The 121,896-nt window shown below is 34.9% G+C and overlaps 17 protein-coding genes and 1 non-coding gene across 31 annotated transcripts in view; 7 read left to right on the top strand and 11 right to left on the bottom strand.

Annotated features, from left to right (window-relative positions):
* The first annotated feature begins 715 nt into the window (after positions 1-715).
* On the top strand, positions 716-3,170 carry LOC118059698 (peptidyl-prolyl cis-trans isomerase FKBP20-1). The gene is made up of 6 exons (XM_035072635.1): positions 716-873; positions 1,189-1,311; positions 1,399-1,532; positions 1,624-1,703; positions 2,676-2,768; positions 2,887-3,170. The coding sequence occupies exons 2-6, from the start codon at positions 1,203-1,205 to the stop codon at positions 3,035-3,037; spliced, it is 567 nt and encodes a 188-aa protein (XP_034928526.1). The 5' UTR covers positions 716-873; positions 1,189-1,202; the 3' UTR covers positions 3,038-3,170.
* Positions 3,171-3,482: 312 nt separating this feature from the next.
* Positions 3,483-7,120, bottom strand: LOC118059697 (E3 ubiquitin-protein ligase SDIR1). 3 transcript variants are annotated; one of them, XM_035072631.2, is made up of 9 exons: positions 6,938-7,120; positions 6,673-6,864; positions 6,524-6,578; positions 6,338-6,390; positions 5,980-6,208; positions 5,691-5,805; positions 5,054-5,099; positions 4,247-4,375; positions 3,483-3,804 (listed from the first exon to the last, which is right to left on the bottom strand). In XM_035072631.2, the coding sequence occupies exons 2-9, from the start codon at positions 6,748-6,750 to the stop codon at positions 3,679-3,681; spliced, it is 831 nt and encodes a 276-aa protein (XP_034928522.1). In that variant the 5' UTR covers positions 6,751-6,864; positions 6,938-7,120; the 3' UTR covers positions 3,483-3,678. The 3 variants fall into 3 exon arrangements, with proteins under 3 accessions (XP_034928522.1, XP_073268177.1, XP_034928525.1); XM_073412076.1 differs by lacking the exons at positions 6,338-6,390; positions 6,938-7,120 and having other exon boundaries at positions 6,673-6,860; XM_035072634.2 differs by lacking the exons at positions 6,524-6,578; positions 6,938-7,120 and having other exon boundaries at positions 6,673-6,809.
* A 3,230-nt stretch (positions 7,121-10,350) lies between these two features.
* Positions 10,351-12,213, bottom strand: LOC118059696 (aspartic proteinase PCS1). The gene has a single exon (XM_035072630.2). The coding sequence runs from the start codon at positions 12,119-12,121 to the stop codon at positions 10,787-10,789; it is 1,335 nt and encodes a 444-aa protein (XP_034928521.1). The 5' UTR covers positions 12,122-12,213; the 3' UTR covers positions 10,351-10,786.
* Positions 12,214-16,766: 4,553 nt separating this feature from the next.
* LOC118060235 (small nucleolar RNA U3) lies at positions 16,767-16,978 on the top strand. Its single transcript, XR_004689407.1, has one exon. It is a non-coding gene; the product is annotated as a small nucleolar RNA U3 (small nucleolar RNA).
* Positions 16,979-19,447: 2,469 nt separating this feature from the next.
* Positions 19,448-21,262, bottom strand: LOC118059695 (probable E3 ubiquitin-protein ligase RHC2A). The gene has a single exon (XM_035072629.2). It carries the CDS (start codon positions 21,117-21,119, stop codon positions 19,908-19,910), a length of 1,212 nt encoding a protein of 403 aa, XP_034928520.1. The 5' UTR covers positions 21,120-21,262; the 3' UTR covers positions 19,448-19,907.
* Positions 21,263-26,757: 5,495 nt separating this feature from the next.
* On the bottom strand, positions 26,758-28,924 carry LOC118059694 (glycerol-3-phosphate acyltransferase 5). The gene is made up of 2 exons (XM_035072628.2): positions 28,177-28,924; positions 26,758-27,857 (listed from the first exon to the last, which is right to left on the bottom strand). The coding sequence occupies exons 1-2, from the start codon at positions 28,723-28,725 to the stop codon at positions 26,940-26,942; spliced, it is 1,467 nt and encodes a 488-aa protein (XP_034928519.1). The 5' UTR covers positions 28,726-28,924; the 3' UTR covers positions 26,758-26,939.
* A 10,476-nt stretch (positions 28,925-39,400) lies between these two features.
* LOC118059693 (pumilio homolog 1) lies at positions 39,401-47,111 on the top strand. Its single transcript, XM_035072627.2, has 9 exons — positions 39,401-40,591; positions 41,957-43,347; positions 43,439-43,580; positions 43,750-43,857; positions 44,148-44,360; positions 44,450-44,560; positions 45,290-45,484; positions 45,824-45,998; positions 46,666-47,111. Exons 1-9 carry the CDS (start codon positions 39,968-39,970, stop codon positions 46,707-46,709), a joined length of 3,003 nt encoding a protein of 1,000 aa, XP_034928518.1. The 5' UTR covers positions 39,401-39,967; the 3' UTR covers positions 46,710-47,111.
* Positions 47,112-48,089: 978 nt separating this feature from the next.
* LOC118060227 (protein LATERAL BRANCHING OXIDOREDUCTASE 1) lies at positions 48,090-49,886 on the bottom strand. The gene is made up of 4 exons (XM_035073434.2): positions 49,585-49,886; positions 49,254-49,501; positions 48,804-49,131; positions 48,090-48,564 (listed from the first exon to the last, which is right to left on the bottom strand). Exons 1-4 carry the CDS (start codon positions 49,858-49,860, stop codon positions 48,304-48,306), a joined length of 1,113 nt encoding a protein of 370 aa, XP_034929325.1. The 5' UTR covers positions 49,861-49,886; the 3' UTR covers positions 48,090-48,303.
* Positions 49,887-50,704: 818 nt separating this feature from the next.
* On the bottom strand, positions 50,705-51,869 carry LOC118060231 (thaumatin-like protein). Its single transcript, XM_035073439.2, has 2 exons — positions 51,698-51,869; positions 50,705-51,581 (listed from the first exon to the last, which is right to left on the bottom strand). The coding sequence occupies exons 1-2, from the start codon at positions 51,762-51,764 to the stop codon at positions 50,905-50,907; spliced, it is 744 nt and encodes a 247-aa protein (XP_034929330.1). The 5' UTR covers positions 51,765-51,869; the 3' UTR covers positions 50,705-50,904.
* A 2,506-nt stretch (positions 51,870-54,375) lies between these two features.
* Positions 54,376-60,695, top strand: LOC118060037 (uncharacterized). 8 transcript variants are annotated; one of them, XR_012171038.1, is made up of 8 exons: positions 54,376-56,669; positions 57,092-57,293; positions 57,392-57,579; positions 57,691-57,782; positions 58,219-58,824; positions 59,023-59,441; positions 59,575-59,716; positions 59,946-60,694. XR_012171038.1 is itself a non-coding variant. In XM_035073128.2 (4 exons), the coding sequence occupies exons 1-4, from the start codon at positions 54,872-54,874 to the stop codon at positions 57,756-57,758; spliced, it is 2,256 nt and encodes a 751-aa protein (XP_034929019.1). In that variant the 5' UTR covers positions 54,572-54,871; the 3' UTR covers positions 57,759-58,127. The 8 variants fall into 8 exon arrangements, 1 of the variants encoding a protein (XP_034929019.1); XR_012171040.1 differs by having other exon boundaries at positions 58,219-59,158; positions 59,256-59,441; XR_012171039.1 differs by having other exon boundaries at positions 58,219-58,305; positions 58,682-59,441; positions 59,946-60,693.
* An 8,683-nt stretch (positions 60,696-69,378) lies between these two features.
* LOC118060228 (L-type lectin-domain containing receptor kinase S.4-like) lies at positions 69,379-71,984 on the bottom strand. 2 transcript variants are annotated; one of them, XM_073411722.1, is made up of 2 exons: positions 71,691-71,984; positions 69,379-71,607 (listed from the first exon to the last, which is right to left on the bottom strand). In XM_073411722.1, exon 2 carries the CDS (start codon positions 71,560-71,562, stop codon positions 69,622-69,624), a length of 1,941 nt encoding a protein of 646 aa, XP_073267823.1. In that variant the 5' UTR covers positions 71,563-71,607; positions 71,691-71,984; the 3' UTR covers positions 69,379-69,621. The 2 variants fall into 2 exon arrangements, with proteins under 2 accessions (XP_073267823.1, XP_034929326.1); XM_035073435.2 differs by having other exon boundaries at positions 69,379-71,984.
* A 4,587-nt stretch (positions 71,985-76,571) lies between these two features.
* LOC118059692 (ribulose bisphosphate carboxylase/oxygenase activase, chloroplastic) lies at positions 76,572-79,403 on the bottom strand. Of its 2 annotated transcripts, none has more exons than XM_035072625.2 (7): positions 79,173-79,403; positions 78,456-78,775; positions 78,210-78,315; positions 78,009-78,094; positions 77,407-77,882; positions 76,974-77,255; positions 76,572-76,852 (listed from the first exon to the last, which is right to left on the bottom strand). In XM_035072625.2, exons 1-7 carry the CDS (start codon positions 79,215-79,217, stop codon positions 76,737-76,739), a joined length of 1,431 nt encoding a protein of 476 aa, XP_034928516.1. In that variant the 5' UTR covers positions 79,218-79,403; the 3' UTR covers positions 76,572-76,736. The 2 variants fall into 2 exon arrangements, with proteins under 2 accessions (XP_034928516.1, XP_034928517.1); XM_035072626.2 differs by having other exon boundaries at positions 76,939-77,255; positions 79,173-79,399.
* Positions 79,404-83,480: 4,077 nt separating this feature from the next.
* On the top strand, positions 83,481-84,740 carry LOC118059691 (LOB domain-containing protein 29). Its single transcript, XM_035072624.2, has 2 exons — positions 83,481-84,117; positions 84,228-84,740. The coding sequence occupies exons 1-2, from the start codon at positions 83,725-83,727 to the stop codon at positions 84,603-84,605; spliced, it is 771 nt and encodes a 256-aa protein (XP_034928515.1). The 5' UTR covers positions 83,481-83,724; the 3' UTR covers positions 84,606-84,740.
* A 2,582-nt stretch (positions 84,741-87,322) lies between these two features.
* Positions 87,323-92,458, bottom strand: LOC118059690 (probable phosphoribosylformylglycinamidine synthase, chloroplastic/mitochondrial). Of its 2 annotated transcripts, none has more exons than XM_035072622.2 (4): positions 92,314-92,458; positions 92,129-92,188; positions 87,734-91,935; positions 87,323-87,658 (listed from the first exon to the last, which is right to left on the bottom strand). In XM_035072622.2, exons 2-3 carry the CDS (start codon positions 92,171-92,173, stop codon positions 87,739-87,741), a joined length of 4,242 nt encoding a protein of 1,413 aa, XP_034928513.1. In that variant the 5' UTR covers positions 92,174-92,188; positions 92,314-92,458; the 3' UTR covers positions 87,323-87,658; positions 87,734-87,738. The 2 variants fall into 2 exon arrangements, with proteins under 2 accessions (XP_034928513.1, XP_034928514.1); XM_035072623.2 differs by having other exon boundaries at positions 92,129-92,227; positions 92,314-92,449.
* A 6,316-nt stretch (positions 92,459-98,774) lies between these two features.
* LOC118059689 (AT-hook motif nuclear-localized protein 15) lies at positions 98,775-101,072 on the bottom strand. The gene is made up of 2 exons (XM_035072621.2): positions 100,744-101,072; positions 98,775-100,661 (listed from the first exon to the last, which is right to left on the bottom strand). Exon 2 carries the CDS (start codon positions 100,103-100,105, stop codon positions 99,095-99,097), a length of 1,011 nt encoding a protein of 336 aa, XP_034928512.1. The 5' UTR covers positions 100,106-100,661; positions 100,744-101,072; the 3' UTR covers positions 98,775-99,094.
* Positions 101,073-107,359: 6,287 nt separating this feature from the next.
* LOC118059688 (thylakoid lumenal 15 kDa protein 1, chloroplastic) lies at positions 107,360-110,098 on the top strand. The gene is made up of 8 exons (XM_035072620.2): positions 107,360-107,557; positions 107,636-107,740; positions 107,904-107,999; positions 108,136-108,208; positions 108,949-109,010; positions 109,334-109,415; positions 109,687-109,747; positions 109,831-110,098. The coding sequence occupies exons 1-8, from the start codon at positions 107,429-107,431 to the stop codon at positions 109,880-109,882; spliced, it is 660 nt and encodes a 219-aa protein (XP_034928511.1). The 5' UTR covers positions 107,360-107,428; the 3' UTR covers positions 109,883-110,098.
* A 1,367-nt stretch (positions 110,099-111,465) lies between these two features.
* Positions 111,466-115,969, bottom strand: LOC118059687 (uncharacterized). Of its 2 annotated transcripts, XM_035072618.2 has the most exons (4): positions 114,562-115,969; positions 113,197-113,343; positions 111,879-112,424; positions 111,466-111,787 (listed from the first exon to the last, which is right to left on the bottom strand). In XM_035072618.2, the coding sequence occupies exons 1-4, from the start codon at positions 115,387-115,389 to the stop codon at positions 111,671-111,673; spliced, it is 1,638 nt and encodes a 545-aa protein (XP_034928509.1). In that variant the 5' UTR covers positions 115,390-115,969; the 3' UTR covers positions 111,466-111,670. The 2 variants fall into 2 exon arrangements, with proteins under 2 accessions (XP_034928509.1, XP_034928510.1); XM_035072619.2 differs by lacking the exon at positions 113,197-113,343 and having other exon boundaries at positions 114,562-115,965.
* A 5,742-nt stretch (positions 115,970-121,711) lies between these two features.
* Positions 121,712-121,896, top strand: part of LOC118059686 (zinc finger protein 10) — a 1,290-nt gene continuing 1,105 nt past the window's right edge. Inside the window, exon 1 of the mRNA XM_035072617.2 lies at positions 121,712-121,896. This exon is cut by the window's right edge and continues 1,105 nt beyond it. The gene's annotated coding sequence lies outside the window, so the exon portion shown is untranslated.

The following is a 121,896-nucleotide window of genomic DNA, read 5'->3' as shown; positions in this document are numbered from 1 at the left end:
TTGCAAGATGCATGCTACCTTGGTCTTAATTAACTGTCAAGTTCAAGTTTTTTTAGGTTTGTCATGTATGTTAAATCCATGCTATCTTAAACTTGACATGTTTGTAAACTCATGCTATTTTAGGCTTGGTTTATGCCAAGCTGAAAATTTTTGGATTTGATTTGTTTGCCAGACTCTGACTGCCTTGAAATTTGCCAACTCTCAAACTCAAATTATATGAATCTGATGTGTTTATTAGATCTATTTTATTTGGTTAATATTTTTTCGATAAATAAAAATTTTACCCAAATATTGTGACTCAGACTTTATATATATGACACCTTTGGAAATACTAGTTGAAGTTTTTAATTATAATTATTGAGTCGACAACCAATGTCACTAGACAAATCCTAATAGAATCTACCCAATTTAATAATTTTTTAAAGTTATTTTTCATAAATATAGAGTCTCTGAAAGCGACGAATCATTCTGCATTCGACACCATACTATTCCAGGAGTTCATAAGAAGTTAAACGGTAGATTTCTACAGGGAGAGCATTGGAGGAGTGATATTATCTCAGCAAAACTAAAAACTTAAAACCAACATTAGACTCGCGTACATTCCATACCGAGCCTAAAAAATCCAACCCTGCAATGAGAAGAAGAGACCATGGGCTTTAAAGTTCTTTCTCTCTAATCGTATACTGGGCTTCAAGCCCACATTCACATTTGTCGCTCACTATATTCGTTTCTTCTCACACACAGCTGTGCTGAGAGACCACACCAAGACGCCTATGGCCACCGATATCCCTGTTATTTCCCTCGATACCTCGTCACTGATTCAACCCGATTTCTCCATCTCTTCTCGTATTCTCTTCTTTCTCACTGAACCAGGTCAGTTCAAACAAAAAAAAAATCATCATCTGGTGTAAGATTTTATTGCAGTTTTTTTTTTTTTTTTTAAATTGTGTATTCTTATAGTGAAATTTGAACTGATGTTCGATTAATATGCATTTAATCACTTGTTTCTGTATATTAATATAGAAATGTGAGGCAAAAGGAAGCAGTATTAATCTTTTTTTTATTAGTAATTAAAACCCTAGGGTTCTGGTCCCGATTGTCGTTTTTTTTTTGTCTGATTCTAGCTCAATAGCCAATAATAATAAATGTTAATTAGTGATTATTATCTGATCTAATTGCATGAATCAGGCTATTGAGGTGACATGACTGATTCAATTGATTTATCCGGAGATGGAGGTGTTGTGAAGACAATCTTGAGGAAAGCGAAAGCTGATGCGCTTTGTCCTTCGGATGATCTTCCTCTTGTTGATGGTATGGTATGCTCTTGTTTCTAGTTAGTGATTTTAACTAACTTGTTTTTGGTTTGCCAAATAAAATATGAATTTTTGCTTTGAAAAGTTCAATACGAGGGCACACTCGCTGAAACCGGTGAGGTTTTTGATACGACACGCATGGATAATACTGTGTTCTCATTTGAACTTGGGAAGGGCTCGGTGATTCAGGCATGGGAGATTGCAGTGAAAACCATGAAGGTCAAAACTTGCTTTCTCAATGCAAGCTTTCTACTTCGTTTTAAGATTTTTATCTCTTGTGGAGTAACATGTATATTTTTGGTTTTACCAGGTTGGGGAGGTTGCAAAAATTACTTGCAAACCAGAATTTGCTTATGGCAGTGCAGGTTCTCCGCCAGACATCCCACCTGAGTATGTCAATGTAGATTCATTTTTCAATTTGTTGTTTAGAATTACTTATCGGATACCGAGACTTATTTGAATTAGGAACATTTGTGCTCAAAATCAATGGCCTAGGAAAGATCTACTGGAGATGCAATAAATGTGATTAGAGTTTTTTTTGTCTCCAAAAGCGTTTCCTAAATATGATTGGTATTTTTACTAGAATCACCTACTGCCACTGCCACCACCATTTTCACCCCAGCTCGTTGAGCATCCTCATTGGAATCCTATTGGCCGCCACCATTATTTTCAACACGGGCTGCTTGAATATCCTCCTTGGTACCGCACCCCTCATCAGCAACCTATTCAAAGTATTAATAAAATCTGCATGTGTGCACAATCAACGAGGTAGTCTTAGACTGGTATTTAAACACTAACAGGAAGCCCATCCTTAATTTTTCTCCGTATAGACTCAGACCTCCCTTTTAGACAGCCTTTCAAATCTCCCACAAGATTTAAACCTTGGTGGATGGCAGTTGAACTGAATGTTTTTCTAAACAAGTAATCCAATTCTCCTAGTGGATAGTTCTGAGTGTAGTCTTGGATCTTCCATCTTGGATATCTGATTCTAGTTTTCTGAGAGATTAACAAAGGATGTATACCAACCAATTCTTTTGATGTTATAATAAAAAAAATAACTCATGAATCATGCATATAACATTTGAGGTGACTGTTTCGATGAAACTGTCATGCAATTTTGTGACAGAAACAAGATATGAATTTGTGGGCCCAACTACAGAGGTAGACTGTATGTTGGTCCAACTACCATTAGAGATATGCAAGAACCTTGTGCAATTTTATTATAAACTTTGCAAATCAGTTACTTTGGAGGATCAAAGATCTAAATTATTTGAATTGAAAATGGAGCTTGTATGGCAAAATAATCCAATGTGCCAGTTTGTGCACACGCTCTTGGATTAAATATTTGTATACTTTAAACAGCGCAACTCTTATTTTTGAGGTGGAGTTAGTGGCCTGCAAGCCACGGAAGGGTTCCAGTGTGACCAGTGTTTCAGAAGAGAGGGCCAGGCTCGAGTAAGTTATACTTCTTGACATAAAAAAATAGATCACTCTCAATTTTGAATTTTTTTCTTGGAATTTCCCTCACAGACACTGTAAAAAGGCCTTCTGACATTCTTTAATGTTGAATCAGGGAGCTGAAGAAGCAGAGGGAGCTTGCTGCTGCAGCTAAAGAGGAAGAGAAGAAGAAGAGAGAAGAAGCTAAAGCCGCCGCCGCCGCCAGAATACAAGCCAAGCTGGAATCGAAGAGGGGTCAGGGGAAGGGGAAGGGGAAGGCAAAATAGGGCTATGTCGCTGTGAACTTTATGAATAACGAATGATCGATAAATGACAAGATATATGCAGGAAACACTAGTTGTGTGCTTATTGACTTGACCATATGATGATATGAAGGACCTTTAAATTATGAGTTATTAATACCTTAGCTTTTCAGTTATGGACTAGTCAGTGCTCCTGTTAGATGTCCCAGTCCGCTCTATGATGGTGAACTGGGCTATCCTTTTGATTAGGCAAAGAGCTAGAGAGGCCGGAGTCTGTTAGTGTCCCTCCTTGCTCAGACCAGATGGTGAACGCGTTATGCTCGAGCTTTAAAAAGGAATCAATCTATTACTCAAGACAGGCTTTAATTTGCATCCTTCGACCCTGAAGGAAGATTTTACCATATGGTATTTCTTAGATCCCACATTGCTCGGTTGACACCGTAAATACAATATAATTACCTTTCTGAGATGCTGAAATACTGTGATATAACTTGTATTTATGTCATTGATTATACAGGAACCTCCGTTTTTATAATGTTAAATCAAGTGTAACAACAATTGCTAATGCCACCCCTTAATTAGTCCTTCCATGTTTCATCAATGAGCTTATAAATGCTGTGTATTTAGTATATAAATCTATCAAAACTATATGCTAGTGCTTGTAACTAAACCATGTATGAAGCATCCAATCCACCTTGTCCATTTTCATTCCACCCAGATCCTGCCCTAAATTTACAGACTGGGCATGTTCCCTGTTGCCGTAGCCATGGATCAATGCAATTCGCATGGAACTGCAAAATGAAGACATTTTCTGGCATGAGGTCTCAAAACTTGAACTGGTAAAACACAAAGCCATTGAAGATTACTGTTTTGCGTATGCATAAAATTCATCTGTTTAATCAATAAAATTCAGGATTATTTCACCCAAAGAGGGAGATAATTAGAGTCAGGGGAAGAAAAGGGAAAAGGGGAACTGAAATAACTGCAACATAGCAGATGCAGCGAAATTGCTTCAACAAGTCACTACTTAGTATGGGCAAAATTTGAACCGAGTTTCTGACTCCCCAAGGAAGCAAGTCAGAGACCAAATGGCATAAAAGAATGCACAGCGGTCTATGTTTTAAGCACTTCTATGAGGGACCCTCTTCGGAGTTAATGAGACCAAGTGGTCAGTGCAGATCCATAAAATAAAAGGGTGCTGCAAAGTTAAATAACTACGAGAAGAGCCTGAACCTGATGTAAACATGGCAAGGTGCGGATCACTTCCCCCACACTAACTTGCTCCAAGCACACACTGCAAGTCAGCTCATCATCTGAAGACTTCATGCTCCCAATAGCATTACCTGTATCTTGCTTCTTTAGCTACAGAGAAGAATAAAAGAATGGGTGATTAACTGCACTGATGTGAGCCAAAATGAAATTGAAAAATAGAGAGCTCCATTGCTGTAAAAAGGCATCATTATGCCTGATGTACTAAAAAGTGGTCAGCAGGTGCAGAAATAATTAAGCTGTCTCCAGTTGCAGATGCAGTATTATGTTACTGTGTTCAGTATGCACGCCCAGTTGCATATGTAGCATCATCTACTATGTCCAGTAGGCACACCCCGTTGCATGTGTAGCATTATAAACTGTGTTTGGCATGCATACCTACTCCCACAGATAGAATTGTATGTGCCTGACATGGTTGCTCATGCAAAGATCCACAAAAGTTGATTGTTTGAAACTTAGGAGATGCCCATTTGATAAGAAACGATTATTTGAAGCCAGTTCTAGACCATTAAAGATGGTAAACTAATTATCTATCCCCGACACTTCTATACCACTAAGTAAGAAGCTTCACAGCACTGACTTTTACAGGGATACAGCCAGTGAATGTGCATTGATAGACCAGAACTAAAGCAGTTGAATTGTTAAATGACAAGGCAGCAGATTGCGAACCACATTTGCACGTCTCAATGTGTACAATATAAATTTTAATGAACCTGAAGTTCTGACATGCCTAGACAAAAAAAGTAAATGACATGAAACAAAGGCTTGTACCTCAGCCGAGACAGATGAAGAGGCTTGTTGCATTGAGGAGCCACCACTGTCAACAAGAAACAGCTTGTTGTCAAGACATCAAAACACAAAAAACCTCAGGATATGCAGAGAGAACAAAAATATGTATGATAAGCTATACATATGTTGCTGATTCAGACTGGTTTTGTTTCTTTTCAAAAAGAAAAACTACATTCTTCTAAAAATCATCTTATGTGTTTGATTATTTTTCACTTTGCTAAAACAGCTATCCAGGACCTGATGTCAGGGAATGTTGGAAGAGGTGGGAAAGTGAGGAGGCTCTACCTTCTCTGGATTTGGAGTGTTGTTCATTCATTCAGACTGGTTTTTAAGATATTCAAGTTCTCGTAATCAACAAAGAATCCTGAAAAGGTCATGGGGAACTCCAAAATTTTTTTAACTAACTGCTCTAGCCCGACAATCAAACTGTTTATATGGAAACAAAATTGACACAATATGCAATCCCTAAGCATGGCATGCTTGCAGACACCCACAAGCAAAAGGCCAAATGCCTAAGCAAACTCCTATGTCTCTATAATGCCATTCATATATTTTTCGAGCAACATTCACATAAAAGCACTTCTAAAATACACAAGTCAAACAAAACATTAACACTTACTTTTGAAGACCAGTGACCTTGTACTTGTGAACTGGAAGGGCATTTATCTCTTCCTCGCTCATCGAAGTGCCATTGGGAACGTTATCACCATCCAGTGCTCTCAAAGTTTCATAATCTGCATGCAAACAACAACCCCTACATGAACAATCCTTTTCAGAAAACAAACGAAATTAACAAGGAAAGAACAAAAGTAAAATGAAAACTAAACAGCATGTTTCATCTTTCAAAAAAATTGACTCGTAACACATAATTGTCCCCTTCCATGCACAATACAACCACGAACACAAACCTAGGTCATCAAACTCTCGATCAAGAAGTGCAAGCTGAAGCCTGAGTCCTTGCAAACGCCCTCTGGTAGCAAGGGCTATGGATGGCGGCACATGCAACCGCAACTCAGTATGACCAAGAAGACCACTTGCCATCACAGCATGGGCTTGCGCCTGAGCTTGGAGTTGTTGACAAGTCGCATACATCCTCAAAGTCGTCGCCATAAAAAACACACCAAGCACTAGCCAGAGCTAAATCTCAAAAAAAAAAAAAAACATAACATAGTTAGCACAAACAACTCTAAAACTCATCATTATCAGTAAAGAAAGACATGAAATTTACTAGATTCCGTATTCAGTTAAAAAAAAAAAGAAAAATACCAGGAAATTAGGTGACATTTGGTGCGAGTTCAAAATCATGAATAGCAAGAGAACTGCCAAGACCAATAGTAAATAAATAAAACGAAAGGCAGCAAGAAGAATTTGAAAGAAAAAAACGATTAAACTATAAGACGGATTTATTATTGTTGTTGTTGTTGTTATTGATGATGATGAAATTGAAGTTACCTGTGACAAGAAAAACAAGTGAATTGGAATTGACAGGCCGAGTTGCGTGAACACGCTGATTATTGTTATTAGAAAAAAACGCAACAAATTATTATATAATCAACAAGAAACAAAAGTAAAGAAAGGAGTGACATTAATAATAAGATTACCAGTGTACGTCGTTCAGGTACAAAACTAGGGAAGCCATTTTCGATATCAGATCGAGTTCCCCGGAAAACAAAACTCATTCTTCTTTTCGTTCCTTCTATCTTGACAATAATTATATTATCAATGTATTTCTTTTAATAGCAATACCAATAGCAACAGCACCAGCTTCTCCACTCAGCTTCGATTCCGTCAATCTGCAATTAGCTCGTGATTTAGGGTTTCAATTTTCAAACACCTAGCTCAATCAATGAAATGAGATGTACTTACAGAGGATGATCATGATGGATATGATGCGATCTAAGGAATTAAACAATGAATTTGTTGGTTGGTTTTAGGCCTTTCCTTTTGTTTTGTTGCCTAAAACCAACGCTTTCATTTCAACCTTTGTCGACTCCCCGAAGCCAATACTCGGCTCCTACCGTTTTGTGACCATTGCGTCCGTGTTATTATTTGTTAGTGATGATGGTCTAAGCGACGTCGGTTTTGTGCTTTTTATTCACCACACGAAAATGCTTACCATGTTTTCTCTTTCTTGGGATCCTTGGGCTGGGCTGGGCTGGGCTGGGTATTTTGTTACAAAGTACGTTTTTTAAGATAAATCAACAATAATAAGCTGTCTTAATCTTTTAAAACTAATAAATTCACTTCTATTGAATTGTATTAACTATTTTACCTCTTCGTATATTTAAAAAAAGGTCACTGTTTCAGTGATATTCTATTTTCTTTAGATTTTCTTATGAAACGGTCTTATTTTTTTAATATATCTAATTCATCTCTCTTGTAAGGCATATTATAAATTCAAATGAAATTACTATTGTGAGAGAAGTAGATACGATTTCGTCTTTGTAATCCCGGTTTCAGGAATCAAGCTTGTGGACCATTACTATGCAGGGGGGCTCTAATTTTTTTTTGTAAGAATTACTTCAATTAACGAGGATAAAATAATATTGTTAGTTCATGGTAGTTAACCGTTGCAATAATTAGATAATTTTGGATTTCAAAATTACCATTTAATCATATTATAAATACAACAATTGATACACGTGGCTAGTTGATGGTGATAAGATTAACATTTAAATTTAAAAAATTGACATTCGATTAATTATTACAACATTAAACTGCCACCAACCTTAATTTTTTTTCTTGTTAATTTCATGCGTGTGCAGACCAGAAGCCTGTGAGCCGGATTTCATGCTCAACTTTAAAGGAGTGTTTGGATATTAGTAGTTATAATTTTTTTTTAAAAAAAAATTATTTGAAAATATATTAAGATAATTTTTTTTTTAAAAAAATAATAATATTAACATATTAAAAAATATATAAAAATTTAAAACCTCATAAAACTTCGGTGCAACGGCTACCCCCAAACAAACTTGAAGAGGGAGGCATATTTGAACTTACCTATCTTTAAAGAGAGATAGATAGGAACTCAATGTGCCTGCAACAGTGACGCGCGCACATGTCAGTGTCTGCACGGGTATTTTTTTTTAAGGAGTGTTTGTTTTTTATGTTTAAATTTATTTTTTATCTAAAAAAATATTAAATTAATTTCTTGGATGTTTTTAAATGATTTTAATATGAAAAAAAATTATTTTAATTTATTTTTAATTAAAAATATTTTTATAAAACATTATTAATTATAATACTAAACACCCATAACTGCATGGACGGTACGTGCCTCTGGAAGGCTTCTTGCCAAGCTATCACTAGCTATGTTCCCACGTAACCTTAATACCTAACTTACTCCCTGATTTTAGATTTCTCTAATCAGATCAAAATGGATCTGGCTTCTAATTTGTTGCATATAAAACTACAAAGATAAGATAAGATTCGCAAGGACAGTCTTGTAAGTGGTCGCTTGGTAGTGTGGTTGCAGGTGAAGTTTACCCGCAGCCACACCACCCAGTATTTAATTAAAAAAAAAAGTGTGTTTTAATTGGTAGGACTCGCTAATATTTAAGCACTGCAGGTTTTGAGAAACAGCATGGACTTCACTAATATTTTGCTGCTTCTCATGTTGGCAAGGTAACCTCAACAAGTGGAGCATGGCTTCCACTACGCACTGTTCACTAAGTGAATAGTTTTTTTTTTTTTTTTTTGAAAAACTAGTACACAAAGTTTATTTTTTACCCAAAAAACTAGTACAGTTAATTAATTACACTCGTATTGTTCACGTGAACGTAAACAGTATTTTTTTAAAAAAAATTAGTTTAAGGTAAATTAAATTTGTTCGTACTATAATCTCAATTTTATTTCTGATAATATTTTACTTAATTTTATTGCATGCATGATAAATCATGATAACTGTAGTTATTGTCGAATGAATTTTGTATATAATGAAATTGTTGATTTTTTTTAAAAAAAATTATGTTTTACTTGAAAAACTAGAACTTAATATTATTTAATAACACTACATAAATTTGGAAGGATATCGCATGATGACGTAGCATTTGTGAAATTTGATCGCAATTCCAATTATTATTGCCGGGTCCGGCCCGGTTTAAAAAAATTCAATTTTTATTTTTATTTTAATTGTGCTCTATTCAAAAAATTAAAATGAGATTGCTTGATGACGTAACAAAAGATTTAGTTTTTGTTGTTGCGCGCTTACGAAACCATGAAAAATATTGTCTTTGTTGGATAGATTTTGTATGTGATGACATTGCACATAGTTTAATGGAATAATAAAAAATATTTGATATCAATATTATTTATTTCATGATGTAATAACAGTAGTTAAATTTACAATATTTAAATTAAAAATCATTAATATTAATATATATATATTTTTTTAATTATTTTATAACCTCAATTTAAAAAGCATTTTTTTAACCAAAAACACTTAACTACTTTTTCTTCAACCTCAATTTCAACCATAGTTTTAACCAAACATCTATTTTTTCAAACCACTTTTTATAAAATAATTTTTTTCAAATACAACCACAAAAGCTACAGCAATACCAAATAAACTAAATATCACATTTTTTTCAAAAAAGATTTTTCTACAATCCGATTGTAAAATGTTGAATGACTAAACATATTACAAGTGGATCACATATGGCGGCTGACATTGCCAACTTACTTCTTAGAAAGTTCAAAAATCCGTGTCCTAGAAAAACCAATAGCCCGTTTATTTTTAAAAATTATATAATTTTTTAATTTTAAAATATTTTTTTTTATTTTTTCAAATCATATTAATATTTTAATTTCAAAAATAATTTTTAAAAACTAAAAAAATATTATTTTAATATATATTTTTTAAAAAACTCAAAACCGTATTTACCGGAAGTCAGGAACCACAGGCGAGGCTTAAAACATCTATGATTACAAGCAGTCCATTTGCATCAAAAGACAGGAGAGTACCTTAACAGGAGAACCGCTGGCTGGACAGAGACATGGGGATTGATGACATTTCACAATCGAATGGCTCTCCAGAACAGCCGATAGGGCATCTTTTGTACACTATTGCTAGTTGTAAAGTGCAGAACAGAGCAAAATGTGTTGGCATCGCACCCACAAGCCAATTGCCCCCAGTATTAAACCAAATTAATCACATTTCATTAGTTTTTTTTTTTTTATTATTATAGTAGCAATTGATTTTTAAAATATTATTTTTATTTTTAAATTTATATATGACATCATATATTAAAATTATACGAAAATATAAAAAAAAATCATTTTTGAAACATGAAGACAAAGTCACTCGGTAACCTGACACAAACCCAACCAAATTCAACAGAGATGCAGAGAATAACAAATATGAAAGCAATGGAAGTGAGTTGAATAATGTCATGTACGATACAAAAATATATTACTGAGCATTGCATTTGATGCTCCCAAATTTTCTTCACCCACAGACACTGTCCGATCAATGGGCCACGTGTAAGCACCGTGGTGAACCATGGACTGGACACGAACTCATTAATTGATCACAAAATCCAATCCCCACTCTCCGCAACGCCCCCAAAAACCATGGAACTTTATAGATTCTCCACTCTTCAAAATAGGGTGGCACCACAACCATCAAAGACGGGTAATAATGGCCCTTCTCCCTTTTTTCTACTGAGAATATAGACTCGATTAGCCCCACGTGTGAGCTGACCCGGCGCAGAGTCGTCATGCTAAATTCTTGACGTCCAAGCCGAGCCGTTGACCAGCAAGATCACACCTTAACTCCGCAAATCCAATCCTAGAATTTTCAAGATCATACTCCATCCAAACATTTTGTTGTTGGTGATGACCAATCAAGAACGATGAAATTCCCAACTCGTCAGAGTTTCCGAAAGTAAAGCACCACACTGAATCCTTCCCTCTAACTTCACCCGGGACCCGATACAGCAGTCTTTGACCCGATACACTCATCTCGGCTCCCCGAAACATTAACTTAACAACCGGTAGATATGGCAGGGAAGAGCTAGTTGAGTCAATCAAATAACAGAGATCCATTGCTCCTTGAAACACGTAGTGAGGTTCGTTTAAAACTCTTAGAACCCCTGCAGTTTGTAAGAGAAATTCTTTTCTCAAGGCACTATAAACCGGACCCAATAAAAACGTGAACTGGGTACCCGAGTCGACCATGGTTTGCCCTGCTCCGGTATGGTCCGGTACAAACACCGATTTGGGCAAAGGCAAAACCTTGTTATTTACCTTTATTCCCTCAAGCTGAACCGAGTAAGCGACCCGATCAAAGTAGGGTAAAGGGGTCGACATTTGGACCAAAGGAGTGTAATTTAAGGGTTTAAGCCACGAGTATCTGGCCTCCCCGAGAAGCAAAAAACCGGTCGAGTCAAGACCCGATATGCAATACGAGAATTTTCCAAATCCCATCTGGTTCACAAATGATAATGACCCACGGTTCATGCCCATCAACCCGGTTGTCTTTGCATCTTCCTCTGAATTGGAGCTAGAGCCCGAGTCCATGCACCCGAAAACAGTAGCGGGCCGCGTCAACGATCCGAACCGGAAAGTTTCAAATGCGAGGTGGCCTTCAACGGAAGAGGCATCAGCGTAGGAGATGATGAAGTGGCAGAGCTTGGCCGAGTCACAAGTAACGGGCAGGATAAGGTCACTGGTTCGTGTCTTGCAGGTTTGTGAAGAACAAGGTATTTTAGTGTATGTTTTGGAGGCAAGAGGATTAAAAATGGATGTAAAGTTTGGTTCTTTTTTGCAACGGAGCCAAGAAAGCTCACTGCCTGTGTCAAGAACCATTGTAATGTTTTGTGGGGGCGTGCCAATGGTGAGAGAGGCAGTAAGGGTAACATTGTGATGAAATAAGAGCTTGCCCGTGGTTTTTGAAGAACTATTGGAGAAGAGTCTTCGTGCTGAGATATGATGGTTGTTCTGGGTTCTTAGAGGTAATATTATTGGTGATTGATTTGAAGAGAAACATTGTTTGGATCGCAAGAAAATGAAGGAAATAAATAGCTGGACAAGAAGCCGAAGAAAAACCATGATGTTTTGTTTAATAAATTCTGTTGATCTTGGCTCGGGGCTTCAATCGCTTTCAATGAACTAATTGATGAAGGCGAGGGAGGGAGATGCGGTTATTCTTGTGGAGTTTCCTTTATTTGTGTTGCTTAAATACTATGCTTGGAAAAATGCATTAATTGTAAGGGAATACGTGTTGTTATTTTGGAGACTGGGATTTTCGTCGTGTGGACAATCACAAAACAAAAGGCCTTTTCTCGGGGATGATGTGAATGACAAATTCGAGTCCATCACAGTTGTTCATGGATACTGTCACAGGTTTAATTTATGGTCGAAATTTTCCAGCTTTTATGCGGCAGACTAGCTTCTTCTCGATTTTTTTTTATCTACTCGTTTTTATCTAATAATCAAGTGTTTTTTTTATATATTTCTTCACACTCTCTCTTGTCACGAGAGACAAACAAAAAACAATTAGACACATATTATTACATGAACCGATCTTAATTTTTATTAATCTCAACAATAACAAAAAATACATAAATTTATGTGTGGTAGGCACAAAACTTACATACTATATACAAAACTAACATGTTATATTTTTATGTTAACATTTTCTATACACAGCTCATACTTGACAGCTTATTTATAAATAAGCATATAAAAAGTTACAAGGCATAAAATTATTATTTTTATATTTTATGAATTTAGTGGATGATGTTGTCTTATGATCTTATGATCTTAATACCTTAAAAAACAATCAAAATCATATTTTCATGTTCAATAGTTATGCCTTCATGATCTAAACACTTATTTTTTTTTTCATAAAATCATGATTGTAACTGATACAATAACTCACTATATTGTTATATAAATATCATTCTATATTGTTGAATCCTCTGTGTTTGTTGCATGTCTTGAATTGTCTATTATCCAAGTCCAAACTCATATTAGTCCACTGTTCACATACGCTAATACTATTAAATTCACCATTATTACTGAATTTAATATTGTTTCATGAGTTGTCACTGTTTATTATATCTTCCCACTAATGTTTTTCATCAACATATTCATGTTGGATTTTGATTCCGTTACATGTAACCTTCCAGGATAAGGGTAATTTTCCAAAATGAAATTGATAAATTTCATCTGCTAAGTTTATACACGGCACACATGAGAATAGTTATAAGATAATGATGGTTATTGAATCAACCATGTTGAAGTGGGGATTGGTACATGTTTGGTCGGGAGATGACATATAGATCTTAGGTTAGGTGCTTAATGAATTGTTTTTAATAAAATCATAATTTAAAATTCGAATGTTACTTTTCTCCTTCCACTGTCGTAGTTAACTAAAAATTTCTTTGTGGTTTCTTAATTTGGCACGAAAAGCAACTGTTATATGTGATAGGCAATGCATTGCGGCTTGCATTTAGGCAAATTCCACTCCCCTTTCTTTGCATTCTGATAGGTAGCAATTGCTTAATGTTGCCCCAAATCAATTTAGATACTAAAAAACTAGTTAATCAAGGCTTGAATTCGTTGACGACGAAACAGAAACTGTCTTGTTCTAAAGTGATTGCTACATTGAAACTATATAAAAGAGTTTGGTAATTAAAACATCTCCATGAAACCCTGTACGCCAAAACAATGTCCTCCGCCTTTAAGAGTTTATTTTATTGAAGTTTCCATGAAAACTTCTGGACCTTTTCTCTCGACCGATGTCAATTGCTTGGATTTTCTACTTCTTCACACATGCATAGTGTTCTGTGCGCGATTGTTACATAACTTTTGTAGCACTATGCTGTCCTGTAATTTTACCACATTATTACAGGCTCGACTTGAATTTTTTTCTTCTCCTTTGAGAACTGTGAGCACTTACAATTTTTGTGTTTATGAGAAATCTGTTGTCTTTTTTAGTTCAAAGACTGTATCTCCAACTGCTTTCATGGTGCATGGAGACAGTATTACAATGGCCACCGAGCCCTTTCAGAAAGGGTTATCTCTGGAAGGTGCAGTGGGGGACAAAAAGTGGATTGTTTTATCAAAACCAGGAAGAGCCCAAGAACCGGTAGCCATCAAAACCCTTCGGTTGGACATGAGAAGCTCTTATTTAATCTTGACTCTCGAACAATAATAGACAAGCCAAATTGATTTATGTGTAAAATATTCGTGATTGTAACCCAGAATTAAACAAAGGTTTGAAATTTGAAACTTTCGGCAAAGATTCGTAATCGAGACTTTGGTCTTTGAGAAGGAACTAGCTCGCCAACTCTTCCAATCAATAAGCTGTAACAGGGAGAAAACTTTTAACTTTAGGTTTGTCTCGACTGCTGATTGACGGAAACAAGTCAATTATAACATATTGACAAGAGTTTTGATTTCTTATTGTAATTTCACATCTCAAGAATGTCGTGACGTAAGTACTAAAAAGATGTTGTTTTTTTATATTATTATTATTGTATTTAACAATCATTCCACATTGCATATTATGAAGTTAAAATATTGAATTAATTATATACTGAGGTAAAATAAAGCAAGGATCAAAATTCTAAAATACAAGGACCACGCGGGATGAAATTCAAAATAGTCAATTAGTTCATCAAGCTCTAAGTAAATGATTTATAATTTAAATTATTAATTAATTTAAATTATAAAAAAGAGTAAAAATATTGAGATTTGAATTCATCCCCATTTAAACAACAAAACTTTAATACCATAATAAAAAAAAAATACAATTCAATAACTTAAACTATATATTAAATAAATAAAATTATAAAATATAATTTATATTATTATTCTACATAAATAACTCCTTAAATGAATTGGCGGCCACCAAAATTCACTGTGCTTCTGCTTCATCGTTCATTAGCTTTCTATCGTGAGACAAGCCAAGTCACAACTGTACCAAAGAATCACGAATGTAGCTAGCTAGCTAGCGATGACACCTCAAGTAACCAGACGAACCTCTCGCTATCAATCGCAAATCGAATAGTTATTGCATCGTTGGCTTTTATGCAACACATTTTCTAGAATAAAGACAGAATACTTTTGACGGTAAAGCGCCATATTTACACTTCCCTGGAAAATTGCAGGGGTTACAATGTTCATCTTATGTCCACTAGTGAGTTGAAAATATGCCTCTCCTTCCAATCCATTGTCTGGTTACCAACTCACTTTCCAAAATACTTTCAATTACTGTTCGATAGCTGGATTGATATGGAGACCGGCAAGACTCTCAATGCCAAGAGAACAGCTCCGGTTCATCTCATCTTGAACCATTGATCAATTGAAAACATTAAACAACAACAACTTAATTCGACGTTTTTCCTTAACATTTAGCTGAGTAGATTTACGAACTAAGAATCTCCTTGACGCATACTCGGTGTAGAACTGTAATCTCATGCTAGAACATGGAGTGAAGTTTTATGAAATTCCAACCTTGGAGTGGATAGGCGCCGATACCATTGATAGAGATTAAAAACAAAACTTGAACTTTGCTAGAATTGGCCTTCGGGTTGCTAGTTACATATTTTAAACAATTAGGCCTCCGAGCTATTTGCTTTTCGGTTCGGTATATGTGGTCGATAGTCTATATCCTTCTTTTATAATTGCTTCTAAACATAAAGATACCTAACAAAACTGGGACTACTTGTCTCCCTGAAGTTTATTTACACAAATTGTTATAAAACATAGGAAAGGCTAATGGAAAAGTCAAATCGAAGGAAACAAAAGAATTTGGTGCGCTTTCATCATCAAAAGTCAAGACCTAGGAAGAAGGTCAGATGCATGCAAAGTGTGATGTGAACTTTATTCTTAGCTAGGAAACCTAACGCGTTTTTAAATGTAGAAACAAGACCCCACTTCATTAGATTTGTGGATGCTGATTCCAGTAAGGTTTGATTGTTTCTGGGGGAGGCATGCTTATTTCTCCGTACATTAATTAATACTTACGAATTCCATGCATGATTAATTGCTCTAATCTTACAAAGACTAATCCAGATCTTTCCCAGCTACTTGATACTATGTTGATTATTGACCTTGGTGAGGCATATGTCGGTCCATCTTTCATTTCAGTTTCTTTATTGCAATTCTTGTTCTTGGAATATATACATAAATCTTGTAACGACTGTGGTGAAAGTTCACTTTTTTGTTTCTGTAAGTCTTCTTGTACCTTTTCATGCCGATATTTAAAAGGAAAATAAACTTGAAACTAAAATAACACTGCGACTTTTTGTAAATCTATGCAAGTAATTGTATATAATAATTTTTTGCTTGCACAAGTAATTTGTAATTTTACTATTCAAGATCTAATTCTGCAAATAGGGCAACTCTAATGTCATCAGTATGGCTACTGCCAAGCATAAAGTGTAATGGAAAACCTGTAAAAGCTTGAAACTCTTAACTATTACACTCCAGAGAAGCCTCCTACTAGTTGTCCCTATAAAAGTAACAAATACTACCGCTATAACAACGCAGCGGCTCAGGGGGTATCCTAGTACTTTCACTGCCCTCTCCTTTGGATTTTATCAGGACTTTGAGAAGCACAAGGCGCGCCAACTTTCTTCTTCTGGACAAATATACCCTGGAACGAAGCATTAACAAGAATCCCACATCGGAAACAAACGCAGGAGTAAATGACATAATATTGTGGTGGAGAGAACAAACAAACACGACCTTACTTGAACAGGATCTGTTCTATAGGATCGTACCTCTGAATCCTTTAACACTAAGGAGACAGGAACCAAAGTCTGGCTGATGAATCATGACCGTATGATCATAGCGTGAGTAATGGCTCGGTGATTCTCGTGATTATCATGGCTGTAGAGGATCGTACCCGGTCATGATCTGGCTTGGGATGGTCATGCGGTTGCCTGACAGGCTAATACACTAACCTTTTGTTTAAAATCAAATATATATATATATATTATCACTGTTTTTTAAAAAATAATATTATTTTAATATATTTCTATATAAAAAAAAATATCAACATATATTTCTGCAATTAAATTTACGTGGACGGGCAAAGCCTCGAATAATTACCTTTTGCATAAAAAAAAACAACGAATAATTCCTGTTAGGAATTAAAATTGAAGGCATTTCCCCTGAGAGAGGAAGCCAAATAATACTTGTTTTACGTTTACATTGCTTGAAATATCTGTTCAAGCTGGATAGAAGTCTTTGCTAAGAAACAATATAAAATTATTCTTGGATTAATATAAAAATAATATAAAGTCTTTGTTAAAATTATTGTGCTGAGTTGATATTTTAGGCATGATATCATAGTTAATTGTATCATTGCAATATAACCTCCCAGAGAAACACATCTTCTTTAGTTTATAGCTCAGAGCAGCCAACCACGACCATGAATCTCAATGCAGTCGACCTCAATCCTACACCACATAATTCTCACCTTTATATTTCTTTGAAGCAGTTTACCCATAAAAATTACATATTTTAAAAGGCCCATTGAAACCAACTCTCAACCCGGACCACATTTCATGGGTGTATCTTGACAGCCCTGGAATTAGTCATCTTTTTTTCATTTCAAGTTTGGAGCAAGTTTGTTTATATATTTTTAAACTAAAAATATTTTAAATTATAACTATTATCACACTTTTAAATTCTTAAAAATATCTTGCTCCATCGTATTTTTAGTTTGATCTCAATTTCATGTGTCGGTCAATAGGCCCAAAATCAATCTGTCGCCTAGACGAGAGGTAGATTGTTGTGTGTGTGTGTGTGTGTGTGTGTGTGTGTGTGTGTTGAATGTTAGTAACGAGTAGGGTTTCAAACAAGAGGTAAAAGCACATCCACGTTGATTTGAACAAGGAGGTTGATGTGGTGCTCGTGGGTTTTTATTGAACGGTCCAAATTCAGAAGCATGCGTGAGGAGTTGGCAACTCAGAATTCTGATTTATTGCAAATTCTCGAACTGCAAAATTGATGTCGAATAATTTCCTTTATTCACACTCTTGTCATCAGTCCTTCCCAGGGCAAGGTCCTCGCAGAATTTTGGCACTTCCAGGGCATGATTTTAAGCTTAAATTACAGCAATTTTTGTCACCGTTTTGTCACCAAAAGACTTGCACTCCGTATGCAACTTGGTCTGCCAGCTTAGGAGGCCCTGAGTTTTGTTGGAATCACAACTGTAAAGGGTCCTATGTTGGATAGATTTCGAACATGATGAAATTGCACGTAGTTTAATAGAATAATAAAAAAATATTTGATATATATATATATATTAACCTCAATTTGAAAAACATTTTTTTAACCAAACACATTAAACTATTTTTTGTTCAACCTCAATTTCAACCACAGTTTGAACCAAACATATATTTTTTAAAACCAACCTCAACTAAAAATACTTTTTATAAAATAATTTTTTTCAAACTATAACTACAGCTACTATAGATATGCATGGACTAAATCTCACTTCAGAATTTTCTGTATTAATGACAATACAATATGATTCCTAATTGCTACCCTCCATAATTCATCACATTTTATTTCTTTTTTATTGGAATTCTTGCAGGGCAAGAGAGCCAATAACTCGAATAGGCTCAACTTTGCCAGCACATGTTAATTTCGAATATAAAAATTAAAATTGATTCGCTATGTCCGTTCCGTTCTATTATTAAACCCCACTTGTCAATATGCGTGACAAGGATTTGTTGGAGAGCTCAATTAACTTTTGTGTCCGAGATTTTATTAAGATATTTTTTAAAATAATTTTTTAAAAAATATATATTAAAAAATTTAACTTTTTTTTATTTATTTTAACTTATCAAAATTATTGAATAACACTAAAAAAATTATTAATTCTATAAAAAAAACTAAAAATATTATTAGTTTAATATTTTTTTAGTTAAAAACAATTTAAAAGCATTTCAAGATACACTCAAAGTTTAAGATCTATTTAAAATTATAGTTGCAGTTATAATTTAAAATAAAAAATACCTTTCAAGTCATTCACAATCCCAACAAAAATATATATATTTAAATAAAAAATATCTTAAAAAATAATCATTATCATTATATTTCAATGTGTAAGAAATAATTCTCTTTTGAATGTTTTTCAAAAAAAAATTTGGATTAAAAAAAGTATTAAATTAATTTTTTAAATATTTATTTAAATATAAATGTATTGATGTTAAAAAAAATTAAAAGCGAGTTGCCACACGTAACTCCTTCAAGTTTAGACAAGACACAGTCTAGGGTTACTCCTATGTTCCAGAAAGTGTGAGAAATAGGCCTGCAACCAGAACTCCAAGAAGATCCAACATAAGTGCTGTGCGTGCAAGTTAAAACATACAGAAGCAAAACGCCCAAACCAAAGCAGCTCTTGCAACGTGCTTCAAACTTTAGAGGTGCTAGAATTTATAGATTTCTTGGAAAAAGAATGACAGATGGAAAACAACTGCTGGTCTGCTGCTAACTTACAAATACCAAATAATGGAACATTAAAGAAGAAACAAAAAAAATAAAAATTGCAAGGCCTGTAGGTAGTTCACTGCATGAAAACTAGTTAAAAGGCACTTTCGTATAATGAGGCCTGTACCTTCTTGCTCCCAAAATGTTCTTCTCCAAATGCCAAGCTCCAGAGCATCTTTCATGTCCCTTGCTCCCACTGATTCTTCGAGATTCTTTCATTGAGACAGTATCGTTACACAATTCATAAAACCTCTCTACTTTTTTTATATTATGAACTGAAACTCACAATTGGGTGTCATTCTCAAATCTCCGTATATACAATTCAGTAACAAGAACCTTCGAAGCAAAAACCATTTGATCATCTCTCATTAATGCATTCTCACCGTCTCCTTCCAGTATTAATCTCAGCGCCCCAACCCCTTCTCCTCATCGAAGAGGAACTGCTAAGAACAGGAGAAGGCCTATTCCTCCCGGTGACTCTGGAGTTTGAACTCGAACCCCGTCCTACGCCAAAACAAGCAAACCAATGCCTCAAAACTCTCCCAAAACCAAACCCTCTATTACCACCGTCTCTACCACCATTAACCCCACCACCATTCTCCCTCCTTCCACCCCCTCTAGACCCCCAAGATATCCTCCTCGGCAATCCACCATTGTTAAACGCACCATCCATCTCTGTATAAACCACGGGCAACTCTCTTTCTCCCCTCCTCGCCCCCGCAAACCTCCCCACCGCATACCCTCCTCCAGGTAACCTCCATATCGTCAGCCCAACTGCCTCCTCCTCGTTATTTCCCTGTCCATTCCCTGCTTCAGGTAACGGACTCCCAACCCCATCCTCACCGTCGTCATCACCAGAAGGCAATTCATGTCGACAAACCGGACAAGAATTACGAATAGATAACCAAGGAAGTATACAATCAGTATGATAGATATGTTTACAAGGCATCTCTCGTGCTTCGGATTCTAATTCAAAAGCCTCCTTGCAAACAGCACAATGCGATTCGGTAAAAATATGAGATTCGTTAATAATTACCGTAGGCATCGATTCAATCGCCGACTTTGACGCCGGTGGGTGCTGATTCTCATAGCGGCCAAACCCTCCATTCATTTCAATCTGTGTTAACTGATCTAACAATCTCTCAAACCCTGATCCCAATAAAAATTCCGACATGCTCGGCGGCAACGGCCTCAACCCGGACCCACCACCGTCATCATAATAAAGCTCAAACCCTCCACCACCGCGGCCACCGTCATCTCCCACTACGTCCTCCGCCGCCCCTCCAGGCCCACCACGAAGTACAATCACTGGATTGATCGGGGACCGGTCTCCGCTACCGGCGGCTCCACCGCTACGGTTCCGACGATGGGGGTTTGAGCGGTTACCGATCATGAACATCGTTCCAGCAGCGGGCGAAAGTCTGCGGTGCCTTTCACGTGATGCTTCTGTTTGAATCATGTGCGGAGGGTTTTCGATTTCTTCAATGAACCCGGATTCACATTCTGGGCAAGTTACCGAGTCTTGTCTCCAGACCTGAACGAAACGGTTGCATCTATAGCACCAATACGACGGCGTGGTTGGAGATGACATCAAATTAAAGAAAACCAAAATTTATTTCGGGTCAGATCTGTAGAAAGATTGGAGCTTTTTGGTGTTTGGTAGGAGAGAAGATGAAAGGGGAAATTTTGGGTTTTTATTCTAAAGGGAAAAAATGGAAGGGGTTGGGATTCAATGAGTGGAGAGGGGTAATTTAACGGCTTAAACACGTAAACGGTGTTCTGGCCGTAAGAACGCGAAACGTGGTTTGTGATGATTGGTGACGGATAAGCGGACGTTATAGTGGGATTTCCATGTTTTTTATTATTGTTGTTGTTGTATAAAAGGAAGGTAGAATTTTACAAAAAGATTCTTTTAAGAATTTTCTGGGTAAGCGGTGAATTTTGATGCTTTTATGGTGCGGTGTCATTTCTAGGTTTTTTAAAAATATCTTTTTAGTATCACGATATTTAAAAACAAATATCTTTAATACAGTTACATAAAATTATTAAAAAATAAAAAATATCAATCTGAAATTTTTTAAATCAAATATATTTTTAAAATGCATATGCTATTCTTTCTATTCATTTAGAGTTTAAAGTCAAATATAAAAGAGAATCAAATGCTATGAAATTCTTTTTTTCAGAAAAAAACATTCGTGGGTGCGAATAGCTTCATAAATTCCACCGAATCGAAACAAACATAGCTTTTTCTTTTTTGAGGAAAAATAATTATATTTACCAAAACCACAACGCTGTTTCTTAAAACAAAACAGATGCTGGCTTTGTCCTTGCTAGAAAAGTCAAAAGGATTTCAGAATCACGAAGAATCCCAGGATGATTGTGAGAGGAAAATTAAGTTTTTAAGATGTCATTTTCAGGAGCAGGCATGGAAAATAAAATCTTTCTAATATCAGCTTTTACCCACAGCCAATTAGAGAGATCGTAGCTTGTTCAACGTGCACCTTTTCAAACTCACACGTTATCAAGTTGGACTGCCTCCTTTGCCCTGAAATTACTCTAAAGTAATTGTAAAATTTATAAACTTTGATAATTTTTAAAAAATAAACTCAAAACCTAATTAATTAAATTATATTTTTTAAAAAAAATTATTATTATTAATTTGAGCAACTTCTACATTTAAATTAACACTAATTTCTTGTTGCCCGGAACAACAAAGAATTTCTCCAGTCTAGTATAAAAAACGTTAAGGAATATAATTGTTTAGAAAATAATTAAAGGTGTTATCTCTTTTATTCTTTTTTTTTTTTTCATTGTACGTAGAGTTTTCTTGATTTCTAATCATGATACTTAATGATAGTATTGTTACTTGCTACATGTTAGATTATAAAAACTACGATTATCTTTCAACTGTCACGAGAAGTTGGAAATTGTTATATTAATTAAATAGTCCTGTGTTGATGATAAGTGATTTTACACGAATAATTATAAATTAGGAAGCTAAAGTTTTTAACGATCAACATGACAGTAGATGCAATAGGGTTTTTAAATAAATAAAAAAAATAGTCATTGTTAATCTGTATTTAGTTAAGGAAAAATATTGTTTCATGGTGATTTTCTCTATCTAGTTTATAAAATCAAATATCAAAAATGTTAATTTTATCTTTTCTAGTTTGTCCAGGATTTTTATCTCTTTCTCTTGTTTTAGGGTTAGGGTTCTTGTGTTTTATATTCAATAATAAAATTATGAATTAGAATTCTTGTGTTCTATCATATTTCACCCATTAATTTATTTTCTCTTGTTATTATCTTGTTGTTTTTGCTTTTGTGGAGAGTTTTTGAGGCATACCAGATGACTTTAACAATTGAGAAATAATAAGGGTGTTAGCAGAAATAAATTCCCAAAGTACAATATAATATATGAGAAGAAAAAAGATGTGATAATAACTAGAGGGTGACGAACACCCCACGTAGGCCGACTCAACGGGCTCCACATACAACAAGTCAGGATTTTAGTTGTAATCTCAAAATGTATTGTTATTGATATTGAGATTTGAAGCACTGGGCTAATGACAAGTGCAACAAGCTCAGGAGCTGACGGGGCAAGAATCTATTGATAGAAAAACATGTGGATATAATTGATCCTAAAAATTTAATTTGAAAAAAAAAAATTTTTTTTGATGAAATATAAATTTAATTTTAATATCAAATAAGCTGTTTTGAGAATTAATTCTTGATTTATTTTATTTTAGTCAGTGTAAAACAAGTCAAAAAAATACAAAGATATTAATATTGTTCAAGTGATTAACAATAACAGCAACACTATAAAAAAAACTCGAAAACAAGTTCTCTGCAACAAAAAAAACTAATGTAGGAATATCAGAAAAAATAATTTTCTTAGTTATTATTATTTATTATTTAGTTTAGAAAAATAGTTAACTATATGAAGTTTTTTTCCTTTTTATTTTATTTTAGGAAATAAAATATTCATATTGGTATTTCTATTTTATTTTTCCAGGTTTTCTAATTTGTAATTCTATTAAAGAGACATGCCATTGTAATAAAGTTTTCTCTCTAACAATAAAACTATGAATTAAAATTACGAATTAGAATTATTATATTCTATCCTATTTCGGCAATTAATTAATCTGATGTGCCCCACCTGCATCTGCAGTTTTTATGACTGTCTACGGTTGTAAACATGACATTGGATGGAATAGATTAAACCACAACATTGTGATTTCGAAAACTTTCCAACAAATCATTATTTAGAAAATTAACTTTCATGCAAGACGAGGGCCATACTACTTAATTCGAGTCATTTACATTTACCAATTATTCTTTGCCACATATTTTCGCTAACATCCAGCCAGAACCTGTATTCATTCAATGTTGATTATTTATTAGTCTAAACCCATTATTCTCTCAACCAAAAGAATACAAATACTAGTACCAACTAAATGATTGGAAATTTGTTTGACAGTGTAATAATTTCATGTAATAATTAATTTTTAATTAATAAAATTTTTAAAAATTTGAAATTTAGATTTTTCTAAAAAAGGTAAAAAATTAAAAAATTTTAAAAAAATAAAGTAAAATTTTTATTAATCATTCAGGTTATTTTTAACATACTAAGTCAACTAGATCTTCCAGAGTTAATTTTTAAATGAGTTAATTTTAAATTTATACGGCAAAAATAATATATTGTATGAGAGTTATTTTTTAAACATTAATTTTAAAATAAAAGGAAATCATTGGTACGGTATTAAACCTACTTCAAGATTTTATAAAACAATGGAATTGTACTAGAGCTGTTTTATTTATTTGATTTAATGAAATTTTTTATTATTAATTAGATTTACTGATGATTTTATAAGATTTACTGCAAAATAAATAACTTCATATCCTTCGCCACCAATTCATAATTAAAGTTCTGTTAAAATGTTTAAGAAAATCTATTTTCAGGAAAAAAAAAATTTCATATCGAGATATGATATTTTTATTTTTTACAGGTGAAGTACAAATAATAATAATAATAATAATATTTATCTACCATTGCTGACAAATTACGGGGTATAAGTTGCAAATCAATTTAAATATGGTGGTTGAATTGATAATACCGAGAAATCTTAAAACCCATGGGGCTGGCAGGCGCCGATAGGTAGTGAAACGTGGCACAAGGGGCAATGCCGAGTCATGGTTCGAGAGAAGTTGGACGGTCTGCTCTCTGACACGTCACCATCTACCTACATAGCACGCATCACGTCCCATGCTGCGGCTGCGTTTGGTTGGTTTTTTCTGTTTCGTGAAACTTTATTTATTATTAGAAACCCTTTTCTTTTTTTAAAAAAATGATAATAATGCCTTCTAGTGTATGCAACTTGTAAATGGCTTCATTATTAAATCTTGAAAATAAACTGTTTATTATAAACTTATTGGCATAGAAGAAGACAGCAGCCACCTGGTACTGCATTGTTTTACTTATTTAATAAATAGCTGGGCTCGATTATTATAAGCAATTAAATAGAATTTTGGATTGATCAATTTCAGCTGTTCTCTGACCTGGCTTAATTCCTATCAGCATAATCACACATGGGGTATCATCATCAATGACGGAAGTCAGAACCATTAATGTTTAAGATTATGACATTTTATCAAATCTGGCAACGTTAATATTACAGCACTCTCTCTCCATGTGTACATGGCTAAGTGTTTAATAGATTTTTTTTTAATATTATTATTAATATGAGTGTTCGAGTTAATTTATGTATATTTTAATTAATTTGACGTATTTTAAAATTAATAATCATGTAAATTTTTAGTGACCATAAAATTTATAAAATTCAAATTAATGACCCTCTAGAAAGCAAATAATATAAGGTTGACAAGCGGGCAATGATGACGCAGAGCCAAAGCGGTCAGACAGACAGATACACCAACGTATGTAGAGATTGATTACAGGAAACAAGACTTCAAAGAAAAACTATATTATTTTATAAGTTTCTGTTTTCTGAAAAGAAAAGCGAGCTGTGTTTCATGGAATGAATAGGAGAATGCATCAAGCCTTGAGAAATAAACAAGCAGTCGTTAGACTCAACTAGTCGCCATATATAGCTTTTTCCAAAGGCAAATGAAAATGTCAAAACTACCTCACCAAACAAGGATTACTTTGAGAACAGCAGGAAACTTCTCGTATGCGTCAAAGTTATTCCACCGTTTCATTCGATTATGGATGGCCTATTTCCAGAGAAAAGGCATGCTCCGGGGACCATAATTCTTATGGTCGGTATTGAAAACCCAGTTGACGAGGAATCCTTGACGAGAGAAGAAAAGAGTTACACTCGTTAATTTGTGAGATGACTAGTGGCTATATAGGCTTACGAAGTATGAACAGATCCTAGCAGCCATGCCCGAATGCCCTAAACCTATAAATCTCTCGAGAATCAGAACCTTACCGCAAGTCATGAATCGACGATTAACCGCAATTAATGGAAAATCTCTTGTTTAATTGTTAAACTCCATACATATTTTCACTAGAATGATCTCTGCGGGGGCCGGGAGGTGGGATATGGATATGGTTGGTGTTAGGTCCAGAACCGAACAGAATGATGGTCCATCTATAGATAGCTTTACTAGGCATATGAATTGCTTTGTCGTAGCCCATCATATGTTACCTCGTTGAATCTGCATCATCGTCTCCACACTTGAGGTGTATTTATTTCGTGGTCCATCTGTAAGATGCCAGTGCGTGGACCAGAGCTCGGCTTTTTATTCGTCCAACAGAGTACATAAAAAGGAAAGGCATTGCAGGTATATATTGATTCTCCTCTCCCTTATTTTCGACCTCCGTTTATTGTTTTTTGATAAAGACAGGTATAGTTCTCCTTAATTTGTAACACCGAGTAAATTGTTATTTATTTCTTCCAATACGGATTAAATGAGATTACATATATAATTATATCAGTACTCAGGAAAACAACTTACAGATTGCTGGGAAGGAGTAATGTTCCTTTTTATTTTTTATTTTTGCTCACTGGAGTATCTAATTAACAAGAAATGTATCCTTTCATAATCGGAAGCAATTTTAAAATATTAAGCGTAGAAAAAATTGATTAAAAAGAAAAATGATAACAATAAACATATATATATATACTCGATAGATGAACTACAAATAAGAAAAATATTAGTTCCAAGTCCAAATGAGATCACTAACAATGATAAAAATAACATGATTGACGCTAGTAATCCTCGTATATTATTCAACAATTCCATTAAGGAACAATTAACAATAAAAAGAATACAAATCCCGGCCATATGCAAAAACAAAAAGAAAAGAAAAGAAAAGAAAATATGAACCGGGATAAATTGAAGCAGATATATAAATAAGTACTCTTATTTTCATATATGATGATAGCTAGTGAAAAAAAGGCTTGAACGCGCTCACCTCCTTCTTGATCTGATCAACGAATGAAGTGTACGATACTGTTCCATCGTTCCCAGCGAGAACCCTGTACTTGTCCTTTCTAGTGAAGTTTGTGCATTCGAATCCTAACGTAGCTGCTAAGATTCTTTGGACATAATTGGCAACATCATGTGGGCTTTTACCAGATGAGCATGTAGCTTCTACCGGCAACTGATTCAAGAAAGTCACCTCGTAAACTGGTCTAGGATTCATGAAGAAGAATATAGGGTCCAGAGCTTTGCATCCTCTTGCTGTAGTTGCATGGAAAAAACCAACCCTGTAATTCATTGCCACTGGCACTATCTGGTCAGTTAATTCAGCGAAAAGTGCACTAAATCTCAATAGAAATGGTTCTCTACAAGTTGTTCCTTCTGGACAAACCACGAGGTCACCTTTGGCTAGTTCTGTTTTGATTTTCTCAGCATCAACATTGCGGATCCTTGTTAACCGAACGGTGGGGATTGGTGATAGGATCTCTGATAATCTCGAAAGGGAGTATGTGACTGCTGGGATTTTACGCCTTAGCACCGTGGATAGGACAACAGGGTCCATTAGAGTTCGATGCGTGCAAACAAATAGCACACCACTATTGCCACCGGACGCAGGCGGTGGTGGCTTGCCTTTGACAATGACTTTGCAACCCAATACTCTGGACAAGTAAGGTTTAGCCCACATCGGTAACATTAGTCCCACTAGAATTCGGATTGTTGCAAGTATGATGCCTAGTGGCATCCAGAGGATGATTAGGAGAGCCGTGGATGGTGTTGGGCGCTTGACCAGGCGGCCATCATGAAAGATTACAGGGAGAGGGCGGACGAGCTGGTGATCATATTGGTTTTGATTGGCCATGAATGGGGGATGTATTTGTTCCTGTCAAGTGTCAAAACAAGAAATGGATGTAATTGTTAGCGGTAGCTCGATTAATTAACATGAATAGTATTTTACTTTGGTATTCCATGGGAGATCAAATGGATCTTTAGCTATACTTAATGTGATAACCCCTCTCATCCAGCATAAACCATGCACAATCCTCGTCTAGAGTTTGAATCTGAGACCTTCTAATAAAACTTCAAATTTTAGCTTTTAAACAATTGAACTATCAACCGAGAAAGCTTTGATCAAGTCAATTATAACCTTAAATTAATCACACTAGCTGAGGTAATTGCTACTAATATATATACGCACTCACCTTGCATAGGGATAGGAATGAAGAAGTAATCGTCCCTAGTCCAAGACCAGGCTTTTCATCGATAAATAGTTTGGCGACACGACTCGAGATATAAGAATCAATAGTGTTGCCCTTGACAAATCCAGTGGCGAACCCAAACCGGCTTATCACAAGTTCACTCCCAATAACCTCATCGGCTCTCAGATGCTCCTTCACAAACCTTTCTACCATGATCCTTGGCATTTTAGTCACCACAACTCTTTTATCATATGAGCTAAACACTTTCCAAGCCTCCATGTCAATATCATCCATGTAAAACTTTGGTAAAACGGCTCTTGCTACCGACTCAATCTCCGATTCACTTACACCTGCAGTGGCAACGAAGACCACTAGTTTGAGCCCATACTCTCCCATCCCTAACATCTCTAGTAACCAAATCACAGGCCAAAAAATCAATAACAAGGCAAAGCGAAGCAAACCCGATGCCTCAAATGCTACTAACATAAAATAAGAAAAGGGGTCTCGGTCTTTGAGAAGAGTTCCTTCGAGCTCTGAAACAACTGCATCCATTAGGGTTTTGTTTTGGTTGGTTTTTGGTGTTTTGGTATTTGTTTATCTTGAGAGGATATTTGTGTGTTCAAAATGTTTGTTTGGTTCTTTTGCTTCGAAGGTGACAACGGTTTTATGGGCTGAAAAGATTATGGGAGAGGTTGGCTTGACTGCTCTCTGATCCTGGAATTTGACGGTTTATCAGCTTGCAACTGCCCCTTATATACTTTATAAACACTGCCTCTTGCCCTCTTGCCTGGGTGTATATATCTATAGATCAATATCTGTAGGATTATACGCCACGTTACCACACAAAGATTGATTACTTAACCCCAACAACTTTGTCTAATTTTGTTTGTCAAGATTTATAACAGGTTGAACACTCTATAATTTGTACACCTAAATTATAACTATTATTAGGTTACTAACCTAGATAACTTGAGCCGTATGTGTTTGTACGTAGTATGTATGTGGTATGTATTTGTCATGTAATTCAATTCTTGATTTGTAAAGTTTGTGATAGTGATCTCTCCCACGTTGTTGCATGGGAACTAGCAAAGCTGGCTGATTATTTCTGTTGCTTCTTCACTGTTCACATTTTTCTTTAGTTCTCTCCTCGCAGTTTCAGGAACTCTTTCTGGCTGTGCAATTGTTCTCTATCTAGCTTGCAATGTGTCAAATCATGTGAATTTAGAGTCAGAAAAACAGAAGATGTGCATAGCTTGATGCTTTGATCCGTGATGTTTTTTCTTATTTTCTTTTAAAGAAGTGACCTAATTAAGATTGGTAAGTGAAACGGACATTTCACGAGCTAGCTAGGCTTTGAGTTGTTATCGTTGAAATCAGAATAATTAAGGTCAATATGTGGTGTACTGATTTAGTCCTTCATATGGAGCATTTTCTGCAATGGCTTCCGAGAAATTTCAAACATACCTGCTGGTTTTACATAAACGTACGGTGATCTATTAAACTATGATTGTATCTGCTTACAAATCGACATTTTATTCAGTACATGCATAATGATGTTTTAATTAGGTGTTGGCCCGTCCACATAGCCATTCCACACCCCTGCTTGACATTGACGACCTTTGTCGTTAATTGTCACACGCATGCACAAACACGCACACGAAACCTTAGATAAAAAAAAGAAGAATCGTATCAAAGAGTTTGGATATATACTGTGTGAGAAATATGAGATTGAGATTGTGTTTAACAAAATCATTATGGTTTTATTAAGCGACATGTTTCCTCGATCTCCTACTAAAAAAGAATTAATTTAGAGAAAAAACTGTCTTTATTTGATTTCCATATGGATTACAAGCCACTCAAGATGGCCAGCACGCTTCATACGTAAATAATAAATAATCACCAAGTAGTTCGTTTCTTGGCTATACGTATATAATTGCCCGTATGAATAAAATCATGATATAAGTTTATCCAGCCGAAGATGTCCCGAAGCTGCAAATATTTGGCTATCATCATGGGATCCTTGATGATGTTTTAAAGCTCCCTGAGAATTAAAGTAGCTAGGAAAGAAATTGTTTTTGCCTTCTTTGATTACGGTTGGTCAACTTCTTTGCGCAACACTCCTTTCGATTATAAAATGCTAGTAGTTAATTTGCTTTTCAGGTTGTTGTGAACACCTTCTCCCTTGAGTTAGGTCAGGTTGGCAGGAAAATGAGAAACTTGTTAGGAAATGTTGGCTTTGTGTATTGTGTGAGAGCTGAGTTTATCCAAAGATTTGGCCAAGTACTATTGCAGATCAAAGTTGGGCTGTGTCCTGGTCTGCAAGCAGGGAAAGGCAATACAATTTAATTATGAAGTTGGTGTTTAATTAAGCTGCGATTTCTTAAAAACCAAGCAGGTAATCATAATATGAGGATTGCCATGAATATAAATAAACCAAGGATTTGTAGCTATTGTCCTGTTTAACGAGACCTGTGTAAGCTCATGTTATCCTTAATTTCAGTCATTTAAGTTTATTTCGTTGTGATGTAATAGAAAATAATTACCTTCTAAACTCGTAAAAAAAATCACAAAAAAGTTTCATGGGATGCAAAAAATAAGTTGCTGGGTTCGAGTAGGCATTGATTCTAGTTGGGTTAACAACTTTGCGTGGAGAAAGTTTGAGAGTAGGCCTTGATACATGAACTTCCCAAAGCACCATAACTCAGCTTAAGCCCAGCTCCTCAATATGCTTCTGTAACACACCAAAAGTTTCGAGGTTTCCTAAATCCATTTATATTTAGCCCCAACGATGTGTTGATTGATCTAATTAATGTGATTGTTCGAAAGGAAGCTCAGGCCCATCAAATTGGTTTGATCAAGTAGTGCCATTGGGCTCGTTTCCACTGCCCGTTTATGCCTGTGTTCGAGTCAATATTGGCTGCAACCTTGGCGACGAGGGAAGTTGTAAACTTTGTTTATTTTTATGTTTTAAAAATATTTTTAAAAAAATTTAATTTTTTTATATTTTAAATTAATATTTTTTAATTTTTTAAATTATTTCAATTTTCTAATTTTAAAAATAAATTTTTAAAATTAAAAAATATATTATTTTGATATATTTTTAAATAAAAAATAATTTAAAAAATAATTATAATCATATTTTTAAGCAGGTTTTCTTCAATTTCATCATGACACGTGGCATTCAGTTAGACAGTTGACTAGTAACAAAATCGGATGAAAGGGCCAAAATTGCCAAGTAAAGGGGTTGAGCTGCTCGAATTCAGAGTTGAGGGGTCCATGCTTATGGGACTGGAGGGAATTTAAGGTTATCTATTCCGTTTTATTCTATTAGAAATAATTGTTACAAAAAATAAATCAAATTAGAATAAATTTTATCTCGTTGAAATTTTCAGCATGTTTTGAAAATTTTGATCAAACTCTGGCTAGAATATTTTGTTCTGTTATGATCAAATAGTGTTTTTTCCTTTGAAAAATGTATATTTTTTTAATTTCATCCCTAAAAACTTGATTTATTAGAAATTAAACTTTATAATTTATTGTGTCTTGCTTTGTTTGTTATTATCGTAATCTCATGACTCGTGTTATAAATTAACTCGGTTAGCTCAAGTCCTTTTTTCTATTTTTTAGTTAATTTTTTTTCAATTTTATATATAATTCAACACCTTCAACATTTAGTTAATTATGAATTAGATTTTGTTATTTGTTTTCTCTAAAATTATCTCGTTCTCATGATTTGAGTCACGAGTTTTACAAGCTAACCTGATAAACTTAGATCGTTTTATAATCTCATGACTTGAGTTGATAATTCAAAATGTTGTTATCTCAATATCTTTTTGAAAAAAAAAAAATCTTGAATTTTTTTAGTTAAACTATATTTTTACCGGTCATCCAAGTTATTTTTTAACCAATCGGATCATATTAAGTTAATTTCTAAAATTTAACTTGTATTTGAAATTTGAATTGCATAATTTTAAGTTAATTTATTTTTTAATTTAAATTAAATTATATTATTGAATTAATATTTTAAATTATATATATATAGTATAACTCCGAAATAACCCGCACAAATGCTCTGAAATTAAAACATATTTTCTTATTGAATAACGTCAACCAGGAACAGAATTGAGAATCTAGAGGGAGATTAGGGGATGGATGAATTGGTTAGATGAAAAAATGAGAAGGGGAAATGGTTAATAAAGTCATTTACAAGATAAATTATTATATATGGTGTAAATTATATTCGTGTTCTCAAAAAAATATAGAATTTATTATAAAAATAATTTTAAAGTATTTAAAATTACAAACAATAAAAAGAAATTTAATTTTATTCTAACTAGAATATTTAAAATTGATTTGAAAAAACATTTGTCATCCTTCATTGAATCCCTGTCTTTATTGTTAAAAATAATGAACATTTCTCTCTGGAAACAAGTCAGCTTGTATTTTTTTTATTTGTTTTTAACAAGAAGAAGAAAATCTGAAGGTATATTTTAAAAAAAAACAGCATTAATTACACATCAAATACAATATCTATTTCCCTCTAATCAAGTCGAGGACAGAGTTAATTACTCATGTATTCTGATTGATTTTTTATTTAAAAACATTATTTTAATATATTTTATTTTAAAAAACAATCATACTATTATCTAAAACATCTCTTAAACCGTGTATTGGTGGAAATTAAGCAGCAGCAACGTAAAATTCTTTGGTTTTTTTTCCAATTATTTTTGTTATTTTCTAATTAACATAATCTGCTGTATAGTTGTGGTAATTTGTAGTGAGTTAATTACTCATGCATTCTGATTGATTCGAGCAAGATACAAGCCGCAAGAACATGATTCTTAAAAGTATGTAATAATTATTTCTTGCAGATAATGTCCAGATTAGTTTATCACGTAACCATCTCCCAAGGTAATTAATGGGAGCACAAGTTCATGAACGTGGCTGTGATGACATGCCTGAGTTTTCCAGCACTCCCTGTCTGCGCTTCCAGTCTTCGATGCCTTAATTGACCTCTCATGCAGTGGTTTTTTTATTTATTTGTTAAGTGTATGTATATAGATGAGTTCCATATATTTTGATTATTTTTATGAATCTTGAAATTAATAACTATATAAATTTTTAATAATTTTAAAATTTATAAAATTTAAATAAGTGACTTTTTAAAAAATAAATATAGAATAGCTATATCCCTTGAAATTCTCATTTGATGATTTTTAATTCATGCACTTGAATGTATGTGGATTTTATTTATTTCATTCTAGACATTGAGAGAGTGGACTAAGAGCACTGAAATCATAGGATAGAGGATAACATAAGTTAATAGGAGAGGAATATCTACGTATAAAATTATATCTGTGAAAACAGAAAAAATCAGATTGTTCATGGTCTTCGGAATGTATCTTACAGGTGAAATAACAATTCCGAGGGTGTCTGGAGATGCGTTAATCGGATACTGACAGGTCACGTGATCATAGTTGAATATTTTATCTTACGGGGCTAAACGGCGTCACATGTTTGTAAAATCATCTTTATCCGTTAGATGTTAAAAAAATAGAGGAAAGGCTGACATAATCACCGAAAATAATGCAAGGGGCTTGGACAGGGCGTGGATGCTTTTGTCACACCGCACACGAGATATCGAAGGCATCTTGAGGTCCTATGGTTGTTGGGCACTGCACCGAAAGCCAGAAACCTCCTTCCCCGGCACCTTTCCTGGGTTAATATAAATATATTTAAAAAATTTAAAAAATTATTAATGTTACATTTTTTCAAATTAAAAGCATTTAAAAGCGGAAATTACCACATTTCCCATATGGGTATTAACTTGAATTCTCTCGATCATGTATACATTAATTTTAAAATATTATTTATTTTTTTAATTATATATGAAAAAGCCAATTATAACCATAAAGGGTGTAAATAACTGGTCAGATTCTAGATTTATTTTATAAAAATCATTAATTTGAGTCTTATAATTTTAGAGTTATTGAAAATTTATATGATTATTAATTTTAGAACACATCAAATTAATAAAAAAATAAAATTTTTAAAATTTTGACATGAGATGCGGTCGTTTTCCTGGCTTACATGACTATCGCTTTAGTTTTCCTGCACAAGTTTGGAGTTTTGGAGGAGAGTCGTATATGCTGTTCCCCTTAATCATGTAGTTTTCTTCTTTTTTTTTCAAAATAAAAGGTAAATATATAAAAATGGTGATTTAATATAATTCACGTGAAGTACTGATAATATTTCAGTAGTCGTTGTACGTATAGTATTAGTGGACATATTACGCCAACCGACCAAATTATTTTAAGTCTATAATAAAGATCAGATTTTTTTTTTTTATTACACGAGCCAAGTGATCTAGGGCAGGTAGATTCATTATTTTAATCTTCTATAATTTAAATTGCTTGGTTTCCTTCTTTCAAGTAAATGGACAACACATTGTTTGTTCATGTAATCCGGTATGATAAATTTCGGGCATCTTCCATGACTAAATTGGATTTTTAGGTATTAGGATCCAAAAACCTCCAATTTCAATTTTTTTTTTTTTACATAAAAAACCTAAAAAGTAATACATTACATGAAACTCAATAACCCCATTCATAGCACCAAAGCATCCTATAGTCAATCTAAAATTTAAAAATTAAATTAAATAAAAAAATCTTCACGGGCTTCAGTTTATTTTTTTTTTCAACGTAATTAGAAATTTGAGTTATATTTATTGAAAACTCATTTTTTATATGAATCTATTGACATTGAAATTAATATTTTTATTATTAAAATATAATTTATGCAAAACTGTATCTCTCCTCTTCATCTTTAGTAACTTTCTTTACTTTTTCAATATTTATGAACTAAAACACAATAAAAATAAATTTTAAATATAAAAATCTAAAAATCTAAATATATAGTGATGAAATAAATGAAAAATCATAAAATTGAGAGAACAGACTATATTTTCACATGTGAATTCTAAGATTCAGTATGTATTTATTTATATAAATGAACAGTATAAAATGAGATTTAATTTATTTCGTAATATAACTAACTTTTATACCAGCGCTTCACTGTGAGGCTAGACTGTTTTTTGAACAAAAAATAATGTTCAAGTGCTAAAAATGAGTGACGCATGTAAAGTTCATAGCAAATATCTTAAAACACTAATTAGAGCCAGCCCAACAAAGGACATTCTGCCAAACTTGCAATCTAGATTATGTAGCTAGAATAATTCAATTGGAATATAAAGAATTATAAAACCTTTTAAAAAAAAAATATTAACTTTTTAAAACTTGTGACCAAGTCATGGAACTCAAAGCATTCAATCTATAAAAATCACGAAGTTTAATTTCCATAAAATTAAGAAAAAAAAAGTTCTAACTATACAAAAATAAAATAAAATAAAATAGCAATTCAAAAAATTATGATTAAAAATCAACATCACAACTATTATTAATAAATAATATCACCATCATCATTGTTGTTGTTATTATTACTGCAATCATTATTGACATTGTCATTGTTAGTAGTGATAGCAACATTTTCATTAAATTATTACTATTTTAATAATTATCACCGAAATCATCATCGCTATTGTTGTTGTTGTTGCTGCTGTTGCTATTAATATTGCCATTATCATGACAACTATTATTAGTATTTTTATTATCATCACTATTCTTCTTCTTCTTCTTTTATCTATAGCGGTAACAATAATAATAATTGTAGTAGTAGCAGCAGCAACAACAACATAATTGCTATCACCAAAACCTATGTAATAGTTATTATTATTATTATCCTCGCCGCTGATTTTGTTGTTGTTGTTGAAAAAAAAATAAAAATCATGAACTTGGTATGAATGATATAATTCAAAACTATAAATTTTTTGACAAAAAGACCAAGAAAAACAATAGGAAATCAAAAGAAAAGGGAACAAATTGAAATCATTTTTATTATTGAAAAAACAAAAATCATAAACTTGATTTGGGGATAAAATCAAAACACATTAAAACTTTGATAAAAGAATAAATGAAAGAAATAAGAAATTAAAAGTAAAAAGATCGATTCAAAATATCTTACATATACAAATTAAAAACCAATGGTTAAGTTGAAAATAAATAAACTTAAACAAAAGAGAAAATGACTAAAAACAACAATCAAGACTAAAATGTTTGAATTTGAAAAAAAAATAACAACAAGGACCATAATGTATTTATCGGGGCAGGGGTGAAAAATGAAGGGAAAAAAAAAGAAAATGGTCATTGCTGATACACCGGCTACATTCAGAGTGCACGTGCCACCTGTAACAAAAGAGGAGATGAAGAGGAATCAACTAAAACGATGGAAGAAAACTTTTTACTGTTGAAAACAGTCGCACGCGCCGCCCAATACGTGCGGTAGTTCCAACATGCTAACGCTTGCTTCTCACACGCCAATAACTTTTCAATTAAAATCTCATTATTTCAAAGGGGAATTGTATCACTACACTAAATCAAATTCACTATCAACAACAAAACCTTGATTAAAAGACCCAAATACCTCTTATTACAATGAATTAAATGTATTGCATCAAAAGTTGCATTTGTAATCCTATTGTATATAAAAAAAATACTTAATCCCTATCCGAGACCATAGTTTTGAAACTGCCTAGCCCGGTAGGTCGATCCAGGGCCCGACCGACTCAAAGTTGGAACAGGCCGAGTTTAAGAAAAAATAAGGGAACAAAAAACCAGGGTGATCTGGCGACCCGATTAATAAAGTAAGATCCGATCAAAAACCCGGTTGCTGTAATTTTAAAAGCAGGCCCGGTTTAAGGTTCATATTCCTAGTTTTGACTGCGTCATTGGATCACCCAAATTATTATTATTATTTTTAAATAAAAATGATATCATTTTAATAAAAAAAATAAAAATTAATAGGTTCCAACCGGCATAGGTTTGAAACCAACTATATAGTTTTTTACGCTCCAGGATCCATGTCTACGAGTTCTTATAACAACCTGCCATACCGTGATGAATTTCAAAACACTGGATTGTTGTCATCAATTCAAGTTTTCACATGCTGGAAGCACAATTGTTTCCAATCTCGCCCTTGATTTTTTTTTTCCCCTCGTTTCCCGCCATTTTTTTCTAAGAACATTTTACATCGTCTGTGACATGCGTGGGCTCTTGTCTTGAGCTCGACGAGCTTGACCTTGCGTAGCCTAATCTCTCTCTCTCTCCACACGCGCGCGCCCTGTTGTTTCATGAAAAATCAAACATGCACGTTATTTATTTTTTTCACGATCAAACAGGACTGATCAAAGATCCATTTAATTCGTTTAGATATCAATCACAATCACAATCTCAAATGATAAAATTTTTTTTCTAACACGCACATGCTATTTATTATATATTATATTCATTTTTTACTTTAATTTTTCAATCCTATCTTATAATTTATTCGAGCTCAGAGAGATAATACCGCAACAAAAAAACTATAAAAAACCGATAAGGTTTAATATAAATAATGTTGTATACGTGAATTCTGAAATCATAATTTTATCTAGAGAAAATTAAACCAGATTTTTCGATATCTCAACTTTAAGATACTAATCTAATTTGATGTGACCAAAATCTTTTTTAAACTTGATTTATATCACTAATCCAAGAAAATATGTCCTAAATTATCCATACAGTATATCTAAGTCAGGTGCCCGTCTAATAATGTTATATTATTATCCGAATAGAGTCGCTCGTGCCTACAGATTCGATCACATCAGAAGATTTCAAATCTGGCACATGTCATCTTTACTAGCATCCCAGGTGTTTTTTTATCCTACCCTGACATTCTTTTTTTACTTCGTGTTTTTTTTACTTTTTGGACTAAAAAAAAATTGGAACGGAATTAAGAATTTAACAAGTGTCATCATGCTTATGAACAATGCTATCATTTATTAGATGTTTAATTGGTGGGGGATTTCCCGAGCCACGCACCGCTACTTAAATACAATCATATATTTGATATGAAAAGTTTTTTTTAAAAAATATATTATAATCCATAAATTTTTTAATATTAGTACATTAAAATAATAATAAAAACTTTTAAAAAAATTAATTTAATATATTTTTAAAACATACTTAACTGCGATTTCAACAAGAAAAAAAAAACATGCAGATAAAATTTGAGAGAGCGAAGACAGAGTGTGAATTTTTCACAGAGATGTCGAGCTTTCTAGATGAAAATACACCGGGGGAGGGTATGACTACGATATCAAGGTTTGAGGGCTTAAACAATTACAACAAATGCCATTTTTTTACTACAGTGAATTACTTTTGTGTCCTCGGGGTTAGGTTGGACGTGTGGGGGTCGACTACTCTATTTTTAGGGATTGACGACCACATCAACAAAACAGATAAGTGTCTAAATAAAAACTATTTTAAAAATATTTTATTAAGTTTGATGTGTCATGATTTGAGTTGTGAATTTAATAAATTAGTTTAGATTGACTTTAATTAACTTAAAATATTATCATCTTGATATTTTTTTTTAAAATTAATTTATATACATTATATTTTGAGATTTTAATCAAAATTTGATGTGTAAATAAAAATTATATTAGAAACACTTACATATATTTTTTTAAAAATATATTTTGTCCAATCTGAAGGGAAGCACACTAATCAATTACCTAGCACTAAGCTAAATCATTACAATAGGACGATATGTTGGTACATTATCTCCACACATGATTGATAATGGATAAAAACGATTTTATTTCTATAATTGTCGTAAAAGTTAGCTCGTTTTCCTCTCCCTGTTTTTTTTTCTCTTTAAATAAATGCCTTGTGCTTAGAATTGTATTGTATGGACTATAACATTTGCTTGCTTATTTCACAATATTCTTTTTAAAAAATATCATTATTATTTTTTAAAAATTATTTTAATATATTGTCATTAAAAATATATATTTTAAAATTAATAAAATATTATTTTAATATATTTTTAAATAAAATTATTTTAAAAAATAATTACTACCATAATAACAAAACAAATTCTAAAATAAGATATAAGAAAAAAAAGTTTCGATTTTGGCAACGCAACGCAACATATTTTAACCAGTAGCTAGAGAGAGATCCCAAGAGTGACAGGAGCCAGGAGCCTTTTCGCAATTATACCCTAAGAAAAGCCAGAAAAAAAAACAGAGAAAGCTAGGAGGCTAATACCACTGTATCAGGATGAGAAAACAAACGTGACTTTATTGTTCTTATTACCAAACAAACCAAAGATACCGGCAAGAAAGAAAAAAAGAAAAAAAGAAAAAAATCAGTAATTGGGCATTAAATCATATGAAATAAAACCCTAAAGACCCTTACTGTAAGAACAAATCCGGGTAGAATCAATCCCTGCCTTCAATTGACAAATCCAACGGCTCAGATCTGTCCACCGTTGGTGCTTATCACTCTCCTCTTTCCTCACTTCACCATGCTCCCTACCCCCCTCTCCCTCTACCTTCTCTCAGAAAAACATGGCTGAAGCCACCATCTTCATTGATCACCTGCAACACTTTTAACTACCACTCTGATCTCCGTGTTTACAATCAAAGTCCCAATCTTTGCCACAAATCCACTGTTTAACACGAAATCAAAGATTCTGCTTTCATTTTCTTTCTGAAGTTTTAGCTTCTGGGTTACATGGGTTCTTGGTTTTGATCAACATACCTACTTATTTGAATCTAATAAACAAAACCCGGTTTTGTTTTATCAATTTTTAACTAAAATTTAGTTCGGAGTTTTAATCTTTACACTTATATCTAATGATCACAGACATATATTCAAAGGTTTTGCCTGACATCTCAAAGCGATCAATGCTCAAAAACGAGGAGTTGAACAAGCTAATTAGAGAGCAAAGGCTACAACAAGAGGCAGCAAGTGAAAGAGAGAAAGAACTCAATATTTATCGAAGTGGGTCAGCACCGCCTACTGTAGAAGGGTCTTTAAGCTCTATTGGAGGTTTGTTTGATGGTACTGGGATTCCTGGTATAAAAAAGAGCAATAAAGGTGAGTTTTTGAGCGAAGAGGACTTTAGGTCTGATCCAGCTTATGTTAATTATTATTATTCTAATGTGAACTTGAATCCAAGATTGCCCCCTCCATTATTGTCAAAGGAGGATTGGAGATTTGCACAGAGATTACATGGTAGTAGTGGTGGGTCTAATTCCGTGGTTGGGGATAGAAGGAAGGGAAGTAGAGGTGGTGATAGTGAAGGGCAAAGGTCACTTTTTGCAGTGCAGCCAGGGTTCGGAGGAGGGCAGGAGGAGAATGGGAATGGGAATGGGAATGGGAATGGAAATGGAGTGGAGTGGGGAGGAGATGGGCTTATTGGATTGCCAGGTTTGGGGTTAGGGAGTAGGCAAAAGAGTATAGCGGAGATCATTCAGGTAAAGCTACAATTTTTTCTGTTTATTGTCTGGGTTTGTGTTGGTATTGGGAAGATCGATTGTTGGTACTGTATTTTTCGTTATCTGATAAAGATATTCTGTGGTATTGAGTGTAATATTTGTTGATACCATCATTCTTTTTATGTGGATTTATGTTGCCTAAAGGTGACTCGGTATAGCTATACAAAATTCTTGTTCGCTATTGCATGGCATGAAAACTCCACTTTGTTTTGATAATTAGCTGAATTAATTATATAGTAAAACTTTGTATGTGTTTAGACGTCTTTATATGCTATACTGAGACTCACTGATACCCATCGTTCTTCATAATTTTCATTTCCAGTTATTTGTTTTTTCCTTTGTGATAATTTACTGCAAGACTAGAAGAACTCCACTCTGTTAAATCTTATTCCCAAGCTATGGAGTCAGCTACAGGGATCTTTATTCTCCATTCTGTTTTGTTAAATTCAATTTTTTGATGAGGTATCGCAATTTTTTGATACTTGATCCTCTTTCACCACTTCAGCCAACTCTCATATTTTTAATGAGAGTTAATACATCCAATTTTCTGTTATTTAATGCCTTTTAGTATTCTCCTCATTGGCAGCTATGGCTCTTCCCAGTTTGGCTCCTCTTGCTTTGTTTGTTTGCCAACTATTTATTGTGCTTAAAAGGACGTGCCTGTCATTATCTCTGGAAAGGAAGAACAAGTTATGCTGTTATTGCTATTATTTTTCATTGGCATTACTCTGATGTGTCGAGGAGTGAGTAGTGACACTGGAGAGGGACAGAGGTCTCACCCCATGACAACTTTTCTATTTCCAGAGAGAAAAAGTTAGGGTATTCTAGTTTGATGTTGATCTGAGAATGAGGACCTGTGATCTGATCCTTTTGCTTTCTTTACATGTTTTAGATTTCTAATTGTTTGCTTTCTCTGATCACTTGTAGTGCTGAAAAGGTGTGTAACTATACGCGACGGGGTCGTTATTCTCTTTTGCTGTTCCTATGGATGTTGACTGAATCATGCATAAATGTCTACATGCAAAAACTTTTTATTGTATGTTAAAGCATACTTGATTGCTATGGCAAGCCTAATGAAACAGAAGACTTCATTGTTGTGAAATATCTACAGTCTACCAGCAGATTCTTTCCTATTTTTTTTATTTGAACACATAATTGATGTAATTTGCAGATGATGGTTTTGGTGATTAACTTATGTTGTAAAAACTAGTTTGTATTTGAAAGAACTTTCCCTTTTCTGTTCCTGTTGTTCTTGATTGATTGTATCTGCTCAAAATTTCACTGAATTTCTGTCTTTCTCTTGCTTTCTTGATGATAGATTAATGGTTTAGTTTTGCAATATAGGATGATATGGGTCATGCAAACCCCATCTCAAGGCACCCTTCACGTCCCACTAGCCGCAATGCATTTGATGACAATGTAGAAACTTCTGAAGCTCAGTTTAGTCAGCTGCATGGTGATTTGGCATCTATTGATGCTCTATGCTCCAGTTCAAACAAACAGGGCATTTCTGCAGTTCAAAATGTTGGCGCATCAGCTTCTCATACCTATGCTTCTGCATTAGGTGCCTCCTTGTCACGAAGCACTACACCTGACCCTCAGCTTGTAGCGAGAGCTCCTAGTCCTCGCATTCCACCTATTGGAGGAGGTAGGACCAATTCCATGGATAAAAGAGATGTGAGCGGTTCACACTCATATAACGGTATCTCAACAAGCTTGAATGATTCTGAGCTCATAGCTGCTTTGTCTGGGTTGAAGATGTCAACAAATGGTCTAGTTGATGAAGAGAACCACTCACGGTCACGAACACAACATGAAATTGATGATCGCCATCACCTGTTCAATTTGCAAGGTGATCAAAACCATGTCAAGAAACAATCATATTTAAATAAGTCACCTGCCAGCACAAACCTTAAAGTACCCTCGACGCTGACTCTGAATGGTCGAGGAGGTTCTCCTTCTAACCACCAGAATGCAGACAACATGAATTCCCCATATGCTAACTATGGCTTAAGTGGGTATCCTGTGAATCCTTCATCGCCGTCCATGATAGGAAGCCCTCTTGGGAATGGGAGTCTGCCACCTTTGTTTGAAAATGCTGCTGCTGCTGCAATGGCTGGAACTGGGTTAGATTCTAGAGCACTAGGTGTTTTAGGGCCAAACTTAATGGCTACTGCAGCAGAATTGCAAAATCGCAGTAGACTAGGGAATCACACTGCAGGTGTGCCTCTTGTGGACCCATTGTATCTTCAGTACTTGAGATCAAATGAGTATGCTGCTGCACAGCTTGCAGCTCTCAATGAACCCATGCTGGATAGGGAGTATGTTGGTAATGCATACGATCTCCTCCAAAAACTTCAATTGGAAACATTGATGTCCTCCCAAAAGTCTCAGTATGGTGTTCCTTACCTTGGCAAATCTGGTAGCTTGAATCATAATTACTATGGAAACACTGGATTTGGTCTCGGCATGTCCTATTCTGGAAGCCCATTAGGGGGGCCCCTTCTTCCAAACTCATCTGTTGGATCAGGTGGTCCTTTGAGGCACAGTGAACGGAATATGCTTTTTTCTCCTGCAATGAGGAATCTGTCTGGGGGTGTCATGGGATCTTGGCACTCAGACGCTGGTAGTAACCTGGATGAAAGTTTTCCTTCCTCTTTACTGGAAGAGTTCAAAAGCAATAAAACTAGATGTTTTGAACTCTCAGAAATTGCTGGTCATGTTGTTGAGTTCAGGTATATACAGCTACCTGATTGAACCTTTTCATCATTGTTGTTTGGGCCTCTGTAATTTTACTTATTTTATATGTACATCTTCAATGAACAGTGCTGATCAGTATGGGAGCCGATTCATTCAACAGAAACTTGAGACTGCAATGACAGAAGAGAAGAACATGGTTTTTGATGAAATTATGCCCCAAGCCCTATCACTAATGACTGATGTATTTGGTAACTATGTGATTCAGAAGGTATTTTCTCATCAGAAAAACTTGAATTCTTATGATGTACATACTACTGTGACCTTTAATGCTTATCATGTGCTTAAGTCTTTTCACACACCCTCACCTACACTAAAGAAGGCAAAAAAGAAAAGAAAAGAAATGAGTTACATATAAAAACTTTCCTGTTTGTCTTCAGTTTTTTGAGCATGGATCTGCATCCCAAATAAGAGAACTGGCTGACCAGCTAACTGGCCATGTGCTGACCCTTAGCCTTCAAATGTATGGCTGTCGTGTGATCCAAAAGGTATGCTTCCTCAATGACCATGCTTATGGAACCTGTGCCATTTCTAAAGGTGTCATGTATTTTCTGAAGATAGTTTCTTCTATAATCTGCTGTTGTGCCTTATGCCTGCATAATTCTGTTTTTATCATAAGCTAGGCTGAAGACATGGCCAAATCACTTTACTGGCATCTTACTGAAGCCCTTGCTCACTTGCAAACTAAAACTAATGTTTGACTAAATGTAGAATGATGTGTTAGACTTGGTTAAAACCTAACCTCTTAGGTTTAATGCTGATTGATCATAATAACCAGGCTATAGAAGTAGTTGAACTGGACCAGCAGACTAAAATGGTGACAGAGCTTGATGGTCATATTATGAGATGTGTACGGGATCAGAATGGGAACCATGTCATTCAGAAGTGTATTGAATGTGTACCTGAAGATGCTATACAGTTTATTGTCTCAACATTTTATGATCAAGTTGTGACACTTTCCACTCATCCATATGGTTGCCGTGTGATACAGGTGTGTAAACTCTGTTTTTACTTGTCACAAACATCTTTGTATGTTTGTCTATATTATTACATAGATTTGATTTGAATTTTATGTGACAGAGAGTGCTGGAGCACTGCCAAGACACCAAAACCCAGCGTATAATGATGGATGAGATTTTGCAATCTGTTTGCATGTTGGCACAAGACCAATATGGAAATTATGTTGTCCAGGTTTGTTGTACATATGTGAATGCTTCTTAAAGTATATGCATTTATTTAACATGGATGCCAATCCAGGGGCAGTGTGTGGGGTCATGTATGTAATTTATGTTTTGAACATGTTTGGCAAGCAATTGCCAGTGCCAAAGAAGTGCCAATGTCTGACCTGTTGGGAATAGCCCCAGCTCCCACGTTGAAGAATCCCTCTTTATTGCATTTTCTGCTTGTTGAGAAATTTAATTCTGATAAACTATTCTTTGATTGGCAAGATGGTACCCACCCTTAATTGTACAATTGATCAATGCTAGATAGCAACTTGTGTATAGTTCCATGAAAGCACATTATGTTTGATACCTTTACTGTTGTGGACTCAAAGTTGTTCAGTTGATAATAAAACAACCAACTGTCATAATATTTGTGGAAACTTCTCGTGTTTGTATCTGTTAAAAGAGCATAATGAACAAATCCTTCTATACCTGATTAAATTTGGGGATTTCTAATCAATGACATCATTTGTGAAGTTCAACACGAAGTTTAATTGCTGCCATGCCTTGATTGCCTGAAGCATTTGGCTGTTATTCACTGCTAGCACCTTTGTATTTCCCTTCTTACAGACACAATTCATGTCCATCAAATCTGTTCTGCAGATTATTATAATAACTGCAATCTCCCTCCCTCTCTCTTTGGTTTCGTTTTATTTTTAAACATATTTGCTCTAGTTGCTTTCAAATAATGTTGCAGCATGTGCTGGAGCATGGGAAACCACATGAGCGTTCAGCAATAATAAAGAAATTAACTGGGCAGATAGTTCAAATGAGCCAGCAGAAGTTTGCCTCCAATGTTATAGAGAAATGTTTAACTTTTGGCACTCCTGCAGAACGCCAGGCCCTGGTGGATGAGATGCTTGGCACCACTGATGAAAATGAGCCTCTTCAGGTCTATGACTTGTCTGTGTGCTGTACCCCTTATAACTAACATGCTGATAAGCATTTAAAGTTTCTGCATATTTATTGACTTATTACCACATTGCATTCTTTCACTTCTTTGCCTTGTATATTTACTTATTGCTATTTTTTTTAATTAGTTAATGGTTAGGTTTCATTCTCTTTAGTTAAAGTTTTAATTGGTGAACTGTGGCACGCTCTTCTGTTTAGCTGATATAATGTGAATCTGTGGGACTTTATTTGGTAATTTGCTTGAATGGGCGATTCTCTCGCTTCAATGTCCTTGGAGTCATTGATTCCCTGTTTTGACATCATTTCTTGTTATATGCAGGCCATGATGAAAGACCAGTTTGCAAATTATGTTGTACAGAAAGTGCTGGAAACTTGTGATGACCAGCAACTTGAACTGATCCTCAATCGAATAAAAGTTCACTTAAATGCTCTGAAGAAGTATACTTATGGGAAACATATAGTTGCACGTGTAGAGAAACTTGTTGCAGCTGGAGGTAAGCATACTCCCTTTTCCTGCTGATTATATCCGGTTCTCTTATAACTGATTTGCACAGAAGGAAGAACATCCCTAAATGCTGCAAGCCTTTGGTTCATTGATTTTTGCCCACTCTATTTGTTTAGTACTCTCGTGTTTTGATGTTTGATTAAAGACACAAGTGCTTGGATGAGCATTTTGCGGTGTTTCATGAGCAAGATGAGCAGGAAGATTAATGATGTTTCATGTCATGTTTTGTTATTTCTGTAGCAAGTGAAAACATTGTTCTATTTAGTATTTTAGTGCTTGAAACATGCAGGTAAAATATTAAGATTTTTGAGGGCTGCCAAAGCAAGCTTTTCCCAGAGTAGTGCCTGGATTCCATATGCATGTCTCATACGCTAATTTAGGAAAGCTTTTGATATTAATGCATTTTCTTACTCTAGATTGAAGAGAAAAATGCATGCAAAATATCTTTAAATGATCTTCCATATTCAATTTTATTTTTTCCTTTTCTTTTTCAATGACATGAAGGGCTAATGATACCTAGTATTCTGTCTTTCCTATCAGCGATGCTACATTTTAAGATTTTCAGGCGTGGAAGATTAATGTTCCATGTTAAATTGCATTGCTTGTGCAGAAATGGCTCTTATAAGTTCTCTGCCTTTTGTTTTGTTTTTTTGCAGAGAGGAGAATTAGCTTCCTTACTCTGCATCCTGCTGCTGCTTAGAAGGCTAGGGTTGTACAGCTAACTGAGGATAGTATTGAGCGCCTCTCTCTTTGGTACTTCTTTTCATATCTAGTAAGGGCTCTGTCTACTAGTTGAATAGATTGGAGCTGAATGAAAAATAAAAACTGTCGGTTGAACTGAAAACTGTACATTTTTAGTTTTGAGGATATACCTAGAATCAGGTTAGCTGAGTTCAGATGGTGAACATGCCGAAGTTCTTGCAGAGAAGATAAAGAATTACTGTACAAGTTTTAAGGGTGTAAAAAGGGAGGTAGTTAATTTATGATCGTGACTGTACAAAATGTTACCAGGCGGAAACAGCTTTTGTGTTTAGGAGGGTATGGAATTTTCCTGATGTATGGGATTTGCTTATCGTTCTTATTTAAAAAACTTTTACTCCCACTTGCCATGGTTGTCTCCGCTTGCTTGCTTGCTCGCCTGGTACAGGAATGGATTTCAATACGTGGTATATCATGATTTGTCTAAAATTTTATGCATGCCCCTTGAATCATGTCACTAGCTGGGTTAAAGAAATATATCATATCCCAGATGACAATTTCAATTTTATTAGTATTCGGAAGTTTTCTTGGGCGTTGCCGCCTCGCTCCGCTGTCATCAGTTCTACAGACCAAAAGTGTGCGTTGAACTCTCCTTTCGGGTGCTCCCATGAACATGTGATTGTAAGGGAACGCTTGTCACTCAAAACTCTGTTCTGTTGGGATTTTTCTTTTCAGAAGCCAAACCCAGACCGTTCGGTCTACCTTGAAAGCTGATTAGATAATCAGCTACGTCAATGGAGAAGCTAGAAAACAGAGCCTTTTGAAATGGGTTTCTGAGTATTATTGAGATGCTTAAAATATTTTCAATAAATATCTTCTACATCCATGGCAATACAGCTACAACAGCAGCGGTAGTCACAGCCAGCATTTGTGCAACATCGACAGATTTAGGCATCAGGTTTCCTAAAATTATTGAAACCCCTTACAATTCTCTGTATGGGGGGATAAACGAGGCCGAACTAGCAGGAGCTCATAGATATGCACGAGTTGAGCAAAAATCAAAACCCAAAATAAAAAAGAGAAGAAAAACCAGCTTTTCTATATAGTAGAAAGCTCATGTATTCTGTTGCTGGCTTGGAAACCACTCAGTGCTATCTTAGATCATCTCCAACGACAAAAATCGTTTAGAAAGGCTAAATTGTTGATATGCCTTTTTAAATAGTATATATATATATATATATATATATATATATATATATATATATATATATATATATCTTTTATTATGCACCCAATGGAAAAAAAACCATTTTAGCAACCCAATTGTATTTTAATATATTTAATATCAATACTTTTGGTTATATGAAAAAAGTTAGAGAAAAATTTAATTGATGAAAAAAGAAATCTTTAAATAATATATTTTAATGTTTTAGCTATTTTGATAGATACACAGGAATGCTTTTTCTCTGATAACCTTCGATTCTCCCATTAGAACTGCAAAATCATAGAAGGAATAGTGTTTTTATTTTTTATTTTTGGCTTTTCAATAGAAGATGCCCTTGCTGTGCTAACATAGAAACACATAGGCAATAAGTTCAGTTGCTTTCTAACTCGACTTTGAGAAGCTCGGTGTTGGCTTTTCCATCCATTTTCTTTGAAAAAGTATATCTGAGGTAATCGCCATACTTGATGCTTTTGTACATTACAGGGCGATTATAATCATCCACCATGGTCTCCACTGGACCTAGTTCCACGTCATCATCCGGGATCACAAATGTTGCAATGGACATTCTTGCCGCTGTCACGCTCGTCACCGCCCTGTGCTCAATGCTTTTGTATACTCCATTGCTCCAACTCTGGAAAATATAAGAATAGAATCAGACTTGCATGCTACTTTTCGCAACACTAGAAATGCCTTGCCAAATTCTTACTATATCTTTTTTAGTTTTTTTTATGCAACAAACAATCTTGAAGCACTGCTCCTTGTGAATTTCAATAAAATCTTTATCATTCTTGGAAGGAAAAAACAGGAAACATATTTTTAATGTTGTCCTCGCAACCGAACTGAAGAGTATGATTTTGAACAAGAAAATACCTCAATAACATCACCAATATTCACTACTATGGCATTTGGAATTGGTTTCACAGGAACCCATCCTTCCTCGTGCCTTATCTGGAGACCAGTGATATCATCATCCTGGAGAAGAAAGGTTATGGAGCTCGCATCAGAATGTGGACCAACTCCAAGCACAAGTTCAGGCCTCGAGCAGGCTGGATAATAGTTCATTCGTATTCCTTGCTTCATCATCTCCCCATGCAACCGTTTTAGAGCATCTTTGTCCATTCCCATTAACAATGACATGTTGGCAAAGATGTCCTCAGTCAGCTTAAGAATTTCTGCAGAGTACTGTTCGACTGCCTCCCTAAAAATGAAAGAGAGAGAATCAGAGTTTGACTTGTTTTTAAACAATAGAGAAATACCTAATATGTTACATATGCTGTATAGTTATGTCGTCTCCTATTGGAAAAGCGCTGAAGTACATACTTGAAACCTGGTATCGTAACCGGCCAGTATTTCATTTTCTTGTATTTTGGGGGGGATGTCACCAAGAACATCAAGTCACACCAGTCGAGTTTTTGATGCTCAGAGACTACAAAGCCTTGGCCATATCCATGAATATCATTGGCCGCCATTGCATAATTTCTTTTCTCTTCCAATGGAAGTTCAAAAAATGCTGCCACAGCGGCCTTCATTTGCTTTATCACCTCTTCTGACACATCATGATTTGTTATCTACCAAAAAAAAAAAGAAGAAGCATTCTCAGCTGTGATCTAGCACAAACAAAAATTCCAGGCACAATTTCATTTGTTTTTACCTGAAAGAAACCCCACTCCTTGCAGGCAAGATCTAGCTTCCTCCGTTCATCCTCGTCTCCATTGACTAGCAAGGAGAAATTTATGACTGGGATCTCGGATGAATGTGGACACATTTCAGGCTCTATCGGTCTGTCTTTGTGTTCCTGTATATATCTTTCAGGGACACACCGAGAATCTTTTCTCACCATTTCTTGGACACTTGGTACCGGCAATGATTTTCCCCAACCCAACACCTCATCTCCCTGCATGCTTCCATTTTCAACATTTGGATCCATTTCTATTAGTAAATCTTGTTCTCTAAGTTCAGGTACATATATATATGTGCAAGTTGGTACGTAGCAGGCTAGCTTCTTTTAAACTAAAAAACGAAAGGAATCTATTGCTTCCGCTTCTTAATAGATCCCCTGTAAGAAATTATTGGAGTTTTGCATCTTGTTTGACTTAACCAAATTTCAATGTTTAGTGTAGAGAGATATTCTCGAAGTGTTGGGCGGTGACAACAACATGGTTTATTGTTAAGAAAGGATCAGCAATATCTCACGTTTACGTAATGTATTAGGTAACATATGCTGTCAAGGACATCCTTTTTTTATTGCAACTCTTATTCCAAAAAATAGCTTAGCACAATATAGGAATATATTTTTGTACATAGCTGCCGCGACAGATTCAATAAATTACAATTGAGTTGGCAAATCTTTTCTCCCTCTGAATTTACATGGTATCAGAGCTTGGGTTAACCTAGCTCTCTATCTCTGCCTCAATATCTTGCCTCAATTTTTCTGCCGATTGTTCACTGCCATGGAACACGAGCAATTTTCTAAGGATATCTTCGTCTTTACGTTCTTCAGTTGAAAACAGATTGCGTTGTTCTACTACCCTTAATAAGCATACATTCTGGAAACCGCATTGTCGTTAAGTTGTGTGTTCTCTCCTGATGTGTTGTGGTCTCTATATCTGTTTAGATTTTATTCTTTGTTCGACTTTCATGAAGTTCGACGTTGTTGTATCTTATTGATCCAAAACCACTTGCATAACATTCACTCGTTCGTGGAAATTAAACGACATCTATAATAGCATGTAAAATGAAGAACATCCTTAGAAGCACAGAGGCAGAGGAAATAGAGAAAGGACATCGAAATTAAATCAGTAGATCAGTCCCCATCAAGTGAAATCTACACCTTGTTTTCTTGTTAAGCTAGCTTGTAATTGCCATACATAACTAGAAATCAAGCAAGTGTGAAAAATAAAAAGAGCAGGGCTGAAGATAACATTGTCAATCAATGCTTCTCGTCCTCTGGATTCCTGAGCTTAAATCACCATCAATTAGGAGGACAAAAGGTAATAACATACCGAGAAGCCTTACAAGTCTTAAGCCCTGAAGCATCATCAAAGGCAAAGCTATAGGCCTTGGGACAAATTGCCTTAAAAAGATGACTAAAAACAGTAGGCTTGCAACTTTTAGGATTTGCATACTCCCCAGTACAACAATATCTATCAGTTTTTGCGGCCAAGCATGCACTCTTGCAACCCACCACCTTCCCCTGTCGCTTCACAACCAATGTAGAAGGGCAACAGACATTCAGATCCGTCTCACACGCGGCAATTCCACACCCTGCACCACCACCAACAGGCATCATAGAAACTGGAACATTAAATCCATCAACCAAACTCACATCATAGAAATGCAAGGCGGATTCTGAAGTTCCAAGTGTCATTTCCACTAAAGTTGCTGGAGGGACACCACCAACGCCTCTACACTGTAAAAGGCCGGCACAGTCTCCGGTCTGGCATGAACCTCTGCCAGTGGTTTCATCAAAACAGCAACCTTGTCTTGGCCAAATTCTTCCTGACCACTTGTCAGGGACTTGGAGGACTATTTGTTCTCCGCTGAGTAGAAGGAAGCCTCCTTCTCTGGGGGTCACATGGCCTGCAGTGCCAAGGATCGCAGGCCATATGTTGTCCTTGCAGTTGTTTACTATAATGAGATCAGTCCCATCTGCAATTAGAAAAAGAAAAAAAAAAAGGAACAGATGTGAGTTCTTTAATGCAGAAGTTGTAAGGAACCAGTAACAATATAGAGTTTAGATTTTGGTTGTGCAAGAGAGAAAAAACCTGTGATGGAAAGGGCGATGATCATGCAGAGGAAGAAGAGAAGAAACTGATGAGAAGAAGTTGACATTTGTTTTTGAATTTTTGGTGATTTTGGGACCTGTTGGTTTTATGGCATATTTGTACACGAGAGGGGAGGGTGGGGGGTGGGTTTCCTTATGTTCTGCCACCACGAAAGGATTTTGACTGATTAAACAACGGCTTTGTGCAAAAACGGTTTACTGTAAATCATATGACAACTGTTGATTTTCTTGCAATGTTTTATTTTTGTTTTTTCAATATTTACTGCTGAAGTTAATAATATATATTTTTATATTATTAATGAGTATATCTGGATCAACTTGTATGTATTTTAATTAATTTTATGAATTCCTGAAATTAACGATTATATAAATTTCCAGTGACTATTATATTAGTAACCATGTAAATTTTCCAACGATTAACTATCATATAAGCCCTGAAGTTAATTTTTTTTTTTTGAGAGTATAATTATGAACTGGATTTTATTGTTTCTTTGTTATGAACTGGATTTACTTGGCTAAGTGATGGTAATCGAAAGCTCCACACATAATAAATGATTGGATATTGGTCATCTTCATTAAGTTTTGAAACTAGTGTAGCGGTAATTCAAAAGCAGAAATCACGCCTCTTCACCTTTCCATGCCCCCTTCAGCGTAAGATTCCGTTCTTTGGGTCCAAGAATTGATTAAAAAATTATATGTTATCGGTGTTTGCATTCTTGTAATCGATAAAGATAAAGGTAATGTTTGAATAGTTGTTCTTCAAAGTTTAAAATTATATTAAAATAATATATATTTTTTATTTTTTAAAATTTATTTTTACTATTAACCTAACAAAACAAATCAAAAACATAAAAAAAAATATAAAAAACATTTCAAAGTATTTCTTTACAGCAAAAACATACACCATCAAAGTCTCCGTGAGAAGACTTTCAACAAATTAGTGGGTTATGAGATTGATTTGTAGATGATGCAAGCTGTAAGTAGCAATTAATCCTCGAAATTCGCTAATGGATTTCACGTTAAATTAAATTCATAAATGCGTGGTTTCTGGTTAAAATATTGGTTACTCGATATATTGTGTTTGGTAAAAATTATGGTTAAAGTTTATATATAATAAAAATTATATAAAAAATATTTAGATAAAATGTTTTGGTTTTCTTACAAACAGTAAAAAAAAAACCAGTAAAATATATTTGAAAAACTTAATTAACAAAAAATGTAAAAACTACCGTATAAAATTTGTGTTTTAAACTTAAATTTTTAGGGGATATCATAACTAAATTTTTTTTAATTAACGTAGATATTCAGGTCAGTTTGTGCAAATCTCGACTAATTTTAAAGATTCTGAAGTTAACAATCATATAAGTTTTCAGTGATCATCATATTAGTAACCATATAGTTCGAATCTAAAATCATAAAAAAAAAAAAAATTCTTGATCTTAAATTTTTATCACTCACCACCTACTAGATGATTCACAGCAAAATTTTATAGTATACTAAATACATTACTGCATTTTTTTCACCGTTATCACTTAATCTGATCGTGACCAACTTAGTAAAAAACTCTAGCATGATAAACCCAAAACTCATGGTTTTTGCGTAGGAAATATATTCAAGTAGAGCTTAATAAATTATTGAAGCTTGAAAACATGGCAGCTCTTGAAATCCCAGGAATTCTAGAACACAAATGAATAGTGATATTAAATCCTGGCAGATTTCCGGCCCTCATCTATCTTTGTGTACGAATACTTTTCTTTAATTTTATGAAAAAAATTAGTTTTGGTGGGTACAGTGGCAGAGCGATGAGGATGGCAGGGGCCTGCTCCTGAAAGATAAAAGAAACGATTAAACTAGTAAAATTTTAATTTTAATTCTCTAAAAATATTTTCAGATCATGACTCCTTCTAAAAAAAATCTTTTTAGCTCCATCCCTTGATATACACTAATTAAAGCATAATTTTAAAATTTGACCCGGCTAAATAGGTCGATGTGAGACTCAGTTAATCCAGAATTGAAACTGTACCGGGTTGAAAAAAAACAAAGAAAGAAAAAGCTCAGTGTGACTCGGCAGGTTAACTCGGCGACACGGCAATACCGGGTAAAAAACTCGATTGCAATTCGTTGATTTTTTTACTAAAATGATGCTGTTTTGATTTTTTAAAAAATTAATCTAGTAACCTGGTTCAAATCCAAAACCCGGGCTTTGAACTGTACTGGCCACCAGACCGGGTCAAAAAAACATATGAAAAGGTATAACAGATATATTTTATTTTTCTTTCCTTTCTTTTTGTTTAAGCGTAAGCCATCGTGATGGTAGCGTTTCTTACATCCAATCCAAATCCTGGTTGATAATATAAGAAGCAAATTCACAAAATATTAAATCAATTTCTGTTTGAGGATAAGAATTTCACACAAAACTTAGTGTATTTGCATTCGAAAAATGTTAAAAAAAATCATTAATCTAACAAAAAAATAAAAATAAAGAGGCGTGTACAGTAAATAATCAGTTAAATTCCTGCAAGAAAAAGAAACCAAAAAGAAATAATAAAAGACTAAAAACTGCACGCATTAACAGAAACCTTTTGAGTTTTGAGGTGGTAAACAGGGAAGGAAAACAACGTAACTGTCATGAACCAGATGTTACTCACCGGTCGGTCTATTTTTATCATCTCCAATTTCTCCAACCTTTTCCGGCTTTCTCGCTAGGAAACTGAGACTTCCGGTTTTCATTTACTGAAAGTCTGAAACCGGTCCCCTTCATAACTGGCTGACTCGGTAAAACCGAGCAGATTATAGTTAAAACACAAATTCGGCTAATCCCAAACCCTAACCGGTCCGTCCGGTCATCAAAACCATTAAAATCGGTTTATAAAAAAACATTTAAACTCCCTTAACTCGGTCCTCTCTCTAAAAAAAAACACAGAAACCCAACAGTCGAAAACCCAAGTAAGTTTATTATCCTCTCTTGTTATGTTTCATGTCTTTAGTTCTTGCCTTTTTGATGTCACAGTCTTTGTCTATGCAAAGGGGGTTTTGTCAGTTTAGATTGTCTCTTTGAATTTAAGAAGATAGAAGGGAAAAGTTCATTTTTTTGTGAGTTTGGGTATAGAAAGATTTAAGCTTTGGTGGTAATTGATTATCGAGGTTTGTTGAAATGGGCTCTAATTTGGAGCCAATTCCGATAACATCGCAAAAACATGACCCGGCGTGGAAGCATTGTCAAATGTTTAAGAACGGAGAGAGGGTGCAGTTAAAATGTGTGTATTGTGGCAAAATTTTTAAAGGAGGAGGGATTCATAGGATTAAGGAACATTTAGCTGGTCAAAAGGGTAATGCTGCTACTTGTTTACAAGTTCCTTCGGATGTTAGGCATATGATGCAGCAAAGTTTAGACGGGGTTGTAGTTAAGAAGCGGAAGAAGCAAAAAATTGCAGAGGAGATAACGAATTTGAATCCAGTTTCTAGTGAGATAGGGTTTTTTGATAAGGATGTTAATACTGGAATGGAGTTAACTGGGGTTTCAGATGCTATTGACCCTGTTTCAAGTTTGTTAGTTAGTGGAGAAGATGGAATGAGAAAAAAAGGCGGGGAGAGGAGGAAGAGGGGAAGGGGTAGAGGCAGAGGTTCTGTTACAAATGCTAAAGCTGTTGTTACCATGAGTAGTGGTATGCCGTTATCAGGGGGTAAAAGGACAAACGATCACATTCATATGGCAATAGGGAGGTTTTTGTATGATATCGGGGCATCTTTGGATGCTGTGAACTCGGCTTATTTTCAGCTAATGGTTCAAGCAATTGCTTCAGGAGGATCAGAGGTTGTAGTGCCTTCATACCACGATCTTCGAGGTTGGGTACTGAAGAATTCAGTTGAAGAAGTAAAGAATGATGTTGATAAGCACAGAGCAACTTGGGAAAGGACTGGTTGTTCTGTTTTGGTTGATCAGTGGAACACAGTAATGGGTAGAACTCTGATAAATTTTTTGGTTTATTGTCCTGATGGAGTGGTGTTTTTGAAATCCGTGGATGCATCTGATATTATTAATTTACCAGATGCTCTTTACGAATTGCTTAAGCAAGTAGTTGAAGAAATTGGAGCAAGACATGTTTTACAAGTCATTACTCGAATGGAAGAGCAATTAATCTGTGCAGGGAGAAGGTTAGCTGATACTTTCCCTAACCTTTATTGGGCTCCTTGTGCAGCACATTGTCTAGATTTGATACTTGAGGATTTTGCAAAACTTGAGTGGATAAATTCAGTAATTGAACAGGCGAGGTCTATTACAAGATTTGTATACAATCATAGTGTGGTTTTGAATATGATGAAAAGGTATACTTATGGAAATGATATTGTAGAACCAGGACTTAGTCGCTTTGCCACAAACTTTGGAACATTGAAACGAATGGTTGATCTTAAACATAACCTGCAGACCATGGTTACTTCACAGGAGTGGGTGGACTGCCCATATTCAAAGAAACCTGGGGGGTTGGAAATGTTAGATTTAGTAAGCGATCAGTCATTTTGGTCATCATGCGTCCTAATAACCCATTTAACTAATCCTCTCTTGCAAGTTTTGAGACTAGTTGGCAGCAAGAAGAGGCCTGCTATGGGATATATTTATGCAGGAATGTATCGAGCTAAAGAAGCAATTAAGAAAGAACTTATAAAGAGGGAGGAGTATGTTGTCTACTGGAATATTATAGACCATTGGTGGGAACAAGAATGGAGCCTCCCTCTTCATGCTGCGGGTTTCTACCTTAATCCCAAGTTCTTTTATAGTTTTGAAGGAGATATGCCCAATGAGATTCAGTCTGGGATGTACGATTGCATAGAAAAGTTTGTTCCTGACTTAAATGTCCAAGATAAAATCATCAAAGAGGTAAACTCTTACAAGAATGCTGGTGGTGATTTTGGGAGGAAGATGGCTGTTAGAGCTAGGGACACTATGCTTCCTGGTGAGTCCTTTTACTCTGATGCCATGTCATAAATTAGTTTTTTGATAGTTAGATAACATGCATTTTCAGATCTTTAGTACCTGGGAGCGGAAGCATCTGAGTTATAATAAAATTTTTCTCTTGCCACCCTGCATCTACACATATTCATTCTCATGTGGTATATACGATTAGAACATTAGATGCATCATTTTCTATGTACAGCAGGACCATTACTAGAACCTTGTGTGTATCCTGTGGGAACTGTGAGACCTGTTTGACCAAACTAGTGGCCATCATGCATTGTGGTGGTTCAAATGCCTTCTTGGCATGTAGATGCAGGAATTGCCTTTTATTTTTATTTTGTTTTTCAAAAAATTATGTGTTGTATGTGGTGTTTTATCCTATTGGAATATGTTAATCTGATGTTTTTTCACTGTTTATAGCGGAATGGTGGTCAACATATGGAGGAAGTTGCCCAAACTTGGTGCGTTTGGCCATCCGTATTCTTGGTCAAACCTGCAGTTCAATTGAGTATAAGCGAAGCCAGATTCCTTTTGAACAATTGCATGATACAAAAAATTGCCTGGAGCGTCAACGACTCAGTGATCTAGTTTTTGTTCAGTGCAACTTGCGACTCAGACAAATGTCTGTTTTACTGATGGAAACCTTATACAATTATAGATGTTACTTGAAAATTGGGTAAAAAGAAAAGTCTAACTCCTTTCTTAACAATTTTTTTACAGGGTCGATGAGAATGAGGAACAGGATCCTATATCATTTGATAGCAATAATACATTGACGGACTGGGTCAAGGGAAAAGAATTGTGCTCGGAAGACTTTGATACATTGAATTGGATGGCAGTTGATCCACCTTCTGACAATGCAAGTCTCCTGGGAACTTCACACAGTGAAATCGAAGACTTAGGTGCAGGTGCTTTTCTATGTGCAAAATACTACTAAAGAAGCTCTTTTTTCTAGTGTGCTATTGTTGGTTAGAGAAGCTTTCTTTTCATTTAATGCAGTTGTTTTGGTAAATATGCAGGGTTCGATGATTATGAGATCTTTAATAGAGTGAAAGAGGGCGAGGAGGAAAATGTTGAATCAATGTAGCAGGTCAACAGAAAAGCATCCAAGGTACACTGGTCTCACCTGGAGTATTTAGGACAATCACCGAGTTGCCTATACTAGAGAGATATTGTGATCATCTAACTTGACTCTGTGATTGAAGTAGACACAATTACCAATGGATTAGGACTTCCATGTGTGTAAAACTAATCACCAGGAAGACTGGTCTTGACCAGGGTGAAAGAGAGAAAAGGATACGATTGGCTATGGTTCTATTAGTAAATGCAGCCAGGTAGTTTTTATGTCAGAGAGAAATGCATTTCAGATGATAGATGGATGGATGTGGTTTTATACATAAGCATGCTCTTGTACATTTAATCTCTTCAAATAACATTCATGTCTTTTTAGTGCTAATTTTTATTCTGCCAAGTAAAGTCACCTGGCATTGTAACCAATTGACCAGGGATCAAATCCTACTTACACAGTTACACTTGGGATTGAACAGGAAAAGGAGGTTGCCTCCTTTTATGGAACCAAAGGTTCAATTAGTCTTCTGATGAACAAATAAACAAAAAACTTTTCTTCTGCAAAGGTAGGTATTCAGTTGTGAATAATTTGTCTTTTTCTGCCAAGCATTTCTATTTTGGCCATTGAGTTATACCATATGATGGGATCATTAGAGCCCTGATTCATGGTATTGGTTGATAATGGACTTTTGTCTTCCAGATGGATTAGAGTAAACAAAATGGAGAAGAGAAAAAAGTGTATGATAAAAGCACAAGTTATTTATTCAATATTTTCTGAGTCTTATGTTTTAAATTTCATTTTACATGTTCTGATTCTTAGTCATGGTTGAGATTTGATTTTAGTTGAGGTTCAGATTGTATAACAAATTAAGATGTGCTGAATATTTGGAGAGTAAGTGGGAACATTTTTTTTTATTGTTAATACTTCTTTCTTGCACGCAGTTGTAACCTTTGCATTATCATTTATGAATCCATTACAACTAATATTTGCAACCATTTGAACATAAAAGAGGCCAGCTGAAACAGAGAATCCCTAAACTATTGAAGAACTAGAGAGGGATTGAGGCTGAACTTCCAAGATTAAGGTAAAACTCTTATTATGCTACAACGTCCAGCCTCAATTGTCTTCAACATTTAAAGTTACAAGATTTGTTCGAAGAAACAACATTAGTGCTAGATGATTTATTTTTTATTTTCATTCAATAAGTGATGAAGGGTTTTGACCAGGGTTTTAGTATTTATCAAACTTCGTTTTTATGGAATTAAACCAACTCTGGTTTTAGGAAGGTTTGGAGGAAGAGTAGGAAGAATGTGTGAAAACCACGAGGGTTTCTTTTGTGCTCCTTCGGAGGCTCGACAATTTTGTTCACATGTGATACATCTCAAGATATAGACTTCTGTGATTCACTCAGAGTAAATGTCAGTCTGTGTTAATAGTGGATCTGTGCGATGTCCAAAAAATGTTGAAGAAATTGATGGATGATTGGCTTGTTGTATGCTAATTTTACACGTGCAGTTGAAGTAACTTCAACAGTCAAACTACAACGCAGGGAAAAGACTCCACTAGAATTGCTCCTTTTCTTCCTCTCTCTTTTTCGCTACACTTTGTTCAACCTATTTGCTGTCAGATGGTGGGTTCTTGTTTCACGTGTGGCACTACATTTGACCTTGCTCTAGGAGAGCTTGAATAGGAGCTCGCAAGGTGAAATTCAATGAACTGCCATTTAAGAAATCGTGTCGCTTATTTCACATGCTTTCCTTAATTTAATCTTCTTCAAAATCAATGTTCCTTTTTATCTATTTTCTGATATTGTTAGACCAAATCAATGCATCAGCTTCAACTTTCTTGGGTAAATAAGCCGTCTCTATGTCGCCAGCATCTTTGACCGGTGAAAAAGCTTCAACAATGCCTCATTTACTCGCGAATTGCACAGAGAAACAGAAACAAGACGAACTTTTAATCAACAGCTATTGAAGGTGACTTCCATCCTTTCCTTGTTTATTTGTCTTTCTAGTTTTGTATCGGTTGCTATTACAGTGTTTTTAGGGTAACTTTGGCTTAGCGATTTGCTTTTGTGGTTGCAATGTGATTAATTTATACATCTGAGATGGTGCATTAACGCATACACTGTGTCCCGTATTGTAGAAAAAGGTTGAATCCTGAGCTTATCTACCCTCTACAATTTCTCGTGTGTTTGTGCTGTAGAACTCATGTGAAGTCAAAGAACAATGTCGTGTTAAACTCGATTCATCTGTAATGGAAGCAACATGCTGCGTGCCATTCACTATCTTGCAAAATCACACTTCATTCAATGTTCAGTACACTCAATCAAAAAACCTTTGACATTGTAGGATGGTAAACTCATTCACTCAAGTTTCCACGTCCTTTTTAGCAGCACATCCTTATCCCACTATAAAATGTCCTGTAACCAGTTGATAGTTGAAGGAACTTTTTGCATATAATAGTGAGATTGTGCAATATACTTAAGAATAAACTTAACGACCAATCAAAATCTTACTGTAATTGATGCTCCTGTTCCTTTTCTATTGATGGGGTGAAGAGGTTCTCCTCATGGTAGCAGTAGGGAGCGCCGGCCAACTTCCTAGGAGCCCATTCCCATGGCATTACATATCTCCATGAATGTGCTAAATTTTGAAAGCTGACATTTGACACTCCGTAATGCTAGCAATTTTGAATAGATTGTAATATTATTCAGGCGAATTAAGATGATATAATTTAGCAATTAGGATAACTCCTTTCTTGCTTGTCGAGAGCGACATATGTAGGAGGAGGAAGACGGAGGGAATACCACAGCCTTAATTTATTAGCAAATGGCCTGTGCGAGAGTAAAAGTACGGGGAGATTGTTTTTTTATGAGCTCATCAAATTCGCCATGCAATCTTGAGCCCATTACATCAATACTGAGAACTACATATCATCACAATAAAAATAAAGATCCTCGAAAGGAAAATATTACCAAAAAAAATAAAAATAGAGGCGAGCGATTATCAGGTTTTTTTTTTTTGGTTCTCCCTCACGGTGGCTTCCTGCCTTCTTTTCCACCAAAAAGCGCGTGAGGTGAGGTTAACCCAGGTTCTAATATCAGTATGGCCTTCTCCAGTTGACTTTGTACTGACCTCGTCCAAATATGTCAGTCAAAGCAGCAGATGATTAAAAATGACCCTCAAACTCGCTTCTACCATCACCATTGCCATTGTTATTTCTTACATCATATCCATCCGAGGGCTTGGGCAGCCTCAGACAATGCCATCTCTTCCTCCTAGTGCCTCACAACCTGCCTTGTTGCAGGCATCGCATTGGGCACATTGTTAGAAATTAGAACACATAAGCCCCACTTTCAGCAAACCAACAGCCCGAAGCTTATCAAACTCGCCACTCAACCTTGGGCCCACTACGATCTACATCAAGATTCCACCACTTTTCCACTTACCCCAGACCCGGTCCGCCAAATTGAGCTCCTCAGGCAATGCTGCGCTGCTGTAGGCTCAATGACTCCAATACGTCTCCCTCCACAAACTAAAAGAGCAAACGTGGATCAAACGCAGACGTATCTTGTTTGCTTTCACGACAGATTCGCTTCATTGCAACTTGGTATTAGAATTTGGCAGAGTTTCTTTCTAAACTTTACCTGAACCACCAAAGATAAGTAGTTTCTTGTGTTTGAAACCACTAGTTGCTTTCTTGATAGGAAAATATGTGAGGACCAACTTGAAGCTCTCATGCTTCAATCACATTTACATTCTTAATCTTCCTGATGGATAGCGATAGCTGAGATTATGAAAAAACAGCCCAAAGTAAGACACCTACAATCAATCCTGGGTGATTATTTTTAGACCCTGAAAGTGAAGGAAGAGAAGATAGAATCAAAGATACATAGAAAATATAGGAGAAACCGATCTTTCAGAAAAAGGCGGTAACCTAACTTCTAATAGATTCTTGATCAATTCGTAATTAACCCATGCTTGATTGGCCTGCAGCTAGTCTATGTTGAGATTATCAAGAAAATATTCAGCAGGAACAGATTTGTTTGATTTCAAAATATTGATATTATTGCCGATCATCTTTATGCGTGTCAAATTCATCTGCAAAAATGTGATTGGTTAACCTCCTACCATCGGTTCCATTGAAGATACCTAGATACTGCTTTGCAAGAGCACTTGTGATGCATTATCAATTAAGCAAAGTATGGCATTATTTTAAACCTCAGCAGCCCCATTTAGGGTCATGCTGTTGCTAACATGCTTGAAGCCTGTGAAGTAGAGATCATATAGACCAGCTGTGAATAAACAGGATTTGCAACGAAAGGAGAAACAAGAGAAGTGTGAGCTTAATGAATGGGAAGATGAAAGAGCGAAAGTTGGCCTGTGTGAAACAGAGGATGCTGTGTTTTGGCTCTCTGTTTTTCTTTTTCCTGCCAGAATGCTGATCTCTTAAGGTATGATTTATGCTACATTTTTCACATGAGATAAAATGAGGTTTCAAAATGAAGAACAGATTTAATAATAGAGAGAGAGGTTTCTTTGGATTAACTTCACAAGTTTGGACCCTGGATGCTCGAATGAGCTTCATTGCCTATTAGGACTTTGGGTCGGTGCTTTGTATAAGCTAAGCCTCGAACTTATGACATGGGCAATGCATTGGATTGGGGGTGTAGACCAAGAGCCCATCACATAGAATCATTGAGATTACGAGAGGGAATATCAGCAGACAAGATTGGAGAAATCGTTTAGCGGAAGAAAGTGAAAGCCTAACCTCTAATGGATTCTTGACTGGATCATAATCAACCCATGCTTTAATGAGGTGACGACTAGTGAGATTCAAATCTTTCTTTTTCTGAATTATCAAGAAAATATTCAGCAGGAACAGATACGTTTGATCTCATGTTGTTGATATCAACACCAACATGGTTAATCTTTGTGTGTACGAAATTCAAATGCATCATGTGACCGGAGAAGCTACCACTAACAGTTCTATTGAGGAGTCCCAGATACTGCCTTGGAAAAGCACCAAGCAGCTCTTTTGAAGTAGAGAGAGTGAAAGCAAGGTCATGGCCACCTAGATTCCGATATTTCGTGACCATAGCAAAAACAAAGGGGGATGAGAAGGGGAATGCTTTTCCATTACTAAAGTTCTTGAACTTGATTGGATGAGTAAAAGGCATGGTCTATTATGCTTTTAGCACTGTTTGCTAAGCTCCGTAAGCCATTTTTTTCGATCTCAGCAGCGACATTTATGCTCGTGTTTCTTTTTAACATGATTGAATCCTTGGAAGTAGAGATCATCAAGCTGTGCGAGAACTCGGTTTTGGTTTGCAAGGAAAAGGAGAAACAAGCGAAGTGTGATGGAGAGTGGAGGTTGGCCTTTGTGAAACAGAGGTGCTCTGTTTTTTAGGTGGAATTTTCGAAAAGGCAGCTGGTGAAGTGGAACTCTGGCTTGGTTTCACGCGGTTCTGAAGAAGGTGATTGCAGGAAACTTTGCATTACCAATACTGGCCTTTGTTGACTTCTATAACCAGTTATGGAAACAAAGGTCGGTCCGGCTTTATTTAGATTTAGGACACCGACCCTTTAAATGACGAAATCAATCTTACCTTAAGAAAGAAATTTCATACTTGTTAGTAGGGGTGTTAAAAAGAACAGGCTTGAATGTAATATTTATATCATCTAACCTTACGATGACAAGTTAAAAAATCTAATAAATATATCATAAGTGAGTATAAGTTTAAATTTTTAAAATTTGTTTAACTTGTATAATCCAATGTAAGTAACTCGATTCATAATGTAAATAATATTTTCTTTTCTTTCTCTTTATTCTTTTCTTATCTCTCTTCACACTTATAATTGCCTCTCATACTCTTAATCTCTTTCCATTCTCTCTATTCCCTGGTTTCATAGAAATTATAAATGTTTATTTTGAAGTTTGATCCAATAAAATAATAGTGCATTCTACAACTTCAATCTTTTCTGTTTTGTAACTAAGAAATCATGAAAGAACAAATTAAAATTTCAAGAATTTAGACTAAATTTTTATTTTCTTAGTCAAATCAAAAGTATTTTATAGTCTTTTTTCACTAGTTTATCTTTATACTAGGTTAGTCTATCAAATCAGGTTAGCCCATTAAACTCGAAATCCGTGTCATGAAAGTATGATAACTAAATAAAAAAAAAATTAAAAAACTAAATTAAACCAAAAAATTAATTTTATAATTTAAAAAATCTATAATTAAAACTCATCAGTCTTTCATTGTAAATTTGCATAGTTTAGCAGTAAAAAGATAATTTTTTTTTAGTTATAGTTAGTTATGAGTGAAATGGTATATCATTATTATTTTTTAAAAAACCCCTATTCTATAATGTCTCAAAATTGAAACCCACGACTCCATTTTCTTTTTTAATAAATTTATTGAACTAAAGATCTCTCTCTCTCTCTCTCTCTCTCTCTCTCTCTCTCTCTCTCTCTCTCTCACACACACACACACACTTCCTGCCATTGTTTTCAAGAAGTCATGAGGTTCTGCAGTATATTTCCTTCTTTTGTTTATTTTATCTGATATGATATGTATTATGTGATAACAACAAGAATAGTTTAGAGTTCTCCAACTAATGATATGAACAAAGACCTCAAGTGCGAAATTAGACAGTATCAAAAGCCATTGATGAGCTCTCCAATTGGATGGATCAATTCTATGGACAAGTGCTTCATGCCACCAGGCTCAAAGCAAAATCTGTACTTCTTGATTTGTAGAATATATATCTAAATGGTTGTGAGAATTAATCCTATTCCTCAACTAACGTCAAAATTAAAATCTCTAAGATGCAAGGATTAGCGATGTTCATTGCGAGTGTGAACACATCTTCTTTCACTCTTGACATTTTGGCCAAGAATAAAGGGAAAAGGTAAAAGTTAAAGAGGATAAATTAAGTTATATAGCAAAGTAAAATAACATTCTGATTCATATATATATCATCTTTTATAGGGAAAAGGTAAAAGTTAAAGAGGATAAATTAAGTTATATAGCAAAGTAAAATAACATTCTGATTTATATATATATCATCTTTTATTGTATTATATTAGAGTCCCAGAAAGCAAAAGTATACTTACCTTATCCAGATACAGGAGGAAAAGCTGTAGAGGATCCTCAAGAGCATTCGCATTAGTTGATGATCTCTTTGATTTTTACTCGAGATATATGCTGATTGGTTGCCTCCTGGAAATAGAGAAGATATACACTTGAATTTATATATGAAGTGATGGTCGCGAGGTCAAAAGGGAGAGAATAATAAAGATTGACGGGAAATAGCAGGAAAGATGCATTATATATATACTCTAGATATATGACCTGCGATATTGCAGGTTATTTTTTTTTATATAAAAAATATTAAAAAAATAAAAATTTAAAAATTTTGAGTTTTTCTCAAAGCTATACCTAAAAATTTTGGGTTTGGTTGCAACACCTGATCTAAGAGTAATATTTATAATATTAATAATAAAATTAAATTTGCATGATCCAAGTTTAAGTGAGTCTGACTACAACACCGGACCCAAGATTATTGGATGTGGGCCTGACTATAAGATCGTGTTATAAAAGTGTGATAATTAAATAGATTAATTTTAAAAAAAAAAAAATCAACAAAAAGAAAAAAACTAATGAAGAAAAGAAAAAAAATTGAATTAATTGGGTTAAACCTTTAAACCAGGTTATCCCGTAAAACTTGAGATTTCGCGTTATGAAATTTTGATAACTAAATAGAAAAAAAAATAACGGGTTTACCCATAATTAACTGGGTTAACCCCTCAAACCAAGTTAACCTATGAAGTCCAGGATACGTGTCATGAAAATATAAAAGTCTGATAATTAAATAGAAAGAAAATTAACTTTCATAAACTAAACTAAATGAAAAAAATAACTCGTCAAATCAGGTTAACTCATCAAACCCGAGATCCGTATCATGAAAATCTGATAACTAAAAAAAAAAATTAACATTAACAAACTAAATCAAATAAAAAAAATTAAAAAGAAAAAAAAAGTTATATAATATAATATAATATAATATAATATATTAATAAGTAAATATATTAGTAAAAGACGTGACATGCCCGCGTGATGCCCCGGGCTTGTGACATGCTTGTGCATTATCGTGAATTTGTGAAAAAAAATCATATAAAAAAATATTGTTACCATCCACATTATTTTAAAGGAAAAAACTACAAAGTTATATTCTCAACCAGCTCAATATTAAAAAAACAAAATTGACAAAAAAAAATTATGAAAAAAAACATAAAAAAAAAAAGAAGATGACATTTTTGGAAGAAAGAAAAGCAAAAAACAAATAATAAAAAAATGGAAAAAAAAAACATGTGGGAAAGTTAAAGCTAAATTTTCAACTAGCTCAATATTAAAATCATTTAAGAAAATATTGTAGCAATCTATAGTGTTTTGTGATGAAATATATAATTATAATTCTCAACCAGTTCGATATTAAAAAAAAAACCAACAAAGATAATTTTGAAAAATATAAAAAAAAAAATGAAAGGAAAAAAAAACATGCAGGGAAACACTATAATAATCTATAGTGTTTCATGAGAAAATCTACATGTGTAATTTTTAATCAGCTCAATATTAAAAACAATAAAAAAAAAATCATATGGAAAAACACTGTAGCAATCAACAATATTTTAAGGAAAAAAAGCTAAATTGTCTACTGGCTCAGTATGAAAAAAATAAATTTAACAAAAACATATTTGGAAAAAAAACATCAATAAAAAAAAACATGTGAGGAAACACTGTAGTAAGGCAAAAATCATGTGGAAAAACACTGTAGCAATTTACAATGTTTTAAATAACTACAAAGCTAAATTCTCAATCTGCTTAATATGAAAAAAATAAAATCGACAAAGATAATTCTAAGTTAGTAGGGGTGTTAAAAAGAACGGGCTTGTATGTAATATTTATATTATCTAACCTTATGATAACAAGTTAAAAAATCTAATAAATATATCATAAGTCGAGTATGAGTTTAAATTTTTAAAATTCGTTTAACTTGTATAATCTAATGTAAGTAACTAGGTTTGTAGTATAAATAATATTTTCTCTTCTTTCTCTTTATTTTTTTCTTGTCTCTCTTCACAATTACAATTGCCTCTCATTCTCTTAATCTCTTTCCATTCTCTCTATTCCCTGCTTTCATAGAAATTATAAATGTTTATTTTGAAGTTTGATCCAATAAAATAGTGCATTTTACAACTTTAATCTTTTCTGTTTTGTAACTAAGAAATCATGAGAAAACAAATTAAAATTTCAAGAACCTAGACTAAATTTTTGTTTTTTTAGTCAAATCTAAAACATTTTATAGTCTTTTCTTGCTATCTTTGTTTATCTTTGTATCTTATCTATATATATATATATATATATATTATCTAGTTCCGACAATTGCAACCCAATATTCTTTTTAGAGTTGTTGAAGGATAAGAGAATTAATTTATTTAACCAGCGAATATTTTTAATATTCATAAAATTATCACCCAACTTGATATATCCAACTCATTTGAATTAAAAAAAAAATGAATAAGTTAAGTTTATATTTTATACTATATTAAAAATTGAGTAGGATATAGTGATGGATGAAAACCTAACCCATTATATTAATTAGAACTCTACTTATGCGGTATACAAAAATTAAAATTTAGAATTTGAACTTAAAAAACCTTCCTATTTCCCAAGTCAAATTTCAGTCGCATATGTTAAACATTGTGGGGTATTCAAACTATTATTTTTATGCCTTCTTTTTCCAATTAATTGTGGCAAGGTACCAGAGTCCACTGCTATCTTTTCTAATAAAAAAAAAGTCTCCGCTATCTTTATTCCTTAAAACAGTACGGCCCATTAGAATAAGATTAGACTTAAAATCATAATCAATAACATAATAATTATAGGGTTGAAAATGAGGACAATAGGAACATCAAACTTTGATCATTCATAGCAAAGTATTCCTAAAATTACTCGAATACAATAATAAATGGTTCGGAATAAAAAACCGACAGGCAATTAAAGCTTTTGGGAATAATTGTGTTTGGATGGAAAATAAATTGTATTTTTTAAAAAATAAAAAACATGTTTTTTTTTTCTTTTAAAGATGTAGTTTATATTTAAAAAGTGTTATACCTTTAAAAAAAAATCACCATATCTTCAAGCCAAATACATAAGACCCCATGTTTATGACATCCAATCCAATTTTAAAAACCACTGCTACTAAAACTTGAAAAAGAAGACAATTAAAGGTGTGGGAGAGCTATTTCTCATGAATCTTGTCCAACTCGTTGGATCTGTAGGTGAAAAAATAAAGTAAAAATCACAATTATCTCTAAGAGCATCTAGAGAGGCAAATAAAAATGCAAAATAAAAAAGATATCCTTTTAGCTTTTGTTTTTTTAATTAAGCATTCCAACGCAGTAGCCAACAGGGAAGCTAAAATGGCTCTTTAAATTGAGAGGAGCTATTTCTACATGTTTCTGTAGAAATAACAAAAAAAAAAGTAACGTTGTCAGCATCTAATTTTATAGTTGTTGGTCAACAATATTTTTTTTTCTTTAAAAGCAAGGAAAGAAACTTGTTCTTGTTTTAAATTTTTTCAAAGCATGAATTTTTTTTTTTAAAAAAATTGAAAATCAAAATTTAAAATATTAATGGTTTTTTCAAAGTTTGAATTTGAATTTACTTTTAAAAAATAAAATTTTAACAGTAACATATAAAACTGAAAATTAAAAATATTCATATAAATAAATTTTAAATTTAATTTTAAATTATATCTTTTAACTTTCGTATTATTTCATTAAATTTTATATTATTTTTATAAATTACTCATATTAATTATATAATTAATAACATTATAATTATATTATATATAAAATATCTAAATTAGTTACATAATTATATAAAAATAAATTTAACATAAAATATATTAAAATATAAATGGCTTTTCTAAATAGCTTTTTATTATTGGAATGTATATAATAAAAAAAGTTATATTTATACTATTTTAAAAATTTATTTTATCAATTTGATTTTTTTACATTGAAGATGCTATAAACACTGCAGCATCTACATCCTGCACAGATGGAGGTGCACGGCCAAACTAAAAACAAGATGCTGCCCCTATCTTCATGCCTGTGCAATTGCTTTTGTACGTCACAAAACTTCACCACTTGCTGATAAAAAATACTTTGGCAACTCCCAAGAATTGACACAATTCTTCCTCACAACGCATTTTTTTCCATCTTTTTACACAAATCATTATGGTATTAACGAATGTATAAACAAGATTGAATATACAATAATTGTTGTTGGTTTAAGTGGTTTAGTGTTTTTTTCCATCTTTTTAGACAAATTATTATGATATTAACGAATGTATAAACAAGATTGAATAAACAATAATTGTTGGTTCAAGTGGTTTGGTGTTTATCTTATTTTTTTAAAATAAAATTTTGAGTTTAAATCTTATATATGGAGTATATTATAAGCTAAAAAATTTTATTTTTTAATAGGTCAACTCGGTTTAACTGGATTAAACGTATCAAATACTAGAATTTAAACTAAAAAAAGAAAAAACAAGATTGAATACAGTTGTAAGATTTATGAAGTTTAATTTGACTAAACTCAACTGAATGAACATGATAATCATTTCAACATCTATCTACTTGTGAAATTACATCCTGTGTTTGAGATGTTAATCAGCTTCTTGACATTATGACAAAAACCACTATCTTAAAAAAAAAAAAAAAAAAAAAAAAATCTGTCCCCTCAAATATGATCATACAAAGAAAAAGAGAACCTCATTGTAATTTAATGCTCTGGCTATTTGCATTAACTTCCACCAGAAGATGGAAGAGCTGAATCTGAGCCAGCTTCAATATCAGTATCCCCGTAATCAGCATCGAAGGACCATGTACTGACCTTCTCCAAATTTGGATATGAATGCTTATGATCCACTAACTCACTCCTAACCTTATTTGCATTAACATCTTTCCCATCACATGCATTTGGGGCTGCAACCACCGCCGGCAATGCCACTTCTCCTTCCAAACACCTCGCAACCTCCCTCATTGGAGGCCTCGCATCCGGCGCATTGTTGGAGCACATTAGCCCCAGTTTCAACACAAGAACAGCCTCGTGCTCGTTAAACTCGCCATTCAATCTTGGATCCACTACATCAAGAATTGAACCACTTTTCCACCTATCCCATACCCAATCCACCAAAATGAGCTCCTCCGGCAATGCTTTAGGCTCAATAGGTTTCCTCCCACAAACTACTTCAAGCAAAAGAGCACCAAAGGCAAACACATCTGAACTTGTAGTGGGCTTGCCTGTTCTTGTTAGCTCAGGTGCTAAGTAACCCAATGTCCCTACCACTTTAGTGGTGATGGGGTTTGAGTTACGATCATATAGCTTGGCAAGACCAAAGTCCCCAAGTCTTCCATTTAACTCAGAATCTAATAACACATTACCAGCCTTTATGTCTCTGTGAATCACGGTCTGTTCCCATTCTTCATGTAAATACAAAAGGCCTGAGGCCACACCTTTGATAATATTGAACCTTTGTTCCCATTTAAGAATTGTTTTAGGATTATCAAATAAGTACTTGTCCAAGCTCCCATTAGCCATGAACTCATAGACAAGTAGTAAGTCACCTTGCTGCCGACACCATCCCAGTAACCGAACCAAATTTCTATGACGAAGCCGACCGATGCTAGCAATCTCAGTCAAAAACTCTTTCAAACCTTGTTTAGACTCGTGACAGATTCGCTTAACTGCGATTTCAGTATTAGAATTCGGCAGGGTTCCTTTGTAAACTTTGCCAAATCCACCAAATCCAAGCAACTCTTCATCTCGAAAATTCATCGTTGCTTTCTTGAGTTCTTGGTAAGGGAATCTGTGAGGGCCAATATCAAGCTCCCATGCCTCTGTGACATCTGCTTTTTTTATCTTCCTGGAAAGGTAAAATGTCGTGGCCACGATCAAGATTATGAGAAAAGTAGCTAAAGTTGAGACACCTAAAATCAATCCTGTGCGTTTCATTTTGTGCCCCGGAAGAGAAGGAAGGGAAGGAAAAGATAAAGATTTAGCCTCCCCTTTCATGCTGAAACTCCATCCAAGGATATAGTGTGTGCTTGTGAGCAAGCCAGTTGATGAAGAGAACCCAACATACATATAATCTTTGAAAATAGGAGAAAGATCTATCTTACAGGATAGGATAGGAGAAACCGGTCTTTTAGAAAAAGATGAAAGCCTTACTTCTACTAGATTCTTGATCGAATCGTAATCAACCCATGCTTGAATAGGCCTACCACTGCAAAGATTCAAGTCTTTCGTTGTTGAATTAACAAGAAAGGATGCAGCAGGAGCGGATTTGCTTGATACCACGCTATTGATATCAATGCCAACATGGTTATCATTTATATCATGCAAGTCATAGTCTCTAACAGTGTCAAACTCAACTGCAAAGAGATGATTGGAGAAGTTTCCACTGTCGGTTGCATTGAGGAGACCTAGATACTGGTTTGGAAGCGCGCCTGGGAGCTCTTTTGAGGTGGATATTGTGAAAGCAAAACCATGACCTCTTATTCTTGGATTCTCAGGAACTATAGTAAAAGCAAAGGCAGTTGAGAAGGAGAAGCTTTTTCCATTACTAGAGTTCTTGAATTTGACTGGAGATGAGTAAAATGCATGACCTACTGTGTGTTGAGTGTTGTTTGTTAACCGAAGCATGCCATTTTTTTCAATCACAGCAGCACCATTTAGGCTCATGTTGCTGGTAACATGATTAAAGCCTGGGAAGTAGAGATCATCTAGCTGAGAAAAAACTGGGTTTGCAAGGAAAAGGAGAAACAAGAGAAGCGTGATCATCTGGGACATGATAGAGAGGGAAATTTTACCTGTGAAACAAAGGGTGCTCTGTTTTTTTGCAAGAGTGAAAAGGTTTTTGAGCTATGAATCTCGCTATAATCTTGTGTGTTTATGTCATTTTGTTTGGTTTCGACAAGAAGGGATCTAGAAAGGAGAAGGGAAGGGGTTTACGGAGGCTGAGTGGTGTAGATAAAATCCATGATTTTGACTCCTTTCCTTAGCAAAGCACACTCTGCTTATAGGCAACTAAGAATTCAGGGCCACAGGCCATCTGAGCCTTATCCATCATTGAACATGGAAACTGGAAGGTCTGGCTTTACTGTTGGTTGCTTTAAAAGTCATGTTATTTAGCATTTAAAACGTTGTTTCTACAGTAGGTTTGAATTAACTTTACAAAGCCAATGAATTAGTAGCGTAAGAAGTTTACTCCCTCTGATGCTATGACAAGCCAAGTATTCTTCGTCTTTTTTAAAAAAAACGAAGAGTTTAAGATCCAAAATTTCTTTTACAGAAGAGGACTCGCACACAATTATACCATAAGCTCTTCTTGTGATTTTAGTAACGTCAAATCTTGGTTTTAGTCAGCTAATTATATATTTGAAGTGACATTGATAATGTTTCTGAAATAATAGACAGTGGGGTCAGTTACAGTAGGGTATTTGTTTGTCATAATGCTGCAAACGAATCAATGTCAAGGAGACGATAATCATCGCTATTATTTCTAAGATTAATCAATGCCAGGTAAATTCTGGATCATTTTAGCGAATCATACCTTGCGATGCTCGGACGCAGGGATAATCACAGTCAATATCCGAGGTTATTACAAGTTACCAAGGCCATGATCTATAACTTTACATGTACTTGCTGTTAATATCGTATCATTTTATATCGGGCTTAAAGTGCCATGATTATTATTTCCTTAACATGAAGTGTCGAGGTTACTTTGCATAATTATTATCTGTTAACTACCAACAATAAGCATTACTGTTTCCCTCCAACCGAGTAGGACCCACCAAAGATGACAGACCACTAGCTCAGTCGAAAACGACAGCACGTTTGAAACAACTGTATAATGCGTCTTGGTGTGGTTGTTTTCGTGCTCAAAACCCCCTTTTAAAAAAACTTTTTTTTTAATTATATTTTATAAATTTATATTATTTATATATATTTTCAAAGTAAAAAATATTTTTAAAAATAATCATGTAATTATTAAAAAATAATATAAATCATATATTATAACTTTACCTAACAGCTTAAATTTTTTAATTAAATTAGTTATTTAATATGATATTAAAGTTTTGATTATCAAATGGTTATGATTTCAAATTTTTTTTTTTATTTATTTAATAAAAAAATTAAATATAAAATTGTATGAGTTTATACAAGTTTCAAAACTGAAAAACTTTTATTTAAAAAATTATATTAAAAAATAATATAAATTATATATTAAAATCTTATATAATACTAGAAGTTTGTTTCACTATCTTAGTTGTCGGTGTTCACCATACCACAGCATGCGACGCCCTTCTTTTTCATCGGAAACATCCTCGTTTTGGTGTGGGAAATCAAAACCTCTCAAGGAACGAAGGTATGTTTCCTATATATTACGGTCGGTGCACCAATCGAATTCCATATTTCTAATTTCTAAATTTGAAGGGCACAGTTTTTCATTTCACGAATTCCAGATATGGACTTTGGTATAGACAATCTCATGATCTGTCCACGAACTTAAGATGTTCAATCACGTGAATATTTTACATACCGAGAATTTAAATAAAATAAAAGTCTCATAAATTGACCCTTAAAGTTGAATGGACATCCTGATTTTAAACGGATTTAACGTTTGATTTGTGAAGTGTTTTGACACTCGTATATAACATTTTATTTTTTTTTTTGGATTAGAGGAAACCCCACCTCCCGGATGAGTGAGTAAAACCCCGGCTGTCCCAGGCTCTTACAAGAGGTGCACGTCCTGACTCGAACTCAAGACCTGCTGTGCAGATTTCAAACCCTTTGTCACCACGCTACGCCCCTTGAGGACACTCGTATATAACATGTTAATGGGTTCTCTATAACATGGAATCTCTACAGTTTTCAACGTATTAATTAGCTTTGTAAGGTGTTGGATATTTTATCAAATTTTATTTATCTAGCTTTACTCTTCCGCATCATACAAACTTTGAGGATATTTGTGAATATAATAAAGATTATTTTAAAAAAATTGCTTGTAAATACATTAATAATATTTTTTATGTTTTAAGATTTGTTTTCAACATAACTATATTAAAATGATTCAAAAACATTTAAAAATTAAATTTAAAATAGAAAAAAAATTGGTGAAATGGCAGATGTTGATCAATGGTAGGGACCATCTGGATGTGTAGGATTGTTGGTGGCTTTTCACCAGACAATATAAGCAATGGTATCCACGTAAGCAACGAGGAAACCCAAGTGATGAGATACATGGAAAAAAGGGGGGAAAAAACAAAAAAAACCTACCTAAGGTTGACCATGAAACATACTATTTTTCCTTTTGTTATGGTTTGACGAATTTACACTAACAAACAGTGTCTGCAGCCCACGAGCTTCATTGGTAGCCAATTGTCCAGTGTCGTTGTTTTAATATAATTTTTTTAGAGTAGTTTTATTTGTATTTAATTTTTTGAGATGTTATGCTATTCATTTAGATTATTTTAGGTTTTATATATTTTAAAAAATAAAAAAATTTTATTTTTAAATAATATTGCTAATGTTTGGCCTTATATAATATTTTTTTAGGATATAAATTTATTTAGTCAGTTTGATTTATATTTATTATTTAAGTCATGAGTTTTTTAGGTTGTGAATTTATCTTTTGTTAATTTTAATAAATAAATTTAGTAAATAAAATCAGGTGAATATCTTATTTTATGTGGTTAAATATCTTAATTTATATGTATTTTTTAATTTTATCAATTTTTCTTTTGATTATTATTAATAAATCTTCCATGTTTATTTATATAAATATTATTAATTTATTGAATAAGATAGGATTTTTAATTTATATTTTAAATTATTTTATACTAAAATAATATATATAACGAATATTTAAAAAAAAAAAAAAACAATTATAACTCCGATCACAACACGAGTTAAATAGGCAGCGATCACTAATTTCCCTTATTTTACACGGACAAGGTCAACCCGTGTGCCATGTGGCCAACTAGCTATTTCTCATTCCAAGCATGAGGAGTAAATCTACATCGTTGATATGTGCTACACTGTGGTCATATCAAATGTTTTTAGATATAAAAAATATATTTAGGTGTTTTAACAAAAATAAATAAATAAAATTATATTATTTATTTAATGTATTTTAGTAGATTTAACGGTCTAAAAATAATAATTTAAATGACTAGTAAAAATATAATTTAATTAAAAAAATAAAATATATTTTTAAAAAATAAGTCAACAACATATTATATCGATTTGGATTATCCTATAAAATATATGATTTTGGACTATAAGATCATAATAATCTTAAAATAACTTATAAAGTTTAATTTTCAGTCAATTTAATGTTGAATAATGAAATTAAAAATAATTAATTAAAAAAACGACACAAAAAATAATTCAAGTCAACTTAAGTTATCCCGTCAAACTTGTGACCTGGATCTTGAACTTAAGATAATCTTATAAAAATAAATTATAAAATTTAATTTTAAATTAGTTTAATATTAAAAAATATTTTTAGAAAATAATAATTCAACTCGAATATTTAAATGAAACACTAAGTTACATACGGATGTATGCATGCGGTCCGGGAACACTTTGGAGCTCATCCTTCCATACGAAAGAAAGCCAAATAAAATTATGAATGCAATTACTTGCAGTACTCAAACCAACTTTTGGTGACGAAGTTTAATTAATCGATACCGACCGTATAAAACATGTAAAATGGGGTCCCGGGAATCTTCCCCCTTTTGTTCATGTAAAAAGACGACCTTCTGAAATTCCGGTGAACACCTTTGAATTTTGTACTTGTTTTCTCCTCTCTACTCTCCAGATCTTGGACTTTAAATGAAGAAATTCAAATTTAACACTGATTGCAAAGTGGGAACTGATCAGTGGAGCCATGTCAGCAGAGATATCAAGTGGTTGGTTTTCCTCTTTTTTTCTTGATAAATTTCGAAGCTTGTCAAGAAATTCCATTTAGAAAATAATCCAAGTGGTGATAACATAATCTCTCCCTCCATCATTTTGTAGCTGGGGAAAAATGATGTGGAGATGGAAGGAGTTGACAAGTGCAACAATCTTCTTGCAAGATGATTAAGACAAGTGTTTGAAAACATGATTTTTTAAAAATTTAAAATATTTTTTATATTTTTATATCGTTTTAATATACTAATGTAAAAATAATTTTTTAAAAATAAAAAAAATATATATTTTTAATGTATTTCAAATAAAAAAAACATTTTAAATCGAAATCATTATCACATTTTTAAATACCTTCTTAACACAGAAAAGAAAAGAAAAGAAAAAAAGAAATAGTTTCCGTATATGGGTTTGGAGTTGAAAATTGTTGTTGGGGTTATCTGCCCCCAAAATTGTCTCAATGGGCTACAACGCAGGAGCTATTAATAAATACAAGATAAACGGGCTGTGGTTGCCCGAATAACCCATCTATTGGGCCTTTTAGGATATCATGCAAACTATTTCTTTGCGTGATTTGTAAGAGGTTAGCTGCTTTCGAAGATGATACCCGTCCCAGATCCACTTCCGTACCCATCTTTTACTATGCATTTAACGCATAATAAGAGCATGTGAAGCAGATGCAAGCTATAGTTTTGTGGATAAAATTGTTTATAAATCTATGGAGTATTTAGAGGTGCAAGGAGAGTGTATCTGCGACCAGCAAAAATAAATGGATATGGCAGCAAGAAAATAAAGCACCCTTTAAGATTGAATAGTGCACATTACGGGTCCATGGCACAAAATCAGAGGACAACAATATCCATTCAAGACGATGCAAGAATATAATTTGATTATCCATAGAAAGTGCTTCTCCTTACACACCCACTAGCCTAGAAAAGGAATTAGAATTTGTAAGTGCAGCTTCCATCATCACTCCTTGCAGTTGGATCAAAGTTTGCTGCATTTGGATCAGTACAGCCTTCAGCGACAGGCACCTTGACTTGCTGTGCCGCTTGGCCTGCGACAAACAACAACGAAATAAAACCAACTTAAGAAAAACTCCTGTTCCAACTTTATATACAAAAACAGAAGCCAGATGCAAACCTCCCATCCAAGCCTCTAGGATCAAGGGATCTAACCATAGAAAGTTCCTCTATCAATGGAATCTTGGTTGGCTTCACCAAGAGAAGCCTCGCTCAGGTACTTGTCAGCCAATTGGACTCTCTTCACATTCTCTTGCTCCTGGACAAGCATGTTTCCATACTCAAGGAGCTTCGCGATTGTCATCGCCGGCTGCTCAAAAGTTGGGGGTCCTTCCCTTGAGTTCACAAGTTTCTTTCCGATGCTGTCAACACCAATACCTGAGATCCACTTCCTCACCTCATCGTCATAAACTCGGGCCCTGAGAGCACCAAAGAAATCTGCACAAGCACAAAATATGAGCCACCCCAAACAAAAATGCACCCGAGGCCTTTTTGAATGTTGAGTCTAACATCTACTTTGTCAAACTTGGTTTTAAGAAACGCTTGTCACTAATAAAGCTTTCAAAACTCTAGGAGGGAGCTAGCTTACCGATAGATTGACCAGGGAAGGTATCAACAAGCTTGACAATATCGTCCTTGGGAATTTTGTCACTCTTGAATATTCCAACGCAGACACCAATCCTATCATCTCTGGTTGGAGCCCAGTAGAATTTCTCCATACGACCATCACGGATAAGAGGAGCATACAGTGTTGAAAAATCGTTACCAGTGACGATGATGGGGACACGTGGATTGTCCTCCTTGTTGTACATGCCGGGAAGTTGCACATTTGTTGGGTTGTCAGCAATGTTCATGAGGGTAGCGTTAACCATCTGGTTGTTGACGGTGTATTGGGTAGTTCCACCAAGTCTACCAGCTCCGGCATCAAGATCGTTGATGAAGAGGCAGCACATCTTTCCCTTCTTCTTGATTATATCAGCCGCCTCACGGTACCTTTGCCTGATAAGTTTTGCGGGTTCACCGGCGTTCCCACTTTCCAATTCTCCAGCACTCATCATGATTGGGCTGAAACATGGATCATCATCAGACGAAACGGTAACGAGCATAACAGAAAGATCTATAGTGTAACATATTCAACATGTACGAGCTGTCAGGCAGAAATAAATTAAGTTGATGGAAACAGAAACTCACTTAATTCCCATCTTGGCAAAGACAAGTTCACACTGGAAGGATTTTCCTTGGCCTTTGCCTCCCCAAATACCCAAGATGAGAGGAACCTGCAACAAAGTCACGGAAATTGTTCAATTTGTCTTTTCAAAAAATACCAATAGAAGAGATTATTCAATAATATACTTAATTGACTATAAAAAAGAAGTCAGCTGTTATACATACCTTGATATTGGGCAGGCTCATGAAGTTCTTGGAGATGTGAACAACAAGCTTGTCCATGAAAGCAGGAGCAATGTAGTAACCATCCATGTTGTTGTCCAAGTCGTACCTAAAGCACAGTCACCAAGTCATGTTCATAATCAAACTTGTCCACAACTTCAGACGAAATGGAAATCATAATTCATAAGTATGAGCTCAACAGCGAGAATAATCTACAATAATTCCCATATATAAAAGTACGGTACTTACGTACGAAGACCTTGACTGAGGTACTCATAAGAACTCATAATGGGGTTGTGAGTTCCAGTTCCCTGGGGGGCTTGGAAAAGAGAGTCCACCATACCCTTTCCTCTGGAGATATCTTGTTGGTCATCAGACATGTCTGTAACAAGGCCTCCCCATCTGTCCTTGTCGGTCTGCTTCTCCTCATCGTACTCTGCAACAACCTTGAAGCTCCCTGATGAAATTTTGGAGTTTGTGAACCTTGATGAGCTCACTTTCTTCAAGCTGTTGCCAAAGAAAGCTGAATTTGGGACTGTGGATCCAGCGCCAGAGCCATTCAAAGCCAGCTGCATCAAGTTATGACCACATGTATAGATCAAACTAATTCATCAGGAATTCCAAGTTCTTAACATTCAATATAGCACAACCAAAACTAAGCCCGTCGTCATTTCTTCTATGAATAATTGAACCCATCAATTAGTTAGTTTAACTTAAAGCTTCTAATCCTAGTTCATATAGCAATCCAAGACTAAGTTAATTATGAAAGGCCCAGAAGTGAAAAGAAACAAACAGCAATACAAAGACCAGCAAAATAGTTACTGTGTTGGATGGTTTAAGAACCCATGGTCTTAAAACCGAGTAAGAAAACAAGCTATGTATAGGCGAAGATATCCAATTTAAAGCACATGATGCAGGCATTCAGTACTTAAAGCATGAAATGGCGGGAAATTAAGATTAGAGTACCGGTGCTGTGTTGACAGCTCCAACGGTTGAGATGGTTGCTGCCATGATCAAACAGCAGTGGTTGATTGAGGAAGTAACGCAAAGGGTAGAGTGACTTCTAGCTAGCAAATGCAGAGTTTTGGCCTTTGAGGTGCGAAGCGAGGACTCAAGTGAGGGTCTTATAGCAAAAGAAAACTGGTGTCTCTGAGGATTGGTTTTCAAATTCCTAACGGCCACATACTCAAGATTGGATTGCTTCCACGTGGCATTAGGAAAATAGTTTCAAGCTTGAGTTCCTCATCGAGTCTTTGAGATTAGGATTTTGATGTGCTATATTTGCCACTCAAATTCTTGGCAATTGAACTGTTACCACAGAAGCTTGGAAGCTAGAAAGGCCCCTTTTTTTTGTGTCTCCAGAATTTTCTCTCCTTTTTTCTGTTATTTCGTGGTGAGCAAAGCGTCTGTGATTTCCAGATGGTTCTTATCTTTTTGTCTCTTTTTTTATCATTATTAGAGACGAGCTTCATTGCGAATATTCCATCTATTTAGGGGTCCCTCTCGCTTGTTTTCCTTCAATTTTCTTGTTGGAGGAGAGGATATTTCCTCGATTTTTTCTGGTTCTCGTGATCTCACCAGCAAGGTTAAAATGTCTTGCAAGAAAGGACGATGGTTTTGTCCATGCGACTGTTCAAGAGTGTTGTCCATTCACGGCGAAAGGGCATTAAAACACAGCCACAGGCCACAAGGACTTCAGACGATCCAGCTAGAAAGTCACCTTTGTAGTCTGGACCCAAACTCTTGGCATTGAGGCCTTTCTTGTTAAGTCCAGATTCACTAGCATTTAGCCTTACGGACTCTAAGCATTCGGGAACTAATAAATGAAAAATGGAGGCCTCGGATTCCGCCCGTCGCCGCTAATAGCCTGGAAGAGGGCCGTTTGTGCTAGGAATGCTCTCCTTAGTCCTCTCTCCTCACACCCATAGTTATTAAACCTGACATGGAGCTTGACCCGGTTTAAAGATTGGATTTTAGATTTTATGAATCAACCTAAGTTGACTCGAATCAATCTAGAAAAATTAAAAAAATTTAAATTTTTAATATTTCATATGAAAAAATTCATGTAAATATAGGTTATACATATTGTAAATAATGGAGTTTAAAAGAATATTTTAAAAAGTTTTTTATTCCACATTAAAAAGATATTATGTTAAGCTTCTAAGTTGAAGTATTTAAACTAAAATTCATGTAAATATAAATTATACATATTGTGAACAATAAAAAACATAATTTCTTTTATGGGAACATAAAGTATACATACGAAAGGATTTCAAATCTAACATTGAAAAAAATATTATGTTATCCTTTTAAGTTAAAATATTGAAACCAAAATATTTTTTATCCCACATTGAAAAACATGATTTTTTTTCTTGGGAACATAGAATATATATACTAATGGGTTTCAAATCCCATATTAAAAAAACATATTTTTTTTCATAAAAACATAAGAGTATATATACAAAAGGGCTTCAAATCCCACATTAAAAAGATATTATATTATCATTTTAAGTTGAAATATTTAAACCAAAATGTTTTTTTATCCCACATTAAAAAAACATGATTTTTTTCTTAGAAACATAGAGTATATACACAAAAGGTGTTATCCTTTTAAGTTGAAATATTTAAACCAAAAGGTTTTTTATCCTATTTTGAAAAAATATGATTTTTTTTTTGGAAACATAGAACATATATATTAATGGGTTTCAAATCCCACATTTAAAAAAAAAAAAAAAACCGAGTCTCGTCTAGGTTCGTCCGGGTCATGGGTCGACCTGCTGGGTCATCCGAGTTTGACTGGGTTGCCATCACAGCTAGTCTTTTATTAAACCCGGATCGATCCAATCACTAGGTTGACCAATCTTGGATTAACCTATGGGGCTATTGCGATCTCATGATTCAGGTCATAAGTTTAACAAGTTGACTCAAGTTCAGTCTGTTTAATTTTTTAAGTTTTTTTAATTTAATATTTTTTAACCGAGGTTCATAATTTTTCTTTATTTGCTGCGTGTGGGATTATTATAATCTCATATTATTATCTCAATATTTAAAAACAAATGCTATCCAATATATTATTATATCAATATATAAATAAAATGTTGTTTAATATGTATTATATTTGGAATCCATAATTTTTTTTTATATTATAAAATAAGTTAATAATGCTTGAATATTTTTTTTTATTAAAAAAAATTAATTTGAGTGATAACATAACACGAGACAATGATTTTTAGTGACCTATCTACGTCACGGTTTGTGAAACTCATATGTTTGTCTTGAAATAATGGCGAGCCAAGCTCATGCAAGTTTTACCCTCTTTGTTTTTTCCTCCAGAACGCTGAACCTAGTGCAGGCTAATAAGCCTAGATTTTATTCGGGACTCGAGACAGAGATGTAAACCACCGACACTAAACATGGCATTCGGAAAAAGAAGAAAGGCCGCTCCTCCAGTAGGCAAGAAAACTTTGTAAAAAAATATAAATATATATTTCGAACAAACAAGCAAGCTTAATGGCCTAGGGCACGAGAAAACACATTTTGAGGAACGAATACTTCTTTGGTTTGAATCCATCAAAGAGACCTGACTCTGTATCTCAATTTTTTTACACACAAATTAACTGTTTTTGCCCTCAGATTAAGCTGGTGGGTTGCCAAAACAGGTTGGCACAAGGATCTTTAATTTTTAGTTTTTTTAATAGAATGGAAATAATAAATTCATGATACATCGACCAACCACACCTTGGGAAAACTTGAGCAAATTCTGACTTGAAATCCAGTTCAAGCAATTACATCGAATTGTAAATTCATTAGGCTCAGAATGTGACTGCCGAGTAAAAAACATTAGTAAGATGTTGATGTTCTAGCATGATTTTCAAAAAACTGCAAAGGGTAGAGTTGATGACAGCTCAAATTGCCTAGGAAATAACTGGAAAGGAAAGGCAACGTCACCTAGAACTAGAAACCTTGCAAAGTGTTTTGAACTTCTGCAATAGGTTCATGAACATGCAAGTATAGGCTCAAGGATAAGAGCTAGCAAGCAAAGCTTTAGCACTTGCAGATGGATAAAATGATCATTATTCCATGATAGAGAAAGACACTTTCATCGTTAAACTCGAAAGCCGAAAAGCTCCCCGCTCCACCATCCCATAAACACCTGCTTGTCATAATTTCATTCAAAACAAAAACTTGAACAGTTTTGAAAAGACAGAAAGTAGGAATTAATGTCACTGAAAACTGCATTTTGTCTCCCTGTTTCTCTCTCTATCATTTGCCCATGTGTGCTTTATTTCTAGAGCATTGAAGCATAAGAACAGATAAGAAAAGTAAGCACTTACTAGTTGCAACTGTTGCTGATAGGAATCTGAGTTGCTCTCTTGGCTTTGACAGAGGTGGATGGATGCTGTTTGAAGTCTTCAACTGCCTACTTATTGTAAAGTGGCCAACAGCCCAACCTGATTTAGTGTAACATTAAAATATGCTTAGTTATGGATAATTACCGCATTAAGTAGATTAAAAACTGCATGATAAGGGGAATTACTGCAGACCAGACAAAAAGCTGTCATGAATCATGCACTCTATTTCCAATGCCTAAAGCTATGAATTCTGCATATAAAACAATATTGATTTGTTCACTTCAACTAAAAGAGCATATTTCCAATGCCTTAAAGCCATAATGCACACAGCTTGATTTTGATTGAAGGAATAAAATATTGGCTAACAATGGAACATTATTTCTACGACACCGACAATGTTGGATTTGACATTGTGCCAATTCTACATGGTTGGATCTGAATCCAGGGGAAAATAATTAAGAAAGTTACAATAAGTTGCTGACAAACATACACTCGAGCCTCTCTCTCTCTCTCTCTCTCTCTCTCTCATGAAATGAACTCTTGAGGACAGAGACATAAATATAACCAAACCCAATTAGTGAGATGGCATCACAGCAAAAATAAGGTCGACATCGACAGACTGCATATTGTGATTCAACTGCTTTGTTGAGACTGCATTTTCACAAATAGAGAATGGCATGGAACCTAGAATCCAGTAGCCGGCTGCAAAAGGAGCGGCAAAGTTGTATAAAAGGGCAGTAAGCTTTGTGGATACACAGTTTATTAAGATTTATGGAAATTCCCATATATATTTCAAGTTTCAAAAGTTCAAGGACCCTTTGTTCTGTATTTTCTTGAAATCATTCTCTTTAGCAAAGAACTTTTCATAATGCCAATTAAAAGGAGAAATGGCTATTGTACTTGCCTGGCTGATGACATTATTTTAGGATAAATTACTATTTAAAGCAATTATATCTCTCTTTTATTTTAGCCCTCCTAATGATAATGATGATTGGATTCTCCATCAGTTTATATATGGAGATTATTAACGAATAAAGTCCTTTTAAGGCACGAATTAGGAAAACCTTACCCAATTTGAGAATGAAATTGTAGCCCACAAGGGAGACCCAAAAGAAACCCACTTTTAGGAAAAGTGAGAATGTCTCTTGCTACAACAAAAAGCGTTTATGACACTTCCAAGTGATGATTATAAAGAGCAAATCTCAACTCTAGTTCCCAAACAAACCAGCTTTCGTACAAGTATAATCACCTCAACACAGATAAGTAAAAGGCTTAGGACAATGACAGGGCTGGGCTCATCATGCGGAGCATGCAAATTCCTGCGAAGAAAGTGCACAAGCGAATGTGTGTTTGCACCGTATTTCTGTTATGACCAGGCCGCAGCCCACTTCGCCGCCGTGCACAAGGTGTTCGGTGCAAGTAATGTTTCAAAGCTATTATTACACCTACCAGTACACAATCGAGGGGATGCTGCTATCACCATATCTTATGAAGCACTGGCTAGGATGCGAGATCCTATATATGGCTGCGTTGCTCATATCTTCGCCCTGCAACAACAGGTGTCTAAATTGTTTCTCGAAGTGCCCGAGCACTTTCACAAATCACCTAGAATATAAACGAGTTCTAGCTGAAAACACGAGTCTCTTACGTTGTTTACCTTGTATTGCAGGTTGCCAGCTTACAAGAGGAGATAGAAATCCTTGAGAACCAGATGGCTAGTCTCACAGTTGGTGTCGCCGGTTTCGGAAGTTCGCCAACAATTTCAAACCCGAACTGTGAGATGCTGTTTTCCTTCCAAGAAGATGCCATGAACACACAATATTACCAGAATCCACAATCTGCACAGCTAAACCATTCAGGATATACAGCTGGGAACCAAACTTTTGATGGCCAGATGAACGTGCCACTTCCTCCTTTATATGGATGGGAAGACCATGACATTTTTTGCAACTCTCACCCTCGTCCTTTAGAGAGACTCCTCGAGGAAGTTGACAAAGAGATCTTCGCATATTGTTCATGGCCGGAAAGTGGAAACATCATCATATGAGAAGATCCAAACTCTCGGCGAAAATGTTAATGGCAAGTCAGGGATTGTGCAACAGATGTTTCATGGATCAATAAGGAAAATTTTGTGTTCGCATCTTTGTAATTTCAGTTGTGTAGATTACAACGATTTCAAGGTTATGAGCTTCCAAATAAGCATTTCCAGTCATCTCAAAATATCTAACATCACTCCCGCAAGCAATCATATAGATAAGGCATATCCAGAAAATTCTCTCAACAGTAGCAATGACAACATCCCTTGCAGTTGGCAACACCACCAGTCATGAATCATAGAAACATCTAGTGATTCAAAGTATTCAATAGATAACTTTTTTCAATGCCACAGATGCGAGGAACTTCAAATGAATTCCTCAGAACCCAAACCAGACTGATTAGGCAGTTTGCAATCAGGTCTCATGGTCATGAAAATATAATTCAGACTAAAGGAAACCCAATCTATCTGGAAAATTATTTACATTCTGCGTGTCAAAATAGATCACTCTGTAAGCAGCCAAGAAAAGCATGTGCCTTTTAAAATGTACTAAACACGATTATGCTAGGAACATATAACAGGGTGTGCTCAATCCAATAAAAATGCATCCACATTGAACACACAGAAGTACCATCTAGAGAGAAGGCTTCACATATGCAGTGCCTTTCCAAGCATAAGACTGAACTGATGCAACTACGAATAGCTTCCGACTTGTAGCAACAACCACAGTTTGCTGTTTAGGACCGGTTTATCTATCATCTTATGTTGGGAATACCCCTTGTGCTCCACGCATGCCGTTGCACAGAATTATTGAACTCCTTCTCATATGCAATTGTACAAATGCAGATCAAGCTCTGACACCATTAAACATCAGCTCAATATCTCATTAACAAATTGCAAGATTAATAACTGCATTTAAAAAGGATCATAACCATTTATAAGTTATTTATACGTACATATAGATGATCGAATTCCAAGAGTATCATAACTTCATTGTTAAAATTAACAGGGGAAACGCCCATGCTAGAATGACAACATAACTTTAAGATGAATACTTCTCAATCCACTTTCTGCAAGGATGACTGCCTTCATTTTCAAACCTAGAAGTGGCTGGAACTCCTTGCACAGAGAGGCATTGAGCCTCGAGCATCGTCCCACAGCATAAACTGCAAATTTTGATTTTCTAAAACGCTCAAGTTTGGCAGAATCTTCCACTCCAATATACAGCCGAAAAGAAAACAGTGCATTTTACAGTGAGAGATTTCGTAAGTCCACTATTTAGCAGGTCTGAACCCAAATTATTCTGGAGAGTTGTGGAAGGAACAAATGGTGGGGCCTCTGCACATTGCCCGTGATTTGTCAATAACAGCAACACCACAAGAGGTCCAAGCTAGAATTGAATAAGGCTTCCTTAACAAATGTGAGCTTGAATAACATAAAGAACTTTTCTGGCTGCATCTGGGAACAAATTTTCGACTCCCATTTTGTAATTTTATCACAATTGTGATTTTAAAGATAAAAAGCATAGGTGTATTCTACTTTCATCATTCAGCAGCGCATCTTTGTATTCCAAAACGAGTTCCCACACATCGGCACCCTTTACTATCAGATTAATTACATCTGTAAAAAGTTGGATGATGAAACTAGTGCAGAACCAGATGAAGCACCTAAGCATATAATATGCATGCGATAGCACCGACATACAGAAAGACAACATAAAGATAGACAGGCAGGCAGATGCAGAGCTACATAGTTTTATATGATACCATGTTATCATAGCAAATTCTCAGCAGGCTCAAGACAGCTTGAGTAAAATCTTTTGGCACAAGGTCATCTGGATATGAATCTTCACAGCAACGACATGCAAAAGTGATGCTGTGATTCAACAACAACTAAGCCTCCAAAAAGTGATACTGATATGGATACAACAACAGCAAGTTATTTAACAACACTATGTGCAGTTACTGGAAGCACTCCTGTTTTGACAAAAATACAGCCAGTTTAAAAATGAGGACAAGGCATTCAGCTATAAATATATATCTTCTCTCTGGGGAAACCGTGGCTCAAAATTTTAAATGACCTTTAGGTTTCAGCTAATAACTCGGTAAAGCTTTATTTATTTTATTTTTTTGGTTATGCATGTGGGTGAATAAACAAAACCTGAACTGGGGCGTTAAATGTGTGGAGCAAACAGCAGAGTATAAACAAATACACAAAGTACACCTAACTTGGTTGGCTCATCAAATTTACTGGTTCAAAGATTGACAATACTCACAGTAGCCACCATCTTGTTACTGTGTTCTACTATACAGTTGTCTTCTGAAACATAGATGTCATTTGTAAAGATAACATAAAATATTTACCACAAATACACATTGCAACAGAGATAATGTTTGTCCATGACATGGAAAACCACATAATCCTTCAAGACAGTAATTAACTAGGGAGGTTATCCTGAATTGACTGATTCACTGAACATAAAATTCATTCAATTTCACATGCCACATTATCCTGTCTACTCTGCAAGACAGTTACTTAGATTAACGACTTGGTTTTCAATAAAAATGATTCATGGATTGCACGCCTGAAATAGTTCATTCCATGCTGGCTAAATAGGAACCTCTTCATCTGGACATCAGCATAATGAATGGAACGGTCATTGTAAGGAGATGACCTCGGTTCTTTATGCCACTCATCCATCACAAAGGATGGCCAAAAAAAAAATTCCATTAACAGTAAAAATTCTTCATGCATTTCTCATTTAGCACTGTGACAACAATACAAAGGGATGGAAGTCAGAACATAGTTAAGGGAACAATATGAAACTCAAAAAACTTGTGAACCCCACATCCACTCAAACTTCTGTGTAGTTTTGGCAGATAAAACTGAAGAAAAAGTTTGAAACCTCGGAGATACTTAGATTTGAACAAAGTCGGCAGATAAAATTGAAGAAAAAGTTCGAAACCTTGGAGATACTTAGATTTGATCAGAGAAGCAAATCCAAAACCTGACTTCAAAATGTTCTACGAGCCTTAATTAGCCATGAACCCTTCCTCACTAGAGGTCTGAAACAGAAAAATAGAGTATCAGTATGCAATTAAAGCAAAACCATGACAAGAACATTTTTGAAAGACAATAACCTGTCTCAAGAGCACCATTCTCTGGCATTCTGGAACATCTTTAACCATGGGCTAGGGCCTTTCTTGTCCACATTCCACTGTGTGGGGTACCAAGGGAATTGCCACATCAAGAAGCAACGCTCAGGATGAGGCATCATTGCAAGATGCCTCCCATCAGGAGAACAAATTGCGGCAACTCCTAAAGGAGAGCCATTGACATTGAAAGGGTAAACTTCTGTTGGATTCCCATCATCATCACAATATCTTACTGGCGCCAAGTTTGAATGAATCACTCGATCAAGAACGCCATCATCAGGAAAATATGCTCTTCCCTCACCATGAGCAGCCCATACACCCAATGTGCTGCCCTCCATTCCTTTGAACATGATAGCAGGCGAGTCCTCTATTGTCACACTTGTAAAGCGGCATTCAAACCGACCAGATTCATTGTGAACAAACCTTGGTTGTGCTGGGTCCCCTCCAGCACCAAACACACCCCCAACTTGGGGGCCTGGGACCCACCCCAATAGAGCCATGAGCTGACACCCATTGCAAACACCAAGACTAAAAGTATCTGGCCGCCTATAAAACTCTTGAAATTGATTCAAAAGAGGCTGGTTGAATCGTATGGAAGCAGACCAGCCTTTTGCAGAATCAAGCACGTCGGCATAGCTAAAGCCACCCACAAACACAATACCACGGAAATCACGTAGAGAGATAACTCCATTCAGAAGGTCTGACATTGTAATATCCCAGGGTTCAAAACCAGCAGCATAAAAAGCTGCAGACATCTCTCTATCTCCATTGCTACCTTCCTCTCGAATGACAGCTACTTTTGGTTTCGAAGTTGCAATCATATATTTCTCATCTGTAAAGGAAGGAGTGAAGGACATTCTCCAGGCAGGTTCATGCCTAGACTTCAAACCTTCCTTCTCTAAGTCCACACAAGAAGCTAATCTTTGAAACTTCTCAAGATGGAAACTGGTTTCCTCCCAAGTGTCTCTAAGGAAAGAGGTTTCCTCCTTCAAACAAGTGACCCCATCAACTTTCAATTCTATCAAGGGTGACGCAGTCACTTGTCCAATGATCTCGCCAGAAACCCCAGCACTGTAGAGCTTTTGCATTACAATATCCAAGTTCTTTCTGCTAACTTCAAGAACAAGACCAAGCTCTTCTGCAAAGAGTGTTTCAAAGTGGCTCTCCCTTTTCGAAGTCAAGTCCAAAAGAATACCACAATTCCCAGCAAATGCCATCTCCAGGGCACAGACAAGTAGCCCACCATCACTAATATCATGGCCAGAAGAGATTATTTCGTCTGAAATAAGATCCTGGACACTCTCAAAAGTTTTTTTCAGGTAAGAAACATCGTCAAGGTCTGGGCAGTCATCACCAACTTGGCCAAAAGCCTGAGCAAGTGCAGATCCACCCAGCCGCCTCTTTCCCTTGGCCAAATCAATGTGAAGCAGTACACCCTCATCTCCTAGCTTCAGATCAGGGGTTACTGTTTTTGTTATGTCAGGGCAAGTGACATATGCACTGATGACAAGATTTCCCGGGGCCTTGACAACCTCACCACCTGCATGGGCTGCCATGGAAAGACTGTCCTTGCCCCCATCAATAGCAATGCCAAGTTCAATCATAGCTTCTGAAAGAGCTGTGGCAGCATCATACATGTCAGCTCCTTCCCCATCCAGCTTGGCAGCGTACATCCAATTCCCACTTGCCTTGACATCAGAAAGAGAAGTAACCTTTGCCCAAACCAGATTAGTGAGAGCTTCTCCAACAGCCAGTCTGGCCATTGCCTTTGGATTAACCAGACCTTTGATAGGTTGTTCCCCAATGGCACAGGCACCTCCAGTCAAGTCAGTGTAAGTCTGAGCAATGACAGCAACATCAGCAAGTGTAATTTGCAAAGGACCAACAGTTTGCTGTTGTGCTACAAGACCTGTGACACACCTATCCACTTTTGTTGTCAGGAAACGTTTCGAACATACAGATGGAAGTCTTAATACTCTCTTTAAAGCATCCATCACAGTGATCCCTGGAGCAATATCAAGTGGCTCTCGTGCTGGAACCACCCGATGAAACTCAAAACTTTTCTGAGGCATGTCCCCAAGAACTTTCTCAAGCTCAAGATCCACAGCAGGAGGAGGGGGAGGGAGTCCATTTGCACGACATTTCTCAATAGCTGAACTATCAACCAAAACAACACGTCCCTCACCACTAATTGTTCCAATAACAGCCATCGACACCCTTTCCCTTTTGCAGATTGATTGTAAGAGGTCACGGCTTTCAGCCTTCACCAAAATTGCATCTTGCTCCTGATACTCTGCACCCCAAATCTCCAAAACAGACATTGTGTGATCACCAATAACAATTGCCCTGATGTCAATCTGAGCACCCTTTGGATATATAATTTCCTTAACAACATTACAGTTGCCACCAGCTCCCTGATCATGGATACTGATGATTGGATTATCCTCACCCATCTCGATGCAGGAACGAACAACACGATACAGTTTCTGTGCCATCTCAGCATCTCCACGCTGTACAGCATTAAAGTCAAGATCTGCATCATTCTGGCCACTCACCATGCTTGATGCAGCCCCACCTCCCATTCCAATTCGATAAGCAGGACCTCCAATCTTTACAACCAGCATGCCAATATCAGGTTCCCCTTTCGTTATGTGGGTGTGATCAATTTGCCCAATGCCTCCACTGAACATAATTGGCTTCAACCATTCCCGCCTCTCCCCACTAGGAAGTCGCATCCCAAAAGTTCTAGTGTAGCCCTGAATCAAGGGCTCCCCAAATTTGTTTCCATAATCTGATGCGCCATTGCTAGCATCAATAAGAATCTGCAAAGGTGATGCCAAGTTTGGTGGGTATGCAAAAGAATTATCTTCCCATGGAGCATAAGACCCCTCAATGTTCAGATTCCCAACACAGTAACCAGCTGTAGATGCAACAACAAATGACCCCCTACCTGTTGCATGAGTATCCCTGATTCGACCCCCTGCACCGGTCTCTGCCCCGGGGTAAGGTGCCACTGCACATGGGAAATTATGAGTTTCAGCTGTAAATAAAATATCAAGGTCACGGTCAGTTACATTTAAGGGGCATGTCAAGCCAGGCTGAACAGGCCGCAATTGCTTTACAGGGAAGCCTTTGATTGCACTCGAGTTGTCCTTGAAACCAATGACAGAATTATTTGGATTCACCTGCAAAGTGTTCTTTACGATCTGCATAAGAGTTCTATCCATGGGCTGTCCATCTATAACAATCTTCCCAGTGAAAAACCAGTGCCTGCTGTGCTCACTATTAGATTGTGCAATGTCAAACAATTCCACAGTTGTCGGATTCCGCTTGATGTCCTCCCTGAACAACCTAGTATAATATTGTAAATCTTGCTCATCAAAAGCAAGCCCCATCTCCTGATTGATCTCCTCCAACGCTTTTCTCCCCCTCTCCATAACAGGAACATGTCGAACTTCCTCTGGAACTACACTGGCATCAAAAGACATAAGCTTCTGAGTATAAACACACTCAGTCATCCGATCATGAATCATTGCAGCAAACTCATTGATTTGATAATCTGGCAACACGCCTTTACTGTACAACAAGTACCTTCTCGACCGTTCCAGTCTAGTCACCTCCGTCAACCCACAAGCACGGCAAATTGATACAGCATTTGCAGACCAAGCTGTGGTAAAAGACAATCTAGGCCCAACCTCAACTATCACAGCATTCACTCCTTCCTTCGTCTTCTTCTCGAGAAAGCTTTCAGTCCCCAAATTCTCTGGCTCATAAGTTTCTTGGAGAAGCCACCTAAGACACCCAAGCTTCTGGCTTGAGACCCCGGACTGAATACCGATATTAAAACACTGCTCAGTTTGTAAACCAACAATCTTGTTCGAAACTTTCGTTTGAGCAGACTTAAGTAATTCAAGAGTTGCACTCTCTTGAATCAATGGAATGCGAAAGAAATGAATTAGTTCTTGCACAGGCTTTTCAATAAAACTTGATTGCTCATCAACAGAACTCGTCCCAGCCCCGGAAACGAAAGCTCTAGGCTTCGATTGAGCACGACATTTCAACGAAACACCCCTTTTATTAGATACACCAAATGCAATCTTATGATTACGAAGCGTCCCCCACAGCAACTGGTTTCGTCGATTAATAGGCAAGTCTCCGTGTACAAACAGAGACTGCCTATGAGTGCCCTGTAATAGAATTACAGAAAGAGCACGAATCACAAAACCAATCACATAGCACAAGAAAGAAGAAGAAGAGGGTTTCTAGCAGAATTAACAAGAAACTGAATCCTATAAGAACAGGAATGAGAAAGATAAAAATGAAAATTTTATTCTTCATAACAAAAAAAAAAAAAAGCGATCATATAGAAAAAGAACTCACACGCAAGAATTCTGTTGCTGCTGTAATTTCTCGAGCACCCGCCATTCTATTGCACTTATACTAATTCAATAATCATAACAGAAACAAAAACAAAAACAACTACATAAATAAATAGAGGCAATTTATGAAATAAATGATTGTCAAAACATGAGAGACAACATGGCATGAAAAAAAGAGAGGTTTACCTGGAGCTACGATACGCTGGTGTGGTTAGGGTTTTGTGTGCGCGTAAAACCCTACGCTTAGAGTAAAGTAAGAGAGCTGAACGAGAGAGTGTCTATTTTTATTTGACGAAATTGGTGCTATTAATATTCGTTCACCGTTCCGCCCCTTGCATAATAATGGATATTGATATGCATAAGAGTCCGTAGTCTATTGATTTTCGCTCTAATGACAATCTTACCCTCCCCCTTGTTAATCTAACTCACCTGAGTCAGTTTTTTTTTTTTTTTTTTTTAATGTCGTCAGGCTTTCTTGCCATGGAAATTCCTTTTCCTTTCAACCTTTGAACTTTTTTCTTTTTAACTATCGCTGTAAAAAAGAATTATTTGTTTAGAGGCACGTAGTTGTGTATTTATTAGGAAATATTTTTAAAATAAATTAAATGTAATTAAATATAAAAAATATAATGAACGCAATAGCTAAATTATAATAATATGAGGAACAAGAAATTTACTCTTTATGTGATTTTAGGTTTAAATTCTATGATTGTTAATATAATAATCATTAAAAGTTTATATAGTCGTTAATTTTAAGGTTCATGGGATTAGTCCGAGATATACATAAACTGGTTCGAATATCTATGTTAATTAAAAATAAAAACAAGAAAGAAGAAGAATATGAGAAGCCATTTTCTTATTTTGATTTGAAATTCTAATAACTGTTTCAATTGTTCATTTTTTTATATATAAAAACTTATTTAAATATCTTGTTTGTGATTTTTAATTGAATCCTAATTTATAATTGATTCGATTAATTGTAAGGTTTTATTAAATGCTGTTGTAAATCCCATATATTTTTATAATATGATACGAAAACTTTTAAACAATTAATTACGGCCTAAATAACATAACATACCTTGGTAGAGTTTAGGATTCACGTACTGGTTGATATCATGGTGGAGAGACAAATACTGCAAGGTCGGACAACAGGGGTTTTCCTTTTGTCCGGTGAATGGCACGCTCCTTCTACGCCACGTATCACTCCCTTTTTCAACGGCAGGCATCGTTCGCGAGGATGTAGAGAGCCTGTTTTCTCATGCACAAATCCGATTTTTGTTACTCTAAAAAATTTCCTTCCAATTAAAATATTATTATATTTTTATAAAAATAAATATATAAATTCAATTTTTATAAAATATATTTATTAAAAGGAGTAGTTACAAACTTCAAATAAGACTAGTCTTATCATTTAAAAAAAAAATATAAAGATACCCAAATAATAACAAAAAAAAATTCCAATTTTTATTAAAACTTAAAACTAAAGAATCCAATTTTTATGAGTTAAAAGAAAAGAGTTCATTTTTTTAACTGGGGTAATATTTTAAATATATTGAAAATAACAATTTATTTATTGTATAAAATTTATTTTTAACATTAAAACAATCCAAAAAAATAAAATAAAAAAAATATTTAAAAAATATTTAAAAATATTTAATTACCCTAAAAACAAACATATTCTCAATCAATCAATCTTTAACCTCAAATCATATACACTATTGTACCAAACACATTAGTTTTCCTTCAATTTCCATGTTAACACAACGGCTATGTGTGGGTTATTTGTGTTGAAAGGGTGAATTTTATTTCCTAGAGTAATATTATTCGGTGCAATGATATTTATAAAAAATTTAATAAAATATTATTGTTATTTCCACTTCCATAAACTATGAATTTTAGCTTCTCACTTAAGTATATGGTTTGGTGCAAATAAGTTTGCTTAGAAAAGGTATTGGTTACCAACCATTAGGAATGATAATGTCACCATATCCAACATCAGGTTTTTACTCAAACTCTTTCAATTAGATCGACGTGGAGCCGAGTGAAAGATTTTTTTTGACCTAGTATTTTAACTATTTTTATTTTTATTGCCCTAATAAATAATTACTATAGTTTTTATATATAAAAAAACTAATTATATAATTTTATATTTTTAAATCACATTTATTTTCAATACAAACTATAAAAAATAATATTACTGAGAATGAGATTATTTCCATGCTTTTTTAGGATGTAATATCTTGTGAGGTGCTACAATTTTTTTAATTAAAAAAAAAAAACAGAAGAGAGAATTGTTTTTTAATATAAAAAAATGGCCAAGTCAAGTCTTGCCGCATGATATTATAGACGCACCAGGTTAGATGTTGAATATATAGAAAAATCATCCCAATCGGCCGCATCACAATCTCTGTCGACCAAAAAACACTGATCAATGTTAACATGACCTTGACCAGAAGCTTAGCAATCAGTAACCCTCCGACGCCTATGCTATAATGATTAAGATCCGGTTTATTTTTATATTTTAAAAATATTTAGTTTGTTTTTTTATTTAATTTTTACTATATTTTTATATTATTTTGATATACTGGTATTAAAAATAATTTTTTAAAAAATATATGTTATTTTAATATATTTTAAAGCAAAAAAAATTATGAAAAATAATTATTACAACACTTTTATACGTACTCTAAAATTAATTTAATTATGAATTACATGTAAATCACAAGGAAAAGGTTCAATTTGAAAAATGTTGAAAGTAAAGGGATCGGACTTGATTCTCAGCCCTTCCTTTAACCGTTAAGTGTGTATTTTGTTTGGAGGTGTGGTATTGTAATGGTTTTTTTTTTATAAGAATACAATATTTTAAAATATGAATCATACCTTATAAAAACAAATATATATATTTTTATATTAATCCTATCAAAACAAGTTAAATACACCTCCAAGCCAAACACTCCTAACTTAGAAAGCAAAAAACGTCAAAGGTCTAGGTTAATCAAATAGTACGAAGTTATAAAATCTACATTTTCTAGAGAAATTTTTCTAGCTCGGTCCTCAAACAGAATGGATTCTGGTTCACAATTGAACACGATAATTGATTTTACTGCAACATCTTGCAATCGGAGTTGCTAATAATCTGTTTAAAATCAAATTCACTTAATTTAATTACACATATGATTTGAATTTAATTAATAATATATAATAATTCTTACACTCGGAATAAAATATCAAACCATTTAATTAAATTTGACTGTCTTGTCTTGAATAATAAATGATTTTTTTTAGTTATAAAAAAATATATTTTTTTAGTGCGAATAGAATCCATAATTATTTTACAATAAATCATGATGCATTTACGAGTTGGATTGAGATACAATTTCAACTATTTTGAGTTGGATTTCCTTCCTATTGGAATTGAATCTGTTTGGATGCCGAAATTAATTTTGTTTCTGGTGCAACCAAGTGCTCATATTGATTGCTGCAGTCCTGAAGTGTCTGTCTCCATGCTTGCGTGTTTAGAGCACACAAATAGAAATGACTGCAGCTTCTCGCAATTCCCTCTTGATCCCAAGCTTTTTCATCAGATCAAAATATTTGTCTTAATAACGACCCCTGCCCTGTGCCTCTTCGTATCAAATTGCATATTGCAACATGGTCTGCAAATATGGTGGTTTTTTCTTCACTTGTTGATGTGAGAAGGATGAGGAACGAAGTGAAATCAGGGTTTTACTCGCTAATCTGACCTGTAAAAATATGTTTTTCGGAAAGTGAAGTTTCTCAAATCCAAGAATAAAAAAAAAGTGAAAAATGTTTAATAAGCCTGCTACATCACAAGCTATCAGCAAAATTGTGAGTGCAGATGTATAATAAAGCTATCGTTAATTGAAAATGAATCCTTACACCCCACGCATCTTTCTTTGTTGAAAATCGTGGTTCACCATCAACGTACAGAGATGCTTGGAAATGGGGATCGATGATCAGTGGAGGTCTGACCGAAGGGTCAGTTCATCGTCAATGTCATATCTGGAGATCCATTGTTGGGTCCAAGAGCTCTTAAAACCATTGCCAATAATATAGAAAATCCCTGCAGGCAAGACCCCAAACATATGTATTCAAGGATTATCTGCCTGAATAAAAATTTCATCAATGTTCGTTTCTCTATCCAATGCTCTTGCCGAGGAAGAAGACGAGGCATTAAAGATAAGGGTTTTTGTAAGAAAAAATAAAGAGGGTACTTTTAAAAAAACTTTTTGATTTGAAATTACTATCCTCTGATTTGCTAGTCTATTTTTCAAGATCTGGAATTTAAATCAATACTTTTAAAAAGAATTCTAAACACATACATTGATTTAATACGTTAAATTAAATTTAAAAACACATGAATTAAATTATCACTTGAAATCAAATTTAATCCAGTGATTTCAAACATGCCACGAAACATTCAACGAGGCCATCAAAAGTTGACGAACGGGAACCATAGCATTAGTGAAATGTCAAGGCGGCAGGTTGTAGCCAAGACACAGTGCTAAGTATTGTGCAGAGTCTCTAGTTCCAGACATCAACATTCAATTAATGCTTATTACGGTTCACCTATTGGTGCCCGAACATACGAAGAAGTCAAGCAAACAAACCGACATGACAAATAGTCTGTAACTTGTAATAATATCCTAACTCAATTTGAAACACATGAAGATTTGAGCTTACATGTGTATGCATTCAAAATCATATGCACTTGAAATGATGGAGGAAACCCATGTTCGAGTTCGAGTCCAAATCAAACGAGTTTCGGGGATGAGAATCGCGTTCTGGTTTTTTTTTCCTGGATCAGCAGCGAAGGCAACAGAGTCAGATTCAAGCAGTTCAACTGTAGTTCATATGAGACCAAGATATGGCAAAACACGCCCACACTCGCACACAAATCAAACAGCAGCTGCACAATGAGGTAAAGAAAATTCATGAGGCATTTCAATTTTTCCTGGATTAGCACTCAATCACATCACTTAATCCAGCTGTTAACAACTGACTTGGGCAAATTAAGTGGTCATGGAAAATGGCTCGTTTTCTCCAAACAAAATCAATCACCAGTCGTCGTGCAGTTACATGGTATTCTTCTTTGACACTCGCCACTTGCACTTGCAATAAATCTACGTCTGCCCGCTGGAATTGTCAAACACAAGAAACCTTCACAGTTGGTCACCGAGATCCGCAATTTTGCATTTCTAATTGAATCAGAAAAGCAATCTTTCTTTCTGGTATTCTACGATTGAAATTCTTGGAAAGATGGCATTCTTCCCTTGAAGCATGAGCCACCTGCATAGGCGACCATGCTTTCACCCCCATCCAAAGAAAGTTAAGGTCTTCCCTACTTGCGTTAATGTCACATGCACACAAATAGCTTGCCCATACCTGTTCATAATTCTTCAACTTCTATCTAACCACATTGAAAACTTGTCCTCAAGATTACATCAACCACCTTTGACTAAAATGGTGTAAAATGGACAAAAATCTTTCACAATCCTCACGGCAGCTTACCCAACCAGCAATAACCAACATCTTATCATACACAAGTAAGATAACGACACGCGCGGTCTCGGTTCTAATATTTCATTGCAAACAAACTATTATCTTATTGGTGCTCAATAATTAACAGAATTAACAAATTTAAAAGAAAATCATGCCCACAAGATCACACAGAGCTCTAGTTATAGCTAGCTATAATCATCGGAATGCTATTGGCTTCTTCAATCTTCAACTTACAATAATATATGTTAGAAAGCTCGTGCATTTAATTATTTTTCTAGTTGTAAAGCTCATCCACAACTTGAGGGCGTTATATAAATTGATTGCATGATTGTACAAGACAAGAAAAGACGAGGAAGAACTCAAACTGAATCAAGTTACTAAAACAAAAGAAGAGACATACTGAAATAGATTCGCTCTATGGCAATCCTCACTGAAATTCCTTTTCTAATTATAACTTACTAAACTGCCAAGCAATGAAGCAAAGATTGCTATAGATCGAACATACCCAGACAATGGTAAGCTAGTCGCAAACTTACCCAAGTTTCTTGTTGATTGGCAAAAACATGTTTCACCATGCATGCACAAGAGTTACAAACTAGTACTACATGTCTGGACTATCTGAACTTGGACAGTACCATATACACACACACAGAATTGGGTACATATGGTTATTGAAACCTAGACATTTACTTACCAGTAATAGTATACTGGAAGTTGCTACATGCTAGATGAGATTGGAAACCATTTGCCACATTTGGCCAGGAATGCCACCTGGTGTCTAATAGAGTCATTCAAATGATCAGCTCAACTTGGGATCAACTGTCCCAACGTGCACTAATGATGTAAAATTCCACGCCTTTCAAAAGTTCGACCAACTTGGAATATGAAACGACCGATTCTAATGCAGGTGCAGATGAATCAAACCCCACATTTCATAGTCAAAGGAAAAAAAATCAACCATCACATTGATGGAAGCTGACTACTTCCAAAATTTTCCCAAATCTCACATTTCTCAAACAACGTTTCACAAAATTATAATCATTCCGATGAGAATAAAACCAAACGAGGCATAAGATAACATACAAGAATATGCTTGGCATGCTTACCTAAGAAAACAAAAAAGGTTCCAAGATCTCATCCACAAATTTCCATTAATTAGCACCAATCCCAGTTCCTGACTGGTATATTTCTTCTCTTCCTACATCATCAAAAAATACAATATTCTTCCACAAAAGGATGATTAGAGAAAAGCAAACAGATCATTACATCAACGCGTTTCAACAACATCGCAAAACCTGACGATTAGAGCCAGCTAGTTTACACAAAAACTAATCCAAAATGTCCTACCTTCTTCGCTGTGCTTACATGAAACTGTCTAAAGTATTTTTGCACATGAGTAAGCTAATCCAAACTAACAACTCTTCTCTTTCTCTCAAGCACATTCTTAGTAAGAGGGGGGAGGGCGGGGAGGGGGACACCAAAACATATCATGTGGCACTTGTCCATTGGGTAACAAATTAGGAGGCAAATTGTACCCAGGGATTGAAACATGCTCACCTAAACCCTGAGAAGATTGAGTCACTGAATTATTACCGCCACCGCTACTGGCACCACCACCTGCAGCAGCATTGCCATTATTAGTCCCTGGTGAATTCACTTGCTGTTGCAATTGCATCCCTTCTTGCTCTTGCTCCTCGAGTGGCAACCTTTCATAAGTCGCATTACTGAACGTTGCTGCAATCACCATCACCGGCCCTGCTGCTATCAGCTCCCCCATCACAGTACCTCCCACCACCTGTCCTTGTCCACCTGCCAAATAAACAGTCAGCCCCGTTGCTCCTGGAGGCGATGGGGCAGGGAGAAACGAACCGGACAATGACAAAATCTCGAATCTTCCATGAAGAGTGATAACCCCACCGGGTGCTGCAGGCTGCCTGAGAGTAACATTGTTCACAATACCACTTCCGCTAAGGATAGAAACACCTCGATGGCGGCGATGAGAGAAAGTGGCAATGCTCTCAACGATGTCACTGCCGGAGCTGATTTCCAAGACATGGCTGTGGAGAGAATTAGGGCTTTCTTTGGTGATGACAATGGGAGGTTTTGGTTTGTTCTTTGAACCAGCAGGTCGGCCTCTAGGCCTGCGAGATGTGCTACCACTGCCTGGTTCAATGGTTTCGAGAGCAGTGTGGTCGCCAGATTCTTGGTTGTTGGTGTTGTCTCTGCTATCTTCATGTTCCTCTTGGTTTTGAGTACTGGGAGGTGTGGCGGTGGTGGTTGTTTTAGGGCTACTGGTGTTGGTGTCAGTGAAATCCTGCTCTCTTCTTGGACCCAACCGGTTCAAACCGGGAGGAGTGCTGTCTTCTTCCAGATTTCTCAAGTGAAGAGATGAAGATGAAGATACTGGATCTACACCGCTCATGGCAACATTTCCAGCCCACCAGCGATTTGCCATGTTTGATTCTTGATAGAACCAAAAAAGCCTAAACTTTTGAACAAAAAAGAAATCCAAGAGACAATAAGCTAAAGACAGCTTATTTGTGCTGCAACTTTTTTTTTTTTTTTTGCGTGTGTTCTTGTCTCGCGCTATTCAGTATCTTGCTGAAACAGTAACTGACAACAACACCACAACAATGAAAGATGGGAGAGTATCCTGGCCTTATTAATACCCTCTTTGTCCTGTGCTTGCTTGCAGGTAGCTAGACGCAGATTGGGAGAAATCTCTAAATGTACAATCCCAAATCCAAACAGATAAAGTCCAAGACCTTGTCCTTTATACCTTCTCAACAAAAGAAAGAATCAAACCCAGCCCAAACTCACTAGCCCAGCCGGTATATACTACTGTCTGTCTGCCCTTGCTGCATGAATCCGCCAATAGACACAAGGGTGTCCTTCGTTTTGCATGCGAGAATCAAAAACCCTAAAGATTAGCCTCCAGACTGATAAAAAAACAGATCCGCCAACATAGATAACAAAAACCCACTTCTCTAAACCCAGCAACTCATTAAGATCTGAAGCCAAACATGCAAAAAATTCTCAACTTTCCCATTAAAAAGACCTTGAAGAGGAAACACCAATATGAAAGAAACTCACCTAGCCTCTTACATGAATACGTGAGTACTCCTATATAGGTGCAAAGTTGTTTGGTCAAGGAAAAAACAACTTTACAACGCTGAAAGTACACGGGAGTCAGCTTAGTAGGGCGAGCCAAGAGAGTTTCTGTGACAGGGGGTCCTCCAAATTTTAGTAGTTGAAGTTGCCTGCTACTTTACCTGTTCTGTGATGTGGGGTGTACGATAAAAAGCACATAGGCGTACGATAAGGTTTCGTGTAGTGCGTATCACTACATCCTATAGCGGTTTGCAGAGCCTGGTTTTTTCTTGTCTCCCTGTTTTTTTTTCTTTTTTTGGTTTTGTGAACTGCAAGTTTCAAGCTTCTCACTCAATAGCTTTTTATGCTATACGCTCACCCACTACTTGCCATAAAAGCTGGACCAATGACCTAGCATGACACTAGTCAATAATTACGGATTTTCTTGGTAAATTACCAATGTACCATTATGTGCTTTTCCTTTTCCCCTTCTGGATACTCGCTCAAAATCATTTTTAGAAAAAATTAAATTCTTTTTATATTTTCATTTTTTTTATATACTAATATCAAAAATAATTTTATTTTTTAAAAAATATATTTTTAAATAAAAAATACTTTAAATTACAATTATTACTATATTTTCAAACAACTCTTTAAACCATGTCTTTTTTCTTACGCATTTGACAGCTATGGTTACATTGGACATGTTTTTTTTAAATGTAATTATAGTTATGTGATATGTTATTTTTATGGATGTTTTTATTGGTTTGGATAATGTTTTTCATAAAAAAGTAAGATATAGATAGACTAATCACAGGCTTCGCAAGCAAAAAAATGCATTACACGTTTTTCTTACATGTATATTTGAAAAGATTCGAACATGAGAACTCAGCGAGTATTTTCCTTGTCACATGAACCGGCCTCTTGAGGAAATTTTGATATCATGTTCTCCAGTAAAAATAAAAAAGGTAGATGTGAGTATGTTAATAGAATGTAGATTTATGAATTTTTTTTGAAAAACGCATGGATATTTATTGCATCCACAGCGACTTAATTTAACCTTTACATTTATAGAATATACTGAGATCCTGGACTATTTTTAAAGCAGAAAATAATATTTAGTTACTGAAAAATAGTAAAAATATATATAAAAAAATTGTTCATGACAAACATATAAAAATACTAATTAAGGTTAAATCACCATGGGTTATTCCGTCAGACTCATGATCTAAATTATACGGTTGAAATAATTCGATTGAAAATAAAAAAAAAATTATAGAGCCTTTTAGAAAAAAATATGTTAATTTTTTAAAACTTGTGATCCATGTCATTAAACTTAAAGTACCAAATATTGAAAAATCATGAAGTTCAATTCTCAATAAATTATATATTAAATGATGTAAGTTAGAAAAAAATATATTCTAATCATGCAAAAGAATTTTAAAAAAATATCAATTAAAAAAATTAAGGATCAAAATCACTATCACAACTATTATTAATAAATAATATCATCATCATTGTTATTATTATTATTATTATTATTATTAACAACAATCACCACAATTATCCTTATTGTAATTATTATTGTCATTATCACTATCATTATAAGAACTATTATTAATATTTTTATTATCATCATTGTTATTATTGTTGTTATTATTCTCTCTCATGTTGTTGTTGTTTGTAGTAGTGGAAGCAGCAATATTATCACCATCACAACAATTATTATTGTTATTATCACCATTAATTTTATTATTATTGTTGTCGTCATTACTATTATTATTATCACTGCTATTATTAGTAAAATTATTATCATCACCATCATCATTATTGTCATTACTAATTTAATTATTGTTGTTGTTGTTACCATTAATAGTATTATTATTATTATCATTTCAAAACTATAAAAACTTAGACAAAATGACCAAGAAAAATAAAAAAAGAAATCAAGTTGAAATCATTGATAAAACAAAGCTTATCAATTGTATTTGAATGATAAAATCGAAAGACATAAAAACTATGACAAAAAGGTAAAAGAAAAAAAATAAGAAATTAAAAGTAAAATGATCAAATCGAAATACTTTATATATACAAATTAAAAACCAAGGGTTAAACCAAAAAAAAGACTTCAACAAAAAAGAAAACGACTGAGAAACCAACAATCAAAACTAAAAGGTCTAAAATTTGAAGGAAAAAAAAAACAACAATAAGGATTGTGGAGTATTTAACAGGGTAAAAGAGACAAGCGAAGGAAGAAAAGAAAAGATCATCAGTGATACACTGGCCATATCTGGGGTACACACACTGCCTATAATGGAATAGGTGATGGAGATGAATTGTCTAGGATGGTGGAAGAAATTTTTTTATCATCTAAAATCGTTGCGTGCTCCACGCAAAATGTGCAACGCTTCCAATGCGCCAACAGCTTTTCATTTAAAAAATCATAATTTTAAAGAAAACTCACGCCAGTACCCTTAATTATACTTACAATCACAACAAAAATTCGGCTATAAGACCAAGATATCCATAACTACAACGAACAAAATGGCTTGCATCGAATGGTACATGCGTAATTCTAGCATATATAAAAAAATTAAAAAAAAATACATAAATACCCTTAATTGAGACCACTTTTTTTTTACTTTCAAGGGCATTTTGGTTATTTTTTTTATTCACAAAACATTGAATAGACACAAATTTCCTAGAGTAATTTAGTAATAACCAAGGCACCTCGTGAAAAATACCAAAATAACCCTAATTTAAAAGACATGTATTTTTTTTTATAGAAATTATAAAATATTTATTACACTATAGCGATTAACACTGAAATGTGAGAGGTGCTACAATGAATCATCATTTTGTTTTAGTTGTTTGTTAATTTACAAGTGATGTATCGATATTTTTTGTTTTTTCCTGTATTTTATTTGTTAAAATAATAACCAGAAAATGGGGTGATAACTTGATATCTCCGGGCTCAACCAAGCGAAAATATATTTTCACTATGTGACGAGTCAAGTATATTTTATCCTGTGACGATATAATTCTAATATATATATATAAAAATAAAAAATACATAAATACCCTTGCTTGAGATCATTTTTTTTTTTACTTTCAAGGGCATTTTTGTTTTTTTTTTATTCACAAAACATTGAATAGACACAAATTCCCTAAAGTATTTAGATGGTGTTTGGGTAAGCGGTTGCGGCTGCGTTTTACTTAAAACGCAGTTGGCAGCCGCTTGGTAATGGAAAAAAATGAGTTACTGTTAATGGGTCGTTTTTTACGTTCGGACCGCAGGTAATGAAAAGCAATAAATTCATGCTATTCACGCACTGTGCATGCTAATTGCACTGTTCACTGAACAATGCAATTAGCATGAACAGTGCACACTAATGCATTGTTTACTTTTTTTTTTTAAGTGTATTAAATTTTTAACATTTTTATTTTTTTATATATAAAAAAAAACACTAGTTAAACAGTGCACACTAATGCATTGTTCATTTATTTATTTATTTATTTAGTGTATTAAATTTTTTAACATTTTTATTTTTTTTTCAAAAAAAAACACTAGTTAAACAGTGCACACAAATGCACTGTTCACGTTTTTTTTTTTCAGTGTATTAAATTTTTTAACATTTTTTTTTTAAAAAACACTAGTTTAAAGTGAATTAAATTCACTCGTACTGTGATGTGAACAATATTTTTTTCCCGAAAAACTAGTATAGAGTGAATTAAATTCACTCGTAATGTAATATCAATTTTATACCTGATAATATTTTATCTACGCTAAAAAAATTATGAAAACTGTAATTCTTATCAGATAAATTTTGTACATAATAGAATTATAAATAGTTTAATGGAATAATAAAAAATATTTTATATAAAATATTTTTTATTTCATGATGTAATATAAATAATTAAATTTACAATATTTATATTAAAAATCATTACTATTAATATATATATATATATTAATTATTTTTCATAACCTCAATTTGAAAATCATTTTTTTAACCAAACACATTAAACTACTTTTTCTTCAACCTTAATTTCAACCACAGTTTTAACCAAACACCTATTTTTTCAAACCAACCTCAACTAAAAGTACTTTTTATAAAACAATTTTTTTCAAACCACAACCACAAAAGCTACCGCAATACCAAACACACCGTTAGTAATAACTAATGCACCTTGTGAAAAATACCAAAATGACCCTAATCTAAAAGACATTTATTTTTTTATATAGGAATGATAAAATATTCATTACACTGTAGCGATTAACAATAAAATGCGAGAGGTGCTACAATGAATCATCCTTTTGTTTTAGTTGTTTGTTAATTTACAAGTGATGTATCGATATTTTTTGTTTTTACCTGTATTTTATTTTTTTAAAGAATAACCAGAAATGAGGTGATAACTTGATATCTCCGGGCTCAACTAAGCGCAAATATATTTTTACTTTGTGACGAGTCAAGTATATTTTATCTTGTGGTGATATATTTTACTTTGTGACGAGCCATTGATATTTTATCTTGATGAATTAGAGATATTTAGTTTACACTATAACCCCTTATCTTTAAAATATAGAGAAGCCTCATGAACTATAAAAATGATGATGATATATATCTCTTAGAGTCCGGTTATGAATCTCCATTTTCGATGTTATATTTATTTTTCAAAGTTTTTCTCTAGAATATAATAGTTTTTTCTCAAAAAATACTTAAACAATGTCGAGAGGCATGGACATGAATATTTTCTAAACTCACAAGCACTATCCAGAAATATTAAGAAGAAGCTACAACACCCTCAATTACTGTAAAATAAAAACTGTATTCCGTGTTGGTTTAAACGTGGCAATAGCGAGGAAGGGCACTGGGGGTAGGAGCTCAAGCTAGTATTTTAATGGAAGATTATTGGATTTTCTGTGGTGGGGGTGCGTGGGAAAGAGTGCAAGAAACTAGTTGGGTGGCGAGTGGGAACACGTCATTGTCTGCAAGTCCCGACAAGGTATCGAATGCCAAGGTCTGGAACATGACTCAAATAAAATACAAGGCCCCTGCCGTCTCTACTGCAATCTGCTGGCCGCTGGTGAAGAGGTCTAATACATTTCTTACAGCTACCCATAATTATATCGATCTATCTGCTCTTATCCTGTCTCTGTAAAATTTAATCCATTTTTCGGTGCCTCTGTCCTAGCAGTGTTTGTTGCCTTTTTGAAGCTTTCCTTCTTCCTTCGGTTTTGTGTTCCCAAAGTGGTAAGTAAAGCCCGCAGCTTGATGCTCTGTTTTGGCCTATTCCAATAAAAAGTTCCGCCTGTGACCACCGTTACAATCGTCAGAGCCCTTTCCCGGCTCGTAATTGTCCGTTACATGTAATGGAGGTCTTGTTTGTTTTTTGAAAAGTAATTTTTTTAAAATTAATTTTTAAATTTTTTTGTATTTGTTTGTCATTAAAAAAATTAATCAATAAAAAATACTTTCTAGTCAACGAAAAATACTTTCTGATCAACGAAAAATACTTTCCAGTCAAAGAAAAATTTGACTTGGTTTTTAGAAAAGTGTTTTCCCTTTAGCTGTGTTTGTTTTCCGGAAAATGGTTTTTGAAAAATCACTTTCCAAACTTTCTTGTGTTTGTTTGCTAACAGGAAAGTTGGTCAATGGAAAACACTTTCCAGTAAAAGGAAAATTTGGCTTGATTTTCAAGAAAGTGTTTTCCTGAAAAATTTGAGGGGAAAACACTTTTCGGAAGTTGTGAAAAATTTAGAAATATCATTATTTACTGATTATATCAAATTTGATTTTCAAACTTTTGATTGCTATATATATTTTGTTTTGAATATTTATTTTTCAATTTCATCTCTTAAAATTTTATTTTTATATTAACTTTGGTTCTTATTTTTATAATTGCAATTTGTTTTTTCCTTGTCATATTTTTATTGAAATTTTTTATATATCAAATTTGGTCTTTATTCTTTTGATTGTTACCTATTTTATTTGAAATAATTTATGAAATGTTAATTATTATTATTTTAATTTCTTCATCTTTTTTTTTTTAATTTTTTAGATTTGATCTCTATTATCTTGATTCGTAATTATAATTTTTTAAGAATTTCTTATACTAATTGTGTTCCTTTCTCGTTGTTACTAACACACGACTCTGTCCTCTGTGCATGCTTGTTCGAACCAAGAAATAAAAAAAATCACTGCTATGAATTTGAGACGTCCATGAACCGGGATCCAAACCGATTTTTTGAAATAGATTTTACCAGATCTCGGACCAATGCCCATGGATTCTAAGCTGAATTGTGTCAAGAACTTAAAAGAAGAGGAGGCACAAAGGGAGGCCTATCTCCCTTCGAAGGGAAACAGAGTGTGCATGGCCCGTGAGCACAAGTCCATACCTTCAACAATTATGACCAAACTAAGCCCAAAAGGCCTCACCTATGATCCAAAATAAATGGGCCGGTTTCTCAAGGGTCTGGCTTGCCGATGATGTGTTTGGGCCAGCCCAGGATTGTTTCAATAGCTAAACGCTCATTCAACTTGTCGTGCTGAAGGATACAATGATTTTCTGGAAGTTGCCACACCAGAAGAGAATCCTCGCATCCAATCCCATTATTATCGTTATCCAAATCAATCAGAAAGTCAGAACAGAGCATGGACTTACTGCCTTGGAATCAAAAACGAAAATGGCTCATCTTCTTAACGTTTCTTTGTGCACCAAAATCCCACAAATACCCCCTCTCTCACTAACCAAACCTTCCCTCTCAATCCCACGCTTCCATTCCCTCTCCCACTCTCGCTGTCACAACCCACAGGTACTTTACTAAACATCTCACTCTTCTTCTTCTTCGGTTTTAGCGAAGCTCACTTTCTCGTTGTTTGTTCAACAACAGGCATTGATACTAAACAAGCAACTGCTAGTAGATTTTGCAAAGACAGGCTTGCTTGCCCTTCTCTCTGTCTCTCTCTCTTTTACTGATCCTGCTCTTGCATTCAAGGTTAAAAAGCTGAGAAACTCGTTGTTTCTTTATTTGTCTAATTCTTTTTGCTGTGTTTGAACTTATGTGTTGATATTGTTTTTTTAATTAAATGCGACCAGAAAAAGAAATAGAACTGACTGCTTCATTTATTGATTTATCTGGCAATGTGGATTGTGTAAAGGGAGGAGGACCGTATGGTTCTGAAGTTACGAGGGGCCAGGATCTTACTGGCAAGGATTTCAGTGGCAGAACTTTGATTAAGCAAGATTTTAAGACGGTATATGCTTTAGTTTTACTTCTTCTTTCTTTCTTTATTGATTTTATATATGGTAATTTCAAAGTTTGAGTGAGTTTGCCGTTGGTTAATTTCTTTGTAATGGAACGATCGAGTTTCTAACTGTTGTGTGTTTCAGTCCATACTAAGACAAGCCAATTTCAAAGGTGCAAAGTTGTTGGGAGCTAGCTTTTTCGATGCTGATTTAACAGGTTCTTTAACCTTGTATTCTGTTTGTATTTTACGATTCTGTGATCTGGGATTGAAAAGTTATCGACACACATTTCGTAAGTTAATTAATTGGAAAATTAGAATTTTCAACTTTATGAAACTGGAAGTTTTGGTATGTGCGTGTGCATGTAGGCAGAGTTCTTTGAACTAGGATGGTGTGTTATAAATCCTTAAAGCTTGTGTGTTTGAAATGCAAGCAAGCTTGTGTGTTTGAAATGCAAGCAAGATGCTTCTTAATTGTCACGGGTTGATGTGCTTTTATTCATTTCAAAGGGGTTAGAATTGAAGTTTTTGTTTTTTCTAGCTTAGAAGGTAGCATAAAATTGACAATGTGAGGTAGATTAGGGAGAGATGCTAGCATGGGACTCAAACTGTTGGGTACTTACAACCTCTAATACATACAGGCTGGAAGGAAGTTCCAGATCTTTATGCCTTCTGAGAATTTTTGACCTAAATGGATGATCGCCAAGTGCTAACAGTTTGAAATGTGTGTATTCTGTGTGTATACTATTTTAGGTGGAAGAATAATTTTTTTCTTAAATGTGCACGTAGATAACTCTGGTTTTAAGGCATATGATCAACATGATGTCGTAGCTATGGTTCAGAACTTGTCAAATTTAGCTATGCATTTTGCAGCTGTTTTAGAAAATATGGTTCTCTTCTTATGCTTCCTGGATAATGGTTTCTTGTTTCTTTTTTTCTATTTTGGCATGTGATTTAGGGGCTGATCTTTCAGATGCTGACCTTAGAAGTGCGGATCTCTCTTTGGCGAATGTGGCAAAGGTGGTTATTCTTTACAGCCTTTGAAAGCTATTATCTTAGATGCCTAGTAACGAGACTAGAAGTACTTCAACAATGCAGTCATTTTTCCATGTTGTCTTAGTAATATAATTACCTTTCCAGCAACTTCCTTGGGGTACCTTCCTATGTAAATGTGTTTTCAGATGCACATTCAATTTACTAGCAGCACCAGCCTGCCTGCAGACATGGTAGCAGTTGATACACTCCAGTATAATTTGTTGAACCTTAAAGAATTTATCTTAATTCTATTGCTTCATGAAATACTTTTGGTGATGTCTTACTTCTGACTTCACCACTTTCTGCAGGTAAATTTGAGCAATGCTAACTTGGAAGGTGCACTTGCTACCGGCAACACATCTTTTAGAGGATCAAATATAACAGGAGCTGGTATGTTGCATCACTGGTTTCTGTCAAGAACATCTATCTGTTGAAGAGGTCATGATATAAAAATTAGACTCTTCTCATGAGCTAATTCTATTTGTGCCCGGTGTCATCACTCTAGGAGCCAAACACTTGAGTGATAACAGCTAGTTGTAAAATTTGTTTTTCTGCTACCATTCTGAGATGTGTTTTAGAGATTTGATGTGCTATAGAGGAGAGTGTTTGAGTGCGATAACTGGTATGTTTCTGTTGTTTGATTGACTTCGTGTGTGAACAGATTTCACAGATGTGCCTTTGAGAGAGGACCAACGTGAGTACTTGTGCAAAGTTGCCGATGGGTAAGACCTACGTATTGCTTGTAAAATGCAATTGTCTGTCTATTTTGAATAGATCCACATTAAATCCAGCCATTTCTCATCAGGGTGAATCCAACTACTGGAAATGCAACACGCGATACATTGCTTTGCAACTAGTTTATTTTCACATTGAAGTGATGAAAAACAGGGAAGCGGCACCAGTGCATCTGTAACAGCTGCAATTTTCATTTTAGCTCAGGTTTGCAATCAACTTGTTGTAAGTAATGTAAAATATCAAATCAATAGTGTTGCTTTTATTCTCATCTATATAAGAAGTATACATGCAACTGTATAATGAATCAAACATCTATCATAAACTGGATTCTTTTGTCACCTCTTTGGAGTCTTTGCCAGATTGAGGATACCATAAATCAAGTATGCTTGTTTAATCATTTACTGTTTTCCATGAAATTGTTAAAAGGAACCACCTACCACCTAACCACCTACCAACTACCACCTACAACCTACTTAACAAATGTTCGCGATGAAATCTCCTTTTGTTTCTCATCGCTTTGGTCCACTGCACCGTCCCAGGATACCCATGGAGCAAAAGGAATTTTCTATCAATTTAGTTTTGTCAAATTTGTTGCCCCCTCCACCTAATACTACAATGTTAATGAAAGAAACTAAGATTTCAACGTTTCAGTTGGTATTGACAGTCTCCCAATGTTATTCTTCCTATGCCCTTTTCAGTGATTATATTTTGTGGAGCATCGTCCTCGCCCTTGTCTATGGATTCACCAATTTCAACTAGTTTTCTTTGCCCTCTGTAATTACCCCGAAACTCACATGCTATTAGCTTGTTCTTTGTCTGAAGAGGTCTTCATTTGCCGTGCCAATCTCCATTAGCAAAGATACGATGGGGATCCGTGGGTAAAACTATCTGTATAGATGAGAATCAGGTTGCCCTAATCAAACAGTTGTCAAATGTAATGATTCCACCATCGTGGTTGGCATTATTTATGCCAATACAAGGATTCCGTAATCACACGCTGGATTCAAGGTTCATAGCGTTCCAAATGATAGACTGAAGGTGTAAAGGGCGCTGCCAAGTTTGAAAACCAGTGCAGTATCTGAGGTTACACAATCTCGAGTCACGGTCCAATCCAATAATTGCATCAAAAGCCGAGTGGCGTTGGCATTCGACTTTTTAAATCATTCAAAAGCAGCTTGATGCTTTCCTTTCACCTTTTATCTCCCCTTTTTTAATCAACAGTGCCATACTTCACCTCTGTACCTATGGTGGTTCGTGGTATATTCAGTGGCATTCAAAAGAGCTCCGATTGGCCCTTTTCCGCCTCATGTAGAGTGGAGGATCCACTCACATAAAGCATTTTGTATCTTTCTACGCCAGAAAAAGTTTTCAACTCATCATGTTTTTTTTTTACTCTCCATTCATCATGTTGCTAAGAGCGGTTGCTGTGGAAATTCTTACATTTTATCCTTGGGTTGAGAGGAAATCATGCACTTATTTCCCGGAAGGTGCTATACCACCATATACTTTCAGCAGTCTTGATGCTTTCGCTTTTACGGGGCCTTTTCTCCCCCCCTCCTTTTCACCTCCGAGCATTCCAATTTGTCGCGAGTGTTGGAATGGACTGTAGCAGTGGAAGCGATAGCTTTTCTCTATCATCATTATCATCATAGCAAAAAGATTAGAAAAGAACGGCTGGTTTCGAATGTAAGAAAATGGCAGCATCTAAAATAAATTAGAATAATTTTTAATACTAATATATTAAAATGATTTTAAAATATAGAAAAATTAATTTAAGTAAAAAAAAAACAAGATTTAGAGAAACACTGTTTGGAATGGACTTCCAAACGGCACCTCAATCTCTTTTCCTATATATTCAGTATGGCAAGTTTTGTAGAGGGGAATGTTTACATGGCTGAAATGTTAAGGACCTAGTCTAAACTAGAAGTAATACTTTCCCAATTTCTGCATCTTCTAATCCTAAGCTGCATACTGCTGTTCTTTATGCTCCCTTTATTCATCAACTCACAGCAATATCTTCTTGGTGCCTGCAATAAAATTATTAGCCACGTACATACACTAATAGATATAAACACCATAAGCATGGTTATACGGATGATTAGGCATGTAAAGACCAACCTTTTTCCAATAATCTGGCTCCATTTTCAATGAGGATACAAGAATTCTCTGCACTGACATTGCTTGGGCATACTGTGTTGTCTTACAGGTCTTCCCTGGTGCATGCACGATCCTCTTGTAACTCGTCAAGGAACCATTAACCCTCCCCTCGTTGGCCTGCTCAAGCATAAAAACAACCGGTCGTTTACAAGGGTCAGGCTCCACGGGTCGGGTATTGAATGTGAACGGTCCATTGCTCCAACTCCGCCACGTCTTGAATGTCTGCTCTGGTGTTTGCAAGTCCATGGCTGGCAACAATAATGGGTACAGCTGAACTGTGTAGCCCCATGATATGGATATGGACCATTTCCGCTTGGAGTCATGGCAAAATGTTTGTTGAAAAATCCGGGGCGGGTCAACCTGGTATGCCCGATTTATGGATTTAAGCGAGTCTATTTGGTTGTGATTTGGAAACAGCGGCTCCAGATTTTCAAGGTGGTGGAGTGATATGAGAGGGGCTAGAGGATGTGCTGCTAGGAGACCATATGCGCTTCCTCTAATATCCAACTGTAGAAATCAAAACACGCCACCGAAAAAAAATAAAAATAATCAGTGTCAGGAATAGCTTGTTTCGAAGAATTTCAGCAATATAACTCCAAAGCAAATGAAATTCTCTCATTAGAAATTCCCACAATTTTTTTAAAAAAATTCGTTGAAAGTTCTATCATATCTCAAACTACTTAGCAGGGGATAATCTTTTTCTGAAATCCCACTTGTTCTTGAGGCAAAATTCAATTTCAAAATCACTAATTGGTGCACCAAAAATGAACATAGTAACACTAGTAATCACTCACATTAACGGTAATAATTCAATTTAAACAGAGGAGACACAGCTTCATCAGCAGTTAAGCAGTCTCATGTCCAAAGAAATAGCAGCAAATTTGAATCACCTTTCCAAACTATCAAGAAAGGAAAATAAAGCTACTGCACTCAATATTCACCATTCTTGCATCATAATTACTTCCATATTTAACTGAGAAAGCTGCCAGACAATCATCTACCACGCATTCCCTTTGAAGGCAGGAGCGTCCAAATCTTAACTGAAAAGAATTAGACCTAGTAAAACGAATCTAAATGTGTGAATAATTCAATGGCTAAGTGGCCAAACCATGACCCTTCCATGTGACGGAAACTTTGAAAGAAAGTGTTTTGGCGATGCTCTAATGACCACCTATCAATTCTTTATCACTGGGTTTGATATTCTAAATCAAAAGGCAAATGGACGTGGCAATTAGAGATAGCAAATCATGGCTAGGTTAAGCACCCAAAGAAACCTTACTGTTTTCTTCTTGAACAAAATACTTCTCTTTTTACTGAGACCAACAAAGGTCACCTCTTTTGTTGAAAGTGTGTGGGCAACTGAGCACAAAAGGACAGAGCAGACTTTAACAACCGACCCCTCCCGGAGGCGCCACCTAGTATTTCCCTGTGATACTAAGGACAGCACACAGCAGCATGAGTAAATAACATCCATGGAAGCACACTTTCATCTCTTTCGAGGATTAACAAAATGATCTTATTCTTATAAGTTCAGGTGCCTCCTTTCATCACATATTATTTCAAGTCAAGAAGGCCAGGGCTTTTTTCCTGATCTTTCTTGATCCTTTTCCACATGATTTCGAGAAACCTCGCTAATTAAGACAGTGACAAGTGGCAGAACAAACTGATATTTAATCATCATCACAGATCATTACGGTTCAATTCCTTGTTGCCACGTCCCTAGTAATTCCCGCTAGCCCTGTTCTTACAGGGACGACACCGTACAGTTGCAGGTGGTTTCATTTAATGTGGACCACCATGTCTCTCTGTGCGTGACACGATAGATAATCACCGCTAATTGATTTCTATTATTCCCATAGCAATTATTTCAAGGGAAAGAAAGATGAATTCAACTATCAGCTAGGCTCTGTAAAGATCTCATATTACGATTTTCCTTTGTTGCAGAAAAGTGTGCTGCTACCTTTAATAACTACTGTATATGCACAGAGAGCATCTTTAGTCCAGGTATCGGGGACACGTGGAGAGCGACTCCACGCAACTGTTAATGAGCTGAAAGGTCTCTTTAAGATTGTGTAATTCTTACGATTTAAAATGTTTTTTATTTAAAAATATTTTAAAATAATATTTTTTTTTTATTTTTAAAAATTATTTTTAAAATGAGTACGTTAAAAAAATATAAAAATATAAATTATTTTTTTGAAAAAACACGGTACAAAACCGCGTTTCTAAATGTACCGAAGTCTCCGTCACTTTCGCATTATTTGTAAGGTATTTCACGCAACACCCATTTAATGTAAAGTAAATATATAAACGCTTTATATGTAAGTAGATTTTTATTATTTTTATTTTATATAATTTTTTTTTAAAAAAATAGATTATTTTAATGCATTCAAAAACCTCTGCCCGGGGTCCCAAACAGCCCTATATATGTCAAACATTAATAAATTAAAACTACTGTACGAGTCAATTACAGCTAGACGATTTTGTTCCATATAAACCCCTTCAGTGTAGTGATTCAACGACAGCCAGACAAAACTTGGGACTGGCGACCGTTGATCTATGCCCCATCCCTCACGCACACGCTATCATCTCTGCCGTTAAGATAACAAAATGGCCTAAAAATCAATTTAAAGCAAACACGTACCTGGTGGAACCCACGTTCTCTAGAGAGAGGCACGCCGATCTCACTGATACAAGCCCAGATCCTCTGATCAGAACCGTAGAAATAATAGTACCTATCAAGACAACCGTCCAGTATAGTGACCAATCTCTCAGCCAATGGATAACTAATAGCAAATCCACCCCCACCGAAAGCCATGTCATAAGTATGAATCACATCTTGTTCCACACTCTCAGAATTCCCTCCAATGTACCACATTTGTTTATGATCATACCTCGATAACACCGAAACTAAGTTGTCAGTGTAATACACGGTATCATCATCTCCCATGACAAACCACCTCACATCAGGCAACCTTAATTTAACGCTATCACTTATGATCCTTGCAATCCTGACCGCTGATCTTGAGCTAGAATATTTAAACCGGGTCCACTCTGGAGATGACACCTTGACAGCCGGGACGTTTTTATTGGACTGGTGGCTTTCGATCTTTTGCTCAAGCCAAACAAACCCTCGTGTAACGTTCGGGACCCACCAGATGGAGCTGTACAGGCTACGATCGCGCCATGTGGCGGTTGATCCACCGATGCAAAAAAGGACGTGGGAGATGTTAGTGGGCGGGCCGGGTGCGAGTTTGGTTCCTGTTCGGGTGCGGGGGGGTAGACGATTCGAGAACGGGTTTTGGTTGGGGGAAAACGTGGTGTAGAGGACGAGACATATTGAGAAAATGAGACAAAGGAGGAGAGATATTCTCGTGAGATATGAGAAAATTTTGCAGGTTTTATCTGGAAGAGAAACCAGACTAATTTTTCTGGCCGGGTCATGACGAGGTCGTAAATGAGTCTGACTCATTTCGAAGGAGCTCGAGGAAAGTACTAGTTGATCAGAGACTACCAGAAGTTGCTGGAAGAGAAACTCTAGTTTTTGGAATTAGGAAAAGCATGCACTAAAGTCCAGAAAAAAAGCGGAGCTCGGACTTCTCTGCTGGTGTTGATGATACAAAAAAGAAAAGGGATGGAAAGGAAAGGAGAAACCCTTGGGAAATTCTAACTTCTGAGACTACCCGTGACCCCTGTAAATCTATTCATCTGCGCCCAAACTCAGAGAACCAAGACATCTTCTATTGATCAACACGTAAAACAGGAGAAAACCCAGAAGAATTTGAATTGATAAAACAAAGCTTACTAGAGACACAAGAAGGAATTCCTCTGTGGCTGATATAGTTTTTAATCCTCTTCTGGTATTTCTTTTTTGGTTTCTCACTTGTTGTGTGTAGTGGTGATTTAACCATGTGTTTGTTTTCGGTTTTTCCTCTCTAGATTGGGATGAAACAAGGAAAAGAGAATGGTACACAGTTGCACACTATAACGAGGCAACAGTAAAAGATAGGGAAAGAGACTGTGCGTGCGTGCGTGTTGTGGTAAAGAAAACGGGGGTGTTTTTATAATTGTCAACGACCAATCAAGGATGGGCTGTGGATTTTTATTCATAGGAAGGGTGAAATCGTTTCTTTTCTTGGGTTTCATAATTGTCCGAGGAACCACGGGTCTTCTTCCGGTGGGTGTTCGTTAGGGTCATAGGATGTTCAATTTTGAACGTGGCAAATACTTCGGTTAGGTTTCATAATTGTCAAAATAACAGAGGGTCCTCTTCTTCTTCTTGTGTTTTGACATCTGATTTGTTTTTTCAGCCTGGGAAATATAACGGTAAAGATTCTTAGAGTTATCTTCCGATATACTGTGTGATCTCAAGTTAAGATAGCGTTAGCAGCTTCATTTTCAAAATTTAAATTTTATAAATAGTGGGTTTTGATTGTGATTGTGGTTAGAACATGTTTTTTTAAAAAAATTATAATTTTTCTCAATCTAAGGATTTTATAATTTTATAAAAAATTTAATGTTTTTTTTATTTATTGTCTTAATTTTAATGTACTAATATCTAAAATAAATTTGAAATATTAAAATTAATATTAATATTATTTTAATATATTTTAAGTAATTTTTTTTAAAAATATATTTTTTATCAGGCAATTGATATTTATACTGAGGATTAGGATTACATCCATTAAAAAAAAATTATTTAAAATATTCCAATAAAAACTGAAGTATTTAATATATATTTTTATTTAATTTTTTTTATTGTAATATTCTTTTTCAAAGGAAATATCAACAACAAAAAAATATTATTAAATTGAATTGTTTCTTTTTTTGTTCAATATTTCAAGTTGATATTTTCATTAGGAAGGAAAAAAGTTAAGAGAACTTTTTTAATTTTTATTAAAAAATAATATAAATTATATCCCGAAACCTCACTTAACAGTCTTAAACTATTGAAATAAGATGGTTCTTTAATATAATATCAGAACCTTAATAACCAAGTGATTACGAGTTTGAATTTTATTATTTATATTTATTTAATAAAATTAAACATAAAAAATATAAATATGTGCAAATTTTAAATTTAAAAGATTTTTTTTATTTTAAAAATAATATAAATTATATCATAAAACTTATCATTTTAATTTTAACTTCCAGATATCCTGTAAATTTGAAAAATTAAAACCTTTCAATTTCGCAGAGACTTTCTAATTCGAACACGCAACTCTACTTTTCCAGGAATTGTGAATTGTGAGAGCATTAAAATCTTGGAACCAGGATTTTTTTTTTTTTTTTCCTGAAGAAAGGTGCCAAAGTCCTTCAAAAACAAAAACAAGTCATACACACGTGCGTGAAACACTCTCATAACTATTGATTATTTAATTATCAATAAAACTAAAATAAACAGAAGTTGGTTTAACTATTTTTATAAATAATAAACCTGTTTAATATATCATTTTAGTTATTTTAAAAAAAGTTTCATGCTGTAGCTCGGGGACTAACATGTAGCATGACTTTGAAATCGCAGAAGCAAATAAATTATTTTAGTCGACATGTGAAAAAAAATAAAGGGACCAAGCATGTGAGCCCACTCGCCCCTGGGTTTTTTCAATATTAACATGGTTTTTTTTTTTATATATATATAATTGATTATTTAGGTTTTTTTTTACCTCATTTATTTTATTTATTTCTATAATTTAATATGATATTTTTATTTTTTTAGCTTTTTTTTTCAATGTCAAATTATAATATGAGATTTTATTTAATTAATTTTTTTGTATTAATTAATTTTTTTTAATATTGATTGATTTTTTTTCTTTGTACGTATCCACTGGAATGGGTTTTTGAATAGTTCGTGTGTGTGTGTATATTTGTTTAAGAATTTAAATATTATTTCGTTTTATTCAACCAGCTGTGTGAACTTTGTTAATAACTTTATTTATTTTTGTATTTTAAAAATATTTTATTTTTTTTATTTTAAAATAATATTTTTTTATATTTTTAGATATTTTAATGTGTTAATATTAAAAATAATTTTTAAAAAATAAAAAAATATATTATTTTAATATATTTATAAATAAAAAATAATAAGAAACACACTTCTAAACGGATTCAAGCTGTCTAGACAGAAAAGGCCCAGCCTTGCTGGGGGCCACAGTAGTTGAAAAGTCAGCGCAAGGGAACTAAGAAAGAAACCAGTAAACGGTGACGGTGGTTTCCTTGGGAGTAACAAGGAAAAAAAACTCAGGAGTCTGAGATGGTCAAATAAGATTAGGGCACCTAAACTTCCGTGAAGAAAGGGGAACAAAATTAGGGCACCGAACCATATCCTTTCCTTTCTGCCAGTACAAGACAAAGAAGCCCAACATGGCCCACATAAAAAGGCCTTCAGTCCGCTAGCAACCAACCCATAAAGAATCTACGGGTGAATGTGGTATTATTCAGGAAAAAACAATGACTAGGGTTGACGACATCAATCAATTTACGACAGATCAGTCACCAAGTTACTATGACTTGAAAATGCAACGATGAATTTGGTATTATTCAAAAAATAAAATAATGAATTTTCCACCCTCATCGTAGTAAATTGTTTGCAACTGGAGATGCGTATCAAGGATCTATGTATAGGGCCCAAGTAAAGCCCAATTAGCCATGACACCCATGGGCTAATTTTAACTGCAACTATGACAAAATTGCAGCGCAAAATTAAGCTAGGCATATCATTACAAAACTCAAGATATAGGTTTTGAAATCAAGGTGTATTTGGAAGTGTTTCTTTACTTTTGTCGATTAATTTGCATATCTCGGCCAAAATGAATTCTTTGATTTGAGATTTATTCCCAAAGTAAAACCCACTGAACTAATTAATTATTATCACGGCAAGAAATTATATATTTTAATGGTTTAAGCTTCATCACCGTTTTATAGTGTTATAGTTATCTCGGAAAGGTCTATTTTAAGCCATCTTTGTTTGTTGTTTTGCAATCAAGTCGTGTTTTTTCTTCAGACAAATCATGCTCTTCATTACAATTAATTTTTCCACACGTTGAGAATCAAGACCAGACAGTTTATGTTAGGTAGCACCTGTCTGCTACATGTGAAGACAATCTTGTAAGAATTTTTATCGAAGAAACAGTCTTCTGTAGTCAATGATTGCGCAACCATTAAAGTATTATCCATTTGAACTCTGCAGTCTTGACTTGGACGAAAAACAAAGAAAGAAAAATGTTTCGAAATTATGGGTTATGGCTATATATCGATAACAAGGAATCCTCTTTCATGCAAGTTGTCTCGAGGCAATGTTTCAGGAGACTGAAAGAAACATATCAACAATTAAAAAATTTAGTAGCTCCTTTTTTTTATAACGTCTGCCCTAGCCAGGATTCCTCGGTTCATCAATCACGAATAAGAAAATTAAAAATTTAAGAGCTCTTAATTCATATTTTATTGTATTCCTATATATGGTACTCAATGTGTCAAGTCACCTCTATAAGTAGCTAGCTAGAGCAACAAGAATTTATGCCAATCCGTGAACAGATTGGAGAAACAAGCATAATCCAATCGCATCAAGTTCGAATGGAGAAGTCAAAGAAGATAAAAGAATGGATTCCCATTTCTTTTGAGAATGCTCCAAACTGATCGAAAAGTCGAGTAAAAAGGTGCTTCTTGTCTCAAGTCAAATTCTAATAAATCTGCGTTTCTTGATGAACTAACAACATCATTATTTGCCTCGAACAGTACAGTTTGTCATAGGCATAAACCTTCTATTCGATTAAGGCTACTCAATTAATTTACCTGGGATAATTTAAACTATGCCCAAAAATAATCCACTTGGTATTTTTGTAATCGACTCCTATGGCTATTAGTAAACACACTCCACCTAATACGTTAATGCTGTGGCTTGTCAGCTCTCAAATGTCCCATTTAAACCCAATTTTTCATTTGAAAAATATGATCTCTGATCATCAATGCCATCTAGTACTAATTAATGGAGAGAGAGCTTTCTTTGACTTGTTAACCAGACGAGACGTTGAAGAAAAAAACAGAAGGGTTCTAATTACATTCACTAGAGGTACAAGAGGAGAGAGCTGGTCGTTAAATCAAAGATTGAGAGCTTCACAATCAAGCTTGTTTAATTAATTTGTTTACAGAGGAAAGTTGGTCATTAAATCAAATAGCCTATTCGAAACCCGTAACCAGTCTCGAACTGCCGGGATTCGAACTTACACTTGAATCGAGATATAGCTAGTGGTGATCTTTCTCACAGCTCTTTTGTCTTCCTATATGACATCAAGCTAGCATCACGGACCCTATTTCAAGATATGGATGGGGAACTTTGCTGCATCTGAGGCTAGGCACCTAATCTCCCTCCCAGGGAAAAAAGGCTCTTTGGACACTTTCGAGTTCCTCTGCTCTGAGTCCTAAAACCGGTAATGCCGTTGACGGCTTCTTTTGACTATTGGGATACCTTTCCCGTGATCTCTCCGTGATTATTTAATAACTAATCTTTCACAAGTGCCTGTTCTTGTCTGCTTGAGCCTTCATGGATAAGTTTTAATTCTTTCATCCGTCATATCTAGTGATGAGGAGAGTATTAGAACGAAACGATCAATCTTGTAAATACACTTCGCCGGTGTCTTTGAAGAAATCCGAGCACACTACTTTTCTCGAGATATTTTGCATGTCACTTGGAAGTTGGAATGGAATAACAAAAATATTGTTGAAATGATCTGATCGAAATCTTAAACATACGAATAGAAACCCGTTACGAATGATGATTAGTTTTTCGAGACATGTTCGATTTGAGAAACATGGCTGGATGTTTGAATATTCGGTTCAACACTATTTTTAGCAAAGCATCGGAGTTACTTCTCAGCACAAAGCTAGCGCTCAAGAAGCCACCCTTATGATGCCGAATGAGGATCGGAGAGAGTACTGGCTGCAAATGCGAATATTGTAGAACATCACTACGTTTCAAGGCAATTGCACAATCTCTCTGTTGTCAAGAACATCGAGCAATTATCAATAACTATTACAATAAAATATAAATTAGAAAAACATAAGATTTAACGTTTACTATATAAAAATAGAGCTACATGGTATTTTTTTTTATAATAAATCTTAAATAGTACAAAAAAACCTAACCATCTAAAAAATAATAATAATTTTTTCTAACATCATTCCTAACAACAAAATAAGAAATAATAAACCTTAGAAAAACAAGAACATCCTTACGCTACACTCCATCGTCTACCTGTTAACGACAATCTAAAACAGTCGCTCGCAAAGTTAATTAAGTGAAGCTAGCAGGCAAGTTCATGAATGTGTTTCATTATTGAATGTATAGATGAGAAAGCACGCGAGGAAGTACAGCCATACAATGATTATATTAACTATTTCATCAAAAGTACTCTCTCCCTTTTCTTCTCGTGTGAACCATCAAAATTCTCATCTTCAACGTGTGTGTGTGTGTGTGTGTAAACAAAAAAAACAAAAGGCCCAGCAATTACTAGAAAATAAATAGATCAGCTAGTACGTAGGTAGGCAGTCTAGTATACAAGGGTGGTATTAATTATAATACAATGTCTCGTCTATAATTATTAATAACTGGTAGTAATTCCACGCATGTGGATCGGAAGATATAGACTTTAATGTCACATTTCAAAAAATTGCCAAAATAATACCCTCTAACAGTGACTGTATCGAACAAGCCAAAAACCAACTGCATAGCTTCAGTGGAAGAGCCAAATAAGAAGACTAAACCCGCTATCATAAAACTAGAAGCAAGACTTTTTCAGCTGAGCTTTTTCTAGATTCTCAAGTAGCTTTCACGTATTGAATAGTGAGTGAATACAGAACTGCACTTCTAGTTGTACCTTTTCTAAATTAACCTCTTGCCTTGCATTAAAGCTTCCTTTCAGAACCTACCTCTGAGTTTCCTTCCAGTCTCCATCAATTCAACATTTCTTGTGTTATATATCAC

The sequence above is a fragment of the Populus alba genome, chromosome 10, assembly GCF_005239225.2.
Source record: "Populus alba chromosome 10, ASM523922v2, whole genome shotgun sequence".
Taxonomy (NCBI): Eukaryota; Viridiplantae; Streptophyta; class Magnoliopsida; order Malpighiales; family Salicaceae; genus Populus; species Populus alba.
Note: the sequence above shows the minus strand (reverse complement) of the source record. Positions and strands in the feature narration are given on the sequence as shown.

Coding starts and splice junctions, on each gene's coding strand:
- LOC118059689 (XM_035072621.2), bottom strand. CDS start 100,105: ATGGCAAATCGCTGGTGGGCTGGAAATGTTGCCATGAGCGGTGTAGAT.
- LOC118059691 (XM_035072624.2), top strand. CDS start 83,725: ATGACACTTCCAAGTGATGATTATAAAGAGCAAATCTCAACTCTAGTT. Junction 84,118..84,227: donor TCTTCGCCCTGCAACAACAG/GTGTCTAAATTG, acceptor CTTGTATTGCAG/GTTGCCAGCTTACAAGAGGA.
- LOC118059687 (XM_035072618.2), bottom strand. CDS start 115,389: ATGAGTCAGACTCATTTACGACCTCGTCATGACCCGGCCAGAAAAATT. Junction 113,344..114,561: donor GAGAACGTGGGTTCCACCAG/GTACGTGTTTGC, acceptor TTAGTATCACAG/GGAAATACTAGGTGGCGCCT. Junction 112,425..113,196: donor TTTTGTTCAAGAAGAAAACA/GTAAGGTTTCTT, acceptor TGATTTCTACAG/TTGGATATTAGAGGAAGCGC.
- LOC118059688 (XM_035072620.2), top strand. CDS start 107,429: ATGGCTCATCTTCTTAACGTTTCTTTGTGCACCAAAATCCCACAAATA. Junction 107,558..107,635: donor CTCGCTGTCACAACCCACAG/GTACTTTACTAA, acceptor GTTCAACAACAG/GCATTGATACTAAACAAGCA. Junction 107,741..107,903: donor ATCCTGCTCTTGCATTCAAG/GTTAAAAAGCTG, acceptor GATTGTGTAAAG/GGAGGAGGACCGTATGGTTC.
- LOC118060228 (XM_035073435.2), bottom strand. CDS start 71,670: ATGTCCCAGATGATCACGCTTCTCTTGTTTCTCCTTTTCCTTGCAAAC.
- LOC118059696 (XM_035072630.2), bottom strand. CDS start 12,121: ATGGTTTTTCTTCGGCTTCTTGTCCAGCTATTTATTTCCTTCATTTTC.
- LOC118060227 (XM_035073434.2), bottom strand. CDS start 49,860: ATGGATCCAAATGTTGAAAATGGAAGCATGCAGGGAGATGAGGTGTTG. Junction 49,132..49,253: donor GTTACGATACCAGGTTTCAA/GTATGTACTTCA, acceptor TTTCATTTTTAG/GGAGGCAGTCGAACAGTACT. Junction 48,565..48,803: donor ATATTGGTGATGTTATTGAG/GTATTTTCTTGT, acceptor TATATTTTCCAG/AGTTGGAGCAATGGAGTATA.
- LOC118060037 (XM_035073128.2), top strand. CDS start 54,872: ATGGGCTCTAATTTGGAGCCAATTCCGATAACATCGCAAAAACATGAC. Junction 56,670..57,091: donor TAGGGACACTATGCTTCCTG/GTGAGTCCTTTT, acceptor CACTGTTTATAG/CGGAATGGTGGTCAACATAT. Junction 57,580..57,690: donor AATCGAAGACTTAGGTGCAG/GTGCTTTTCTAT, acceptor GTAAATATGCAG/GGTTCGATGATTATGAGATC.
- LOC118059694 (XM_035072628.2), bottom strand. CDS start 28,725: ATGGATGCAGTTGTTTCAGAGCTCGAAGGAACTCTTCTCAAAGACCGA. Junction 27,858..28,176: donor CATTCCTATCCCTATGCAAG/GTGAGTGCGTAT, acceptor GACACTTGACAG/GAACAAATACATCCCCCATT.
- LOC118059698 (XM_035072635.1), top strand. CDS start 1,203: ATGACTGATTCAATTGATTTATCCGGAGATGGAGGTGTTGTGAAGACA. Junction 1,312..1,398: donor TGATCTTCCTCTTGTTGATG/GTATGGTATGCT, acceptor TGCTTTGAAAAG/TTCAATACGAGGGCACACTC. Junction 1,533..1,623: donor TTGCAGTGAAAACCATGAAG/GTCAAAACTTGC, acceptor TGGTTTTACCAG/GTTGGGGAGGTTGCAAAAAT.
- LOC118059695 (XM_035072629.2), bottom strand. CDS start 21,119: ATGTCATCTCCAACCACGCCGTCGTATTGGTGCTATAGATGCAACCGT.
- LOC118060231 (XM_035073439.2), bottom strand. CDS start 51,764: ATGTCAACTTCTTCTCATCAGTTTCTTCTCTTCTTCCTCTGCATGATC. Junction 51,582..51,697: donor CATCGCCCTTTCCATCACAG/GTTTTTTCTCTC, acceptor TTCTAATTGCAG/ATGGGACTGATCTCATTATA.
- LOC118059693 (XM_035072627.2), top strand. CDS start 39,968: ATGATCACAGACATATATTCAAAGGTTTTGCCTGACATCTCAAAGCGA. Junction 43,581..43,749: donor GTAACTATGTGATTCAGAAG/GTATTTTCTCAT, acceptor GTTTGTCTTCAG/TTTTTTGAGCATGGATCTGC. Junction 44,561..45,289: donor ATGGAAATTATGTTGTCCAG/GTTTGTTGTACA, acceptor ATAATGTTGCAG/CATGTGCTGGAGCATGGGAA.
- LOC118059692 (XM_035072625.2), bottom strand. CDS start 79,217: ATGGCAGCAACCATCTCAACCGTTGGAGCTGTCAACACAGCACCG. Junction 77,883..78,008: donor TTTGCCAAGATGGGAATTAA/GTGAGTTTCTGT, acceptor TCCATGTTTCAG/CCCAATCATGATGAGTGCTG. Junction 76,853..76,973: donor TGATAGAGGAACTTTCTATG/GTTAGATCCCTT, acceptor TGTTTGTCGCAG/GCCAAGCGGCACAGCAAGTC.
- LOC118059690 (XM_035072622.2), bottom strand. CDS start 92,173: ATGGCGGGTGCTCGAGAAATTACAGCAGCAACAGAATTCTTGCGT. Junction 91,936..92,128: donor CAGCAACAGAATTCTTGCGT/GTGAGTTCTTTT, acceptor ATTCTATTACAG/GGCACTCATAGGCAGTCTCT.
- LOC118059697 (XM_035072631.2), bottom strand. CDS start 6,750: ATGAGTTTTGTTTTCCGGGGAACTCGATCTGATATCGAAAATGGCTTC. Junction 5,806..5,979: donor TCGAGAGTTTGATGACCTAG/GTTTGTGTTCGT, acceptor GTTTGCATGCAG/ATTATGAAACTTTGAGAGCA. Junction 5,100..5,690: donor AAGGTCACTGGTCTTCAAAA/GTAAGTGTTAAT, acceptor TCTTGTTGACAG/TGGTGGCTCCTCAATGCAAC.